The sequence below is a fragment of the Poeciliopsis prolifica genome, unplaced genomic scaffold (assembly GCF_027474105.1).
Source record: "Poeciliopsis prolifica strain line A6 unplaced genomic scaffold, Auburn_PproV2 SCAFFOLD007, whole genome shotgun sequence".
In the NCBI taxonomy this organism is placed as follows: domain Eukaryota; kingdom Metazoa; phylum Chordata; class Actinopteri; order Cyprinodontiformes; family Poeciliidae; genus Poeciliopsis; species Poeciliopsis prolifica.
The window spans coordinates 5,276,798-5,418,262 of record NW_026562382.1 but is presented as its reverse complement, the minus strand read 5'-3'; the positions used below and the strand labels follow the sequence as shown (position 1 = coordinate 5,418,262).

General features: G+C 44.2%; 2 protein-coding genes across 8 annotated transcripts; both read right to left on the bottom strand.

The window, feature by feature from the left end:
• Positions 1-11,778: 11,778 nt before the first annotated feature.
• On the bottom strand, positions 11,779-54,038 carry bcor (BCL6 corepressor). Of its 4 annotated transcripts, XM_055031563.1 has the most exons (16): positions 53,574-54,038; positions 53,339-53,420; positions 53,047-53,178; positions 40,665-40,746; positions 36,539-39,667; positions 33,921-33,977; positions 33,183-33,354; positions 31,911-32,198; positions 29,734-30,012; positions 27,683-28,002; positions 26,325-26,603; positions 16,614-16,780; positions 15,693-15,838; positions 14,107-14,184; positions 13,054-13,207; positions 11,779-12,958 (listed from the first exon to the last, which is right to left on the bottom strand). In XM_055031563.1, the coding sequence occupies exons 4-16, from the start codon at positions 40,665-40,667 to the stop codon at positions 12,628-12,630; spliced, it is 5,403 nt and encodes a 1,800-aa protein (XP_054887538.1). In that variant the 5' UTR covers positions 40,668-40,746; positions 53,047-53,178; positions 53,339-53,420; positions 53,574-54,038; the 3' UTR covers positions 11,779-12,627. The 4 variants fall into 4 exon arrangements, with proteins under 4 accessions (XP_054887538.1, XP_054887537.1, XP_054887536.1 ...); XM_055031562.1 differs by having other exon boundaries at positions 53,339-54,038; XM_055031561.1 differs by having other exon boundaries at positions 53,047-53,420.
• Positions 54,039-66,971: 12,933 nt separating this feature from the next.
• si:dkey-100n23.5 (cyclic AMP receptor-like protein A) lies at positions 66,972-138,509 on the bottom strand. Of its 4 annotated transcripts, none has more exons than XM_055032098.1 (13): positions 138,366-138,509; positions 134,897-134,949; positions 131,619-131,673; positions 129,679-129,735; positions 129,526-129,586; positions 124,269-124,356; positions 118,701-118,790; positions 118,298-118,336; positions 111,636-111,714; positions 107,569-107,616; positions 100,555-100,637; positions 82,966-83,113; positions 66,972-67,862 (listed from the first exon to the last, which is right to left on the bottom strand). In XM_055032098.1, the coding sequence occupies exons 1-13, from the start codon at positions 138,435-138,437 to the stop codon at positions 67,695-67,697; spliced, it is 1,041 nt and encodes a 346-aa protein (XP_054888073.1). In that variant the 5' UTR covers positions 138,438-138,509; the 3' UTR covers positions 66,972-67,694. The 4 variants fall into 4 exon arrangements, with proteins under 4 accessions (XP_054888073.1, XP_054888074.1, XP_054888075.1 ...); XM_055032099.1 differs by lacking the exon at positions 138,366-138,509 and adding an exon at positions 135,265-135,369; XM_055032100.1 differs by lacking the exon at positions 124,269-124,356 and having other exon boundaries at positions 66,973-67,862; positions 138,366-138,480.
• Between the last annotated feature and the right edge of the window lie 2,956 nt (positions 138,510-141,465).

Genomic DNA, 141,465 nt, shown 5'->3' with positions numbered 1-141,465 from the left:
CATAGTAAAGCAATGCTGAGTTTTTTTGTAGCAGTTTATGAGTTGTCGAACTGTAGCTTGGTCACATTTTCAGATGAGTTAATGTTGGGGAGCTGGTAAGGCTCCAGCATTCCTTGCTCCATTCTTCTTTACCGTGAGGCAATGCTGGAATTTGCCTGGTAAACAGAAGCAAACATCTAAAAGTGTCTGTGTCACCTCATCTTCAGGCACAGAGAGTTGTGGAATGTCAACGTCCTATGATACTTGTGAATGATAAACCTCATCAGCCTGGATTGTTATTCCTTTAATTAGCCATTTATTTGTATGTTCTGTGATGAAACACAAGTTTATCTTTTCAAAGAGTGAACTATTATTTAGGCCTGTATGATGTCACTCAGTCAGTAGAGAACATTTTCAAGAACAAGTGCGTTGTTGGGGTCATATTATGCTTTTCAACTCCAGAAGCATAATCAGCTTCTTTCTTATTACATTTTTGGTATTTTAACTCTTTGCGCCTTTGCAAAGCTACCATGAAAATTTCAAGGCATTCAATTTCTATAATGTAAAATTCACATTAATATCCTTTTAGGTGAGAGTAAAGGCAACAAATTGTTACCGATTCTGTTGATAATCTTTATCGACAGAATTTCTAGGCACAGCCTGTTGATTAGATCCATTTTGGTGGCCTCACCAAACAATGGAGGAAATGATAAAGTTGGATCATGTCTTTGCTTTGCGAAGATGATAGGATCCTATTGGCTTCATCAGATTGTGGTTTTGCCATATTTAGTTTCATGTCCTAGTCATGTCTTTGAAGTGTGGGACGAAGCCAAAGTGCTCACAGAGAATCCCAACCATTGGGGGAACATGAAAACTCCATGCAGACAGAATGGACCGTGTTGCTTCATGGCGTCAGGGCCACCAACTGCACTACTGTGACTCAAGGTGAAAGTGTGTGACTTAAAGAGGCCGTCGCAGGTTAAAGTCCTGGCTTGTTGACCTTTGCCAAATGTCCTATGACTGATTTTCCTCAAAACCTCAAACTAAAACTTTCGCATTTCTCAGGGTGTGAAAAACTTTCTTGAGGGCAAGTTTTGAAAGAGTCAAAACTATGTTCTGATACTCTTCTTCTATTTTGAGGGACACAGTATCCAACTATACATTTGTATTTCCATGTTGTTTTAGTTTACCAAAAATTGACCTTTAATCTAGCTATTTCTACATGATTCTTAGGTCCTTTACCACAATTTCCATTTCTTCACTGACTGGGATGACTTCACCTCCAACCTGTTATGTGCTGTAAGGATATTTCTTATTCTTTGGTCTTCAGTATATTTAAAAGACATAAATAATTTGCTTAAAGAGTCTCCTGAGTCATGTAAAAATGTCAGTCTCACTGTCAAAAAGGCCTTAGGTTTGTTAGTCCATTTTTTAAGAAAACAGTGTTGCCGCTCACATTATTGGACTCCCAGGACTTATACCACAGTATCCCTCTCTCTTGCAGACCTCCACACCATCTGAGGGAGGCATTGCACTGATGTCAGCATCCCAAGACCCTCAATTTTCCCCTTGAAGACCAAACTTGTTGCAAATGTTGCCCAGTTTTCACTTGAAATGGACATCATGCATTATCAGCCTTTCAATTACATTTAATTTAGCAAAATCTGCTTCAACTTCAGACATGAAAACTCCCTTTCTTTAGAGACAGACATTTGGAAGTCTCCTCTTAGTCTGCTGGGCCTGACTACATACATGTTCTTATGAGGGTCATAATGTACATGTTTGCGTGTCTCTGTGAGTAAAAGCTGTGTTTAGCTCTGAATGTTTGCTCTTAATGGACGGGGGTGCACTTTCCCACTCAGATAGTCTAAACTGAGACAAGTCTTCACACAGTAGTGGCACACAAAAGCTTACACACATTTAGTGCAATACACCACCTCGTGTTCCAACATGTTCAGTGTGTTTCCTCCATGAATTCTCCGCTTTCCATACCATATGCAGCACCCGGCTAACAATCCTTCAGTCAGTCAGCAACCTGTAACATCACCGTCTGACACCTGGGCTGCCTGGTGATGACGTCAGTGACGCGAGAGAGATGGGTTTACATGGTACGAGGAGGTCATACCATGTCGTACTTGTTCTTGAAAAGACTCATTATTTGGAGGACCATATCAAAAAGTGGTTTATCCCAATTAAATGTTTTCTCAAGCCTTACAGAATTAATTATGCTTTTGTAACTAGGGAGAAAAACTAAATAAATCAATGCTGGTGTGGTGTCTGAGAACAGTCCTGGCTCTTGTGATCTGCACCTCCTGCTACCTCCAAACCACATAAAATGCAAAAAATATTGTAATTGCACAAAACACTTAACCTCATCTCCCTGTTCTCATAAAAACATACTTCTTTAGAACAAATCAACAAAATATAAAATTGCATCTTCCTGTGTCTTCCTGGCAGCAGCCAGTCACTGCATGTTGGCATTTTGGATCATTTCGCTCGGCTTGTTTCGCTACATTTAGTGCAAGACCGTTTGCAGCGGCCGTTTGTTCAGTACGCCGCTGACTGCACTCCCACTGACATCACAAACATAAAGAAGTAGAAAATTTGTTTCCAAAGTAACTAAGATGTTATATTTAATTATCTGGTATTTATTGCTGGGCAAAATAGGAATCAGATATCAATCATAGCAAAAGTCAAACGGCACAACTTTCCAAGAAAATAGTGGATACTCCTTGAAATTTGACATTGCATGTCTTTGGTTGTGGGAGCTAAATCATTAGGTGCTGCTGCTCTCAACCTGAAAGACAACAAGCCTCTGAATCAAGCTCGCAACCAGAGATTTTCTTTCACTACAAAAGATTTTTCCCATGATAGCAGATAATCACACAGTGTAATATGAGTACTATGAAGGTCTTTTTAAGCTAATTCTGTCATCTGCCCATCAGAGAGTGACTATTCTGAGCTCTCCAGTCCTTGAAATTAGATTCTTTGTTCTCATCTCTGCATTACCAATGGACATGTTTGTCAAATATCCCGTCTCTCACCCGAAACGTTCGCTGGAAATAGGCACCAGCACCCCTCTCAACCCCGGGCGAGACAAAGGTGCACAGAAAAGGGATGGATGGATGTTCATCAAATTAGCAACCCAGCAATTTGGCACAAAATAATATACCTTCTAAGTTGGCCATGGACATCTTTTTAAGCTGCATGCCTGGATGTATGTCCTAAAGTTTTTAAATTGAGTTCTTGCTGGTGACTATTTTACAGATTGTTCGTTTATAGAGGCACGGCATGGCTAACATGCTAATGTTTCTTTCTATGTTCTTTTCACAAATTTTCTGTTAGTGCTCGTGATCAGCTGGGAAGTGGAAAGTTAAATTTGCAAAACTGTTTCTAAGATCCAAAAGATACTGTAATAACAACAATGTGCATCCATCTTACTACCTCTTCTTTCTGTGCATGACTGCCTTGTCTTTCTTTTCTCAGTATTTGTAGCTCAGGAATAAGCATTCTGTGAGGGACATGCCAGCAGATGCAGACAGTCTGTTGATTCCTGTCACCTGTGATTGAAGTACTTATGTTTGGTAAGTGGAAGAAAGAACTGACTGGCAGACAAACATGTTATTGCAAATGAAAAGTTTATTATCTGGCACTGCAGCTGCAAATTAACCAGGGTCACAACCGAGGTGAACCAGACATGAGCACAAACAAAAACACAAATGGACTTCACACTGACATTTTTTTTCTGCTGGCATTGTGTGATTAATAGTTCTCATAGCTTTGTGTCAATTCTTGCACATTGTTTTCAGCTCTAACCACCCACATGTTGACATTGTGTTTGCCTGAGTTTCAGTTTACTGACTATGATGAATATCAAGACAAGATGATGTTGCATGTCTGAGTCAAAAAGAACAATATTTACCTACGTATCATGCTGGTCAACATAACATGTTTATTATGCACTGCACCATAATAAAAGAGACAGAATAATTTTTTTATTTTTATTTTTATTTTTATTTTTTTTGCTGTGTGGGTGGTGTTTTAACCATACATTCATGTTACAACCCAAACTTTAGTGCATGTTGCTGAGATTATCAATGACTGAAGAACACAAAGTAGCATGTAATGATGTAGTGGAAGGACATGGCACCCTTTTTGCTAATTCTCATTTATAAAATATTGCAAGAGAAATCCGACCGAATAAAGAGTGAGTTTGTTCATTAATATGGACACGCCTTCTGGACTCAAATTAGGTTTTAACTTTGAAAATGGGGGAGGCCATATCTACAGCAGTCATTTGGCGAGAGGCATGGTTTATCTTGGACAGGTCACCATTTTATCAAATGTGTGCAAAACTTTTTTGATATTCAGTGGATGTAAAAAAAAAAAGCACAATTTAGTAATTCTCCATTAAATAAGAAATGCAATTAAAGCTGAAAGGAGCCTCACCGCCGCTCCAGCCTCCTGCCAACCGCGGGGCCTCAGGTGATGCTGCCAGCCAGTGATTGCAGATGCTCTCGCGATATTTGGAGAACAAAATCCACTATTGTAAATGTATTAAATACAGTCCACCAGACGATACGCACCGATGCGATCTGTAACGCTATCTGACGACGCACCAAAAATCTGGTGATCGACTCCTGCAGTGAGGAGATATAGCTGATGGGATAACCGAGAGGACGCAGTGGAGTCAGTTTACTCGATTTTTGTTAGATAGAATTAAATATTAGGATTTATTTTGATTCATCAGAACCAGAACGTCAAGGTTCTCATTGTTGAGTTTCAACTCGACGAAGAATATCAGTCGAGAGTTCGCCACAGCTGCTGCTGCTGCTCACGTCCCGCCCAGTGAGCAACAGAGCAGGTAATGGAAAAGCTCACTACTTGGGGTAGAACTGAACAGGTATTAAGTGATTATTGCACAAATTACCAGTGGAAAAATTCCTGAAAGATCTGACATACTTCATGCGAGGTGCCAAACCTATTGCTTATTGAACCAATTTCATGACAAAATCTGCTTCATTTTATTAGTAGAGAGGCATGTGCCTGCTGAACTCAACACCAAACGTGGCTCAAACTATTTCAACTGTGCAAAATGTTGTCTGATTGGTCAGTGGTTTGATGCAATTAGTCTACATTTGGTGTATCTGTGAGTTTTTGTGTAGGAGATAAGAGTTTTGCATTTCATGGACAGGCCCTGAACAGGTCGCCAGTCTGTCACAGGGCAACACAGAGACAGACAGGACAAACAACCATGCACACACACACTCACACCTAGGGAGAATTTAGAGAGACCAATTAACCTGACAGTCATGCTTTTGGACAGTGGGAGGAAGCCAGAATAGCTGGAGAAAACCCATTGATGAAAGGATCAGGCAGAACTTGGAAACTTTGTGCAGGATCTTCTTTTCACAAGGCAACAGAGCTATCAACTGTACCACCATGCAGCCATACATACAGAACTCCTAGAGCTAAATCATATCCACCAGTGGTTTCCAGTAAGTTGTCTGACTGGAGGAGTTTCTTCTGAATAACTCTCTTGGGTTAGAAACTACAGTTTTGAAAAGTGTTGGTGTCGCTACTTTTTCAGCTCAGAATAGTGGATTTTGTTCTTCAAAATTATTTAAAGATAAATGTGGACTTGCGGTGCTGTGGTGGTGCAGGGGTTATGACTTCCTCCCGTTCTCATTATCCACTTTCCTGTCAACAGTAAACGTAGAATGTATTTGAGAACCAAAATAGCTTATTTTCTAGATCTTAGCAATAAAGCTACAAACTCCATCTTGGATAAAGAGTTCCTTATGCCAAAGTTCTTATTGCTTTTTCTAGCCATAATTTTAGTAAAGTTGCAAAAATGTCTGAGTTGGAGGGTATTGTATGAATCATTGTAACACAGTTGCTTTTTGTTGTGCATTATGGGTAGGGTATTCTGCAGGAACGTGATAGTATGTGTGGAATGCTGGTGGGATTCTTTGTTGACCTGAGACAAACAGAGAGCATTCTGGTGATTTACACATCCAAAGAAAACAGTCCTTCCCTTCCCTGTTTCTGGAATTACAAACAATTTGTAACTTGCCTCATTTTATAAATGCACCTGTAATTAGACGGTGTCTTCCAGTCAACAACTTAATATATACTGGAAATGGTGACAAAAAGTTATTTTAATGTCTTGGTGACAACATGTATTTGAACTCTTAATAGCTGGGAGAATAGTAAATATACAGTCCACAGATCAAAATGTACCAAATACAGTAATATACATTCAATATCTCATTTTGTACAGCACAAAAATTTTAAATCTCCCAAATTCTATGGAAATAGCCCAATTCAAACACCTAATTTCACAAATGTCAGAATTTAAACAACTTCAGAAAATATTTAGTCTATAATTATCATGAGAAATATTAAAATGCAGCTGTAGACATGTTATATTTATATGCAGCTGTGTGAAACACGCCGAGACCGATGAATCCAGAGATTGCATGCAAGTCAGAGTCTCAATTCTCAGAGTTTAAATGCATCATCAGACAGCAGCTTTAAAGTCAAAGCTAATAGCCATAAAATAACCCCCATTTTCCTTCTTTTGCATGGGCCTGCAAATTACAATTATGTAATATAATATATTTTGTATATATATTTGTTTTAGGAGTGCCAGTAAATCTGATTAATCACAAGGTTGCTGTGAATCCTGTTAAATTAATTGTTTTATAAAATGAAATGAATTAATAAATTCATTCTAAATGTTTTTGTTGGAGCTGTAAGTCGATTAAAACAGGATGTAAAAGTAATAAGGTGGGATATCATTTCTCATGTCTTTGTTGCTTAAAGCATTGTTCATGTTTTTTATCTGTCCACAGCACTTTAGTGTTGCTTAAGAAACCCTGCAAGACCTGAGCTCATTTAATTATCAGAGACTTCCAGCATGACCCATCTGCTGGTCTATAGGAAGAGGTGCTTATGGGGAACAACGAGATTATTCAACAACTTTTTCTGTTCTGGGTCAACTTTCTCCACCAGTTTACACATTTTTTGAAAATACACAGCAGACTACCTGACACACTTATAAGTTACAACAATGTAACATTACATTGTAATACAACCGTGGTGACGTATTTGGCTTTTCTGTTGCTTTTCTAATCTCTGTGAATACCTGCATGTAATTTGAAAATCAACCAGTTGATGGCGCTGTTGTCCCAACAACAACCACAATTAAAATCAGGGTAAAAAAAATTATCTATCCTTGCGTATATGTTTGAGTATAATATGCTTTTTTTTATTGCAAAGGTTGAATTTAACGACCGTCTTTAAAGGATCAAACTACAAACTTTAAATTGATACGTTTAACTTCTTGAAACAGACATTCAGATAATGTAGCTTCAAGAACTGACCTTGTTGCTTTCCTACAGAGAGTGATTGAAGGAGCAACTGCTCTGTGTAATCTCAGTTCTTTCCTCTTATAGATGAATTGTACAGTTTCTACAACTCAGGCTTTCAAATGGAAAGCATTTGAAAAAATTGTTTCATTAAAAACACAAACATTTTTACTTAGATTCTTTTCCCATCTAAATCAAACTTAACATGCAAAGTAGTTAGATGTATAATGATCTAAAGAAATCTGTAGATCATTTTACATCAGAAATATTGAAAGGGTGCGGCATTTTTGCCAGAAATATGATTTCCTAAGATGTGGAATAATTGTTTCCCAGAAAATTTTTTTTAGCTTGTTTACTTTCTTTGAAAAGTCTTGCTGAGTTTAATGAATGGGTGTTGCCAAGTTTGCCTGAGGAAAATCTCCTCGCCATTTGTGGTTTTATTTAATGTGAAACTGATAAAAGACTTGATTTTTATGAGAAATAATTTGTACTGTACTTAACATTTCTCATAAAATCTCAAATTGAAAGATGTTTTAAACGTTTTAACGACCGTACATCGGCATCAAACATCTGTAATGGGGCATTATTATTACCCCACTACTAATATTGGGTACTAATATGTAAATGAATGGTAACCTGGCTCTAATATTCAAACTCCAAATAAATTGAAGCTGTAAAACACAAGATGGTAATCTGACCAATCAGCTCCTCCTGTCTGTTGAATTTTGTTGAATTTTGGCCAGGGCCCACACAAAATCACTCAATGAGGCCTTTTTGGCAAAGGCTACATTGAAAAAATGAAAAGAAACAGTTTTTGTTTTCTGTCAACTCTGAAATTATTGTCTAGACTCCAGACATTCAGACCGTAGCACCAGGACAGGAACCACCATCCAGATTGAGGAAGGCAAACCGCAGCTGGTTGTTCTGAAGGAACGTTCCTCATTCAAACGTTCCTGCAGAATTCAGTATTCAAGCATTAAAAACTCCAACTTTTGCACAAATGCCTTTGTGTTTCATTTTGAGAAAGCGAGAAAGAGACAGTAAAACAATTTCTCCTGTTGTTAGATTGTTTCTAGGTTCCATTTTTCACATTTTTCCAGTGAGAAAAGCCTGTTGCCAGTATTCAGTGGTCTACTGCCATCTTGTGGGGACGTACAGCTTTTCCACTTCTGGCAAAGGCCACATTGAAAAGAGCAAAAAGACAACAGCTTTCCGGTACAGCATTTAGTTTTATGTATTTTTGTTTTGAAATTTTAATTGTTGAATAAAAAACAAAATTGAAACAAAGATGAAAAAGAAAACCCAAATCGGGCCCAAACCTTTGAGGTTTAGATCAGAACTCAAGGAAAACGAAGAACCTCCATCTGACTGCTGCACCGTTAAATACTGGTTAGATTTTGTATGGATGTTGAATTTAGGATCTGTGAGATCTCTTCAACTCATCCAAACCAGCTCCTCACTTTATTTGCACTTTATTTGCAAATAAAGTTGCACACCCCATCAAATAATATGTAACCGAAAAATTATTGCCCATGTGCAGCATACGATGTCTTCAAATTGTTGATGAATACACAGAAGTTTTTCTGGTGATTTTGGAAACATAAGTGTTTAATTGTTATCATTTAAACATAAATATACTCAAAGATTACTACCTAATTTTTTTCTCAAAAATTGAGAAAGATATTCAGAGTTGGGGGGTTTTTCCACATATTTATTAAATATCACATCTTTTAAAATTACATTACTTTCAATGTTTTTTTATTATTCAGTTTGCTTTTGTAAGGGAAATGCTAAGTGAAAAATGTGATAGAAAGAGAAGTTAAGACACTTTCTACTTGTCAAGCTGAGGCTTTTATCAGGGCCTTAAGTGACTTTATGTAATGTGAAGCAGTTGATGAGATGCAGCTGTGTAAACTGCAGATTGGGGTATTTAAAGGTCAAATGTCAATTGGAACTTCAGGTTGTGGCAGGAACAATGGGAAGTGGTTGTATTCTGGTTGTTGCTGTTTGGCTTTACAAAGGTTTGTTTGTTTTTTTGTCCTAATTCTTAATTAACCAAGAAAGCAAGTGAAACTGTGAATTCATGTAAACGTCTTTTTTTCTTCCTTTCTTCTTTGTGAAAGAATAATGTGTGCCACTTGAGGAGCAAAATTGAGGAGCAGACAAACAGGAGAAGATGCCAAGCTGTAAGTTACTGAAGCTACGAGACGTTTCTTGAAATTTCTCTTAAGGACTAAAATACGGCAAGAGTGAATAAACTTACTCAGAAAAACCATGTTGACTCCATGTTGATGCAAGATACCAAAGGTAAAAAGCATAATTCTTAGGATATTACAGGTTTGTAAAAGTAAAGAATTGAAAGTGAACTTTCTCTCAAAATCAACAGTTCAACTGGAAACAAAATGGAAGTAATGGTGCCAGACCCAAGCGACCCATTTAACACAATCTGGAAGTTCAGGGAAAAGCCTCATGTTTACCATCAAAGGTATTTTACTTTGAACTAGCCCTTCAGAGGGGATTGTGTCTCTGATTGTGTCTGAGACAGACAGCGTGTCTCAACCCAGTGTTTGCAGTAGTGGAATAGCATCTGTCTTTGTACTTATGGCTGGTCTTGCAGTTGCAGTGAAAGGTCTGAACATTTGTGTTCACTGAGGCTGACCAAGGAGTTCAGCAATTGCCGTAATGTACGTACGCACATACCTTTTCTTTATCCGTCCCACATTGGGGGGAAATGGCGCGCAGCTGCTGCTCCGCCCTGTCCAGACCCTTAAATGCATATATAAATTAGGAACGCCTGGAAGTCTGCGACGACTTGCAGCAATAACCATGGCATCGTCCTTATTTGTGGCAGTGTAAGTATTTCAATTTTATTCTAAATCTGCTCTCGGAGCACATAAGGTCACATCGCAACAAATACAATTTAAAGAAATAAATTTAAAAAAGAGAGACTCAAACGTGCAAAATGTCTGTTTGAACTGTCGGGCGTTCAGCCAAGATTTAAAGACAGACAGCGTGTCAGTTCTTTGAGAATGTGGACGTTTTTTCGAGAGAAATCATGTCCACAACTTGTGTATTTGCAGAGAGGAGATGCTTTCGCTCCATAAAGGCGCATTCACAAAGCGGGCTTTGCTCGACTGAAGGATGACTGCGGTGACGCACGGCTCCTTCTTTAAGTTGTGCTCAGTTACCAGGGTGATCAGCGCGGACAATTTAAACACATCAGTATGGTCTCTGATCACACGCTCCCTCCGAGTCCCTGGATTGGCAACTTCTCGTCAGAGAAAAAGCGCTCCGCAATTACGCGGCACGCCTTTTGCGCAGCTACTTGTATACACACCTTGATCACCTTCCGCATAATCAAACCTGTTTGGAGTCAATCTGCTGATCCAACCCCGCCTTTTCTTTTTCAGACAGAATGAAATCACCCCGCAGATGCTTTTCATGCGCTTCGGCGCACAGACCAATGCGTTACATCTTTATGAAGCAAAACCTGAATATCATTACACGCGAGTGAGGTTTTCACATCCTTTTATTTTGTGTTAAGTTATTGTCTGAGGGTAAATGCAGTTCAGTTTATTTGAATATTAAAATTATGAAAAACAACACTGAATGCAGTCAGACTTCGGTGTGTTTGAGGAAGTTTTAAACGCTTTGTAGTTTATTGTCCACGGGACGTTTGCGTGGCTGCCGCACATTTTCACAGTAGGTCAAAAGTTGGCATATATTTACGCAAATTTTCACGCCACATTCATTCTTGGACGCCCTCGACCTCCCCGGGATCTACGCCCGTGGGTTTTGCATTCTAACCACTTCATCTGAGGGACGGTGCACTCCTCAAAGGTTTTTCAGTGCTGCAACCTTTGACCTAAAGTCATGACGGAGGAAAACGGATTACTCGAGACGTAATCACTGTTAAATCCAGAGTGGATGATTGGAAGACGTCCAATGAACCCACGAGTCGGTCACAAAGCTCTTCAACTTCAAGGATTTCGGGGATTTTATTTATTTTTAAATTGTCCTACCAGTTTGGGTTTGTGGTACGAAATTTGAAACCTTAAGAAGTTTTCAACACAGACACAAAAAAAATTAAATTAATAAAGTAATTTGACATGGATTGTTGGGTCCAAATCAAAGGCTGTTAAACCTTTAACTCTGGACACCGGATTCTAATTTCCAATTAGTTTTTGGGCTCTGTCCACCAGGGGGCGCTGTGAGACCAACAGATTCCGCTTCTCGCCGCAGGAGAGGCGGCGGCGTTCTTTCAAGGCCGCGGCAAGAGCTTGCCAGGCGTCCATTTTCCAAGAGGGGGCACTATAGCACCGCGTTCACACCGCGGTCACATGCTGGGTAATTAGGCATGAAAAGCGGTTTTGACACGCATCAGAAGCTGACATCCGAGATTAATGAATGACACAAAAACCAGGAGTTTGGTTCAACTTGCAGTTTGTATATTTATTTTAAAGCAACTTCTTTTGTAAAATATAAATACAAATTATGGGATATTTTAATTACAAAGTTAAAACAAAACAAAAATAAATGAACACACTGAGGAAAAAGGCAAAAAGAAAAAAAAAAATGACCGTACTGCAGTAGCCTTCCCCGTTATATACAAGCTCTGTGCCACAGGGGGAATATCAACACCATCTTAAAACTTTATTATACAAACAGTTTTGCAGTTTCGAACGTTTAAATTACAGCCTGAAAGGAAAACTTAGAAGGAAAAAAAAAATTACAACAAAGTAGCCCCTGAGGCTCAAGCGAGCACTAAAGTTTGAGAACTAGGGGAGGGGAGAAAAAAATGGACATCATGTGCTTTCTATAAACACAAATATCAGACTGAACAGCACAGCCTCAGAACTATTCTGTACAATGAAACATGCACAGTGCGCTGTACATTCACACACTCCGTTCAGTTGCTGAAAGCACGACTGCTCAATAAAAAAAAAAAGCTTTTAGAGGAGCAGTGAGCAACATCACAAACGGGGAAAAAACAAAAGCTCTCCATATTATATATACTGTATATATTTATTTATACATATATTAATTTATAAAAATAAGACCATCATTAAGTCTCTTGAGTCAGAAATGTGTCGATCCTTAGTTAACGGAGAGAAATGCTTCCGTAGCCCAGTCAGCCGGTGGGTCAGTCTGTCTGTACAGTGCACCAGTGCTGGTCCGGGACCGGGCTGAAGCCGAGCGAACTAAGGGTCACGCTAAGGCATATCTGTAACCTCTGATTGGTTCTAAAGCAAACGCCACTCGGTGAGGAACAAGGTCAGGATGAGGCCAGCCTGCCCGCCGCCTTCATTTTGTCCTTGAGTTTGTCCGCGGGGTGGTCCCAGCGGTCGTCCAGACACTCCAGTGTTGAGCCCAGCAGAGCGGCCAGCTCCGCGCTGTCTTCCACCAGGTCCAGCAGGTCCTTGCTGTCTGGGTGGAAGCCCTCCAGCTCCTCCGGGCAGGAGAAGAGCTGCGACAGGGACGCCTGCCGGTAGAACTCGGCCTCGGCCACCGTCACGACCTCCATGTGGGGGAAGGCTTGTCGGAAGGCGCGGGCGGACATGCGCAGGCGCCGGAGCACGTCGGACAGCAGCAGCCAGTTTCTTGGTCTGAAAGAGGGGCGGGAGGGAGAAGTTGAGGAATGAGGGCGGGCGGAGGCTATAAAAAATAAGTAGTGATGTCTGCTTCCGAGATCAAAGCTCACCCCTGGGAGAGGGACACCTGGATGTTGTAGCACGGCAACAGAGGTCGGTCAGAGAACTCGAACTCAAACACCTCCCTTTTCTCGTCCTCGTCCTCGTTGTCTGGGCCGGGGGCGTCTGCCAGGATGTTGTAAACACCACCTTCTTCGCCAGATTCTGACACGCAAACAACAACACGAGTTAGCACCGTCATCATCGATCTCGTAAAGAAGCCGCCTTGATTAGAAAAGGTTTGCTGACAGAGCAAACGGTGTGTTCCTACGGCAAGAACCTTTCCCAGCTCCCACGGTAGTTTCTGCTGATGTTTGTGTCTATAAATTAAGCACCAAAGAGATTTTTTTTTTCATCTTTTTGTTTTTGGACTTCTAAATAATTTCAGATAGTTTTTAAAAATGCTATGGGAGAAATTGCTATTTTTTTGTTTGACAGCAATATTTAAACCCAGAAACTAATTTTAAACATGAGTTTATGTTAATAAGATCAGCCTAAATGTATTGATTGAATTAGTTCAATGAAGCATGGATCATCTGAGACTTCAAAGAGAGCAAACGTGGCGCTCAGATCAGTTTTAGGGACTTAAACATGTGGATAACTACCTCAGGTTCTTCAGAGATTTTAATTCTGTTTCACAGTGTAACTGCTGCCTTAGAAGACTGCATCTCAATAGATCAATCTTTCGATGAGTTTTCAAGTTACTCCGCATAAGTTGCAGAGTGTAATTGCTTTAAAACATTTGTCAGTTTTAGTGCTGAAAATTGTAGATTTTTATTTCCAACAACAGAAGCGTGTTTCTTTTGTCTCACACTCGATAGTCGAGTTCGCCCAGTTTTAGTTTGAAGTGACTTTACTCAGGTTGTAAACTGTAACTGCTGTACATCTGAGATGAGGGTTGGTCTAGTTTCAGAGTTTTGAGACAAAACTGAAGCAGCGACGTTCCTGCAGACAGAGTGGAAACGCACTCAACCCAAGGCCAGGGGGAGATTAAAGGTTCCTCACGGTAGAACTACACCGTTTTTAAGCATTACGGGACAGACAGAGCGCTGATCAGTACTCACCACACACAGCACTGCCATAGAACTCCCAATAAAGCCCTGGATCGTCATCTGAGCGGCCCTGAAGGTCAGCAAAATAATCTGTGGAGAGAGGAGAAGCCTGTTATTCAAGAGCCGGGCGCCTGGGGACAGGCAACAAGGCAAATACAATTGCCCTTGGAGACTACAGCAGACAAATGGATAAAGAGCACAGTAAAACAGAGGGGGAGAGGGAGTGTCGAGAGAGAGAAAGAAAGAGAGAGAGAGGGAGAGAGTGAAAAGAAAAACAAACAGAGAAATGTTTTGAGGTGGTGATGGTCAGAGGCCAGGGGCTGTACGGCGGGGGAGGAGAGCGACGGTCTCTGCTGGGTTAGAGCCGGCTCAGTTCAGAGCGGGGCCACAGACGGCTGCCAGGAATCAAACAAGAACCACACACAGTCGCTCGGAGCGAGAGCGCACACACACAGCAGAGAGAGAGAGAGAAACAAACAAGCAGAGGGAGCTGGATAAGCAACGCGGTGTGTATTCAGCACGCGCGCGTACATTTGCAGAGCGAGAGCCGGGCTCGGTGCCAGCTCTGAGGCGTGGGGCGTCTGGCGTGTGTTTGGAGGGATTAACGGCCTCCAGATGAGTGGGACCAGGTGGAGGGAGGGCGGCGCGCAGCTCGCTCCTTCTCCTCCAGCTCTGCCGACATCGATCCATCCCGTCGCCTCAAAATTCAACGCCGACAACGCCACCTGTCCGTTTTTCTTCCCCCCCCCCTCGCGCGACGGGTCGTAACTAGTTCGGCGCTCAGGCGGAGCGAGGCAGCTGAACATGATTTCATTTCCCTCTCCTCCCGCACACAGAGCCGTGTTGACTCAACTTAACTATAAACATCCAGACGAGCCCTCGCAACACACACACAAACTCCAAACACAGAGCGTGTCAGACTCCAGCGGGGCTGCCGTGCGAAACGACAGGCGCTCTCCAGCCAAAGCGAAGCCTTTTTTTTTTTTCCCCTTTGCACGTACGCCGAGCAAACACAGTGGCCGTTGCTAGGTAACCAGATAGAGGAGCCGAGAGGCGGCGGCAGCACGCACCCCGGCGAGCCGAGAATCCCTGTCTAACAGGTGGCCGAGGGAGGGAGAGGAGTGCGGAGCGGAGGAGGCGGGCGCCTGAGGGGAGATGAGATGACAGAGATGGACGTGTGGAGCTGCTGCTGCTCCGAGGTGGAAGAGGAGGATTTACAGAGAGGGAGTCCTGCCAGCAGGTTGAGCAGAGGTCAGAGCAGTGAAAGAACAGCAAACAGAGAGAGCAGGCATGGGGGGGGGCACTGGGAACAGAGTTGGTGACCAAGCTTTTAAACCGTTTACCCCCGGCCCTAACCCTGACGCCACTCTCCCGGGCTTCTTCTCTCAGCAGCCGAAATGACTATTATTCTCATTTAAATTAAACTAAAGGTGTTTGATTTCTGATCCCAGTCTGTTCAGACTAGAGAAGAAGAAAAAAGGTCCGGAAACAATGAGGTCAGTTTAGAAAAATGTCCACATACACATTGCGTGCTCCCTTTATCTTGGAACATTAATAACCTTACACTAGAGTTTTGTTTGAAAATGCAAACCACTCACCAGAGAGGAAACGCTCCATGCTGTCACTGCGGGTCATTTTCAGCAGGGTGCGGCCAGCATACGTGGCCAGAGTGGGGTCGGCTCCGTACGACAGCAGGACCCGCACCACGTCCAGGTGGTCGTTCTCCACAGCGTCGTGGATGGGTCTAAACACAATGATGCACAGGCGGAGGTTACACGGGATCAGAGGGGGTTTGGTGGGAAATTACAGCATGTGTCATTAATATTTATGCTCCTTCAGCCTGCCTTGTCCCCATAACATACACCTTATTTATTCCAGTTTAAAACTATTTAATCTGAAAATTACGTTTGCTTTTAATAAGCCCTGTCCTTTTCTGCATTTTGTCTTTACCCCACTTTACTCAGATACGCTTAAATATAACGAAGATGCAAAAATCCACTCTCTCATTTCCGATACCGATACAGATATCTGAGGTTTAGTATCGGCCGATGCCAATCCGATACAGAAAAACAGAGTCTGAATTTACTCAAAATGTTTATTTTTTTTAAAAACACAGACTGAGATGGACTGCATTACAAATTTACTTGATAACTCTGACCCAGTACAGCACCTGAAGGAGGAAAGACTTTAAAGGTTCATGACCTTTAACTTGTAGCTATAGCAACATTAAAATAATCTTAATCAAAATGTATGCAGCCAATGAAAGAGCCCAGTTAAAGTCTAGAGCTATATATAATTTGCCTATATACTCACCATCTACTCTGACAGAGCTACAGTTGTTTCAGAATAGGCACTGAAAACACTGAAGGGGAATGTGTGTGTGTGTGTGAGAGAGAGAGAGAGAGAGAGAGAGAGAGAGAGAGAGAGAGAGAGAGAGAGAGAGAGAGAGAGAGAGAGAGAGAGAGAGAGAGACAGAGAGAGAAAGAGAGAGAGAGGAAGCGTTTCTTTTTTTTATATACCTGGTCCCGTCCTGCGCGCTGCAGTTGATGTCGGCGCCATAATCCAGCAGATGTTGAACGATGCTGAGCCAGCCCCGGGCGCACGCCTCGTGGAGTGCGCAGTAGCCCGCGTAGTCTCTGTGGTTGACCTCGCAGACTCTGTTCTCCAGGCAGTACAGCACCACCTCCTGAGAGAGACGACAAAAAAAAAAAAAAAAGGTGAGCCGCTTTTCAGCGCGAGAGGGTGTTTACTCTACGCGTGATGACAAAGAATACACACGAGCAGACACAGCCTTTCCCCTTTACGGTTCCTGTGGGAGAGGAATGACGGGAGAGGAAGAACTGAGTGTGCTCTTGTGCCGGACAAACATACGCAGAGGCGCACAAACGCTCCATAATACCGGAGCTGGCGCCAAACGCATCGAGGAGCCCGAGAGTGACTCAACTGCGCTCTGCCTGCCAGATTCTGCTCACGCACGTACGAGTGTGTGTGTGTGTGTGTGTGGGTGTGTATGTGTGCGCGCGCGAGCGCTTGTGTTTGTGTGTGCAGCGTGATTGGGGCCCGGACGCCGTCGTGGCAGCCAGCTACAATGGCTGGGCTCCGAGCGCGGCATAATGGAAGCGGAACAAAGAGATTTGATGGAGGCGCTTAAGAGCTGGAAGCGTTTTCTCTGGTCTAAGGCTGTGACAGTTGGGCGTCCGGCGCTAAGTAGTCAGAATGGTCTTTATTGGACGGGAGCAGCGTCTGCCGCCATTAGGCAGAGAGGAAACGGAGAGACAGGAAGCTGCAGGGCAGCGTGTGGATACAAGGTCTGCTTGGGTCATTTCTACGCCGTTAACATGCAGCCTGCCGAGCTGCACATTCTTAAAGTGATTTCAATAAGCATAAATGCTGTTTTTTTTGTACTAGACATGTAAGTCATACATTAAACTCCCAAATTAAAGCTGAAAAAAAACTGAAGCAGATTTACAGGAATTTTGTCTGTTTTCCATGCAATCACAGATCCTCTCCACAAACCACTGAATATGCTTGCGCCAAAGACCAGCGTCTTTTTGTGCGCCGTGAAAGCGCAAACGCACTTATACGCAGCCACTGATTAGCTTAGGAGTTACAAATAAGTTGAGATGTTTTTTTTTTTTTTTTTGTTCTGTGAGGCAGAAACGTGCAGCTGGGACTGGCGGTGGGGAAAACGGAACCTCCTGCTGCTGCAGTAACAGCCGAGCTGTGCTGCTTCCTGAACAAATCCGTGTCGACTAAAAGGACAGATCGTGGTTCCCGCGAATTTTCCGCTGTGAAATGACAAGTTTCTCATAAGTTTTAACGCCTCTCTCATTATAAAAAAAAAAAAAAAACACCAGTCGTGAGACAACGAGCTGGATTCCTGTTCGGCGGTGGGGTGCTGGGTTGTTCCACTGATCTTTGTAGGCATCTGGATCAACTTAGCTCAGGTCAGTTTCAAAACCCGTAACAAACTGTTAGGGTTAAATCTGGAGCGGATTATTCAACAATAAACAGATTCTTTGAAGCACACTTTGTGAACTGTGACGCCTTTATATTGTTTGTGATAACTTAAAATAGAGGCTTAAGTACTCTGAACTACAAGTTTAAAGTAAAACCTTGATCCAGGAAGGTCTGCAGACCAAAAGCAGATCAATTACTCCTTTTTCATTTTTCTTTAATTTTGTTTTTTAAGTGAGTCCAAATGTGTGTGTCTTCTGTCAGTGTCTGCAACAATTGATAAAGAAAAACAAAAACAAAAAGAAAAGGTCTGACGTGAGAAATGAAGCAAAGGCCTTATCCAGACGTTAAACTTCATAAGATTTGGAAAACAATCAGAGAAAAATTTAAGACAGTTGGTAACCTAACGTTCATCTGATGTCATTTATAAAATAAAACAGTGAGAACTTTTTTATTTAGAGCAGATGAGTAAAAACAAAGAGCAAATTTGGTGGGGGTGACGGCTGTGAGCGGATTTAGTTTTCGGTGTTTTTTTTTTTTTAACTCACCTTGGAAATTTACACAAAGTACAGAAAAAGATGCGAAAATCCGACTATTTCTAAATGGCCTTCCTCCACACCCCCGCCGTGTTTCTGGATCCTAAAAAAAACGCTCCGTTATTAAATATTTATATATGCATGTGAATGCAAGGCTCGTTTATCCAGATGCATTCATACTCCGTTCTGCAAGCGGTCCTGTTGCCGTGGGGAGCCAAAGCGGCTCATCTGAACCTGGGTAGACGACACCAAGCCTCCATTTCTATGCTAATTCTGGCCAGCCATCTAAGTCCAAGTGTTTATCGCGCTGCCCCTCCCCACCCTTTCAGCGCTTGGAGGGTGGAAAAAAAAACGGTAGTTGAGAGAGAAAACGGGCCGATGGACGGGAGGGACGAGCAGAGGACGGAGGGGACGAGAGGCAGCGCAACCCGGCAGATGACAGATGAATGAATCCGTGGAGGAAATCTGCCGAGGCCGTCCTTTGGGGTCACAGCTGATAATAACAAGAGATGAAAGGGTGGGGTGTGTGTGCGTGTGTGTGCGTGTGTGTGAGGGGAGTGAAACCAGGGCGGGAAGATGATGCCGAAGAAGAAGAGATAGAAGTGGAAATCCGGAGTGGTAGAAAATAGTGAGCGAGTGAGAGTGAACGTGGAGAAACGAGGGGAGGGTGGGAAGACGCTCCAACTGGTTTTCTCTCGCTGCCAACACTCTGTTTGCCTGCTGGAGAGAGATTCAGGAGCGCTGTGCCGAAGCTCCCCTCTGGGGGATTCCACTCGCTCTATGCATGTGTTGTGTGTTGTGTGCGTGTGTGTGTGTGCGCAAGAGTGAGAGCAAGTGTTAGAGAGACTGACGGCTAGGGAGTGTTGATATGCAGCGTGCCAAAGTGTGTGTGTGTGTTTCTGTGCTGCTGACGCGTGTGGCTGTGGAGGAGGCGCAGCGCTAAACCTCCGGAGCCGTGTTTAATATCGCTGGGAGAGAGCGAGGAGCTTAGCACGAAAGCCCCGGCTTCCCGCCAGACGCGAGCACACACACACACACGCACACACACACACACACGCAAACACACACACACACACACTCCTCCGCAGTAAAACGAGACAAGCTCCCCCCCCACCTCCCCTCCGCTGCTTCCTCTATTCTCTTCTCTCGCGCTCCGTCCTCTAATCTCCCTCTCTAGAATGCTTCCCCGCGCTCCCCTGCAATCAATGCATCACTCAGACGTTTAACCCCTTCCGGCGCTGCCTGCGTTGGATGCGTGTCACATGTGTAGGTGATGCATGAGCGAATCTGCCAGACTGGAGTTTTCCGGCGAAAAGGAAAGTTGGTGCGTGCACGGAAAAGTGAAACGTGTGGGTGGGGTGAGGATTCAGTGCGACTGAAGGCGCTGCCGCTGCCGCCGCTGATGATGATCTCACAGTTAATTAATCTAACACTGAGCCACTCAGATTCTATTAACAAAGCTGAGAAGGAAAAGGGGAGAAAAGTGTGCGCGGAGGGGGGAGGGGAGCGGGGGTGCGTGGGGTGGTGGAGGGTGGGGAGGGAGAGAGAAAAGTCACCTCTGGCTGCCGTGATAAATGCCCTCCTTTTCAAGCAGTAATTTGCGCCACGTATTCCCCCTCATCCACATGCAAAACGAGTGATTCAAGGGGCCTAATATGAGTCACTGTCTGTTCTGGTGGCACGTCAGACAGCCACTGAGGCAAAAATAAAACAAAAAAACAAAAAGAAGTTGGTGAAAGCTCGGGATGACAGCTTGCTGACTGCTAAACCTGGTTGCTCGCCAACTTTCCAGCTCCCAGGTATAAGCCTGTTTGGACGTTTCCATGTCGACGCTCGGCAGCGACTTCGGGGTAATGAAAACGAAGCAAACACCAAAGTGGAGAAGAAACAAAAAAAAAATCCATTTAAGTTCTTTGAATGGCCTCTTGAGCCCGGCTCTGAAAACAAATTAATCTGTGCAGCCTCGTTGTTCAAAGGGCTTGCTTTAGTCCGAATAAAATCATTTGCAGGCTCGATTTTAAAAATAAAATTAAAAAAATAAGTCGATTATTAGTATCAGAGTCTTACTAATATTAAACCCCAGCACGTAAAAGTCAGTGAAATAAGGTGATGGCAGCAGAAGGCTTTTAAACAATCACTTTGCGGCTGCATTGTTAAAAATTCCCACCAGGAAACACAATTCCCAAAGGGATTTATGCTGTTACAGTCGCTTATCTGTAATACAGAAACATACAAAATTGTAATGAAATTGGAATGCCATATAGATATGAGGAAAACCCAAGTAAAAAAATAAATAAATGCTGTCCTATGATCTGGATAGACAGTGAAAGTGAGTAAAGGTCTTCCGTTGCAGCCAATTCCACGAGTACAGCTCTGGCTTGTCTGCAGCAGGACTGCCTTTAATCTGTGCAGTTCAAACATTCACATTTCTGTCTGCACATAAATAACTACAAGAGCCAAGGACCAGTCTGCACATGCAAACTACAAACACTGACGAAAAGGAAACTAGATGAGCATTGATTTAAGATGGAAAATGATCGGAATGGCTGTTGTCCAACTATAAATAGTCCCGAAATTTAGCAGCGGTGTTGTAGTGCGTGTTGCACCAAATATTGTCCCTTTTGTTGTTCTACTTCTCGCTGGAGTATAAAAAGCTGACAGCTTGTCATGGCTGGTTAAATTAGTTGGGCTATCTGCTCAGGGGTCCAGGCCGCTGAACACAAGCTGCTCATGTCGGAAATGGTAATGAGTGTTGCCCTTTAGCTTCTACTCACGACTGTATTTCTCACAACCCAAACACACTCATTTATATCTAAGCAGCTGTTTTTCGGGAGGGCCGGGGGGTTTCTGCCAGCCGGCCAGCAGTGTGCAGCAACAAGTGGGCGAGAGTCAAAGCTACCTGAGGAAACTCTCATCTATCTACACACTGAAAATGAGAGGTACGAATAATATGTTGGGTTTTGTTTTTCAGCAGTCGACTCTTTCGCAAAAACGCACAAAACATAAATTTAGACTGCTTTTCATCAGCTCTTGTTAGAGCGGAGGGGGGGGGGGGGTGTTCGAGTCAGCTCTCCTCTGAGCCGCTGAGCAAGTTAGTCACGGTCCCACAACAGTCGACACAGAGGGGGGATGGGAGTGGGCTGGGTAGGCTTCCCGGGCTCAATGCTGCGATGCAGCCATGACAAGCTGTCAGTGAAAGCAGCTGGCAGGGGGATTCAGGGCCAAAACAAACCAGGATGACCATGGGCTCTTTCGCGCATACGCACGAGAAGCTCCGAATTACTGCAAAAACAAGACTGGACTTCAGCAGAGGGTAGTTCCTTCAGTAGAAAACAGAAAACTAACGCGACCGCTGACGTGCTCACCATTTCAAAGGAACGACGTCTTACACCTATTTTCTGTTCAGACTATGCAGAGTTTCTCTCTGTGCGTCCTTTGATTTCTGAGACGTTGGTTTCATTGTTTTGGGGTTTTTTTAGCGATCGCACGCGCAGCTAGTATGATCCATGATTTACAGCAGCAGGTCAGAGAAGGGCTCGCCTTTGCCATCTGAGTGTTTTTTTTATTTTTTTTTATGACCGATTATATGTCAGAAGAGCAAAATTCGGTTTTCCTGAAAGTGCGGCAGTCTCATTTGCAGTGTGCAGTAACAGGTGGGGGAGGGGCAGAACCGGGTTATTACCTACACTCCATTCAGCAAGAGGGAACTTTCTTTAAAAATGCTTAAAACCTTTCTAACAGTAATGCAGTTGTATTTTATTTTAGATTCTAAAATATTAACTTTCTTAAAGCCTTCTTACGGCAGACTGTCCTCCATACTCCTTCAGATCAGACCATCTGCCGTCAATCGGATGACCTTTGAAGTAATTGCGCCTTTCGACACTAACCAAACCCCGCCACTGCGCAGACTTCCCTTCAAAGTTTCGCCGTCACAGAAAGCCGGTCCGACGGGGCGCTTCAGGTGAATCCGAACTTTTGTCTTCTGCTTGGATCGCATCGATCTGACAGCCGAGCTCTGAAGCGATTCACCGGAGGAGAATAAATGACAGATTGCACCTTTATCTGAGCCTTCAGCGGGCAGAGCTGAGGGGCCCCCGATCAGCGCCGCGAGAGGGATGAAGACATCCGCAGAATCTCTCCTCATTAGCATTTCAAATGCTCAGCGAGCGAGGCAGGCAGAGCGGCGAGAATAAAAGGCGAGCGAGAGAGCGAGGGAGGAAGGAAGGCAGAGAGAGTGGGCTTTCATGTGCAGAGGCACGGATTGCGAAACTAAATGAACATGAAATATGCACGGTGCCGGGAGGGGGGGGGGGGGGGGGGCTCGAGAGCTGCACTGAGCGCGCTGGGTTGACGCACGCACGCGCGACAATTCTTGCGTTCTGCTGCGTGTACAGGTTTTCACACAAAAGGGACGCCTGAGCCAACAAGCCCTGCTTCTCCATCCCCGCTTTTTTTTTTTTTAGTCCGCGTGCGTACGTCCGTGCACGGAGTTATTCTAAACGCTTAACGCGCAGCTCTGTGAGTCCATGTGTGCGCGCATGCGAGTTTGTGTGGGTGTGCGACAGCGACAGTGGCGGCGGCAGCAGCGAGCGCGGAGGAGAAGAGTCGTCTCTCCGTGTAGCATATGGAGAGGAACACGTCAGGGAAGTCTGTGCGTCTGCTTATTGGGTCAGAGCGGGTGTTTCTCTCCGCATATTTCCTTGCATGCTTCATAATCAGCATGTGAGCCGTGTCTGTGTGTGTGTGTGTGTGTGTGTGTGTGTGTGTGTGTGGTGTGTGTGTGTGTGTGTGTGTGTGTGTGTGTGTGTGTGTGCGCCTCCGTCTCGCAGGCCCTCGTATCTCTCTGCCTGCGTGTGATAAGCCCGGAGCTCGCGGCGCTAAAACACCAGTGAGAGACAAGCGCTCTGTGCAGCTACAGGCTTGCGAGTGTCTGCGTGGATGTGTGTGTGTGTGTGTGTGTAGGAAAGACAGAATGCATAAACTGGTGTGTGTCTCTGTATGCGCACTGTCTCTCTGTCTGTGTGTGTGTGTGTGTGTGTGTGTGTGTGTCTGTGTGTGTGTGTGTGCGCGCGCGCGTGTGTGTAAGCGTGTGCGTGGGAGCCCCAGGGGCCTGCCCCGGGCTTATCTCACACAGGCAGTGAGAGACGAGCTTCCTGAGCGAAGGGGGGGGGAAAGAGAGAGAACGAAAAAGAAAGAGAGAAAGAAAGAAAGAAAGAAGAAAGAAAGGGTGGGAGGAAGGGAAGAGGGGGGGCGGCGGTGTTGTTTGCGCAGCGGTCAGCGCCTTGTTTGTGTAGTCTCAGGTTTTCTCCTCCCCTCCCCCTCTCCGCCTCCCTCTCCTCGCTTTGCCTCTCCGCACGAGGAGCGCAGAAAGGGAAGAGGGGGAGGAGGTGGAAGGGGGTGAGGGGACGGGGGGACTGCGGGGGGGCAGTGCGAAGCGGGAGAGGAGGGGAGGAAAAAATATAGGAGAGGGAGGGAAAAAAACGTTCGAGAGAGACGCATAAATCAGAGAGACGAGCCAGCTTCACTCGAGCACGGCTGACTGAGCCCTGCTGCTGCTGTTGCTGCGCTGCGTCCCGACTCTGTGTGTGTGCGCGAGCGCGCGCGAGTGTGTGTGTGCGCTCCGCGCGCGCGCTCGGAAAGCCAGGGAGAAAAACAGCCGCCGCCGCTGCTAACCACAGTCACCACGGCACATTAGAGGGCCATTAGAACGCGATTATACTCCCAGTGCTTACCTCTCATTCACACTCCTGCTCTCTCCCATTCAGCCTCACACACATAATCACCCGCACACACTTCCCTCATCACCATAAATGTGTCCAACTAACATGCGCAACTATAAAGCAAGGCAGGAACGAGCGTGGCACAAAGATACTGGTTTTCCACTGAACCCCCCCCCCCTCCCCCATTAACGCACGCAAACACACATGGGAGCAGATGAGGTCGATATGGCTCACTGCCCAGGGCGTCATAGCCCTGAGGGGGAGGCTGAGCACTTGACAATTATGTTTTAAATAGCTGTCTCAATTGTGCCGTGAGCAAGTTTTCTATTGCTTCTTTGCATGTCCTGTCGATGCTGACTTGCATCGCTGTCTTGCGATTTATAGAGCACGTAGCAAGACGTTATTGTAAAAATTGACTCCTGTTATATATGCGTTCTGCCACCTTCAGAACGTCTCACGGTCAGTTTTTTTATTTATTCTGCCATTTTGTGAGGAAGCGTCGTGAGTTAAGATGACACCCGCCCTCCCGAACACCAGCTTCCTTCCGCACGTACTTTCAGGTACGTCCATCTCCTGAGTCCCCTCCTACGCGTCCCCCCCTCTCTTTCTTCATGGGTAATCCAACACCACCTTCAAAGGCCTTTGCTTTTGTTTTGCACGGCCGCAGGAGCACGTTTGAGCAGAACTCCAGAACTCTACGGCTAATTCAAGACGCATATGGAAGAGGTTTGTGAAAGGGATGGCAGTCAAACATGCGAAAAGGAAACCACTGGAAAGCAACTTTGAGAAATCTGCATCTGAAACTCAAATTTGGACGGGATCAAGCTACACTCCACAGATGTTCTAAAAAACAAACAAACAAACAAACCACACAGACTGTGGTCGGGCGCTATTAAAATAAAGTAGAGGAACGACATGAGCCGCATCAATTTGTGAGACCTGCCAACCCCAGCGATGTGCCAAGAACCCTCAAATTAGACGGGGAACATCCAAAACACACACATTCCCCCATTTTCTTTACAATGTGCAGAGAATAAGTGGGAGAGTGAGAAAGTTTTAACACAGGTGACCGGATCAGGAGAAAAAAATAAAAATAAAAATATCAATAAATGTTGCAACTCACACGAACGGATATTGGCCTTAAATTCGTCTTTACATGCGATGATACACGCAGAAGTAGCCCCCTTCGCCCCCCTGGTGGCGCCGCTGGAATAAGAATGATCGGCAGCTCCGCACAAAGACGGAGGAATAACCTCCCCGATGCCGGAGAGAGAGCGAGGGAGAGAAGCTGGCGAGCATCCGTCTCCGTATAACGATCCCTCATGCTGCCTGCGCTCATTCGCGTGCGCCTGTGCGCGCGCGTGTGTGTGTGTGTGTGTATGTGTGTGTGTCACACTTCGCCTCGCGGAGAATTAATGAGATGTGAGAGCGGTGCGAGGCGAGAGGAGGGGAGGCGGCGGCGTGTTTGTGTGTGAGCCAGTGCTCATGTGAGGAGGAGGAGGAGAGGGAGGGAGGGAGGGCCAGAGGGTGGGGGGGGGGGGTGCCGACGACAATCTGAGTCACAAAGAGAGGAAGAGAAAGAGAGCGTCGAGAGGAAAGGAAGGGGGGAGGGAGAGAGGGAGACGGTGGAAACCTGAGAGAGAGGAGGAGAGTAGCAGGCGAGAAGAGTAATAAGATGGTGCATGTGAGGAAGAAAATGTGAGTAAAGGTGAGATGAGAGAAAAAAGCAAATGAAAAAAGAAGCTAGAAAGAGGTAGTATTGGAGATGTGTGAGAGAGAAAGGATTCTCAAAAATAAATAAATAAATTTATATATTATATAAAAATCCAGAGTAGCGTCTGCCGGAGTCGTAGAAAGGAACAGTCGGGGAAGAAAATGAGTTCAATTTAAGAAAAGAGGGCCGAGATTCGGGGGAGATGAAGTGTAAGAGCGTAAAACGTGGAAGAAGAAGAAAAAAAAAAAAAGAAAGAGCAAGAGAAAGATAAGGAGGGAAGATGAGCCAAGTGAAGCGTGTTACCTCGTATCCGAGCCGCGCCGCTCTCTGAAGCAGAGTCTCGCCGGCGTTCTTGTTCACGATCAGCCGCCGAGCCTCCGGCGGGATGGGGCGCACGGCGGCGGTCTCCAGGGGGGGGGTCCTGTGCAGCCCCGGCGGCACCTCCGGCGGAGCTCTGACATTCGCCTGGGGCAGCAGGGCGGGCGGGCAGAGTGCGGCGGGGGAGCAGGGCTTCAGCGGAGAGCAGGGATAATGATTAGGAGAGGCGGCTCTCTTCCTCGGAGCGCTGCGCTGCTCGGCCGGCTGACGGGAGACGAGGAGAGGAAAGTGTGAGGGACACTCAAGGACACATGGACGAAACCACAGAAATGTAAAGAGAATTCTGCATATGTGTGTGAAATACAAAAACAAAAGAATAATAATAAAAAAAAACAAGTAGCCACAGCATGACATTTTATTTAAAAAAAAAAAAAAACTACAAGTTTTGTAGCCCCAACCTCTGAAGCTTTCAAGACTTTTCTAAATTGCGTTTGGAGGTTACATCGTCCCTTAATGGCAGAGAGAGAGAGAGAGAGAAAAAAAAGACATCTTTCACAGCGAGCGTTCACACCCTGAACGCTAAAGGCCGCCATGCCCCTTTCCTTTAATCGCAGAGCCCTCACAGAGCAGAGGGAGCTGCCTGCCCGTTCTTGTGTGAGTGCGTGCGAGCGGCGCGTCGCCCTCTCCGTGGAATTCCATGTCGGAGCAGCTGTCAGCCTGAGGAGGAGCAGGGGGGACGGAAGCAGCACAGGCGAAAAAAAAAAAAAAAAAAAAAAAAAGAAAGAAAGAAAGCGCCTAGACTCCTCTTTTTTTTCCCTCGATTTTCCCTTCTGCTCCTTTCCCCTCCCCTCCTCTTCCTCCTCCTTATGAGCGTCATGTGCTCCACCATGGCTGCCACATTCCTCACACTCACTCAGGACGCAGCGAGATGCATAATTGCTCCAGGGTTTTGTTGTCAGGAATGCTCACCAACATGCAGGACTCTCACATCGCTGGCTCACACGCAAAAAAAAAAAAAAACAACACACACACACACACACACACAAAAAACATAGCACAGATGACACACGCTCGACAATTAAGGCCAGAGAGAAGCGCGCACACAAACACGAGCGAGCGAGCGAGCGGGGCCTCCTCAGGGAGTCGCAAAGGGCACGGGGAGGTCAAAGCTCCCGCAGCCCTCTAAACATTGTAAACATACTTCCTTCCTCTGTCCCTCCCTCCCTTCCCCAGCTGCATAATGCGAGGCGCCGACAGGCATACAGAAACGCACTCCGCTGCCGCAAAACATCCAGACGGCCGCATCGCAGCCCGACCCCCCCCCCCCCCCCATCAACGCTCACCTTGTCGTCCTCGGCCGATCCCAGATCAGGCGCCGAGCGCTGGCCGGGGCTGGTGGGCGCGGCCTCTTTCCTCTTCTCCCGCTCCCTCTCTCGGTCTCGCTGGCCCGTGTGCTTGGTCTTGCATGGCCGCTTGCCCTTGGGTTTGTCCGTGTCACTATGGCGACGGGGTTTGAGGGGAGGGACGCCTCCCACGCAGAGCTCCGGGGCCGGCGACGGGGGCCCCCTCTTCGGCTCCTTAAGGCCGCGGTCACCTGAGAAGAGGCTCGGCTGGTGCGGCCTGTCCTTCGGCTGGCTGGGGGGAAGGGCGGGAGCAGCTACTCCTGGAACGGGAGCAGAGGGAGAACAGGGAGTAAGAGCTGGTGGAGGAAGAGGAGGAGGAGGAGGAGGACAGAAAGGTACTGCAAGGCCGTCTCCGACAGGCTGCTGGTTTATTAATGAGCACTGTGAGCTGTCTGGGAGCACACGAGTCTACCCAGCCAAGAAGAAAAAAATACCAATTACAACAACAAAAAAAAAAAAATACAAAGAGAAATTCTTCACATCCTTTTTGTTTTCACTTTATTGATGTTACAACAAACTCAAATGTGTTTTATTAGGATTTTCCATGATGAAGCAGCACAAACAGAAACAAAAATTAGAAGCTTCTTCTAAAATCCTTGCCGCCTTTAGCCAAGTTTGATGACTGGGTGTTCGTCTCTGTTGGGTAAAAAGTTGCGGGATGTTTGTGGCCCGACTTCAATGATATTAAAATCAAAGGAAAAACAAAACAACAACAACAACAACAACAACAAAAAACATGACTAATAAAGAAAAAGAAATACTCTGCGTTGTACCAAACATTTTCCATTTGAGAAGATCTCGTCCTAAAAACCTAGAAATCGCAATCATCTGAATTAGCTCCATGTGCATGACAGGTCAAATGTTTGTGCATGCCCCGCAGCATGACACTGCCACCACTATGTTTCTTCACAAAGGTTTTACCACTGTGTAGCTGTAAGCGTTTGTGTTGCTCGCAGTGGAATCACAAAGCGACGTCTGCACTTATTTCCTGCAGCAAGGGCACGCCGGGCTATTCAACAAACTCTGCGAGTGCGAGCAGAAAAATCCAAACACCTCGAGACATCTTAATCAGAAACACGAGCTATTATCAGCGTCTGCGGTCTGACTCATGCCGCCGCGCAACTTTTGTTTGGCAAGTTTTAAATTCCACCAAATCCTTCATTTGTAGATAAAGTTGAGAAAATAGAGAAATTCTTTGCACATCAGCACGCTAGAAGGAAAACCTTGAGTAGTCACATCATTAATGACGGTTTAAATAGTTTAACAGTGTTGGGTTTCTCATGGTAAGGAAACGCACACCCACACAATTGGCAAAACCCATTTGCTGCCAAGGTGATGATGTCTAAAAATGTTTTACAGAAATGATAATCAAGGCTTATTGGCTGTTTTTGTGCGAAGTTACGTTTTTTTTTTCCCCCCCACATATATAGTTGCTCTCCACGTTCAGCTTCCCGTTTCAGCACAAGAATAAGGGAAAACCCTCAGTTATAATGAGAACAGCCATCCCCTCCAACAGCACGCACCAATAAATCCCCCATTCAGTGCTTCTTGTGACTGACTGGTCTCGAGAGGAAAAAAAAAAAATCTCTGATCACACATTAGTCACAGCGCACCTGCGCATCTCCGCCGACCACTTCCTCCCTTTCATCCTCCTCACAGAGCTTGACGCAGACCAGTTGAACATTTAATAAAGAGTGTGTGTGTGTGTGTGTGTGTGTGTGTGTGGAGGGGGGTTGTGGCTTGTACATTTCAGCCTGTGGTCCCCAGACCCCTTCAACCCTTCTGGCTGGCAGGAGGAAGAGTCCCCCGAGCCGTTTCCTCTGCCCCACCGCTCCCACACCCCCTGCCTCTCTGACTGCTCTCGGGAAATCCCCTAAAGACAGCCTGCTCAACAAGAAAGTGAAACGTGAGCCAAAGATAGATTTCCGTTACCCTAGCTGAACTCGGAGAATAAAAGGCGGCGGTTAGCGCGTCTGGTGGTTCGCTCTTACCATTAGGTAGCTTCTCGCAGCCCCACTTCCTGTTGATGTCGTTCCTCTGCGCCGCGGCCCGGTCCTCGGGCTCGGCCGCCCGGATCTTGCGCTCCCGCGGAGTCTGTGCCGGGTTTCCCGTGCGAGGCAGGGGCCAGGGCCTCTCCTGCTTGAACTGGGAGCCGTCGGGTGACGCCGCGGGCTTGCTGAGGCGCAGCCCCTTGAGCTCAATGCGGACTTTGAGCTTTCGCACCTCGTCATCGTCGTCATCTTCGTCGGGACTGGCCTGCTCGCACTCATCTGCCGACAAAACGTGCGTCGTTCAGTCTCGCCTTGCAAGCGCCTTGAGCAGTGCTGCACGCGAGCTCAAGAGTGCCAGCAAAACAGCATTAATGACAACGATGTGAGCCTCGTGTTTAATATTCATGCAGGAAGGAAGGGAGGGAGGGAAGAAGGACGACAGACAGAGGAGTGGAGGAAAGAAACGAGGGAGAAACAAACCAATAAAGACCAAAGAAGCCGAGTCTGGCTGCTCCAATCCGAAATTCACAAGGGATGGGTGTTTGACTTGTCTGCCAGTGCCGAGGAGAGCAAGCACGATACTGCATGCCAGACGAAAAAGGAAAAAAAAAAAAAGGAAACCCAAACAGATGAGGCAGAAAAAAAAAGCGAGATGAAAAGAGAAAGGGAAAAAAAAGAGCAGCTTTGAAGAGGGCGGGTAAGCACAGCGGAGGAACAGCAGAGCTGAAAGAGAAGCGAGAAAGAATGGCTGTCCCTCTTCCTCGCTTCTCTTGCGCGCTCTCCGCTCAAAGGGAAGGAGGATTAAACGCCCCTCGGAGCAGGCTGCCACACAGAGCGAAGCGCATGACAGTGAGTGGGAAGAGGAGGGGGCGGGTGGTGGTGCTGGGGTTAAAGACGGTATCCAGTGGTCTATTTTTTTTATTTTTTTTTCAACCATCAAACATACGACGACTTTAAAAACACAGAATGATAAGAAAGTTTTGGGTTCCACTGTGAAATTTTACAAAGCTTTTTTTGCGGGCTCCCAGGTAACTCAGCTATGTTTACTCGTGTGTCGATTGCGTCACAAGAGGCACAGGAATCAAGCTGTTCAGACCGCATTTGTAAAAAAAAAAAAAAATGTGACAGAAGGGGAACTTTTGAGACATCCTGACAAATTTATTTGACTTCCGTCTCAAACTAACCGGAGATTTTTTTTTTTCTCAAATTGCAAAATTTTACATTCAGGGGGGTCGGTCACATTCACTTTGAATGTTTTGCTGCAGCCTTATTTATGCAAGTTGCTCGAGAAGGGCGAATGCGATTAAAAGCAGGTAATTACAGAAAAGTAAAAACAAAAAACAAAACAGTGACTATTCCTTTTCTCATCAGGAAGTAATGGAATGTTTTAGGAATGTAGATAAATTGTGGTTTACAGTAAATTTACAAGACAAAAGTAAGCAAGCCAACTGTGATTGTTCAATATTCGACAGACAATATGATTTTGATTAAGTATACAAGAGCTTGTCGGGCAGATTTGGAGAAAAAAAAAAAAAAACGGAAAAAAATTGTAAACAGCTGCTTCCTGAAACACAGAATCGGAAGATGGAAACCAGACAGGAACTTAACGCAATACTAACAAAGTGCATACGAGGTGCGGGTTCAGTTTTTATTGGCCACGCAATAAGTAAGCATTTGGAACCTAACTGACAAATAGCGTAAAAATAAAACAAAATTAATTAGTTAAAAAATGAATTGCTTTTAAGCGCTTGGTCGCCCCTAAAGTCATGCTGCCCTGGGCACTGAGCCGTATCGCCCATTTCAGAAACCACCGCAGATTTTGTTTTTATTGACAAAAGATTCTCCACATGCTTATCATTGAGTCTGACACATTTCTTAATTTCACTGAAGAGCCTTGGAGAATGTGCCACCCTGGGCAGAGAGCCATATCACCAGCAAAACAAACAGAAAAAAACTCACTATGACAGACTGGATCTAATGTGACTTTGATTGAATTTACAGAAAAGTCTGCCTTGTAGCTTCAAGGCAGGATTGATTTATTTATTGATTTATTTATTTTTTATTATTATTTTTTCAAACAGGGAAAAAGCCTGGAGTATCAAAGTTGCAGCAAAAGGAGACAGAAAGAAATGGGAGGTGGAAGTGCGAGTGAGACGGCACGTTTCTGAAGTTCTCACCAGTAGAAAGCTTGGCTCTCTTCTCCCGCTCCCCTTCCTCCGAGTCGTCCTGCTCTTCCTTGATGAGCGGGCGTTTTCTGGCAGCTCCGAAGCCCAGGCCGACCTTTTCCTCCAGGAACTCCTTTGATGGCGTCAGAGTGGGAGGCATGCACAGTCCCTCCTCAGACTCTCTCGTCGCCGCTTTCCTGGCTCCGTCTTGAGCCCGGTGACCCGGGGACACGAGGTCCCTCGGCGCCACGCACCTCTGGAGAACCGGAACTCTGTTGTTGGCGTACAGCAGACGGACACCTGAACAGAGCAGAGCGGGACGGAAGAGCAGGGTTAGACGGAGGGGAAAAAAAACATGAAAGGGGACCCCAGGAATGCAGACAGACCACAAACCAGACAGACCGAGAGCGGGCAGGGGAAACCGACGGGTGGGGCGGGAAGATGTGAGGGATCGACGAGCGGGAGAGTGGCGGTTAAACACCAGCCAGCTTTTATTCTGCTTTAAAGACAGGCAGTAAAACTTTGATGGGGTAAAGACTTTTTAATCTGATGCGAGCGGAGCGGAGCAGAGCCAGCGGGGCCTGATGGTTCCTTGCACTTCCAGCACAGAGGAAAGACATCCCTTCTCTCCCTCTCTCTGTCCTCCCCCACGGCATGACCGAGCCACGCCCTTCTCACACAGAGCGTGACTCTATCCCCCCCCCCCCTCTCCCCACCTCCATTTCTCCTCGACTCCCTCTCTCCGTCTCCCTCTCCGTGCCATAATTAGGCTCACACGTCAGCCGCGGCCTTGCTCCAACACACAGCTGGGCTCCTGGCCAACGTAACTACCCTCCCTCACCTCTGCACCCCCGCCAGCTCCCTCCCCCTCGCCTCCTCTTTCCGTTGCGCTCTCCCATCCGCTTTCACCCGCTAACTCCCCCTGCTTTCACTCACGCAATCTCTGCCCCTCCTTCTCCTCTCTTGCCTTCCCCGCTCTCTCTCTCTATTTCTCTCTCTCTCTCTCTGCGCAGATAAGCACAAAAGGCTTCTTGAAAATAAAAACTCCCCCCTCGCCTTTTCCCTTCCACACGCCCGGTTTATGCGAGAGTTGCTGCGTGTTTTTGCAGGAGAGAGCATCTTTTTTTTTTCTTTTTAAGAATGACCCCAGTTTTGCCTCAGCTTTTGCTGCAAGTGTGCACGCGTACCTATTGTTTGCATGACTCACTTTATGATCGCGACTTGTCCTCTTACATATATATATATATGTGTGTGTGTGTGTGTGTGTGTGCGTGCATTACTCACCCTCCCTCTCTGCCTGCCTGGTGGTGTGCTGGCAGTGCTCCAGCGCTCTCTCTCTGCGCTGGCCGTCTGCCAGCTCCCGTCCTGCTGCCGCCACCGAGGCAGAAACGCACAAACCGCCGCCGCCGCCCTCCTTCTCCTTCAGCTCCAGCTCGGAGAACCGCATCATTGCCCGCTGTGCGCACACAAACACACAACAAAACAAAAAAGAAAAAAAAAAAAGAGGAAAAGAAGCAGAGAAAACCCATGAAAACCACTCATCTGCCCACGTCACAAACACACACACCTCTCTAAGCCTCAATCTGGCCTCAACAGCTATAGAAGCAAATATTGCGTCAGCAATTACATTGTCTTAATATGAAAGAAAATGCCAAAGAAATAAATTAAACCCACGTACGCACACAAACACACACAAAGACAAAAAAGGGGGGAAGACAGATAAATCACAAGCATGGCATCAAGACACAGGTTAGACTACTGCAGCCACTGTGAGTCCATGCGCTCTGGGCCTTAAAGTCCTGGCATCTCCCTTTCCTGAAACATAAACATGGCTTGGAAACATATACATCTAAGCCCTGAGGCAGAGAGAGGGGAGATGAGAAGGGGTGGGGGGGGGGGGGGGGGGGGAGAAAAGAGAGAGGAAAGAAGGGAGGCAAAAAGAAGGAGTGTGCAGCGGTACAGAGTACAAAAGGAGACAGAGCCTGTCGGAGACAGATGTGATAAGAAATGTAAAGAACTGACCTCCCAGTTAGCTGCAGGTTGGCTTATATTACTCTCCTCTTGTGATAAGACTTCCATCTAAGCAATTAGAATGGGGGGCTCAATATATCTGTCCAGCATTTCATCTTTTTTTTTTATTTTTATTTTCTTAAATGAATTTGTTTCTCCACATAATTCTTCACACATAAATAAGCAGCCACAGTCCCACATAATGACACAAAGTAAAGTGACTCAACAGGTCAATCAAATGTGCATCAAAGCCATCAGGTCATTTCTGAAGCAAACTGATCACAAATTAGAGAGAGAGAGAAAAAAAAACAAGTAGAGATGCACCAATCGGACTTTTCTAAGCCCGTACCGATTTTCAGGTTTCTTGAAGGTCTGACCTGCTGAAGAAGAACACTGCAGCCCATTTATCAAGGCCCCGGTCTTAGATTCAAGTGCAAATTTAAAGCGCCTCGCAAAAGGATTACTACCCCGTTGTGTCACATTACATGATTTGCTCATTTGATTTAGGTCTGAGCTTTAACTTGGCCACGACAAACACATAGATATGCTCCGATATCTCGTAGTTCTGGCCGTACGTTCGGGGTCATTGTTCCCCTGGAAGATTAACCTCAAACAGATTTTCGTCCAGTAATTAGTTCCATCCAGCCTCCCATTAACTCTAACCAGTTTTCCTCTGCCAGTTAGAAACAGTCTCCTTCACCATGATGCTGGTGCCATCATATTTCACCATGGGGACAACGAGTTCAGGGTTAGTTTGCGCTAATCGAGTTTTGCCCGTCATCTGACCAGAGCACCTTCCTCAACGTGTTAAACCGAAAATTTATGTAAAACCCAAGAAGACACGGTTCAGTTTGTGGTTTTAGCCTCACAAAATCATACGAATACTTGCGTTGGGAATACTTTTGCATAGCACTTCATACATCAATTTGAATTGTACTAAGCCTGAAGAAGCGCATTAAAGCGACCAGTTGATTGGTGCATCTCTAGATTGAACATTACCACAATTGGGAACACAAAATCAGTTTTGCCATCACTTTGTTTTCACATTCCCAGAAATGCAAAGTCTGATAGCTTTGTTGCAGCTGTGAATTAAAAAGCATGACACAGACAAAACCACGTTTTCTCGAATGCATTCGCGACATAGACAGACATGAGCAACCTATTACGGTATCTGCCTCAGAGCCAGTGGATAATAACAAAAATACTCTCTTTGTGTTTCTGAGCACATGAAACTCCAGAGACAACTGCTTAAAACACGTAACTTAATCTGTGTGCCTAGATGATGGTGGATGAGTTCCGATTTTACATCTATACAGGTCATCTGATGCATGTTAGGAGGCATGTCAACCAGTGGGTCGAGGAGGATTATGGCCTTGGAGAGACCAGGCAGGGCAGCTCAGGCCAACGAGAAGGTGGGATTAGGGGGAGGGCTGTGATTGGCAGACAGGGGGCATGCAGAGAGCTTTAGAGCAGTGGTTCTCAAGCTTTTTACTTCAAGTACCACTTCAGTAAATATGAAGGTTTCCAAGTGTCACGCAACCAATGGGTGTTTTTAAACTACATTTCAATCAACATTTCATTTTTGCTCAGAAGTTCTAACATCGCAATCTGAAGACAAATTCACAGAAAAGTCCACAGACATGGTCATTCTTTGTGTGAAAGTCAAGTTTCTCACCTACCCAAACTACTAATTTTAATAAGGCTGTCCGGCATACAAACCTTTCTTTATTTGTACTTTTGAGTATTTGTAGCTTATCAACTCTTTCTCACGATCTGTACTATGTTTCTTTTTTTGTGAACAATATTTGCTACAATATTTGATAATGTAAGTTATCCTGATCACTGGGCAAATCAATGACTAAATCATCTCAGGTTCCAGGTTTTGACTTCAGAGGTAAATGAAACTGTATAAGAAGTTTGCTCATATTTACTAAATGAATATTAATATACTATATATATGTTTTTTTTTTTTGTTGTTGCTTTTTTAAATCAGCGAACCATCAAAGACAGTCAAAGCACCACAATTTCCACTTAGGCTAAAGTTTGAGAACCACGGCTTTAAACAAGCCCCCAAATTGGCAGTTGTTGGTTGTTAAGCATCTTGCAAGAACCCTATGTCTCCTAAACTTGGGGTTAAGTACAGCCAAAGGCGATGTGATCTTTGAGGTTGTCACGGTCATGCTCTGAATCCACTGTCTAGAGCACAGTCAGCACTACATGCTTTAGCCTGAAGGCAGTCACACAAGGAGAGGCACGTACGGAGTCACAAACACACACAGAGTAACCTTTACGATGGCTGCTCGGTAATCAACATACAAAAATGGCGGTCCTGTTTAAACTTTGAACCGACAATCCCTGAAAGAGTGCCTGAAATCAAGCCAATGATAAACTAAAGGGGGAAGATCAAACCAGTGGCCAAGACAGTAGCATGACTATTTATTCTCTACAGGGCCGTAAATACAAAGTTTGCAAAGTTCATGCAAGGTTTGCTCAACAGGCAAAGGGAATGAAGGCAGTGGCCCTTGAATGTTTATTCTCATGTGGTTAAACATTTAAGTCTGAAATGTCTGGTCATGACATGACAACAACCCAATACAGTCTGTGGTGTAAAGATAAACTTGTGGACTTACCTGCAATGCTCTCTGCTCGCGGCTCAGTTGACTAGAGTCAGCGTACAGCTCTGTGGTGACGCATTTAAAGCGGTCGCCAACGTAGCCAGAGGAGTTTGCGATCCGTTTGGCCAAGCTGGACCTACGAGAGTTTTTAGATGAAGCCTGGGTACCTTCGTCCTCCTCCTCTTCATCATCTCCCTCTGCTTGGGACTCCCCAAGATCAACGATATTGTCCTCTTTTTCAGCCTCCCTCTCACACTCCTTTACTGCATTTGTATTGTGCTGTGCCAGAGGAGCGCAGCAGCCCCCATCTCTTTTGTCCTTACCAGAGCTTCGCTCCCCTGAGGTACGGGCACAGCGTAAAGTGCTCTGATCTTGATCCCCAGGGTCTGGGCTGGGGCTACTTTCCTCTGTGCTCTCTTCTGCATCAGAGAGCTCTGGTCTGCTCTGGGATGTCCTTGATACCTCGACAAGACAGGGTGTTTCCTGGGGAATCTTTCCTTTACCAAATACAGCTTCTTGCTGCCCATCAGTGTTGTTCACCTTCAGGTTGGGGGTCGGTCCAGAGTGGCTTAGATGTGCTTCGTGTTTAGTTTCACTGTCAGTGTTTGTCAGGTTTTGACTGCTATGACATTCATTTTGGTTCCCCTTGTTGCTAGTCTCAGCAGAAGGCTGTTTGTAGACTGTTGGGGTAGACTCAATATCTGTGTCTGAGTGTACAAGGTCAATGCAGACAATCTTTTCTCTGGACGCCACTGATGAGGGGAGGTTTTTGCTTTGACTGCCACCCTGTCCTTGCACGCCTACCTCCCTATCATGCTTCATTTGGTTGCCTTCGCCTGTCTCTTTCCCAGCACTGTGATCTCTGTGGCTCCCGCCTTCTTCGACAGCTCCCCGTGGTCTGTCTTGTCCCCGGGGTTTTAGTGTTGCATCTGCCCTGTCTGTCAGCTTGCTGTCAGAGAGTGTCTGCATCAGCGGATGGACCATCTCCTGTGAGTTATAAGTGAGGTATTCTGTGCCCGGACCAGCTGGGAGATTTGAGTAGGTTAAAGGGTGTTTTCCAGCCAAGTGGGGTGGGTAAAGGCCGTTGTTGCCAAGCAGAACAGGGTTAGGGTACACTGGGCCTTTCCCTGAAATTGGGACGGAGTGTAGCGCCAAGCCATCAGGGATGGGGTACTGCAGATATCTGTTAGCATAAGCCAAGCTGTGGTTCAAATAAGCTTCACTTTGAGGAAGAAAAAGGTGGGGAGGAGGGTGACCATTCTCCAAACATGGCCTCTTGTACGATGACAGGTCTGGAGTTTGTTCACTTCTCTTATTAGTCTGAGCAGACTTCTCTGTTCCCTCTCTGTGATGTGCTGACTGGCTGGGGCTGTGCTTCACCCATTCACCGTTAGGTTTCGGGGAAAGAGCCCTGGAGCTGATCAAAGAGCAGCCAGAGTGTTGAGAGGAAGGAACACTGAGGTTGGACTCTCCAATCCTTGGACAGGATGAGCTTCGCTGCTGAGGGAGAACCCTCTCTAGACCCTTGTTCTTGATGACAGAGGGCGAGGTGCCTTTGGCTTGTGAAAGGCCCAGGTCTGCATTTGACCTCGGAGAGGGTGGCAAACCCGACGTGTGCTGTGCATGTGAGGGAGAAGGGCTTGGTACAACCCATGATGAGTGTAAAGTGCTGATCATTTCTGGTCTCTCTGAGACCTTTGAAGAAGTGCTGCAGACCACAGAATGAGGATGGGAGGAAGGGGAGAGGGATACATTTTCATTTAGAAGCTCTCGACCGGAGGGAAGTCCATAACGGGTGCCAGATGACACAGAGTCCATCTTAACTGAGAAACCATTGGCAGGCAGCCCATACTCAATCATTCTTCCTGACAAATCCAGAGGCTTCTCTGCAGAGTCTTTGGTTGGTTGAGATTGGTTAGCTGGCCTCTCAAAATTGACTAAAGAAGGAGACCTGCTGCAAACTTTTTCCACTCCTGCACCTCTGTTCTCAGAGGTCCCATCTCGTGACCTGGGTTTGTGAGGGCTGGGTCTGGCAGAGGAGGCCTGCTCTGATGCCATGCTGCTAATAGAAAAAGGGTGAGCAATGGACTGCGTAGCGGCAGAGGATGCAACTATTGAAGCTGCAGAAGAGGCGGATGGTTGTCCTATTCTGGCAACTGGCCTTTGCAAATCCAGTGCTTTGTCAAGGAGAGCAGGCAGAGAGGGAGGCTGGGGGAGGCGGGAGGACATGTGGGAAGAATCAGCAGGCAGACTATTACTCCCGACAGTGGTGCCACTGGTGCTGGTACTACTGGTGCTATTGTTGGTTGTGCCCTTCCTGGATGGAGGTCTGCTTGGTCTGCTGCTCCTGCTCGGAGAACGGTCTCGTTCCATGGCTGCCTGATGGTGCTGAGGATGAGGAGAGGGTTGATGAAGCTGCTGAGAAAATGGAGATGTAACACCGAGTCCTTTGTCTTGGCAGTGTACCAGCGAAGTGGGGGTCACTGTGACCGCAGGAATCCTCATGGGAGGGGCCACCAGAGGAGAAGAAATGGGAGATGGAGGGTAGGGAGGCATATAGTACAGCCTCTCAGCAGCAGAAACAGCTGCAGCAGATGTAACATTGGCCCCCTGGGCTGCACACAGGGGTGGGTAGGGCAGGTGCTGGGGAAGGTAGGGGCTAGGTTGGGTGAGCAGGGACGCTTTGTATATGTTCAAAGCAGCATACTTGGAGGTGTCCATAAAGGAATACATGCCTGCTTCCGGGTAGGGGCTCAGCAAAGGCATGCGGAGGTAGCTGCCACCCGCTCCAGCCAGCCCCAGCTCTGACACTTTTTCTCCGGGCCCTACTCGCCGTTCCAAGCCAAGGCCCTCAGCTCCAGTAACCAGCACAGGCTTGTGAAGGCTTGGGTGGGTTCCCTTATAGAGGCTCTGGTAACCATTTGCAGGCTTACGACTGTCCAGAGGGCTGTCGGGTTTGTAAATTAGCTCTGGGAGACCATCCCTACTGTAGGCGAGTGGGAGGGTGGGTGTCTCTCTGCTCTTCTCCGCTGGGAGGGTTCTGATCCCTGGGTATACGACCCCACCATGGAGACGGAGGCTGTCGTGTATCAGAGTGCTTCGGTCAAGCCCCATCGCAGCCAGGGGCGTCAACCTTGCATCCACCTGAAAGAAAGAAAGAAAAAAATGCATTTAGTCGAGTTTAATCACTGGCAGCTGCTATTAGTGAAAGGTTTTTATTCCAGTAGCAAATGCACCTTAAACACAGCTGTAATGAAGGATGGCTTTTCAATGAAGGATTTCCTAAAATACTCTCTTAGAAAGCATTAATGCAATGCTGCTGTTTGCATTTGGGAGGAGAATGGAGTCCACCACCTAGCATCAGGAAGCTCTACTGGCAACCAGTGACTTCTGAGAGACTTCTACATAGATTCAGAAGCTTTCAGTCCCATTCCAGGCATTTTCTTGTTCTCTTCAGAAATTAGTTTTCATTTCTTGGACTCAAATTTTTGAGGTTACAAATTTAGAAATGTTGAAGTCCATGCAATGCTAAATGCAAAAAGCTCAAATGTTTTCTTGCAGCTGTACAGTAAACATCTCAGAATGAAATAATGTGATTAAAGACACAAATAAGAAAGGAAAAACAAGAAAAAATTGGGATGTAGGAAATGAACTCTGTTCAGACTCTTCATGCCTTTAGTACTATCAACAGAGACATGTGCTTGCTTTTATGAGGGCAGATTTTATATTAAAATAAATAGAGGAACTAATTATGACATGTTTTATAAATGACTTACTATATTTAATGTGAATCTGATTAATTTACTTTAGTGAGTCTGGCTAGTAACTTTAAATATAAAAAGGATTAAAATATTATATATTAAAATATTATATATTTGGAAAAAAAAAGACAATTCTTGCATTAAATAATTTTTTTTAAAAAGTGCATGACTGCTTCTATGGGTTTTCCTTTTTACAAATCAGGCAAATTTATATATAATATAAATATAATATATATAATACATATATATATATATGTTATATATTTATTTTATTTATTTTTTTATTTTTTTTTTACATGCGGTCCGTTCAGACTTACACCATCCGACCTTAACCATGTATTTTGTTCTGAAAGTGACAAATGACAACCACAGGAACTTGCCATATTTTGTGTGATGTCGTTTCCTCGTCTTAGTGCCAGGTCAGTTTGTGTCTCAGCATCGACATCACGAACAGATGTTGCCCTGTGGAGATGAGCAAACAGTTAGCAGTCAGCGCCTTGGCTCTGCCACATGAACACACCGCAGACGCAGTTCCACGACACCGCCACTTAAATGTCGTAAAATCTCAGACAGACAGTGTGTTGTACTCGAGCTTCATTCCAAAAACAGTGAAACATGACGGGGTGAAAATGCAAAGCGGACAGCCACAATAGCTCTGACCCCTCCCATCCATCAACACCCCTTCATCCTTATAGCGCCCGCCCCCACCACCACCTCCCACCGTCCCCCAAGCGGGGCTTGCTCGCCGAGCCCTGCGGGGCCACGTCTATTCAGTCACGTCCCCTCACACACACCGGTTTCTCTGTGCCCTCTTTGACCTGCTCTCTCGGCTGCCTCAGCCAGCAGAGCGAGGGAAGATTATGCATCGCAGAGCACTTCGGCGGGAGCCCATTTACCACCCGCCAACACAGAGCCGGAGATCAACAATACCCTCGCACCAGAACACGCACGGGGGGAGAGCATGTCGGAGAAAAGAAGCCACATATAGAAGGGAATAAACTACGGCTGAAACAGCGTAGCAAGAAAACGGGATGAAGATTTAAGTGAAAAGACTTTTGTTCAAAGAAAAAATGCAAGAGAAGAAAAAAAAAAGAAACCCATCAAGGCACAAATAAATGTCCCTGAATCCTGAAGTTTGTATGAGCTTGAATTTCATGAGTATTGTTGTATGTTCTGAAACAAGTCCAGAGAAAATTGATTATATATTCCTACATATTTCTGAAATAAGTTCCACAACTGGCTCCCTGAACCTGTGACTTCACTCACACTGTTTAGATTTGCACAGACTGACGAGACTGCAGTGGAAAGATTCCCCTTTTCCTCGTCTGTATTTGCCTTGATGTGGTAAGATGGACAAACATTTGCTGAAAGGTGTCCTTGTAAGTTGATAAAAGGTTGACACGTTTTCATGGGAGGGAGAGCAAACTGGAGATTGGGGGTTGGGACAGATCAGTGGCAGTTCTCTACTCAAACATCAATCCACTTTTGCTTGTTATGCCTCCAACATCTGTGCACTTTAGCAATGCACCACTCAAGCTTTTACTGGACACTAACTTCCATCCTACTTGGGGCTCTGATGTGAAAGATCTGATTTCTACCAAGATTTCGCCAAGAACTGCAAGCGGTAAAAGATTGGGGAAATATGTTGAAGGTAGCTTTGAAAAGAACCAAAATGACGCAATTATGAAAAGTATAGATTTGTTTGATTTCAGGTTCATCTCAGCAGCTAAATCTCTTGCCGCCCTGGGCAGGGAGCCATACTTCCAACTTTAAAAAAACAGAAAGAAGAAATTCCCGTGGAAAAGACAGCAATTAGTTACTCATAAATCTGGTAAGTGACAAAACCGCAGGATTACTGAACAGTTATGAGCCTTTAAGTGACATCTTCACACCCTCGGTGGTTTGCCAAATTTCTACAGGCTTCACGGAAAACAGCAGCGAGGAGATCTGGAAAGTGCAGCTCCCCCTGAGCTCAGCGTCTGAACGCTACCTTCAGTTTGTGGGTATTTCTGCACGGCAGTCCGGTTGGAAGAGCCTCCACGGGAGCAAAGCGAGAGGCAGCAATTGCTTTAAATAGAAAGAGTGAGCCTTCCGCGGAGCTCTCCGGAGCTGAGAGCAGCAGAGAAGCTCGGCTCCTCGATCATCGCGGTGAAACGCCTCGCTGCCGCGCCGCTGGCACACCACTTTTTTTTATTGCGGTGACCCGGAGCACATTAATCAGCCTGCCGAGAGAGAGAGAGAGAGAGAGAGAGAGAGAGAGAGAGAGAGAGAGAGAGAGAGAGAGAGAGAGGGAGGGGGGCCCTCCTCCTCCTCCGCTTCTACATTCCCACCCCCTCCTTCTCCTCACCCAGCAGCTCTGGTCGGTCCGTTCTGCTTCAACAACATCCGCATCTGACGGAACCGAAACGGAGCTGTGCGCGCGCGGTCGTGCGTGCGTGAGTTTTTCTGGCGCGGGATGAACGTGTGCGCGGGGCCACGTGTGCGTTTCGGCTCCGTTCCGAAAGCGCAGACGCTGTTGAGAAATCACCTCGCTCTCTCGCTCTTTCTCTCTTTCTCTCCCTCCCTCTCTCTCTCTCTCTCTCTCTCTCTCTCTTCTCTCTCTCTCTCTCTCTCTCTCTCTCTCTCTCTCTCTCTCTCTCTCCCGTTTCCTGTGCTGCGTGCGTGAAGCGTCACATGCACACACTTTCTCTCTGTGTCTGAGTCTGGCAGGCAGCGGCTCCTCATGCGCTGACAAGTCTGCGCAGAGCACCATGAATCAATCAAAATCTAAACTGAACCTTCAGCCATTCGCTTATTTTTGTTCCTTCTTTCGATTTAGCGAAGTTGTGGTTAAAAAACAACAACAACAACAACAACAACAAACAATAACAATAATCAAAAGCACAGAAGAATACAAATATTAATCAGAAGGGGAGGGGGAAACTTTCTGGTGTCATCTGTTCCATTTCCGACCGTGACTTTCTCTGCAGCGACGTGTCCCGCTTTGACAGATGATGATGTAACATCTATAATGTGCAAATTTATATGGTTTGGAAATGGAAAGCTGCAGGCATGAAGGCTTTGGGTCGGTTCGTTCCTTTCACCGTGCCAAGCCTGAAAATAAACTGCGTTGTCGTGTAACCTTTGCATATTGGTTTGTCCTTCTCAGTGTTTACTCCTCCCCCCCCCACCCCGCTACAAGTCGCATTGATTTTAAGTTAGAAAGATGCTAATTCATCACATATTTTAAATTTCACAGTATCCCGCTCTCTTTCATGTTGATTTTGATCTCGATTTGGGGCATTTATGGAATATGGCAGACTGGATCGCCTGATCAAACCAAAATAAGCGACTTCCTGACTTCCTGTGTTATTTATTGGAGTCATAAGCTCCATCGTAATCCTTCGCCAAGGCAGCTAGAAAACGGCCCGTGGTGCTACAGTGCCGTTCCCGTTGTGAAGGGAACGCCACCATTTAGTAGTTGCCCCACACTTTCAGTACCCGAACTGACACTTTGCTGTTTCGTCATTTCCTACTTTTATTATGCAAATTATTATGTTTTTTTTTTTTTTTTACCTGTAAACAAACTTGAACCGTATAATTTGTAATAAATATTCATTTCATCTAAGTATTTCCTCGAACTCTTGACATAAATTCCCGTAAAAAAATAGCCTGGTGCATTACTCAATGTAATTAAACCTGCCAGATGACTCTTATTGCCCTCATCAAACTGAAATAACTGGTCCTCTTATTGGCGCCTGTTATTTATTGGAGTCGTGGCGACATTTCTGAGCTAAAAAAATGTAATCGTCATATGATTAACTATGATTAACTACAAAGACAAATGAAGTGATCTAAAATAATGTCCTATTTAACCCAAACTTTGAGTGAAGAACAAATTTAACAGCATGCGCAATACAAGTGCTGTTGTTTTTTCTTTTTTCTTTAAATTTATCACCAAGCTTAAACGCAAGCCATTTTTTATTTAAAGCGTCCAACTTATTTTGTCGATCATTTGAGCAACGCGGGGTTTTTGTAGGGAAATCTTGACCCGCAAACATTCGCGTCAATAATGTGGAGCCTGCAAAGGCTGCGAAGGAGACGGAGCTGCGGGCCTGCAGAGGGTGTCAAATATCAAACGGGCCTGCAGTTAGAAGCCAGCGAGTCTGGTGGCTGAGGATTTTTCTGGGTCCAAATCCGAACATAATACCGCGCCGCGAGTGGAGCGGACGGGGGAGGAAGGAGCGACCTGAGATGAAGGGGTGTGGGTGGGGGGGGATGAGGAGGGAGGAAACGGGAGCGCGTCGACGCCCATCCCTGCAGCTAAGAATAGTTTGGGGCAACAAACAACTCCCGAGGGCCAACCAATCCGTCACTGCGCGGCCGGCAGCAGCATGCAGCAACAGCGGGAGGAGGAGGAGGAAGAGGCGGTTTGAGGGAAGTAACAGGGGGGGTCTGCAGCATTCAGCAGCCTTTATGGACGTAATTAGGTTCGGATTTCTGCGCCGATTCTCGTTGAAGACGATAAGTTCAAAACTGACAGATTAAAAGAAAGAAGGAAAGGAAGGCAAAAACACAATGCTTATTTTTCTTTGTCTCTTCCTTCTGGTGACAGCGCCTTGAACTCTCAGTGACCCGCGGTGTGGAAACAAAAACAAACACCGGGCTCCGCTTATCATCTCCTCCTGCATGGCTGAGGCCCTTTGTGTGTCCCCTGCACAGCGCCCGCGCGCGCGCGCTTACAGCTCATGCATGCGATCCACAATTTAGAGCCTTATTTATCTTTATACTGGCGGATCTGGTCGCCAAGTGGAATGCATAAGCGGAGTGAAATAAGCAGCAAACGAGCAGCGTTTTGCCGTGTCCTGTTTTAAAGCTCGTTAGAATAACGGCAGACCGGGGAATGTAGGTCTAACTGCGCGCGCCCTCTCGCTCTTTGTCCTTGGAGCGCTGCCAGCAGGCTCTCCGAAGCGCAGAGCTCCGATCAGCTCTGAAAAAAAAAAAAAAGCACTGTGACGCAGGATAATCTCCGCAGCGACGAGGGTGGGGTGAGGATAAACACGGATTAAACGCGAGCACGGCCGCGCGCGCGCAAACACACACGGGCGCACGAGAGAAAAGGGAACCTCGCGCACGCCGCTGCAGGTGAACAAAACGGAAAGCAGTGGGGAACAAATCTGAGGAAAATACAACAGGAGCGAGGGGCAGAAGTGCCGCCTGGCTGCGAACTGCCCTCCGCCTCGGGCCACACGCTCACCAGCACCGACACCCAGCATCACAATGAGCAAAAGAGCTCAGGCGCACAGAACGCCGGCACAATTTTAATTGTTATTGATTATCAGGCTGACGCGTGCCAAATGGTCCGACTGATCGTCACAATGAAGACCCTGTGAAAAGTTGACAAGCTGTTACTCATTTTAGATGGGAGCTCAGAGGGGCCAACAAAAAAAAAAAGAGAGAGAGAGAGAGAGAGAGAGAGAGAGAGAGAGAGAGAGAGAGAGAGAGAGAGAGAGAGAGAGAGAGAGAGAGAGAGAGAGAGAGAGAGAGGAGGGGCGGGGGGTTGAGCGCGTCCACACTCACACGCGCGCGCACCACGCACGGAGCGGGAGAAGCTGGAGGGAGATGGCGGCGGCTCTTCAACTGTCACATTATTAGCGAGCCAGTTGTAAACAAGTGAGGGGGGCCGCTTGCATGCGTCCTCCCCGGGAGCCCGCTGCACAGCCGCATGCAAGTCGGTGCTCGGTTCAATCCCTGCCCCTCGACGTCACGGTCGACAACAACGGAGACATTGTGCGCTCTCCCGTCGCACCGCCTCCACCCCTGGTGCTGTCACAGGGGCCCGGGTGGCGGCCACTGAACTGGCTCTATTCATCGCGGGCCAAATGGGGGACTAAATGGCTCTTTATGCCACCAAAGGACACGATTGTAATAGAGATGCGCATGCACAAGTCGTCCGGCATTTACCGGAGCTTGTTTGACGCTCCCCCCCCCCCCCCCCCCCCAGAAGTTGGCCTCATAGGAACAATACTTCCATGTGACACCCGACATATATTAAGCAAAGTGGCGGATGAATACTTTCTAAACTCAAAGGGTCAATCTATTCTTCAGGAACTAGACTACTTTTCTGGGTCCTTTTGAGCACAGGAAACAGTTAGAAAAGTCATTATCAGGGCAAACACTCGCTCGATGAGAACAGCCAAATAGGAAGGTAGTTGTCGGTTTAATCACCCCGAACCTTTTCTGGAGACGTTTTGTCGTGGGAGGTGGCCAGACCTTTCGAGCAGGAGGGACATTTCCCCAAGTTGTATCGCCAGTCATTACAGAAGTAATTTACATAAGCAGCTTGGTTGTTCAAAACGTGAAAGTGAGAACAGTCGGGGCAAAACAACTCCATTCATAGTTCGGGGCAGATGCATTCAAAAAGTGCTGCCTCTCTGACGGAGCTGTTTTCAAAGGTTTTCTGCCCTGGTTATGGGATTTAGCCCTGGTTTCTGTAGCGAAAACAGGAAAAAAAAAAAAAAAGCAAACACGCACACAACTGCCCTATATTCTGGAAAACGTTGCTGCGGTGAACACGCACCTTAAAAGGTTTGGGGGTGATTAGGATCAGAGAGGGAGAAAAGTTCTGGGTGGCTTTATTGTTGGTTGAAATAACAAATGAAAGCCCGGCACACCATGTTTCTGATGCTCAAGCCAAAAACAGGTAGACTTAATCCATTCTGAAATGAGCCCTATAGGTAGACTATTGACTCTGTGGTGGGAAAAAAAAGGCCCCAGAACGGCAGGTCAAAAGCTTTGCAGCCAACATGAACTCCAGCCAAACGGCAGATAGCGCATTCCTGCTTTGAAGGCTCCGTGGTGCAATAAACTCCTCTGGCTACCTCCCCACTGCGCTGCCAAAAAAAAAAAAAAAAAGAAAAATCCGTGGGGTTTCGTCAGCGATGCCCGAGGCACCGAGGTCTAAAAACAAACCAGGAGCCTTGATCAAGACTGAGCCTGCACGGGCTTCAGAGGAGAGGAGGTATGCATGTCATCAGCGCTCTTCTGCCAAATCAATCTTCCGATAGGCCACAGCGAGGCCGGTGAAGCCAAGCGCAATCTTCGGGGGAGGTTTGGGTTTTCTCTTTACAGCCTTTGTAGTCTCCTCACATCCAATCCCTGCAGCTGGCATTTCTCAACAACAACAACAACAACAACAACAAATCTTCCTTCTGGTGCCAGGATTAAGAAGGGAAGAACTTAACATTTTGAAGGTCGACTTAAATTGACAGACACGGACAGATTTGTTGGCAGTAGCGGCTTTGATGAACGTGTTTTGAAAAAGCCAACCTTTAATTTGAAGCACGTTTGTTCCTTTAAGAAACAATCGGCCTTTGGCAAAGGTTCACGGTGGCACAAAACAGTCTCTTTAAAGACTAGTTTAACCAAAATCCTGCATTGCCTGTTTAGTCTTTTGAGTAGATCAGTTTCTTCTACCTTCTTCTGGTTAGTAAACCAGGACTTTCTTGAGTTACTTTGGGGTATGAATTAACCACCCCAAAGTAACGACAAGTGGCAAGGAGTGAAGTAGAAAACCTGTCCAGAGCTCACTGCTGGACAATTGCTGGCACCGTCAGGGTCACCAAGTCTAAATAGCATCCATAAAACCTAATCCACCCACATATAGGCATTTTGAAGAGGCCTACCATCACAAACGCAAACATTCAGTACGCAAAGGTCAACTTCAACTGCAACCGCGTGTTTCAGTAACGAGAGAAATAGGACTGAACGACAAACACTTCTGCACTTTATTTATGCACAGGAGAGGATCTATGATGCTGTGGGGTCGCTTCTCTTCCAAAGGCCACAAAGAATCTTGTTGGAGTACAAAGCACCAAGAACTCTTTGAAGTACCAGGACATTTTCAAATACAAGTAGGCCTCTGCTAGAAAAGGGAAAATAGGTTCGACTGGGTCACTCCAAAGAAGATGAAATGGCTCAGATTGTACAGAATCAGCCTTCCTCCATGTCCACCACAAACCCAGACCCTCTAAATCCTTTAGATCTTGTGAGGTGAGGGGTTTCAGGACGATCTAAACAGATCACTCTGACAGCAAAGAAACATGGCACGGAAATTAAAGGTTTCAGTTTTTCATAATGCGTCAGATTGTCCGATTTTCTTAAAGAATTCAGGCCGGAATTCATCTTCGGGCTTTTGTTTTAACGCATTAATTTGGGGTGGCGGTGGAGGGAGGAAGGGGGGAGGGAGGGGTGACAACAAAAATTCATGCGCGTCTGTATTTTCCGATCTGGAAATGCCACAGCGCCGCTGTGTTCGTGAATAATGCGCTCTGGCTCCCTGCTCCCAGTGCGATGGGTGAAAACAGCAGCGCTGGGGGCCCCGACACATCTCTGCGGGGAAGTGACCCGTGCGCTCCAGACCTCGTCGAAACAAAAAGCTTTGTGGAGCGCCGAGAGAGGGAGGGAGGGAGGAGGGAGGGAGGGAGGGAGGGAAGAGGAGGGAGATTGAGGGCTTTGTGTGGGGGAGGAAGGAAGGAGGGGGTGGAGGTGGGGGGGGGGGGGGGGAAGGTTCTCCTGTTTCATCGCCAAGTCCCGGGAGGCCAACACGGAGCATAGCTTCAATCAAACCGTGACGTCTCCTCCGGGAGCAGCGCAGCGCCTGGAAAACCGATCTCACCGCGGCTCTCTGTCGCGCCTCTGCTTTTGTTCACACGCATCTCGACTCGGCAGCGCAGCGCGGCACAGCGCAGCTCAGCGCAGCGCAGCGCCGGCAGCGGCGAGACTGTTGTTTTATATCCAAGCGTGAGTGAAGGAGAAGAGAGAAGCACGGCAACAATAAAAAAAGAGAAAAAAAAGAAAAAGAAAAAAAAACAAGCCTCCTAACTCCGTCTGGATATAAAACAGAACATCGGTTGTTCTTTTAAACTAATTTATTCCCGTCCCCCCGCCCCCCGCCCCCCGCCTCCCGCCCACCCATTCTAACACAATGGGTTTGATAAGCAAAAAGCCGTTCCGTGATTGTATCGACGCACTCTCCCCGTGCGTAATTTTCCCCCCGCCGTGGTCCCTATTGATCCCAGATTAGAAAAAACGGGGACAAACAGGAGGCTAATGGGTTTAGAATGGAGGCGGTGTGGTTGTTCCCATTCTCTTTAACGCAGCAGGTCCTCGCGGAGCACCACGCTGACACAACCACTGTCACACATCACTCACCATGACAATGAGCCCTCCCTCCCACACCCAGCAGCAGGAGCCGAGCTGGAACTGCCTTCAGGTGATTCTTTTAATCCCCCCCCTCCCCTCAACCATGCAAATCCAACAAGCTGCTTGGAAACTGTATCCTCCCCTTTTCTGACCCCCCCCTCAAAAAAAAATTTATCCATTAAGACGAGCTCCCATCAAGCTAAACTTTGAGGATACGGACAGGTGAGCGCGATCTGTGAAGATTCCTCGTCATCCAGAGTAGAACCAAAATGAAACCTGACAAACGTGTATCTGCGTGATCAGAGTCGCCGTTCACGGCAGGGGTTGCTAGAGCTCCCCGAACGCGTGACAGGGGGAGAGAAATGAAATGATATAGAAAGTAAAAAAGCAGCCCTCCCCGTCGGTGCTCCAGCACCTGGAGAACAGCTCAGTCCCCGCGCCGACTTTCACAGCGCGCGCAGTGGAAAAATGACGCGCAAAAACAGTCCGACAGGGCCCCGCGCTAAAAATAAACTCGGCCCACACAAAACGAGAAGAGTTGTGCTCTGGGGCGTCCACAGCGTGAGCCCGTGTGAGTTTATTTATTTATTTATTTATTTATTTATTTATTTATTTATTTATTTATTTATTTATTTAAGGTTTGCTCCAATGGAAGGTGATTGAACATGCGCTTTGTAGGTGGCGGAAAACTGATAATTGGGCTGCTGCACGCAAGACAATGGGAGTTCAAATTAAAGTGTGCAACTTCGGACTGAAGCGCGTTCTTTGTTTTACCACAAAGCCTCCCGGTTCCCGGGCGACGTTTACGTCGCCAATGAAACACGCTGCGGGATGGCGCGCGCTGTATTTCCACTAAGAAAACAGAGTGCGTGACAAAAGGATGGGTTTCTGAGCCAAGCTGCACAAAACGCAAGGACATTTAAAAGCGAAGCGGGGACGAACTCAACACCGAATTCCGATTTAGGTGAGTCCGGGCTGATGACGTCACGTGAGGCACGAGAGTCGATAGATTTAGGATTTGAGACCAGATCCATATCTTTTCCGATATGCCCACGCACCCCCCACACCCCTCCCCCACCAGACAATCAATCTTCTCTTTGTTTCATTGCTGCCAACTTCTCCTGAAATTCAAACGTGCGGGGTACAAGTACACATCCCTGACAGGGGGGATTTCGTTAAAAACGGGCAAGACGAGAGAAAGAACTGTAGTACAGAGATATCATCAAGGGCACGTTTAGTACGCTTTATCTTGATGAAAAACTGATTCACATCTAAAATAACTAGAAAGGTCCGGTGGTGCCACGTTCTATAGGTCAGGAACTATGTCTAGAGTCAGTTTGATTTTTTTGTACTGAAAAGTCTGGGTTGGTAGGTTTAAGACCGCGGTTTAATCCGCACACAACAAAGCTCTCTTTCTGCATCAAAGCCCACTGAAGTAGCCTCCACACCCCCACCCCCACTAGTTAATCCCCCACCACCACCACCTGCCCCCTCTCCCCTCCCCCCTCTTCTCTGCTCCTTGGAAACGTCCCATAAACGCGAGGTCCTGATCCTGCTACTCCAATCTGTTCGCGCGTTATATGCGCGATGTTCCATACAGGCTATACGGTCTAATCTGCGCAGTTTGGCCGCCGGGAAGGATGAAGAGGTATTTCTGTCGCTGCTAAAATCAGTCAGCGAGCCGAAGCCAGCCAATATGGGAGCGCATCGATCTCCCTGTGAGGAGAGGAGAGCCGAGCAGAGCAGAGCGTCCCCTTAATTATTGGACCGGGACTCCGATCCAGAAAGAGAAATTAAGAAGAAGGAAAAAAAAAAAAAAAAAAAGATCCCCTGCTTAACGATATCGTCGGAACGCAGTCTGCGTTGCCTGCAGATGAGCTTTAAACTCTCAGTTTGGAACGCATCCAACAAGCCCTGCGGCTCTTATTTCAATTAAACTGCAACTTCAGGCTGCAAGATGCGCTCCGCGGCGACAAAAAAAAAAAAAGAAAAAAAAAGGATAATTTAAAACGAGACTGGTGTGGAAACAACGCGAAACTCACCAAGCAATTAGGGAAATTATAGTGGCAGTGATAAATGGCTGTTTGGAAAGTAGGTTGTTTGGATATAAAGAGTAAGAAGAACCGCGCATCGGAGCTCCGGGGATCCTGTGGAGAATGTAGGGGTTGGGGTGGCGGTGTGTGTGTGTGTATGTGTGTGTGTGTGTGGGGGGGTCCATTAATCCTCCACTCGGGGCGAGATTGCGTGCGGAAAAGGAGGGGAAGAGAAACAACACGCTGCAGCGCAAAGTCAGACCCGAGAACACCTGCGAGACACGCTGAGAGGAGAGGGGGAGGGGGTGGGGGTGGGGGGCAGGCGGCACGCAGCCAGAGCGGTTTCCATCAACTTATATAGACAGGAAGGTGAGCGGTCCACAACTACACACGCCTCACACTACCTCTGGGACTGATGAGGGGCCGATCTATCTAAACAAAGCCCCCCTCCCCCCTGTTAACCTCCCCCCCACCCCCAACACCTCCACGCCGTGCGGTGACAGCAGCAGCGGCAGAAGGGGGCAACGGGGGCAGTAGGGGCAGCAGGGGCGCACACGCCGCGGGGGATGCCCTCCAACTGAACCGGACTGTCTCATCGGAGCGGCACTCGCGCTGCCTTTGGTACAGGGCGAGGCTGGATTCCTGTAACCTTGTTTAGCGCAGAAGCTCCGTGTGCGCGCACGAGCACTCGCAGGCAGACTGTCTCTCTGTCTCTCTCTCTCACACACACGCATACACACAAACACACGCGCGCGCACGCGAACACACACACACACACACATACAGACACGCACACACAACGGGGTGCGAAAACCCCGAGCAGGCACCGCCGTCACCAACACCAACCAAGGACGGCGCCACTTTCAAGTTCGCTAATCTCTGGGACGTCCTTCTCACCTCCGTCCGGCTGACAGGACGCTGGGAGCGCAGGCTGTGTGTGTGTGTGTGTGTGTGTGTGTGTGTGTGTGTGTGTGTGTGTGTGTGTGTGTGTGTGTGTGCGTGCGTGCGTGCGTGCGTGCGCTTGCTTGTGTGTGCGGGGTGTGCGCGCGCGCGTGTGTGTGTGCGGTGTGTGCGCGTTGTTTATCAACCACATGCCGCTGCCCCGCCGAAACGCACAAAGACCACCCTATGCGCTATTCTTAGAAGTGGTCCGATCCTCTCCCACAGTCCCTGCGCACATCATCGCGATCAGCAGCCAGTCTGGGTCTTTTTTGTTTTGTTTTGTGTTGTTTTGTTTCATTTCTTCTTCCCGGGAAAATCACACTGAAGCATGTAAAACAGCCAAAACCGTTACGGACACAAATTATATATATATATATATATATATATATATATATATATATATATATATATATATATATATATATATATATATATATATATATATATATATATATATATATATATAAGCGGAGCACGTTTGTTGTTTTTCTTTGTTTTTTTTTTCTTTTTTTCTCTTTTTCCGGGGGTCCGGAAAAAGGGGGATTTCACACATGGTGATGGGGAAATAAAACACATTCAGATTAGTCTTTTGTTTTCGGCTCACCTGTTTAAATGGTGCAAGTTCCGTAGTGTCCGATTCAAGTCTTTTGTCCTGTTTTTTTTTTTTTTTTTTTTTTTTTTGTCTCCCAGTGCGTGGACGTATACGTAGACTGGCCCCCGGTTCCGCTCCTGTCTGCTGGAGACAGACGATCCCGGCCAGGAGGAGGAGAAAAAAAATAAAGAATAAAAAAAGTGTCTAACAGGTTATCCACTTGTCACGGAACGAGGCAAATCTTACAAATAAACCCCTCAATGTGTGTCCTATTGTCTACAGCCGACTCTCATCCTTCACTCACTATTTCAAGCGGACTTTTTAGGAGCTTCCATAGAGCTACAAAAAGATCCTGCGCCGACACGGAGAGACGGAGGGGGGAAATCCTGAAAGAAAGAAAGAGGGGAAAAAAATCCACAAAAGAGGATCCGACCAGTCAGAAAGAAAGAAAGAAAAAAAAAACTGTTCGATCCGAGCCGCTCAGAGGACACAGGTGGTGAGGTGAGCTCGGCGGAGAAATTAAATCAGCTCGTCCGTACCTCGCAGCAGCGCCATGTTGGGTCTGAACGGAGCACGCCGTGCTCGGAAAAAGCCCCTTTTCCTCCCGCTTTGCGTCGCTGCGCTCCGCTCCGCTCCGCGCGTCCCCCGCCCTCCCTGCTTCCAAAACAGCGGAATCCGTGCGACAAGAAGGCGGCTTCGGAGGGGAGTCTGTCCCGCGTAGTTTCTCTTTTCTCTCCCCCCTTTTTCTTCTTCTTCTCCTCCACTTTCTCGCTCCGATCCTCTTTTCGCTTCCAGAGTGGCAGAGAACAGCCCGTGTCGGGAGCCCCTCGGTTCGCACCGAGGACGCACACAGAGCTGTGTGATTACGGGGAGTGCCGCCCACACACACGCGAGCGCACAAACGCGCACAAACGCACACACACACACACACACACACGCACAGAGAAAGAGAGAGAGAGCGAGAGAGAATGGATGAACGCTGCCGAGACTGAGCGACTCGCTTCCACTCCCACTCGCGCAGACTCTACCCAGAAGGCCAGTCGGGAGACCGCAATTACCATAAGCCTCCAGCGCACGGCACTGGCTGCGCGCGCACACGGAGACACACACAACCACTCGCTCAGAGAGAAGCACACACACCGAGAAGGCTCCGCTGAAAAGCCCTAAAGAGCGCTCGGCTGGGTTTTAACACACATTAGGTGGCAAATGAGGCACGTGGATCATTTGATAGAAAATAGAACCGAAATATGAAAGACGACGTGAGGTTAGAAAGCAGCGTCAAATCTCCGTGTTTTTTTTTCTACATTAGTATTTATTTATTCATTTATTTATTCATTTATTTATTTATTTATTTTTGGCTATGTGACAAATATATCTGGCCCGTGACTGCATGGAGCTCCGAGCAGGATTTAGTTTGGGGGTCCCTAATCTCAATTCACATTGCAGGCCCGTCTATTCTAATTAGGACGTCATCGACATGTTAATTAATTCCGGTAATTGAATTTAAAAAGTGAAATTAATATATGATATAGACTCGCTACAGAAATACAAATCCCCCCTCTCAAAAAAATGCAGTTTCTGAGAAATTGTAGATTACACCAATAACAATATGATATTATTTTTAAGAAATGTGATGATTTGACCTGCATATTTAAAAAGCTGGCTTTTCATCTTGTAGTGCACTCTCCACTCCTTCCCGCCACATTGATGGAAAGTTTAGTGAAAGGAAAAAAAAGTGATATGTTAAGGTGAACAAGCATTCAGGGCATTTGGAAGTGAGACCCGTTAAAGAATGAATTACAAACGTTCAAACTGTGGACTGCAGCCGGACCCGTAAACGTGGAGAGTAAAGGTCACGTTCTCTTCCCACGAAGAACGACCTGAATAGGAGGCAACGTGCCAAGAATGTCACCTGGACCGAGGTGAGAAATGGACTGGACTGTTGCTGAGTGGACCAAAGTCCTCTTTAACAGATGGAAGCAGGTTCGTTTGAATTCAATTTGAAATCAACGTCGAGGACGAGCGGAGCGCCACAGACGCCGAGCCGCTTGAGTTCCAGCCGTGTCATCGTCTTGTTGTTGACCGGGACATTCTAGAGCACTTCATGCCTCCCCTTGCTGACAAGTCTTATGGAGATGCTGATTTTATTTTTTCCAGCAGAACTTGGCACTTGCCAGAAGTACTAGTACCTGCTATATTTGGCTACGGTGTCGCTGTGCTCGAGTGAGCAGCACACGCTGCTCTGACCTACATCCCGGCAGAGCATCTGCGGAGCATTGTCGTGAGGAAGGTGAGTTGCACCAGAGGCAACAACACAGATGACCGCGAGGCCGCCATCTTTAAATACCTCGATCAGGTCCATGCTACGCAGCACTGATGCAGTGACTCATGGGGAATACTACTTAAAGACAGTGTACAGAACATTGCTATTATTTCCTTTATCCCAATATATTTTTTATTGTTTTCATGAAATCAGAATTTTGGATTTTTGTTCGGCTTATAAACAATAATCATCAAGATTAACTTGAAATATATCACTCTGTATAGAATGATATGTTCAAATGTTGAACTGATTAACCAAAAATATAAGTTCTCTATGTTGTAATAAATCAGGAAACAGTAAAAAGTAATTGTGGAAATAAGGGTATTTCTTCTACTGGCGATTGTGTCTGGATTATTATTGACTAGTTAGCAGTTTAACGACACACACATACAAACACAAGGCTGAAATGTCGAAACTATCAACATTCTGATCGTTCAATAGTAAAATATGTAAAAGCAATGTTAAATTTGAAGCTCAATACATGAGAACTTGAGTGCTCTTGGGTGCCCCCTGCAGGCCGGAGGACATAAGCAGCAGATTTGTTCATGTATGCCTCAGGCTGGCTCTGTATATTCAACAAATTAGCAGGATTTAGTTTGTAAAATTTATAGTCCAAGTAAATACAGCAATATGTTTTGTCTTTATTAGAACCTCAATGATCACAACAGAACCACTTAATCCCATCACGGATTTTAACCGTTCCTCACATTCAACCTTTTCAGGTGACACTTAGGGGATATATTTCAAATCAATTTCTGTTGACATCTCTTGTTTGATTTTTCTGTTTGTTTGTTTGTTTGTTTGTTTTTTCTTCTTTCAAGCTTAAAGCTATCTCTGTGAAACACTAGAGACGCAGAGAGAGCGCGGGGGACAGAGAGGGGAGGCAGCTCAAGGCTGGGGCACATCTGTTAAAGCTCCCATGTCAAGCAAAGGAGGAGGAGGCTATGAATATCAAGCCTGAGGTGTGTGCATCATGTGCCTGTGTGTGTGTGTGTGTGTGTGTGGGTGTGTGTGTGTGTGTGTGTGTGTGTGTGTGTGTGTGTGTGTGTGTGTGTGTGTGTGTGTGTGTGTGTGTGTGTGTGTGTGCGTGTGTGTGTGTGTGTGTGTGTGTTGGAGAAACAGAGGGGGGAGTGTTCGGGGCAGATTGGGGGGGGGTGAACATGAAAAAAGAAAGAAAGAAAGAGAAAGAAAGAAAGACGGCCGACAGACAGACAGACGTTGGAGGCAGACAGAAGCAGAGTAGGAGTAAGAAGGAGCCTTGGCAATGGAAGGTCTGCCTGTATTTGCCGCAGCTGTTGAAAGTGGGAGTTAAACCAGACAGTCATACACAAATAAACACAAAGCTCGTAGAGCACTCGCATATGGATGCGTTTAAAAAAAGCTAAGCTCATCTTGAAGGCCAAGTTGTCCAGAAGTTTGGATTAGGAGGCCGGTGGAAGTGGAGCGCAGGGCTTCCTCTCTCAGTGGAAAGGTAGCAGGATGGGCGTCCGCCTGCCTGCATCCAGAACAAAAGCTCCGCTTTCTCCTCCTCTCCTCTCCTCCCCTCAGCCCCTTCTCCCCATCAGCCTCCACTGCGCAGAAAAACAGCGCGGAGTTTCTGACACTCGCAGATTTAAAGCAAAAACTCTCCAAAACCTAAACAAATCCAGGGTGAATTAGCGGGCATGTTTGCTCAGCTCAGCTCCTCCCTCTCCTCACCTTTCATCAAGTGAGAGTCGCTCACTTTGACCACAGCTGCTAAACCGCAACATGGAGAGGGTGGGGGTGTGTGCTCACACTGCTGGTCAGCGCACGTACAAAGGGCTTCGTGAAAGAAAAACTAAAATCCACTCCGATTAACCTTACCTGATTATTCAAACTTTTCTTTCTGTAATAAACCAAGTTGGAGTCCAACACCTCTGAACCTGTGACCTTTTAAAACATTTTGTTGCGGTGGTCAGTTTGGCCGGCGTTCAAGAGGATATTCATATTCCTTGATCTCATCCATTTTATAAATTTGGAGTTGTTGTCCTGGCCGAAGAAGAAGTCCCAACTCTTCCAAGGCTTTTTAGAGGTTTTCTTCCAGTCCTGCCGTGTTTTAGGCGTCTGCTAAAGAACAGCATTGCCACAGCATGATGCTGCCAACGCCCTCATAGTGCAACGAGCCACGCCGTATTAAATTCAGAGCGCGCAACACCGAACATGGATCCATTCAGAAACCTTGAATCATTTTCTTTCCACCTTCACCATTTTGTACTGTTTTGTGTTGATCTACCACACAAATCCCAGAAGAAAACTATATTGAAGCTTGTTCTTAGAATATGAAAACCTCTCCAACAGTTTAAGGGACGTCGATACTTTTCCAGGGCGCGTTCATCGGCTCTGGAAAAGTAAAACAGTTGGCTTTTGAATCGATTAAAAACATATTTACTATGATTAATAACCATGAATTTCCAGGCAACATCTGTTCAGAAACACTACCAACTTTTTGGTTGCAAGAGTTTCCATTTGCATTTCTGTTTCAGGCAAAAAGAAAAGCCTGAATCGGCGAGCTTGACTCCTCACTTTGATACTCAGTTCTGCTTTCAGCGTGACGTTAGCTGCAGTGAATCCAGTGAATACACCCTGCTGCGTAAATACGTTTCCGCAGCAGGGGTTCCCGCTATAGAGAAATCGGTGGGGTGGACGGGGAACAAAACCCAACTAAGACAGAAAACTGTTCATAGACCATACCTGAAAAAGCTGTGATGGCGTCAAATCACCCTGCAAACTCCTCTGCTGCTGCACCAAAGACAAACAGTAAAGACGGCTCCTTTTCCCTGTGTAAAACATTGGATTCAGTGATTGGAAATTCATGAGAAGTCCCTTTATCCAAGACAAGGCCAGGAAGAAACAATAGTGAATGGCCCTGATATTCTTTTTTCCTTTTTTCTTTCCTTCTTCTTCTTAACCTAAGGCCCCGAGGCAACACCGAATTAAAATCAGATGCAATTCTCGAGTGGGAATCCTCGCACGGACACAGGCATAATCCAGTCAGCCATTGTCAGTCAACACCGTTCATTGTTGAGAGCGAAAAACACAAGTTTGAACCCAACCACAAAGGAAAAAGGAAACCCATGTTAACAAGATCAAGAAACGCTGCACTCTCTGAACCTAAATTATTTTGATTCAGACCGAGGCAAAGCGGCAACAAGCTGGGCGCGATTAGCCAACATTTGAAATTCATTTTTTGTAAAAAAAACAAAAGAAAAAAAAATGTGATTTTTTTTTTTTTAGATCTAAACGAGACCAGACTATCAGCACACATGTCCAGTGTTCTTACTACTGCATGTGCTGTGGGTGACCTGCACCCTGACTCATTAGAGCGTTAACAGAATGCACCTCTTCCATGTATCACAGTATGCTAAAGATTCTGGCGTTAAAATAAAATCGACTCAAAAAACAACAACAACAAAAAAGTACGAGCTAAGCGCTTTTTAGCCCAACAAGCTTGAAACTGCAGCATCCAATGCACTTTCATGTGTTTTTATGTTTCGGCACTATGGCAGGCAGATTGAAGAAGCACTCAGGAGTTATTTTGTATTACTCAGGATAAGACTAATTTCCACACGTTAGCTCAACCCTACAGCTCTGCATGTGCCACTTGTACCGTCGGTCTGTGTTGCAATAAATGCGCCCAAATCAAACATGTGTCCCTGAAGTGCATTGTGTCATAATAAGCCCCCTCCAAACCCCCCACAAACAATTTAATCCCAAGCTGAAAGAGGCTTTCTCACAAGTAACTTACTGAAAACAGCCTTGAGCCGTTCAAACAAATTCCTGCTAATGACCCACCTATAATCATGCGGAAAGGTCAGCGAGGTGTTGGAAAAAAGAAGTTGCAGCACACATCAGGCCTTTTTCCTCATTTCTTTCGCTCAGCCTCCAAGGGCGCTGAAGCCAGACCGCCCTTCCCATCACTCACGGAAAACTGGATTAAGATGAATATTGCTCCGAGAAACCAAGGGGCAAAGCAGATTTCTGGCGAAAAAGCACACCGGCGTGGTTTCAGAATAATAATATAAAAAAACACACACACACACACATTTGCTGAGTGTGTAAGGGAGGGGAAATTAGGGGAGGAAAAAGGGGCAGAGAAACAGACAGGAGAGCCCGACCAGACCTGTTTTTTTTTCTTTTTCTTTTCCTTTTTTTAATGATCTTGCTGCACGTTTTTTTTTTTTGGCTGTGTGTGAACTTTGAAAAGCCAGACCCTGAACAGCATGTGGCTTTGAAAACGCTCACACTGGATACTGGTGACTGAGAAACGTGTTTGAAAGCAGGGATCCCGTCCTCTTGCTGCCATTGTGTGTCGATGATTCATCCATAAAGCTGTGTGCGTGCGTGCGTGTGTGTGCGTGCGTGTGTGTATGCGTAAAAAACAAAACCCGTGTCAACACAGACTCACACACTCTAAGACCGAAAGATTCCCCAAACCTTTCTGTATCGAGCTGAGTCAGTCTGAAAGGAGCGCACCTTTGAACACCAATGTTTTCTCAACCAGACTTTGACTAGACCTTTTTCACACCTACATAAATATATTTTCATCTAAAGGACTCCATCGTTGCACTGGCCGCACGTTCAGAGTGGTTGTTAAGCCACTTCGTCATTTTGCTTCGGAATTACTCTGTATTTATCCGTCTTCACAGCATGACGCTGCCACCACCATGTTTCAGAACGGAGACGGTGTGATCAGAGTGATGTGAAGTGTTAGGTTTCCAACGCTTCAGTTCTACGCTAATTAGCGTACCCATGGTTTTTCTTTTAAATTCTTTTTTATTTATTTATTTATTTATTTTAATTGCTGGTTAAAAATCCATCCCCACATTATGCTGCAGCCACCACAAAATGTCACACAGGATGATATTTACAAACCGGAGCACCGATCATTCCTTCAACTACCAGGGAATTTGCCTGTGAAGCAAAGCAGTCCCACAGCATGATACTACCGCTACTGCTTTGGTTTTTTTTCCCCTCGTTATTATTCTTTTAAACGGCGCGAACTGCCTTCACACGCGCTTGAAAGCGAGGATCCAGTTTCCTCGCTTTTCATTGTCCTGTCAGCGTGAACACACACAAACCCCGCTGACAGACACTCAGCGATCCAGCCATCTGCTGCTGCATTCAAACGCTTCAGCAGAAGTCTGGCAAACCCACACGCTCGCATGGCAAGTTCAAAAACGCAAGCAGGCGCGCGCACCTCCAGTGCACGTTTCGTCAGATATGCTTAAAACAGAGACAAAACCGCACAGCTCCGACTGACTCACGTTTAGAGGAAAAAAAAAAAAAAAAAAAGAAATGGGCTGCCTGCCAACACACAGGCGAGCACAGAGCGCGGCGCGCGCACACACACACACACACACACACACACACACACACACACACACACACACAGAAAAAGAGACTCGGTCGGCAGGCTCAGATTGCAGGAAGCTCTTTGCACGCAGCTCAGTCCACAGCAGCCGGTACTAATCAGCACAATCCACCTGCAGATCGTTATGGATCGCTTACTGCAACTCACACACAGAAACTTGCCCGAACACTCTCAGGCACGTCCAGACGCGCGGGCATGTGCGCAATCAATAGATTTATGGCTTGCAAAACACATTCTTAAAAGACCAAAAAAAAAAAAAAAAACGCGCACTCGCTCTTCTTCTGCTGTTTTGTTCACCTTAATGAGGCGCGTTGGATTAAAGGCAGTTCGGAGAGACTTCTTGTTATTTCACATTTTTAATGTATTCATGAAAGAGCGGGCTGGAAGTCGCTGTGATAGGAGCTGCTGGAGCAACAGCAACACACACACACACATACACGCAAGCGCGCGGCTCCGCGCCCCCACCGGTGTTGTAGGGCTAACCGGTTCCCCACAGGCGCGCCACGCTGCGTTAGCGCGGCCTCACCGGGGATAATTACAGCCTGGCTCGGCAGGGCGAGCGTGGCTCCGAGCCAAACGCCGCCGCTCGCGAGAAGAGACTCGGAGAGGGAGAGAAAGAGAGAGAGAGAGAGAAAGAGAGAGAGAGAGCTGGAGAGCCTCCAATAATTGGAGCACTGAGAGGAGCGGACCTATATAGATCAAGCCCGGATCAATAAGGCTGCTAAATTCATCGATGCGATCAATCAGCGAGGGTGTGCGCGTGTGTGTGTGACCGTGACATAAACTAACCAAGGCGATCAGTCACACTTGTCTTATTCCGACCTTGCAGGGGGGGATATAGAGGGGGTGAGGTGGGGGCTAAGGGGGGTTAAAAGGGGGGGGGGGCGATCATAAACGCGCAGGGCAGAAACACCGAACAGCGGCGTCGGTTTTCATTAGAGGATAAAGATGAAAACCTTCAAACGAAGCTTATCTGAGAGGAAGGAGAAGCGGCGGCGGCGGCTCTCAGCGCAGCACAAGAAAGACTGCCCCCCCCTCCCCTCCCCTTCCCCTCCGCCCCCCTCCCCCACCTCTTTCCCCTCCTTCTCTCTCGTCTGTCGGCCTCTGTCGAGTTCCGCTCATAACCTCGCCACCCACCCTCCCACTTCCCCGCCTCTCCCTGCTTTCCGCTGCTGGCAGGGAAGCGCACACACATCCACACACTAACACACACACACACAGACACGCAGACACACCAGACAGAGAGAGGGACACGCACACACACACACACACACACACACCTCTTTATAGCTTCTCTCGCTCCGCCACGCACACACAAGCATGCGCCGCACCACACACACACACACACACACACACACACACACACACACACACACACCACACACACACACTCGCTGCAATGACACACACATGCAGGCAGCGTCAATAAAAAGCCCAGCGCTGTGAGAGGCCGCCGGCACTCCACTCCCCCCCGCCCCCCCTTCTCTCCCCCCTCCTGCCACTGCGATTAGCGGAGGCTGGCTGGCTGGGGAGAGGCGCCCCTCTGTTATCTGGGGCGGTGGCAGGCTGTGTGTCTGCGCGCGCGCGTGTGTGTGTCTGCGTGTGTGTTGCGAGAGAGGCCAGCTAGAGAAAGAGATTAATTTAACCCTTTCGGGGGCGGATCGGAGCGCTGAAAGAGCCGCTGCGCTGCTGCGCTGCTGCGCTCTGGCAGAAAAACAGCCGCGCTGGGAAAATACGGGGACAGAAAAACACGACGCGCGCTGAAAGCACTGAGCCTGGAAATTTGGGGAGGGGGAGGGAGGGCATTATTCCACACACGTCCGCGGATGTTTGTTGGCTTTTAGCTTCACAGTCCAAGTACACACACACACACACACACACACACACACACACACACACACACACACACACACACACACACACACACACACACACACACATATATATATATATATATATATATATATTTAGATGAAATATTCCGAAATATTAATTGTGCGCAAGAAAAGGCCGCGCTGTCCTTTTCAGGATTCGGTTCAGTTGACGGAAAGAGAAAAACAAGCATGTTTTTCACATGCGATCCATATTTTTGCAATGATTTAAACTTAGAATTAACGAGGTGCAACGCAGCAGCGTGTTCCGTCCTTCAACAGGTAGCATCCGCCAAACAAAGGCGCCATAATTCACAGGGGTTGTTTTCCTCCCAAAAAACGAACCAGGCTCTTCCTGATGTTTTTTTTTTTTTTTTTTTTGCACGGAAATCTTTTAGGTGCCACTTCGGAACCGATGTTTTCCACACTCGTCCCAACTCGGAATGCGGAGTCCCGCTGATTCGCAGCGCAACACACACACACACGAAACCTCAAGGTCACCGTCAAAAAACGGAGAGAGAGAGAGAGAGAGAGAGGAGAAATGTGCAAGTGTTTAAGTCGCGTATGAAATGAAAGCACGCAGTTTAAATTAATGGTCATCATCGTGTTCTACATGCCCATTAAGGCGAACAGCCACCGCCAAGCTTTAATCAACACGAATCAGCTGCCAGAGCGGCGGGGAAACGACGCCAGGGAGCCGCGAACAAGTAACGACGGAATAAAACTGGAGTTTAGAGAGTTTCTGCTGCTGCGCGGGACGCAACGAAACGCTGGTCAACTTCTCCCCGAGTCGCTCTGTTTTTTTGTTGTTTTTCTTGCAGGTTCGGGCTTTCCGGCCCCAGTCACCGTTCTTTGGGAGCCTCTTTTCGGGTTTTCCTCCCGCCTTTTGTTCCGTTTTCATTCAGCTCCATCAACACCGAGCAGCGTCCCCGCGGCATGACGCTGCCGCCGCCATACACGACGGGATGCTGCGTTCGGTGTTTTGTTTTCAGCTGCGGAAGACAAAGTACCGGGCGCACAAAGCGCCGAAGGGCTAATGACGCTAGGTGCCCGAAGTCTTCGTGCGACTAAAAGAGGCATTTTGACTGTTTACGGAAACCGATTGAACATTGAATAATTTACACTTTTAAATGCTTTCCAGTCAATATTAAACTTCTTCTTAATATTTTATAAGCAACAGCGTAGGGCGCGCGCATTGAGCCCCCACTACGGCTACCGAGTGGGGCCTGCTTTCATCCTGCTAACAACGGAAGGGAGGCAGGTTTGGGAAGGGTAAGAAGGGGCTTATCCTCCCCCACCTCCTCTCCCGTCTGTAAATATACTGCGGGGCTGTCGGTGGAAGCAGCTCAGAGGAGCCCCCCCTCCCTCTTCCCGCTCCGAGATGACTGAGCTCCGGATTGTTTTTCAGTGTCTGGACCGCCGCTGCTGCTGCTGCCGCCGCCGCTGCTGTCGCCTCTTCTCTCCGTGTCTGTGCGTCACAGCTAGGTCATGGCCGGACTCCAACAATGGCTCCGGTTTCTGGAGCTACGAGCTCACGCACACACAAACACGGCGCGCGCGCGCACACACACACACACACACACACACACACACACACACACACACACAGAGACATTAAGGGCAGGCCGGCTCCGTGGAGCACACACAAACACAGATCTGACAAATGATAGGGTGGCGAGGCGAGGCGAGGCGAGCTAATAGTAGGCAGCGCGCCTGCCGACATGCCCGTGGGCCGCGGGTGTTAAATTGTATCCAATTACGGCGCATGCGACGTTAAGACGGAGGGGGTTGGGGGTGGGGAGGGGGAATAATAATTCCTCCTGCGTGACAGCGAGATTCGCTTGTTTCACGTGATCTGTATATACATGGGGGTTTTGTGGGGAGGTGGGATCGACACGCTCAGCTCAGGAAGAGCTCTGCGTGTTGCTGCGCGTGGAGGTAAAAGCCTCTTTTTTTTCTTTTTTTTTCTTTTCCTGGAGGACATGGCGCACATTTTCCATTAATCAAAATCCTGTTAGCCATATATGGAGACACGCGCGGGCCAGTCGGGTCCCACTCATAATTAATGTCCAATATTTAAGCAGCCCAGCCTCGGCCCTAAAAGATGTCTTCAAGCACGCGCGCGCGCGTACACAGACACGCGCGCAAACATAGCGCCCTCGAGCCACAAATTTCACAGCGTGTGCCTGGTTTCCATCTTCGAATAGCCGACAAATTTGAAAAATGCAGCATGTCTTTGGTTTGAGCCCCGTTTAATACAAATGAAATTCGCGGCTTTTACGTCGCATGACTAAGAGCGTCGGTCTCAACATCCAAGGCCAGTGTAAGACATGGTGGTGGCGGGATCATGCTGTGGGGACGAATTCTTCATCGTTGAGATGAAATTCAATTCAGAAATACGTCATCAATCCCAGAGGGAGTTGAAGGGCTTGATGAAGGTTTAATGAATCAATGAAGCTGATCAGAGCAAAACTGGAAGAAAACCTATAAAGGGCTGGAGATAAAGGTTTTCAAAGCGTGCTGTACTTTTCCAGCTTCCTTAATTCTGATACCCTGAAATAAAATCCAGTCCAGTAATTCATATGTGTGAAAATAAAGTTGTAGCTGCTCAGTAAAGATCTTAGGGGTCTGCAACATAGTAAACACGAAGAGAGGCCAACAACAAAGACGCTGAACTACCTGCTAAATACTGAAAACAATTACATAGTGGTGGCAGCATCATGGCGTGGGGATGCTTTTCTTCAGCAGACAATAAAGATAAGCAAACGGTCAGAGCTGGAATGGCCCGGTCAAACTCCACACCTTGAAAATCGATGACCCTGCGCACTTCACATAAAGTCTGACTGAGGTTTGTAGTTGTGACATCACAAAAAAAAAAAAAATTCAAGGGCCACGGAGCCTTTGCAAGGCGTTGGAGCCAACTAGTAAAATTTGACTGGAAGTGAAGAACGGCATCCATATAAAAAATGAAATAAACACGCCCAGTCTGTTTGGTTCTGAAATGACTCGTTTATTTGACCGTCAAGCCAAAACCAACGTAGCTGCTTAGAACAACGGGGGCCACTTTGTGAGCGGCGCAAACGCTCAGCAGAAAAGTTCAGAAACTCCAGTGACGGTTTATCATCTCAAACTTGTAGGAAGAGGCATCCGACTGCCGGCAGAGTACACAGATAATAATGAGATCACCCAGATATTGGCAAATGGGCTGTGTTTGAATATAAATTGGCTCCATTATCCTGCCAATCACACGTCGGCTCTGCCGGCTCAGCTGACAAAGGCAGCAGGTGTCTGGCGTGTCACCTCCTGCTGATGCGTTGCGACCCAAGAAACAAACACGAGCGTGCGTAGCGCTGATCGGAAGTTTGAATATACTCATCTGTATGGATGGCATTGCTTTGGACTCCTACTGATGCTTTTGCGTAGTTTTTTTTTTTTGTCCCTCCAGATAGAAAGATTTTGGTAACAGACACACATTTTTTATGTATTAACCTTTTATAGGGGTTGAAGTTGAGGGTATTCCAGAACCTTAATGTTAGCCTTCTTTATCCATTCGCTCAGAACCAATTGAGTCCAAATCTCAACCCTCTAACTATTTAAGATGAAGATTTCAAAGTGATTCCTTCATTTATATCCTCTCAGTCATTTTTGTGCAATATGCCTCTACCAATGACACGATTTAGCAATTTGGAAACCTCACCTTTAGTCGTTCTTGGTTGTAACTGTGAGTAGGTGTTTGACACAGTTGGGTGTTGAAATGGGGAAAAAAAAAAAAAAACACTGGCCAACGTTAAGCTTCTTGGATGGCCGAGACACTGAGCCTGTTAAAAATATTTTAAAGCAAAGTCTGTGCCAGGATATTAACCAATGAGCTCCACAGTTTCTGATAAGAAGAGCGGTCAAATATCCAGATCAAGTTACGCCGCCGGCTCGTTCCTGGTTTTACTGCAACTTGCTTCAGAACATTTAGCCAAATAACAAGTGAGAGTTGATTTTAAGACGTCATCAAAAGCCTGAAATCGACATGAACTTCATGCCCTGGACACATGTACGAATTGAATTGACTAAAACAGAGTCGTAAATAAGGCTTTGCGTTCAGAAGAAGACAAAAGTACAAAAATAGATAGTGCATTCAAACATATACAGTATGTTGATTTGCAATAAATACAGTGTGTATCAAAAGTGTAGCATTTCATCAACAATACAAACTCAAAGGAACACTTGTGCAGAACTTGCAACGTTCGAGGCAGAGCGATATCCTGAAAACTAATACTGTCTGAGGAGAGAGCCCGGCGCTTCTGGACTTGTTTTTCCCCCCAATTCTGACTCACTTCGACTGTTTTTAACCCCCCACACCCCCATCCCACCCCCCCGTCTTTTTCTTTTTGTATTTTCCACTGTACACCCACCTTCCCCTTATTGGCAGGAAAATTATGTAGTACCGGGATCAATCTAATGGCAGAGTGAGACGCTGACACACAGGGTGATTTTTAAAGGCCTGCCTTTCAACTCATCTCCTGTGGGGAACTGAAAAGGTGATTGCTGCGAGTGCTTAAGAAGCACCTTGTTATGATTGCCTTTCAGCAGTGCCTCAGGTTTTTTTTTTTTTTTTCTTCTTTTCCTTTTTTTTTTTCCCCTTGTCTTTTTTGTTCTGGCATGCTAAAATGCTGCAGAATGCGGTGGAAAACAGAGGGTTCGGGGAGGTAAATCTTTCCGGAGTCCTTTTGGGATGCAGCAGATGCCTTTAACATTAGGCTGATCTTTAGAGCTCTCAGATAGTCGTGTTGCACAGAAATGGAGCTCTGCTCTGTGTGTGTGCGGAGGGTGTCTTAAGGATATTAAATAGTAAAGGATGGGGATTAATAATGGAACCTGACAGCTCATCTCCGGCTTCTATCTGCCTGACCGTCCCCACAATCTTCTCTTTCATTCCCTCCCTACCTCGTTTTTTTTTTTTTCCTTCTTTTCCTTTTTCTTTTTTCCCCTCTCAGTTTCTAATCCGGCGCGGTTCTCTCCGGCTCTGACCCTCCTTTGTGCTTCTTTCCTCCAGCTCTTTTGTCTCCCTTCTTCCTCTCTCTCAAGGACCTCGATCTTTCAGGGTCATGTCGGGCGAGTAGAAGAGCACGTTGGTGTCGTCGTCGTCATCATCGCTCGGGTCGATAGGGTCTGCCTGTGTGTAGCGCACCGCCCCGGGGTAGTACTCTCCGATTCGCGTTCGGTCGCAGAGCCGTGACTGCAGAGCCAGCTGAAAAAGCAGACACACACACACGCGCACACACACACACACAGATTTGAATTAGTTTTCCCTATTTGCCCTGGTTTAGATGGTTAACTTCAAAAAAGCCTTTATTTCTGTTTCCATTCTGGACATTTCCCAACAACGCCTTGCATAGGTTTTGATGCCCCGTCCACTTTTCCCCCTTTTTTCATTTCACAACCACCGACCTTGATGTATTTTAGTGTTTTTTTTATTTTTTTTTCTGAGACATATCAACACAAAGTAGTGAAAAACTGTGAAGTGGAAGGATATTGTTTCACTGCTTTCTAGACGTTTCATAAATAAAAAGCAATTTTCAGACCCGCAGATTTCTCATTTGGATTTAGGTCTGAACTTCAACTGGGCGATTAAAACGTTCTAGATCAAAGCTTTGGTCTGTTTCTCTAATACCTTGGAAAATACTCCCCACAGCATGTTGCTGCCACTGTCCTGCTATTAATATCGTTGGCAAAAAGTGTTAAAGAACCGACTGTTTTCACACGTAAATGCAGGGTTGAACAATTATTCAGTTTTTGAATGAAAAAGTTGCAGTAAATTTCCCAAAAGAAGGACGCTAAAATAACTCGGAATACTTTCTTTTTTTTAAATCCTTTTTTGTCATCAGCTTTGAAACTTTGTATGTTTTCACAAACAGAAATCAGCTTTATTTATAGCAACATTGTGTGGCCCAAAAAAAAAAATTGACTTCAATTTGAAGAGCTCAAAGCGTGCGGATGTTAAATATATTTAAATAAATGAAATAAAGATTTTTTTATTTTTTTGCAGCAACAGCAGCAGCATTTTTCACAAATATCAACATACCCTAAAATAAAAATGTATCCATTCACTGCAAAAATTTATCTTTTAAATTCTAAAAACAGAAATAAAATGATGGTTCTTTAAACAAAAAAAAATTTTCTTTGGAAGAATATATTCAAAATGATGTAACATGTATAGGTCTAATGTTTTATTTAGCTGGACTAAAAGGTTCTTGCAGTAATAAAGGTTGCAGACCTCTGATCTAAACTTTGACAGAGCAGCTGTGTTTACGCTGAGATTAAACTCGGGACTCTCTTTAATAATTAGGTGACTTGGCGGTTTGTTGAACTAGATTTAATTTGGGAGAATCAGATGAAAGTTCAAGTGACACTTCTGAAGATATTTACTGTAAAAAAACCCATGAAAACTACATATTGCTTTCCTTGCACTTTAAAATGATGCAACGACAATTCTGGTAAAGAACAAAAACTATTTCCTTAAAAAAAAAAAAAAAAAAACTAAATGTGACCGGTATACATCATATAATAATGAAACAACATTCACGCACATTGCATTACTTTGCACATGGTGATTCATTCTCGGCACGCCATCGTTAGAGCATTCAACTTCGCTAAGGGTTTTTCCACATGAAATGATACCGATAACTTATTGATGTGAAACGTTTGAAACTGACGTTAAACGAACTTACAATAAAACATACAGACTTCAAACTCTTTAATTGGTTTATTATTGATTTTGTGAGTGCTCTTTGGCTCTACGTCCCCACAACCTTCGTCTCACACACACACGCACGCACACACACACACACACACACACACACACACACACACACACACACACACACACACACACACACACACACACACACACACACACACACACACACACAGTGAAGGAAATCAGATCAACCACACTATGTTGAAGTTGTCAAAAAAAAAAAAAGAAAAAGAAAAAAGTGAGAAGTCAGCTTAAGGAACTGGTCTGGCTCTAACTCTCTCCTGTACACTTTTGAGTTTCACATTATTCAAACCGAGATCATCTGCAGCAGCTAAGATACTGACCACTCAAAATGTTCCCTTAACATGAAATAACAACCCGACCACCTCTTTTGGGAATGTTTTGTGACGTAACAGATTAATAATTATATTTCATCCAATATGACTAAGATGATTGACTTTGTTCCCTTTTCTAAAGTCCGCTAACCTCGGCAGCTTTAACATTTGCTTCTGTCTGTAATAGAAATTTAAGATTGTATTTTGTAAATTTATGATGAAGTGATGAAGGATTGTATTCGTAGATTATACTTCTTTTCCACACTATTTGGGTGGAGGCTTTATATTAGCCCATCGGGCTTTTTGCCTCTCCCTGCATTGTTGTTATATATTATTATTTTTCTTCATATCTTTGATCTGCATCTTAATTGTGCAAAATAAACAGCATCTACCCTACTTCAAATGGATCACATCCCATTTTACAAAACTTTGTTCACTTACAAATCCCAATTAAAGGATGTAGTTTGCAATGCATACGAACAGGTGCATGAAGCAAACAAGCTGCCCTCTTTGCCCCCCGTCATTTTTTTTTTCTTTTTAAGGAACAGGCGTTACAGAGGAGCAGTCAGACAAAGGAAATCTAATGTGTTTTAGTACTCTCAGAAGAGCAAGGTCTTCCAGCGATACCCGATAACAAAAAGGGTTTCTGCTGAGTAAAAGAAATTTAGTAACTCAATCCACCACTGAGGGATCATGCGGGAGAGTAGGACTGAAATTTCAAGCCTCGCAGCGATAAAAGGGCCCAGTCGTCATTCACTGGAAGATGGCGTGAAACCAGCAGCTCCGAGACCTGCATGAGTAAACCCGGGGCGCAGAGCGGCGACGAGCGTTTAGTGACTGGAACATAAAAGGCATATGGAGGGGGAAAAAAAAAGGACAAGTGGAAATGAAATAAACAGTCTTTGGCTTGTCGAGCCGCAAACGTGCTGCGGCTCTCGGACTTTTTATATAGCTTCATGGACAAACATTTTTTTTATTTTTCTACCTTCTTCTAGGAATAAACTTTTTATAAACGTGCGTGCTACATTTGCAGCGGCTCTGAGGCAAACGGGGGGATGTTTTCGGCGGCTCTCGTCTGCATGCACTCTGGCATACATGCAGAGGCAGAAGTGTTGTGAGCTCATTGCAGAGCCGAAGGCGGTTCAGTTGTATGGCTAGAATGCAGATCAATATCAGGGAAAGAGTGGAAGGGAGAGACAGAAAGAGAAAGAGAGAGAAAGCGAGAGAGAGAAATGGAGAATGGATAGGTGGGAGGGATACGCAGCACAAAGGGAAAGAAAAATAATGCGAGAGAGATAAAATGCCAGAGATGCTTTACCGGGGTATAGCGGGAACAGAGAAGACATATGGAACGGAGAGAAAGCAGGCGAGGCGGAAGAGGAGAAGAGTAAAATGCCGCCACTGCTGCTCATGGGAGGGAAGAGCAGAAGACAAGAAAAGCAAGAGGTGCAGAGTAGAGAGGAACACAAAAAACACGTTCATCAAAGAAGTTAGGAGAGAAATCAATCGATCAACGCACTCCATAATAATCTGCTAACTTGAATATATCTGATCTGCGACCGGTGTAAGTTTTCCCTCGAGTTGGACCGACAAATGAAGCTCGTTTCAGCTTCTGGTGATTAGAAATATTAAAAGTTTCCAGTCAGAAAATTTGCTGAGGTCATTTGAAGAAATATCTAAAAAAAAAAAAAAAAAAATCAATACTCTTCATCCTAAGGTTTTTTGTTTTTTTGAAATAAAATACCTACAATTAAGGGAATTTACTAGATTACAATCTCCACAACCTCTTATCTGTTTCCAGTTTTGTCCGTAATAGAAAAAGCGAACAAAGTGGATGGGTTTCCGGAATTGTCTGTAAATCCTCTTAAGGGCATTTGTGAACAGTGAACAAGGAATTAAGAATAATGTAGCTTTAATTGGTTGATGCGAAGCTACGGAGCACCTGGGAAGCTTAATGAATACAACAGAGTTCCCTGATTTAAATGTGTGTGGGTTTTTTGGTTTTTTTTGGCAGTATGTGCAAGGAAAAAGACTTTTGGTGTATTAGTAAATGTTGGGATTCAGGACATAATCTATGTACAAAAAAAACCCTTTGGAGCCCAAACTCTTTACTTTGGGTTTGTATTCTCCTAACTCAAGCTGGATCTAAGCGTATTCTTGGAAATATTGAGTTATTGCAATAACCTAGAAAAGGACTGGAAGATTTTGTAACTTAGCTACAAGAAGAAGAAAGAAAATGGCCATTTTATCGGAGCTAAACATTCATTATTTGAGGGTATCCAGGGTCCTGTTATTCGGCACTCGTAGAGAACCGATATGACCCCAGCATTGGGAATACCAGATGATTAAATCTTGTGATGAACTGTGAGCTTGGAGAGAGCTTTAAATTGTTTCAAGCAGCTGTTCGTGGAATCATCCTCAGTCAACCTTCACCAGCGATTTTATTTGTTTTGTTATTGTCAGGCCATCACTTTTGCTTGCTTCATCCCATTCCTCATCCACCCAATATCTAATTAGCAGGCGAAAAGAAAAACAAAAAACACAAAAACTTCATTACAAAACAAAACCAGTAGTTAGAGCAAGTAGGTGTTACTGCTGAGTTTAAGAATGTGTTTAAGCAAAGTCAAAATGACCAATAAGAAGCTCAAATGTAGTCGGCTGTATCCAGTTGAAAACATTTTCTCATCCTGTTGGAAACCCCGGACTGAAACTGCGACAATCAGATGAAGAGAAATTAAAGGTCACTGGTAGGAACTGGAACACCAGTGTCGCCGTCCAGGTCCGCCAGTTCGGCACCAACGTGAATTGAGAAGCTGCTTTCAAATGTAGGTAACCACGGAAGCTTTCAAGCATGGTGGTGGTAACGTCATGCTGGGCCTCTTTTTCATTGCCAGTGGTATTGCGTTTCACAAACTGACCAACTCCAAATTACTTAACTTAATCAAAAATCATCAGCTTGAGCAGGGGAGTACAAAATGTGGCTCCGAAGCACTCTGAGGGCGGAATTGTCGCTGACAAATAAAATCTTCTCATTCCTTAGCCACCTTAATTTTTAATTAAATACAAGCAACCAGGAACTTTAACTCAAACCCGGCTCGGTACCAGAATGCTTTGGGCCGCTCGGCCAAAAGTTCAGACGCCACCGAGTTGGATGGTTGATTTAAGCGTTCCAACAGGATAATTACTCCCAACACATATCAAGAGTAGTTTCATCAGGTTCACGTTAAGCTTCCAGAATGACTTCTATCAACTCTGCCGAGAGGAGTGGTCACATATCCAGGTTTATGTCAGGATCTCGTTAAAAATTAGGACGCGTGCAGTCGAGTCACAACTTGATAAGAGGCATATGAACAAATATTAATGGAGGTGTAAAGTATTTGAGCCTGTATGTTTAATTTTGAGCCTGTTTGGGCAAGAGAAATCCACCAGAAATCTAAACTCGGCAGACACATTATATTAAAAATCATCGCAGTTAAAAGTTTCCCCCCTCAAAAAAAAAAAAAGCCCCAAATAAGATAATATACCTGATGAAAAGGATATAACCTCCAATGTGTTAAGAAAGGATTCTTATCAGTAAGGTGTCACCAGTTGACACTGATTTGGATATGTTGGATAGAAATAGGGACTATGTAAAGAAGGGTGATAAGAAAAAAGAGGAACCAACCTGAAACTGGTGGTTTGACACACAGTCAACACAGCTGATGTGTACCTTCTGTGGTAAACTAGCTTCCCTGTACCTTGACATGCAACTCCCATAAAACGTAACAAGTTCAGTCAATACAGACCTCCACACCTCTGATTGGCCTATAAAGCATATATATATAAAAAAAAAGCACGCTACTTTGCTCCGACATAATGGTCACGAGAATCACAAATGCAAGACCTAACAGGCTGTCATTTTCTTTGATTTGCTATTAGAGAGCATTATTCCGCCTGCAGCTTCTAACTTGTTTCAAACTGTACTGGTCTGTACAAGACTAACACATCAACTCCTCAAGTACCTCACTGTGTTCCCGAGCTGCGGTGAATTCGGTGCGAGTGAGTTCTGTTTGAACTTTTTTACCTCTTTAACAACACGCTATCAGTACATCTGCATTAGAAAAAGAGCAGATACGAGCTGTGCAAGAACAAATTGTTACATGGGAGACTGACCACTTCCATAGCTTCCCTGTAGACTAAGTGACCCAGACTCTGCAAGGATTTGACATTACAGAATAAATTCCAAGAGGAAAGAGCAGGGGAGGTAATCATTTACTAAAAGAGCATTTCAGACTGGAAATCCTTTATTTTGGTCCACATCTCGACCACAAAGGACCATATGAAAACTTTAGGAAAACATTTCTTAGGAGCTGTGTCAGTCCAATTCCATGGAAACCACTCCCAGAACAAAAAAAAGGGACAACAAAGAGAACCAAGAGCCTTTTGGATTAAAGGCTGGATCATTTCATAAGCACGAGTCACAGCTGTCACGTTAGCTGGCTCAAGACTTGGCACCTTGCTTTACACCTACTCCCCAACTTGTCTCTATGATGGCCTGACTGGAGATCTCAGGGTACAACTGCAAAAGGTTGGATTTTGGTTTGCTAACCCAAACAGAAATGCCTTAAAATTTAGCAGCAAATTAAGCGAAAACCAGAGGATTCTTACACTACAACACACTAGATCACAAATTTGCATATCTTTGATATTAAAAATGTTTTGTCCTGAAGTGCGCAAAAAAATCAGCAAAGGATCGGAATCAGACAATGCTGACCAGACCAAAATCAGTGAATGGATCATAGAAGGTCATGGTGACTACAACACTCTTCAGGATGGAAGTGGCTACTGGGGGAAGACATCTTGAAATTTAGATTGAAAAATTTAAACTAAACAGTTTAGCTACACGTATTGTTAGGTTATTGAGAAACTGACACAAAAGCAGTGAGAAGCTATTTAACCGTCGAGTGGTCTTAAGAGGCAGCGTTATTTAGACCCAACAAGTTTTTCATTTTTTGTGTGTGGTTTCAGAAATTGATGGTCTGACAGGACATCCCTCCCGCTTCGTCGCTGTCCGAGCGTTACATTTTTTGAGGTCTTCCCAAGTGTCAAACTGACAGCATGAGGATTAAAAAGTACTTTCTACGGTACTTATAGCTTATTTTTAGATTTCATGGTTAGAAGACAAGACAACACTTCGTAGCTACCTTGAGAACATTTATTTCAAATTTGCATAGAAGTGATACCACCTGAAGTTAACATTAGTAGTTACCACAAAGAATATAGATTACTGCCAAGTTGGTCTTTTTAAACCAACGGGAAGTCAACCACAAATCTTTAATAATCTAATTTTGAGTTTTAAGTGTTCCACGGCCTCCTAAGTTGCAAAGGCAAAACAGAAGTAGGGCAAGTAGGTCTTACCCTTACCTTACTCTTTGTCGATGCCTATAGCTCATTGCCACGGCGTGTGGAACATTTGCAGATTAAGGATTAAATTGCGATCTGGACGAGGCAAGGAGTATTTGTCCTAAAAGCTAATGAGAAACTTGCAAAACTTTGAAAATTTAGGGATTTGGGTGAGGAATTTATTGCAACATGCTACTGTCATTTAGCCAACCCAAGACTGTTAACAAGGCAGCAATTTATTTGTTGTGTCTGTGAATCAATCAAAATAATAAAGCAGGGACATCCCAAATCTTATATGTATTGGCTTTGTCCGCTCACTCCGATGGAACAGGAGCGAGTCGGTTCCAATATGAAAATGACAAAAGATTGCAGCCAGCAGCTCTATCAAAATGTACATATGGAGCGTGAGTTGTGTACAAAGACACCTTCACGTAAGGAAAGATAAAAAAAATAAATAAAATACAGAAAAGCAGGCATTTTAAAGGGAGAGCGTACTTGAACACGATGAGGCTGGGTTAGGAGGTGCTGGGAGGAGGAAAGCACAGATTCTCCGCTTTGAGAGAGGAATGTTTTGACGCTGTCACCCCATCAGCACCCGCTCCTCTCCCCTACCCCTGCTCTCCCCCGCCAATCTCACACCTGATGTGTGGGGGCTGCTGGGAGCCGCATGCCAAGATGAATAACAACCGGCTGTTAGTCACGATAGCGCACGAACACACACGCCGCCTGTCTCTCCCCTCTCCCTCCCTCCCTCCTTCTCTCCCTGTCGTCTTCTTCCTCGCCTTCCTCTCTTTCTGCCTGACACACACAAACAGCGCTTTCCCCGTGATTTACGAACACATTGAGATTCAATTTCGCTGCTCTGTCTCTCTGTCTCTTTCACCCCGCTCGCCACAGCGCAACACTGACATTTGGGTTGAAGGTCACACCGCACATTCCACTCTTCCACGCTGAGCTCGTGACCTGTTATCAGCGTGGCCGCTGAAACCGAGGAGGTGGCAATATGCATGAATGTGTGTGTTTGCGTGCGTGTGTTTGCGCACAACTAAACCACGACCACAGAGGATTTTTTTTTTGTTTTTGTTTTGCTTGTTCAATATCAGCTCCAGCTCGTAGCTGCAGATACAGTCAATGTTTGCAGATTGAGACAAATGTGCGGAGAACTCTATTGATTGGGGTGTTTATTGAAATGCAACCGATGATGTTCAGGATTGAAATGCGGCAATATTATATTTCTGATAAGCTTCGCTTCATTACATTTTCCTAAAAGCTAAATTTCTCAGTGTTACACAGGAAATGAGGTCCTACGTTGGTAATTTCGCTCAGGAAAAGTAGATTTCGGTATCAGATGCGGCAATTATCTCAGACGAACAGCTGCCACACATGGTACCAATTATTGGCGGTGATCGTTTTCCAGCGTGAGAGCAATTAAGACGTTGGTTAAGGTAAAATTACGAGTTTTAGAGCTGCTCATATTCAAGATTCCTAAAAGGGATTACAGGAAAAATGAGTGACTTATAAGCAGCTAATGCCTTTGCCACCCAGGCAGACTGCAGTTAACATCTGTAAAGACTGAGTCCTCGATATAACGGAAACAAAATATGATCAGCTCTATATGTCATCAGAATTTTGTGATAAGTTATTGACTGAAATGGGATTTTATAAGTGAAATTCTTGCAGCGAACTCAATGGATAAATTCTGCGTCTTGATATTATAATTATTCATGCTGCTATAAATGATTTTAGCAGTCTATTAGTTATTCTTAATGAGTAATAAAAAAAATTAAATATTAGTAACTTGCCATAACAGCAGTGTCACTAGGAGATGGATCTGCATTAAAATGTTCCTATCTGTGAATCCCTAACAATTACTCTTCTGAAAAATAACATCTGACAATAATAACTCACTTTTTAAGTCAGCCTGGACAGGCATTACGCAAAACTCTAAAATTATGCTAAACGTAATACTAAAAAGGCAGAAGCCTCTCAACGACGTTTTGAGATAAATTACATACTCCGGTTTTTAGTTTACATATTAATCTTCAGTCAGTTTAATAGATGAACTCTCACTTTGTCTTTTCGGCATCTGGGGCAATACCTGAACGGCAAAGAATACGCTAAAACATAGAAATTGCACTACTTGGTCTCATTATTGGTCATTTTGGTTTAATGGTTGAATTTTTATTTTATATAATTTAATCTGCTGACAGAGATAAAGAAACCATAAATCAACCATGAGCATCATATTGAGGGAACTAACTTCCTTTTAAAGGAACGCTAGCGGTCATATTAGTGCCTTGGTAAAGTATTCAAAGCACATTTCATATTTTGCAACCACAAGTCTCAATGTATTGTATTTGAATTTGATACGATAGACAAACATTGAACAGTATAAAGCTTTGCGGAGGAAAGAGATGGTTTGCAGATTTGTTGTCTACTACAAATCTGAAAAAGAGCATCATTTATATGCAGCCGTCCTGTGAAAGCATCAGAAGTTTGTTGCAGAACATTAGTGAACAAACGGCAACATGAAGGCTCGGTTGGAGAATGTGTTGCCAGGAGAACTATTAGTCATCGTGATCGCCACAAGTACGGACATTGAGGAAGAGAGGCAACACGAAAGTGGCCACAATTCAATATTTTGGGTTACAAGCAAAATGATATACACATGGAACAATTAACACTGAATCCTGAGGGGATTTCAGCATTAGGATATACTTGACAAGGACAATGTTTGTTCCCCTCCTCTCAGGCAGGAAACCGCGGAGCATCAGCTGCTGAAGCAAAAGACTGAGAAATGGTTTCTTCACAGCTGAATTGTAGTGGAGCGCTGCAGCGTTCCACATTATTTCCTGGGTCATGTACACATTAGACATTCACATATCAGCTAGATCGGCAAAACAATTGGACGCATTGCACTTCTATCGTATAAATTGGTTGGGCGTGCTAGACTCTCCTAATATATTTCTGCCTGTCCTGGTTGTTTTATTTTATTTTTTTTTATTTCTTTACTTATTGGTTCTTTCCCAGTCCCAAACTACAACATAAGATGCTCCATTACCTTGCTTAATGCAATTTAAATGTGCAGTATTTTCTGGTTACACTTTAATATCAACGACTGCGAATCTGATGGATCGATTCAGTCAAAACTTTTACGATAAGAGATCAAGACCACTGATCAAACAAAATACCTACACTACGTTCCACCTGAGGTTTATAAATACTCATCAAAATCTCATTCACACCCAGTACACAAGAAGTATACCAACTGTCTCAAATCACCGATTATCAAAATGGATATAAAACAATCCAACCGTGTACACATCCATAACATCCAGAGATGTTCTCTTGTTTTCTTGGGATATGGAATGATCAAAACTCTAAAAGGTTAAATGACCAGCATCCCATTTAATGTGGTTTGTTCTGATTTTCACTCATTGGCACCAGAGTCACATTGATCAGCCTTCATTTCATGCCAAATTTCTTTTAGCAAACTCAAGTAGCGGCAACAAAATTTGACACCTGATCATCATAAAATTCTGAAATCACAAGAAATTTTGTCATTAGCCATGCTTAACTGATAAAACTTTTCAATTGCCTCTCTTACTTCCCCTGAGTATTGACCACGACATGGCAGTTTTGTTTCCAGTAAGTGATAATTGTATTTTCAAATAAAATTACGAGTGATACATCTCATAATTCACTTACGTAAAATCTCTGAATTAATTGCCATAAGATATTTCTCCCGTCGGAAAATTGCTCACATCAACATCTGTCAAACACCGTCCATTACAATTCTCCTGGGGAGAAAACACTTCAGTAAATGTATTGATGACAGCTCTACAAGCCGGCCAATCAATATCAATAACTCAACAATTACTTTATCAGTCACTGAGATTGGTGACTTTGAAAATTTATTTCACCTCGATGAGATTCCTGTCTTCATGTGGAAGAGTTTCTGTGTGCTCTTAATGCTCAGCTTTAGATATTCCACAAGGAATTAATAGCATCCAAAACAACAGCCATCATTTCTTTGATATTGTCACTAATCCTTAAAGCGAATTAAAAAGTTATTCACATAGAGAATAAACAGTGACCTTGGTCAGAAATAACCCAGCAGGAATGCTTTTGTAAAATTTTCCGGTTACTCACATTAAGTGGTTAAGCCTCGCAAAGAGGCACTGAGCAGACCACCTGATTATCCAGGCCTAATTTACAGAGCCCTAAAGAGCTTAGAGCTAAAACTAGTCAACACTAATAATCTCAGTATTCAACAACGGTCTCAAAACAGAGGTTTGAAGGCAACGTAAAGCGCTTTCCTCTTGGGCGGTGGAGACCAGCTATAGGAGGCTCTGCTGTCGAGTCCCTCCGCCTCTCTGGGTGTTGACGAGACACCGGGCAGACACTGAACTCTGGATTTCTCACAATGTGTTCATCAACGTGTGAAAGAAAGAGGGGGGAAGAGGGGGGGAATCCCGGCACAAACCAGAAAGGAGCACTGTGGGAAGGAACGTGTGAAAGAATGAATGAAAATCATGCAGTGAAGCACTTTGTAGAACCCAGCTACTGCTAAAAGGCACTGTGTGCCATTTCCTTCTCCTGACAATAGAAGCCTGCCTGGTCGACGCTTGTGGCACATCACAGAGAGATATGCTACAGGAATTCAAGGATGTACGAGCAAAAAACAAGAAACAATGAAGCTTTTCAGTCTCGTGGTCTGTCATCTACAGCGTGCGTTCATGTGTTGCAGCCAATGCAGACTCTAAAAGAAAAAAAAAAGCAAGGGTGGGGTGCAAGGCAAGCCCCACTTAGAGGTTTGCATTTTACTTTTATACATGCAAGTATGCGTTGGACGTAACTACTTTCATGAAACATCGGTTTCAAAGAATCTACAATAGTAACTCCATCGAAGTCATTGCTCCTCTCAGCCACTTTAGTGATTCCTTCCAATTAAGCTAAGACCACCATTAAGTCCCTCTAATGGCTGAAGTGTTTCGACAACGGCTGGACGGACTGCAGTCAAACTTGGTGCAGAATCTCATAACTAATCACCCCTGACCTTTCGTCTACAGCCTTGTGTTAGGTTTTACATTTGAACAGATTTATGCAGATTTGAAAGAATTTACATTTATATGTACTTCCTTATCCTTTCACCTCTCTGACAATATGACCACAACACTGACATTGCTTCTCGCCATCATGCTCAAATAAATACCACAACATGGTATTCACGGCATCCTACTTGAAACAGCAACACCAACTGCAATGAGATGGAAACGATCACTGCAGCATTAAGACCCACCAGTACTGATGCCATTACCAAAATATTGCACATCACCATCTGTAATGCAGCCCTTCAATTCTATGTTAAATATCTAAATTGGGAAATATTTGTGCCATTTTATTTTTTTTATATTAGTTGAAAAAAAAAACAAAGTTAGCACGTGCAAACTTTTGGTAACTGAATTAAGTTTCTGTTGCATTTTTCCCCCCCATTTCCTAATAAGACTGCATTTATGAGTGGGTGGTGTTTTGAATTACACTCTGCATTAGGACAGCTTGGGTTTTCAGTACAAAGTACAGCTCTGTGTATTCTAGCCACAAGTCAACACATGGAACTAACCAGTCAGGACGAAACCTGTATGTTACCTTTTAGCCAAAACCATTCTAAAAACTATTTAGCCAGGTTGTGGCCAGGCAACTCTTCCACATGAAAACATAGTTTGGGGACTGAAGAATAGCGATGCTTCTATGCAAACCGAGGCAGGTAGGAAAACTGCAATTTACCGCAACTTGAGCTAAGTGACCGATCAGAGACACAAGCAATGGAAGCAATTAGGGAGATAAATACATTGCAATCGGTAATTAATAGGTGTGAAATGACCTGCAGTACAGATTTAAATCTGCACATTCAATTAAAAAGATTAGATAAGTACAGATTGTCACATTCGTCTCTTTACATTTAAGTCAAATTAAGTTTTTGGATTAAGTTACTCTCACATGCTTGCTGAAGCCTGCGTTAAAAATAATCAGTAACTCGACACTGCACCAGAAAGAAACAAAAATAAAAGATTTCAATTGAAACTGGACTCGGACCACCTACCCATACACACTGGGTCTCCTACAAATGTGTCAAATATCCTCCCCCCCCTCCCCCCGCCGTTTGAGAGACCTTGTGTTGGACACCGAACTCCACATTTCTCACAATGCGCTCATTGATGTGACGCATGTTTGTATGTGTGAGTAAGTAAAGAGTGGGAGAAAGAGAAAAGCACTGCACGAACAGAATAACAAGTGTGAATGAGCGTGTGAATGAATGAACGAGTGGCGCCATGTGAAGCAGCGTTTAGAATCTCGCCAAGGTTAAAAAGGCGACAAGTGCAATTTGGCGTTGTTGTCTCTGCAAAGGCAAAAATGTAAAATATGCTTCAGCCATTCAGGACTACCTGCAGAAAACAATAAATTAAGGAGCCTTGTAATCACACTGTCTGTCAGCCTCGCACGCCTGCGGAGAAAGCTTCTTGTAATTCTCTGAAGAAAACCTGTTCTGGCTCTTTCCAGATGCGCATTCAAAATGCGTTGTATAAGTGACCCTTTAACTTGTATTTTTGGTTTAGGGAAACAGATTGTTGCAGGAGTTGTGTTTGGTAAAATAAAGACGACCTGTCCAATGTGTATTCCACCTCGTTGTTAAAATGTGATTCTTTATCTCTGCAGGTATATGTCTTTGCACAAGTATTCATACCCTGTTAATGTAAGAAATAAAAAATATATATTTTCCAAATGAAGTGTTGTGTCCATTTTTATTCAGTCAACCTGAGCCAATCCTTTTCAGAATAATTTTTCACTGTAACTACGTTTGAACGTCTCGGAGGCCAACTCTAGCATCTTGACCTTGAGATCGAACTGTCTGGCCATTCTTCTTTCCAAAATAACTCAAGTTCAGTCAGATCGGATGAAAAGTATTTATGAGCATAAATCTCCACCAATTCTCAATTTGGTTTTGGTCCAGGCTTTGAATAGGCCATTTGAATAGGCCATTCACTAGCTTTGTTCTTAAAGGGGCAGTACTGTGTAAAATCGACTTTTTTGAGCTCAATATCATGTTATAATGTTATTCCCTCATCAAAAATGTACCTGAAGGGTTGCTTCGATGCTTTCATGTGTTTTTCAGGAGTCCTTTAATCTCTCCCCAATGCCTCCACCATCAGCTCCTTCAGACTAACCAGCAGCAATTAGCAAACAGCTGGAGGAATTGCACATCTGCTGAGCTCATTATGTGAGCTACTTATCAAACCAAACACGACTTGGTGGTATACTTCTTGTACTAAAGTAAACCACTTTTAGCACAAAAAATGGTTTACTATGGACTGTCGCTTATATGTTTGAGTGGCAAACATGATTGTCGCTATTATCATGTTTTCCGAGGAGAAGGTGACACTCCATTCCACTCTCAAAACTTCTGCAGCGTCTAACAGGTTTTCTTTTATAATGCTGTTTGTTCATTAATGTTCCCAAGCAAACCTCGGACAACAGCTGGATCTACACTGAGATTAAAGTACACAGTGGACTCTAGTTACTAATTAGGTGACTCCTGAAGGCAGTTGTTTCCACTGGATCTGATTTAGGAGTATGAGAGGAGTACAAATGCACAGCAGAAGTTTCTGATTTTTATATGCAAAATAACAAAAAAAAGACAACGACAAAAAATATATATCTAAATGTGATGTATGTATAACAATGGGTCCAACATTTTGTCAGATGAGCTTCCATTTTGGGAGCCCATCTTTGTGCACGTCCTGCATCCTGTAGCAACAAAGCGTTGTTTCAAAACGAAACTATGCAAGCATGTTTGTGTGTGTGTGCAGTTCCTGTACCTGCAATCCAGTTGGGCTCAGCAGACTCCACCACTCCTTATCCAGGCCAAAAACAAAGGCATTGGCCAAACCGTGGAGAGGTGCTGACAGGACGTGCAAAAGGGTGAGAGGGAACGAAGGTTCTTCAGGGTAGAAGGCATTATGGAGTCTGGTGGAGGAGGACAGGACAAGACACAGGGAAGTGCTGAGTTGTAATGTTGAAAAGTTTTAAATAAAAGAAGCAACCTGCAGGAGAGCTAAAGAGGTGAGGACGAAGTAATTAAAGGAGAAGAAAGACAGCTACAGAACGAGAAAAAAAAAGAGCAAGAGGCTGATAGAGCAACAGAAAGCGAGGCAGAGGACAAGTGAGTGACAGAGTGAGGGACAGGGTGAGAACGAGAGGTAATGAGAGCAAGTGGCGGAGGCAGAAAAAGAAGGAGCAAGAGAGGGAAAAGGGGAGGGTGAAAGAGCGAGCGAGCTTTATATCAGCGTTTAAGAGCCCATTAGGCAGCGTGAGACGGCTGGGCTGACACATTCTTGGCTGCTGCTCCGACAGCACGCAGCACTTTACAAGGACGGGGAGATGTGTAGCACTCGACTCGCTTCCTCTCCTTCTCACCACTTTCTCTCAGCTCCATTTCCACCTCTCCAGACCACAGTTTCAACGATGCATCTCCTCTCATTACCACGCGCTAATTTCTTGACCTATCCTCTGCAAGCGCTCCATCTCACCTGCGCGTTCATGTTTCACCATTGATGTGTTTTTATTTTCAAAGACGAGGATCGCGTACGTTTCCCCGCCTGTCCCCCACCACCCAACATTTTTGTTGTGTTTCTGTCCCTGCCTGAATAAAGCATTATTGTGAGATGCTGCGGAGAACTAATAGCCGTCTCCACGAACAATGCTGCTCAGCCATTAACCCTGGATTAACCCTGTATTAGCACTGCTCGCTGGGTTAGCCTGTCACTAATGTCTTTTATTGATCTATTAGCCGGAGAATCAAACCGTGTGCAACTCATGGCATTTCCTGAATGCGCCGTTGTTCAGGGGTTGGGTGTGCACCCGAATCTAAGTGGCCACAGCTGTTGACCTCTGGGGTCAGGGAAGTTATCCTCAGACCGCCTGCGTCCCCGCCGGGGAAGGAAGACACTAAACCAAACATTTGGCGGAAAAGCAACACTGTTGTATTGTGGTTACAAGGTGTTACGTGAGACTCTACAGTCACTCATCTCAACTGGCTGACAGCCAGAAAAGAAGATCTGTTTCCTTTTTCTGTGATAATGATTTTTTTTTTGCGTGTGTGTCTGTGAAATCTTTGGCAATAACACCATTGTTGTGTTTCAACTATCCTCCCCATGAATCATATCATAACCGTGTTGCCAACATTGTGACATCTCTGGAACTTGCACCACATGAGCACGAACAAACAACGAGTCCTCGCAGCTGCAATTACATCAGCAAAGCTACAAAACACAACGTGCGCACACCAAGTTTTGAGCACACACGCCGTCCAAAATGGTTCCTGCAGCAGTATCATTCATTGCAACACAACTTCAGACTTGGCTGGCAGACACATTTCCCACAGATGAATTGTCATTTCACTCTATTCCTACTTTCGTGTTATACCAGTGTACTCAGGCCATTGCTTTCACGTTTATTCTTCTTTCGAAATGAGTTATTTCCGGAACTATGGACAAAAAGAAAATGCATCAAATCTCACTAATTATTTAAATTGATTTCAGTAAATTTTATGAAAACTTTGTATTACACCCCATTGAATTGGTTCTGGTTTTTGTTTGAGCCAGTTGATTATGATGAAATATGACAGAATAAAGTCCCAGATCAAGTCAGAATAACAGAGAAAGACCTACAGCTGGTAAATATGATTTACCTGAGTCATAAAAACACATCTCCTTACTACGAAGATGATACATCTGCATTGCATTAGGAAATCATGCTGCATGTCAAGAAATATCGGCTGCAATTAACCCACATTTTCCACACTCTCCTCTGTTTTTCATCATCATGATTTCTTCACCACTTTCCAAGCCTTTGCGCCAACCTAATTTTTGTCAGGTTTCGTCACCGAGTGCAGCAAGAGTCCATCCAACTGACCAGATCTTTATTTGCATGGACAGCATTATTGTATGTCACTTGAAATACTATAGGCTTGTCAATACAGCATCAAAACTGTCCTTTGCAATTATAAGATTGGACAGAGTGATACAGCAATGAGGACGATGAAGATAGAGGCTTGATGTATTGTAGAGAAATGGAATCGGAAAGTTTCTTAAAATCTGTGGTCAGAGCCGGTGTGAAACTGGGTACAGTCTGAGACTGGAACATACCCAACAGTAAACGGTTTCTACATGACTAAATTTACAAAAGTTTGGGGTAAAAGGGTGAAAAGACCAACACCTCTTCAATATTTATATTTTTAATTATTCAAAAGGTAAAAAACAACAATAGAAATCCATCAACAGGACTTAACCCCAACCTACAAAAGACAATCCAAAATATGTTTCTGGAAACAAAAAAGCACTGGAGATTTGAACAACAATTACTTCCAATATAAAATTTAAGAAACCGAGCAACTTTAGTCACTTCAATTGTGCTACATCACTATAACCTCTTAAAACAATAGCATCATCCTAATGCATATCTGACTTTGCATTTCAATGCTACAGAAGTAACATTTGTTGTTACTCAAATGTTGCAACAATGACCATTTATTTAAATATTTATCTATTTCAATATTTATCATAGACTGTGACTATAAAATAATAGGGTTGGAGTGCCTCCATATGACAGCAGATTTACCTACTTTATGTATGACCGAGCAGGTAATTATTGCAGGTTCCTACATAATTTTAATTTCAAAATGTCTCACTTTTTCAGAATCAAATTCCAACATTTTTTCTATTGAGACACTTAATCAGCAAAACATTAACCTGTAAATTGAACAGTAATCTGGTCCTATCCATAGATTCCACAGATTATGAAACAAAACGACACTAAAACACTAAAAGCAGATATTTTGAAGCAAAGGCTTTTATCAAAAAACAGGATACTTACTAAATTCTACACATTTCATCCTAAAGCACGCCAACAATTCAAAACAGGAACACATCAGAAGAGGCGCACAAACTTCAATCACTGCAACGGGGCTTAAAGTTCCACCAACTTCAAGCCCCAACTTCAAGCCCCAAAAGTTAGAGTTTTTTTTTCTTATAATCTTGAATAAAAGCCAGTTTTCAAATCATACAAGGTGAGATAAGAAAGAAGAACAATCTGAACAATTGCCAGGATTAGCTAGATTAGTTTGTTGTTGTACTGCCATATTTTGAGCTACAATAATTAGCGCTGCATGAGTAATGGACAAAATAAACACATTATTAAATGTGTGAATGGCTTACACTTATTCTTTTTTTCCTGTGTGGGACTGCACAGAGTGTGCATGCTACATGTGTGGAACTGTGCGCATGTGTGTTTTTGAGGGGTTAAAATCTCAAAGGCTTATTCTAATAATTAATCAAATTAGAATATTTTACTTTCAACCTTTACTTTCATCAATGGCACAGATAAGACAAAATATGGAAGGTTAATTGTGAAAATAATTTTTTTTAAATTGTAGAAAATGCAATTATTTCACACGAAAGTCGAAATAAGCAAGTTGCAAATTTGCCAAAATTTATAGTATTCACAATGATACGCGTACAAAACATGGGAAGTTACTGGAAAGGGCATTTCTGAGCTTTCCTCTGAAAAGAGCTTCTCTTGTCACATCAAGGGAGCCTCCACAGAGCTTTTATCAGTGTGTAATATTCTGTTCTTATAGGTGGAAGAAGCTCTCGCCTGTCAGGACAATTAGTCAGAAGCTTTTCTAACATGAATGAATGAAAGACTGCATAAAAGCACAGCCGTATAAACATTTTTCCACGAATGTCATGAAACTGTGCGGTTTTTACATTTTAATTTGCAGTCCACTTGTTTGTGAGTCTCAAAGTTCAGTGGATCACAAAAACTTCTAATTATTTTGATTACACATGGATGCGACATATGGCAGTTTACAAAATACATCTATTTGAAATCTTGCCTAAAATATGCAGTGACATTTACTGCACATCTTAGATGAAAAACCAATCTGTTTTGGGGCAAAAATAAGGTTTAACAACCTGGTTGTTGAAACCTACCAAAAGGTTTCATTGAAATGTTAAGTGAAGTAATGCACTTGAGTTAGCTCAAGACCAAGGTCTTCTCTGCAAAACACAAGCCTTATTTATTGTGGATTTTGGGCCCTGCAAATTTGCCGACAACCACATCTAGAAAGCAATCTGATGAAGTAAGGGGAGTCTAAAAGGCTTAGTATTTTCTTCTTAAATCAAAAATAAGAGGCACTCTAACTGTAAAACTAAGCTTAGCAAGAAGAAGCTTTTCTTCTTCTTCTTCTTGTTCTTTCCCTTAAAAATTTTCGACAACTGCAGGAGAACAGAGCAGCAGATGATTAGAGCGATTCGTCCACAAATCTGCTTATAATCCTCCCTTATCCTCTTTTACAGCGTCGAGGTTTCAAGGTTTATTTGCTATTAATCTGTCTCCATTTACCTCCCAACAACTCCCCTTACAAAAAGTTGTGAGTGGAGAAAGCAAACCCGAAAAGTTGGATGGGCAGAGATTGGAGATACACCTGTTAAAGAGAGCCGGCCCACAGCTTTCCCGTCATTCCGGGTAAAGGTGTTAACGGAGTGTCTGCGCACGGCTTTAAATAAAACCAACAGTGCAGCCAATGGAGCGTAGAGTGGCGTGTGTTGCCGCTTGTCAGAGTGAGGGCCATTTCAGAGCAACGCTGCTTGTTTTCTGGGTTAGCGTACCGCGGTATCTCCGAGGACCAGACCAGCTGCTGCTCACATTCATTTCACTTCCCATTAAAGGTGAAATAAATCAGAGTCCCCACAGAACCTCCGGAGAGACGAAGGAAGCACACACACACTCACACTCATCGTCAGGCAGAGGAAGTTGGACGTGTGCAAACAGAACTAAACACGCATTAATGCCTTCGTGCGTGCGTGCGTGCGTGCGTGCGTGTGTGTGTGTTGGCGCGTGTGCGTGTGTGAGCTAGAAGGTGTCTGCACCCAGCATAAGCTGGATCGCATACATGGAAAATATCAGAAAAGAGAGGAAACGCTGTGTGTGTGTGCTTGCGTGTGTGTGCGTCCCTCTGCATGTGTGAGTATCTGACAGCGCAGCGAGGAGAGTGACTGGGTCTGTGTGAAGGGGGGCTATTTCTGGCGTCTCTCTCTCCCTCTCTCTCTCTCTCTCTCTTTTTTTCCCTGCTGCCGCAAAGAAACACGATCGGCGTCCGGGAAACGAGAGCTGGCAGCAAGCAATCATCTGCCTGCCGTGCGCACACACACATACACACACCACTCAGACAGCACCTCGCAGCGCTGAGCAACACGCGCCATGGCAACGGAACAGCCGCAATTAGAGGCGAAGAGCCTTTTCCCCTCCATCGAGGGAGAGACGGAGAGCAAAATGAAAGGAAGAAAGAGAGCAGGCGAGGAAGAGAGAGAGAGAGAGGGAGCGTGAGAGGGGGAGAAGAGTGTCAGGGAAAACAGCACGGCACAGGAAAGAAGAAGGGAGCGTGATGAAGAAGTGAAAATGAGTAGGAGCAAGGCGAAGAGGTGAAGGGGTGAGGTTGAGCAAAGGAAGACGGATTTCCAAAATAGGAGGCTGCAAGACAAACAAGCGGGAAAACCGGGGATAAAACAAGAAGGGGAAAGAAAGGCAAAGAGGTTAGATGAGAAGGGTGGAGGCGTGCGGCGAAGGAGGGGGGGAGGCAGGCTGTTTCTCCTGTGTGAGCCAGGCTAATGAAAGATGAATGAGGGAGGCAGCGGTGGGAAGGAGAGTGTGGCTGCGGGCGATGCCTGGCTGAGCCTGTTCTGCGTGTGTGTGTGTGGGTGTGTGCGCGAATGTGTGTGCGTTCAAGGCCTGACAAGGATTGCGTGCGTGCCGGAGTCGGGCGGCTTTCGCAACAGGGATGAGATTGTGTATACAATATCAGGAGCAAATGGTCAACCATAATAAACACACACATGCAGGGATCATAAACACGCAGGAGCACACGAGCGCTTCGCCCCTCTCCGTAGCGACGGCCTGCCACCGACTGTACGCGTGCAGTCAATCATTAGCACTCGCGCGGCATCTCCGTGCCTCGCTCACTTATTCAGACCCTCCATCTATCATACTGTCAGTCACTCTTTGAACCCGTCTCTCGGCGCCCTCCAGAGTCTGCGCTAAATCCCTCATTTGCCACCTCTCCCGATCTCCTCCAATATCCCACCCTGCCATTCAGTCCGTAGCACTACCCAAGCCATCAATTTGCCTCCACGCCCCCCCCTCTGACAGAGTTCACCTTTTCGCCTGCCTCTAATTGTTGTGCCGAACATCCTCGGAGCGGTGGGCGAACGGCACTTGATCGGCTCGTCGGAGGACAACTCCTTCCCTAAGCGTGGAAGGGCAGCCAGACAGAGAAGTCATCCTGAACTCGATTGCACTTCCTCCTCTCGAGACTGACTGCCTTTTACTTCCTCATTTTCCGACAGCGAGCCCCTCGTGCTGTCTGCAGTTATTCGGCTGACGACCTCTCTGAACTTTTCTCCAAGTACGAGGGTTACTGGTGACAAAAATGACTGGTTTCTGTGCAAGTTATAGGCAAGACACAGCTATAAAACCTGTCGGACACAAAAGTTAGAGGTTTGAATTCTGAAACAAAACAAACTAACCTGAAGCCGAGTTGAGTCTTTGAACAGATTTCACAACTTGCTGCAATAAATCGCACATGTTGGAGACTCTGTTTCTCTCACCTTATATGGTCCTAAATCAATTACATGGCAAATTGATTTATATGGAAGCTGCATCTGTGGGCAGCGGAGTTGACTATGCCTACCACCCATGACAAACTTGCCAAATCCTCTCTGCCAATTTCAAACAGCTTTTGGTGTAGGCAGTGATGATGATGTGGCGCTGCAACTCGCTGGGAATAAAATGGCTTGGCTTCATTAAAGAGAATCTCACTGCAGAGAGATAACGAGATTAGATTCCGTAACCTGCAATCCTGTGTCTCCGCTCCTTCAGGATGTTGATCGCACCGACAGAGCAAGATTTCACAGAGATGCCCTCCATTATTCGAATGTGCGGCCCCTTTGAATACTTCTAGGAACAACTTGGTTGTGCTGTTTGTACCGGGTGACTTTGGCTGAATTGTGGTACTTGCTGGTTGAGGAATGGGGCCCATAGTGGTGCGTGACCAAATTGGTAACCATCATGAAGAGCAGGTGCCAGGCTGTTGTGAGAGTGAACGGCTAATTGCCAATTCACTCTCACATAAAGCACGTTTTGTCCACACTTCTTCTTCATCCAATCCATAAACTTCACCGAACAAGATGAAACATGTAGATGCAAGGGTCATATGTAATTCTGCAACTAAACCCGCAAATGCATTATTACTTAAACCAATCAAAAGTAGGGAAGCTCGATATATCAGAATTAACATCTGGTTTGGCCGACTTTGGTCTTTTTTAATGCCCTGACAAGTAAAATGTGCTAATATTAATAACTGGTATTTATTTCCATATTATTGCTGTTTGTGTATGCTTAAGGAGGAGAGAGGTTTGGTCATGTGGTGTTCGTTTGGGTAGTGTTTAAATGAAGCAGAGATGCAATCAAGTTTATTTGCATAGCACATTTCAGCAACAAGGCAGCTCTTGTTGCTGAAATGTCAGTAGGTTTTTAGGTGTTAAAAGGGCAGGGAAAAATATCTGTAAATATCGGTTATCTGCCATATTAGTATCACATCGTTGGAATTGTCACATCGATGCATCCTTTATTAAAATGGAAAAAGCAAAAGGTTTTTTGATAGCATAAGATCAATTGTCAACAGGCACTGTCATAAGAAAATAATTGACAAAACAAAAATCGCAGCCAACACACCATTACACTCCAAGTCACATATTCAAAAATTTCTACACCAATTCTTCTGTGGAACACATTTACAAATTATTCGCAAAAAAATTGCCTATATGCATATTTTTTTCATAAAGCGTATCTAAATCATTTCAACGAAGATGTACTTTGGAAGCTGAAATATCTAGATGCAATGCTACTTGACACACTATTGGCTGGCATCTGCAAAGCAGCCAATCCAGGAGGACCATTCATTTTTCTTGGCGCCGAATGGCTGAACTCCCCAGAGTGGAAATCAGGATGTTAGCTTCTGTGGTTGTGCCAAGACGGTTTCCACTGTGCGCATCAATGCATATGAAGGTATGCTTGGTGTTTGAACTGTTAAAATAATGAGTTATAAGTGTTTTTGGAGGGGGTCTCAAGTTTTTGTGAATTTCAGCTTTTTGCAGGTTGTGGTCCAGCAGGGATGCCATGTTGTAGGGAACCACACTGTTGTCAGCTGGCTGAGTTTTAACGTTTCTCCAGCAATTTCGAGTGGATTTGGATATAACACGTTGTGCAATGCAATAAGACGTTAAATACTCACACACCATGTGACCCTTCTATTCATTGAGAGATAAATTGTTATATTTGTGTATTAACGAAATATCATTCATGTTCATTTTTTGGTCCGGTTTTTGCCAATTTCCACTCAACGTGCAACTTGTCATCTGACTCCTCTTAACCAAAGGCTGTTTTTGCCCCATTATCTGGCTGTCAGCTAAACACATCAAAAAGCTTCAATGGCACGCTAAAGGCAAATTACTCAGAGAGAAAAAAATTATTTGCAAAACAACATACAAGACCAACATCCCAAAACAAGACGCAGCTCCGCTCATACGAGGTATCAGCTTTTAATAACCACAATAACCCAAAGTTGTGACTGAAAAGGATTTGATCATCTCGTTCATGCCTCTCTTTTGATGGTTGAGTTGTTGTCTGCTGGCCCTTCAAGACAAGCTTTCCTTTGTTAAATAAGAGCATGTGATCAGCCACCTAAAAGTATGGGGGGGGGGGAATCACTAATCTGCTTCAATCCTGGACAAGAGAAACTTCCTTATGACGAGTGAAATGACATTTAAATAAATAGACCTATACATATCATTTACTTTGATCAGTCTTTGATCATGAGGTCAGCATGGGGGTAACAACCGAGGGCGTGAATTCCTTTCCAGACAGACCTACAAAGGCACTTTGTGTATTTCTATTTCTTGTCAGTGTCATGTGTGAACATTTCGCAAATTGTTTAGAAAAAAAATTTATAAATTAGGCAAAAAAAAAACAAAAAAACCCCAACAGGCACACCTGCATGGGCACAGACGCACAGCAACGGCGGATGGAAGCACACAGAGACCCTGGGGGACGAAAGCAGCCAGCGCTCACCACCAGAATAAAACCCAAACAAAGAGACATCCTGTTTCCTGGAACACAACACCGCTCAACTCGCGGCACTGGGAGCCAGTAAACACACTCGTTCGCACAAACACAAAATCTGTCCGTCGTCGGCCTCTGAGAAAGCGTCTCACTGTTTCATGCATGCGGCCGTGCGCCTGCTGACGCCACCGACTGTGCCTTCGAGTGTTTCCGCACATGGGTTTATCCTTGTGAGCGGCTGCGGCTAAAAGTGAGTGCATGCGTGTGTATGTGTGTGTCAGAGAAAGAGAGAGACAGAGGGTAGGGAGGGAGAGCAGATGATAGAGTAGGCTTTAGCGATTCCCTGGAGTGTGAGGCAGCGTTTACGGCACTCTCAGAGCAGCCAGAGTGATGAATATTTAAAGACGTGCCTGAAAGAGCAGGAGGAGGGGGAGCTGGGCGGGTGCGCGCCTGTTTGTGTTTGGTTATGAATGTGTGCGCGGGGAAGGGTTTCTTTTTTTTTTTACCATCTAATTTTGAATTTACGTGCAAGTATAGAAATGCCGCTGCCTTATGCACCTCTGCGCACGGTTTAATTTGCACTAATTTTCTAACTATTGGCCAGATTACAGTTTAAATGCTTTTATCGTCTTTCAATTTTTATTTATGAATTTTGACATGTAGTTTAATACATCAAGGTCAACAGATACAAATGGTGTTTACCAAAAAACACAAAACAGCCCAATTCAAGTCATCAGTTTGAAACATCAGTTTATAATCAATCCCAGCTTAAACGCTTTGATTTAAATACAAATCTACGTTTGTTTACAGTTTTTGGTTATTGGTGTTGGCGCAAAAATCGCTCGCATGCTCGCAAATACATTTAAATTGCAGCCTGCATCTTCCCCCCCAGCCCAGTCTCTCTCTGTGTGTGTGTGCACCTCACACAGTGCTGCCTGCAGGTCACCCGTCCATCTGAAGACGGATTGTGGAGCGATCGCGCTGCCTGAGATTTAATATACAAGTGCCTTCGCTCAGGCGCACGCAGGAGGTGTTGCCACATATGCGCCAAATATCAGCTGGGCCCCATAGCCGTCTGCGGTGCGGTGCAGCTGGCTGCTTAAAGAGCATGACAGGCGACACCACACACTTGGACTTTTACAGATTGCGTGTTAATAAGAAAATAATAGAAATATCCAACCTGATGATCAGCAGGGTGTTTTAATATTCCAACTTCTGTAGAACACAGCCACATTAACGCCTGATTTTGCTGGAAACCCCTTAATTAGACCTTTCATTTGTCTAAATTCAGGGTTCCTGAAAGTCTAGAATTTTCCAGTTTTAATAAGACTGTGGATACTTAAGCATAAAACACATGCTTAATTGAGTATTATGACATGCTAAAAGGGTATGTCCCTGTTTTTAAGCATGTGAACTTATTAAGATCAGTATGAGGAAAATCTCTGTCCTGGATTATTCAAGATTGTATATCTAAGAAAAATCTAGAAATAAATAAATATTTATTGGGGGTGTTAGCATTAATGCATGCGATTAATCACAAAAGATTAACACTTTAATGTTACATCATAATTAATCTGAAAATGTTTTTAATCAATTTTAAAAAACTAACATCTATATATAATCCAAAATTTTTATCTTTTCCATAATTGAGTGAGACGTAAAGTCTGGGAGCCATTTTTTAACATACTTAAAAAGAGTAAAATCTGCTTCAAGGCTTGTCAAGACATTCATCCAGTAGGAACAAAAATCAACCAATGTTAAAAAAATGTGTTTTGTTAAACTAAAAACGCTTCTTTGTGCCCCAAACATATTCCATATATTATCTGTAAATGAAGACTCTTCTTTAATTTTACTGTTCTTGTATTTTCTGAAAGACAAAGTTAAGAATTACTAAAAGGACCAACCAGCTACTGGAGAACAACTTAGGTTTATCGTGTCACTGCGTACACAAGTGTGTTGGTAAAGAAGGTAAAAAAAAAAGGAAACTCCACCAAATATGACTGCATTAAAGTGCAGCTTCACACGGGTCAACAAGGAGCATGTTCTACTATCATGTTAAGCTTACCCGACCTCTCAAGACCAAGGATGAGCTTCAGTCAGATCTTGTGAGGCAGTTCGTGGGAATTCTCTTGGCTTTGGTTGTTTTCTGAGTCAACTGAATTCGAAAGGAGTCATGCAAATAGGGTCCATGTTCCAGTTTGAAAAAGAAATTATTTTGGATCATCCTTTAAAGTCCTGGTCAAATTTAAGATGTAAAGCTGTTTATTATACACCATGTGTGCTTAAATGTGCCAATATGAAGCGCGCCGGTCTTCTGTCTGTGATGAGACTTTTGGTGTTGGGAAGAGATCAGTAATGGTTTTGAATGTGATAGTGGATGGTGACCTCTCCATATTTTGTTGGTTATTGAATATTTAATTGCCTTATTAATGTAATATAGGATCACCATTGGTGTGTGACCATTTGTGTTGTAGCGACAACATTTCTTGTCTGGTTCAACTATTGGCTGCTATGTTTTTTGTGTGAGACAACTTTGTAAATAATGCATTTTGTTTTATTGTCACACTCCTTTTGGTTGGTCTATTATTGCCATCATTGTAAGTGAGGAAAGTTTGTCTAATTGTGTATCAATCTTCATAAGATTCATCCTTCTACGCATTTGGTCAATCAGATTTCATCAATGAAATGCATGTTTTGTTGTTTGAACAGTTTAGAAGTCACCCACTGGATTTTAATAGGGAAGTATTGTATTGAATTGCATACAGGGTGCAGTAAAATTGGAAAAATCTTGTTTTGGAGATCACTTTGGGAAACCATCTTAACAAGGGGTGGTTAGGTTCAGCATTTACCTCATCTTTGTAACAGTGATTGTTGATTTGGGGCACCTAAGGTCATGGTAAGGCCTTCATTTAGTTAAACCCTTACTGCTGACTAACTTGTCTCTTCACCGCAAAATCTGACAAGCTAACAGATTATCAGAACAAAGTGGAGCCGTTCCTGACCACACTGACTTACAGCATGGACATGGGTGCTTCAGAAAAGGCCATAAGAAACCTCATGCATTTTGTGAAGTATGGTGGGGGATCTGTGATGCTGTGGGTCGGGAACCTTAAGTGTAAAGAATCAAATAAAAATTATTTGATTTGTGTCTTTGAGCAGAATAACAATCCAAAACAGAACAAAAATCAATGTTCTTCTATGGTTATTAAAAAGGACTCTGGCTTTGGGGAGATGTAAGCAAAGAATACTTGCTTTTCTCTTGGCTTTGGGGAGATTACACAATAAAGTGTTAACAAGAGGGGTACAAAGTAGAGAAATTTTGTCAGAAATTATTGTTTTAATGTGAGACTTTTCCACTGAATAAACTCAGACGACTTAAAGGTTGGATGTATCTGTAATTTCCATTATCATGTAATGCTGCTGCTGAAGAGACTTTTTTTTACACATCTTTAGAAGGGTCATCAACAAAATTTGCCCGAATCTGTAAATGTAATTTCAAAGCAATAAAAACCAGAGAGTCCTGACATTCTCAAAGATGCAAGTGCGAACCCTGCATTTTGCCTTTCAGCTTCCGTTTACTTGCTGAAGCCGAGAAAACACCACAAAAAGACAGTAGGGTAGGCAGAGCAAACCACACACCAGCCTACACAGACACAGAGGCGCGAGCACACATCCAGCCGCTCTGAATGCGAGACACTCCGAGGCGCAGAGGCAAGCAACGGAAGGAAGGGACTGTCGAAAGGAAGGAACGCAAGAGCGAGAGAAAGAGAGAAAGAGAGAGAGAGAGCTCATCCTGGGATGCAGAACGCCAAATACAGTGAGATAAGAGTTAATGTATCCCCCCCACCACACACACACACACACACACACACACACACACACACCCCTTCCTCAGCCCTCCTCTTTGGCTCTCTCTTTCTTTCTTCCTCCCTCCATCCATCCCCCCCCTCCGCCTCCCACTCTTCCCCGTTCTCTTTGAGGGATGAATAATAACTGCTGCTCTGAGATTTCCTCCCTCGTTTTTCAAAGCGCAGAACGGGGATGTGGAAGGTCTGCCTGGCCCGGATTGTTGGTGCGCGCGAACTCACGAGCGTGCGGCGCGCGTCGAAGCACACACAGATGAACGCACACTTTGTCTTGTACTCGCTGCTTGCCCGGAGCAGGGAAATCAGATCTCCTCTAGAGAAAGGCAGAAAGGAAGGGGGGTTAGGCTTTGACGCTGTAGGCAGCCCATACCAAAAAAAAAAAAATCCCCTGCAAGCATGTATAGGTCTACAGACACCACGAAACCCACAGGCAGCATCAAGGGAAACCAAGAATAACTAGGAGGATGCAAGCTACCTCCTGGGGTGACAGGGTGAACTCAAGGTTAGAGACGCATCACCGGTTCAAGCTCTGCCGCCAGGGCCAATTTATCCACGCTGAAGCACCCTCCTTTGGGCACGTAACTCTGATTGCTCAAAGGCATCGCGCTCAGACGGGAAGAAAACAAAAAAAACAACAACATCAGAGAAAGACTAGAAGACAAGCCCTCAGAAAAAGGAGGAAAAGCAGGCGGTGGATGGCGGGCCAGGCTTCATTCCTGCTCGTTCACAAGAGAGGAGTTGTTTGGGCGAGGTCTGGGCCGGCTACTAGTATGAATCTGTTAACAAGGTTCTGAAAGGGTACGGTTTTAAAATGTTGCACTGCCAATCAGCTGGCTGAAAGAGATGAAACATGAAAGTCAAATACAGCCGATTTTTTTTCAGGCCTTCGAACTGAATGTCTGAATTCAGTTCAGACATTCAGTGAAATGCTAAATGTCTGGTACTGTTTTTTTTTCTTCAACATGACAAATTTTAAGTGTGCAGAAGGATGATGCAAAATTTCCCTCAAATGAGCAGGCTGACTTCAGCACCTGCCTACACACAGAAAGTCTGATGTCTGCTTCCTCCTTTGCTTTCGCTTTAGACTTGACAAAGTGTCTTCAGTCTTGCAATGAGAATCCAATCTGAATGTTCATGGCCTAATGATCAAAACTAATCGACTAAACTGAGATATTTGCATTCCAAGATTTTAATATTTTTTTCTTAACCAGTAAGACAGCTTAGAGTAGAGAGAATGCAACTTCTGGGTTCCAACTTTTAAAAAGACCATCTTAGCATGGTCTATTGAGTAGCCGAATCTAAAAGTTCAACTACTCAAACTGAACTACGAGTCGCTGAACAGCAGATTTTGTCTTTGATTTAAATTGAGGATAAATGATATCAAGAAAACCTGTATTGAAACAGCTGCAACACTTTGTTAGCGTTTCAATTTAGACTTTTTCTTACTTTCTTCTACTTTTTATTTATTATCATCATTATTATCCGTTTCATCTGTCCCTACTTTATGGCACTTTGAGTAAACGTAAAGTTTCTTTAGATGTACTTTCTAAGTAAAATAGAATGAATTAATCTGACCTTCCAATGGCAAAATGGTCTTGGATTGACCTAGTTAAAGTTGGGACTCTGTGACATAACCTTAAAAAGGTTGATTTAAAATAACTCTTCAAAGAAGAAATGGTCAAAATTTCTCTGCAGTGATTACAACAACTTTGCCAAATATCGCTAATGTTTAATTCAAGTGGCTGAGGTTTAAGGGGTAGTTAGTTTGTTGGTTTGTGTGTCTTATTTCACTTGATTAGTTTAAAAACAGCATTTAATTTTTACTCAGGTTATCTTTGTTTCACATGTTAGCGTGACAAAAAAGTACAAATGCATGAAGGGGTAAAAACTTGTTCCCAGAACTGTAGCTCCGTGTTCTACATTTCGTTTGAACCTTTTGAGTAAATCCCGTGAAAGCGTGCTACTTTTCCTAAAGTTTATCCCAAAAAGAACCTCGACCGGGCCGCCGTACGCCACAAACGGAGCAAAAAGTCCTCGCAGAAGACTAGGAGCGGCACACGGAGCCACCACGCCGCTCTGAAATCAGCAGCCAGGTTCCGAGGAGAGGGCTTATTTATGCAAACAAGCGTACAAGCACGCACAGTAGGAATCTAGACAAGCCTTGTAAACAAACACACACCCACACCGTAAAGCACACAGGGGAGGCGATGTGAGAAGCAGACTGTGAAAACTCTAGTCGTGCCCGGGCAGTGCTACCCCACACACACGCGTGCGCACACACACACAGGGATCGAGTGAGAGAAAGAAGCCGAGCCGGGCTGGAGAGCAGCAGAGAGCAGGAGAAAGACGCCGAAGGAGAAAGGGGAGGATAAGAAGGAGGCAGAAGTGAGAAGATGTGGGTGTCTGGTGCTACTTTTGCGTTGCCAAATGAGGGCAAGTGAGTGCGAGAAAGAGAGAAAGAGAACGAGGCAGAGAGAGAGAGACATGTATGGTAAAATGATGTATAATGGCTCGTCCATGCATGTGCGTGTGTGAGGGGGGAAAAAAAAGCAGGAGCGCTTTCCCATTTCAATTCGCAACAGCTGGTGTCGAATTAACACATTTACCAGTGAGCATTTGGAACAGATTAAAATTGTGTGTGGCGTCTGACTATGCGTGTGTGTGTGTTTGCGAATGTGGCAGCAGATGAGGGCCAAAACAAGAGCGTGTGTGTGCGTGTGTGTGTGTGTGTGGGAGTGCCTGCCGATGGATCAGGACAGGCAGAAATGGCATCGAGACAGGGGGCGCAGAGCAGAGCGAGAAAGAGAGAGCTCTGCTCTACCCGCCGGCTTTAGCTGCTGCTGCCCTGGGCCGTCTCTCTAAGCCCTGTTTAGGAGGCTTTGGAGCTCAGATAGAAATAATCCCTCACTCAGACGCACAGCCACACATGCACACACACACACACGCTTGCACGCACGGGGAAGAGCTCGCACAAGCAGCGGGGAAAATAAGCGGTGCACACACACTCTCGAGTTGAAGCGGACAAACACGCCGTGCGCTCCGCAGCAACAAGCAGCGACAGCACATTCGCCTCGACATAGAAAACCAGCCACCCACTTCACACGCACGCGCAGCACAACACACGCGGAGCCGAGGCGGCGCGGAAGCGAGAGCACAGCGACATCGGCACGGCACCGTGACAAACACTTTACACACTCCGGCACTCAGCCGAGGGGAGGGAAGGAAAAGGAGGGAGAGACGTGGAAAAGAGGCGAGGAGGTGGAAGAGGATATGAGCCGGGGAGACGAAGGGGGGGAGGAGGGTCTGGGAGGAGGAGAGGCGGGGGGCTAACAAATTAATAGGAGCCGGAGATATATACAGCCAGCGCTGCTGCTGCTGCTGAACCAAGGGAGGAGGGGGAGGAGGAGGAGGATGATGACGACGACGAGAGAGCAATTCATTCCTGTTTTCCCCTCGTTCATTCTCTGGAGGAAGGCAGAGCGGAGCCGAGCGAGAGCGTATTTGCTCGGGAGAGGGAGAGAGGGGCTTTGTGTGGAAAAGTGCAGGAGGAGAAGGAAGGAGGTGGCGGCGGCTGTGGTGGGGGTGACATAAAAACATAGAGGCAGAAAGATGGAAAGCCCGAGCGAGGAGGAGTAAAAATATGGGGGCTATAACAGACTTTTAGAGCGTAAAAGAGGGAGAGAGGAAGGAGAGCAGGGAGGTTAACACAGGATGCCGTTTGTCATCTTCATCAGCCAACAGCCAGCGAGGAGGAGGAGGAGGAGAAACGAGTGGAATAGAAGGAGAGGTGAACGGAGAGAGAGGAAGGGTAAAGGGGGCGAAAGAGGGAGGGTGCGTGTAGGGGGAAGAGGGGTAGTCTTTGAGCCGGAGCCTTTGAAAGACGTTGACCCTGTAATTGACCTGTGTCTCCGCCTACATGGCGGTGGCGACAAGCAGAGCCGCTACAGCTAATCACTTAGTAACCCTGACCTGTCAATCACACCGGCTCGGTGAGGGAAGGTGGGGAGGGAGAGCCGAAGGACAGGAAGGGAAGCGGGTGAAAGAGTGATAACGGCGCTGTGGTGGGAAGAGGGGGTATCATTTACCGGACCTTCTCCTGCTGAACCTCAGCTGATGAAACTCCCGTTTTATAAAAAAGGCAATAAAATGCTTTATTCCTCCATCTCTCTTCACACACACACACACACGCACAGACACGACAACTTCCTTTATAGTGCTCGTACTGCAAAGTCTTTGTGAGAGCTCAGATAAGGGAGAACAAAGGACGAGATATGCTAAGGCAGCGGAGGAGGAGATAGGATGAGGGGAACAAAGCGAATCAAACAACAGGGTTTATACGGCGGCCAGGTGAGGCCGAGCAGCTACCTGTTGACCAGCGGGAAGGTGGACACCAGCAGGTAAACGGACGGATACCACTTCAGCGGCTTGATCTCCTCAGCCAAAGAAACCTGGAGGAGAAATGACACTGTGGTTAACTTCACTGAGAAACACTGCAACACTTTTTGCAAGAGTTCTCACCCCTAAACATTTTTGTTGCTGTTTTTCCCTCACACATAAAAATGTGAAAAGGCTGGCTGCCTGGCAGCATCATGCTGTGGGGGTCATTTTCTTTAGCAGGAAATGTGGAGGGAGGGACGAGCACAACGCTCTGTTCGTGGAGATGTAGGTGTAACTTAATACAGGGCAATATTCAAAGAACATGTGATGGAGGCTGGAAAGACTCAATAAACATTTGAAAGGTCACCTTGTAGCAGGAAGTTCAATGGAACGCCTTAAATCAAAGCTTATTAGAAATGGTCCAGTCAAAGTAGAAACCTACTTGAAAACACTATTCGCAGAATCCCCACATCCGAACTGACCGTGCTTGAGCGATTTTGGAAAACAAACGCGTTGTGGATGTAGAGTTTTGGTACAGACGTAAAGACGAGTTCAGCCAAGTGGTTGAAACGTACAAACGTACTAACACACACCAAGGCCACACTCTTGGTGAAAAAGAGTGTGGCGTTTTTCACCCAAAAAAAAAGAGATTTTTTTTTAATTATTCTTTAAAAATCATCTATTTTTTTTCCCTACCAGATCGTCATTATGTACACTGACGTTGGTGGTTGCAATGTGAAATAAAAAACAGAAGGCAAAAAGAATACTTTCGCGAGGAGGCTGATAATCACACAAGCACTGTAGTTAGTGCCTTAACGGGCAGATCACAGCACAGAGGCAGGCAACAAAGGCCAATTAGAACCTAATAAAATATTAAGCTGCAGATAATACACAATATCCACACAAGTTATGAGAAAGAAACGGGAATTCCAATTAAACCAGAGGCTAATACTTTGCAGTTGTGCGAAGGAGGGGAGGCGAAGGCAATATTGCGGACGAACAGGCAGGAAGACGGAAAGATGCAGCAGCAGCTAAAAGTCGAGGAGGGTGGAGAGAGCTCGGCGGTGGAGAGCTTTTACAAGCCGTTATCTAATTCCCGGGAGAGGAGGACTCTCGCATCCGGAAGAGGCTGAAAAGAGCGGCCCCTGGATCGATTTTCTGCGCTGTGCTGTTTTTTTTTTTTTTCCTCTCCTCTTCCCCCTTCTCCTCCTCCTCCTCCTCCAGGCTAGGACGCAGCATCCGAGGCAGCGCAAAGTCTCCCTCTCCCTTTTATTTTTTCTCTGTAACACACACACACACACAGAGACACACACACACACCGACGTTGGGAGCCAGGAGGCAGGCCCACGAGCTCCGGTCTCTACCCCCACATGCTGGAAATTAATTACTCACCAGAAAGACCCTGAGGCATGCAAGCTTTAACGCAGGCATTTTTTAAACAATTCAAATGAAAATCTGGTGGTATTTTATCTTATACGTGTGTGTGTGCTTTTGTGTGTGTGTGTGTGTGTGCGCAAACGTCGGCTGCTTACGATCCACGGAGAGGAAGTCGGTTGTATTTCTGCATCGCCGCCTGTAACAGCACGACCCGAAGGCAGACGCTAGTTTTAGCCCTATTAGTGTCTGTTATTATGGGACTCTCTGGCATCAGTGGTCATGGTGAGATCTGCCTATTGTCGTCCTAACTTCATGTGTCATTGCATGAGTCACGCCGCGCAGGATAAAGGGAAGGACGCAAAGAAAAAGAAGAAGAAAAAAAAAAAAAAAGTGGAAAAACAAAACGCTCTAACGACCGGATCAAGCCAGGTAATCTCTCCAACAAGGAGGAATTTCAGCGAGCAACAGAACAGGATGTAGACTGGTAGGAGGAGGAGGAGGAGGAGGAAGAGTGCGGGTGAAGTGCCTCGTGTTTTTAATCACAGTCCTCCGGTGTCAGAGGCCCCTTGCACAGCTCGGGAGGCAGAGGGGGAATGAAACCGTAATTATGCGGCGCGGGCTCAGCGCTCCCAACGTTAATGACACTCACTAGATTACAGACAGTTATCGCGAGCCGCCCCTCCCCTCACTGCCTCCCAACGCCGCCGCCACCCACAGCACTCACCCCTTCGCCTCGGCTGACGCTCGCCTCACAACAAGCTGCCTCTAAAAATAAACGCGTCGGGGTTTACTGGAGGCACAATCCGATTCGGCGGCGTTTAAAGGATTTTCACTGGGAAACTCTTAAAATATTCAGATTTTTTTTTTTTTTTTTTACTAGGGCAACGTTGCTTCGACTACTCATGAATAAAGGGATAAGTTGTGTTGATGTGACCTGCAACTTCTATATTTTAGGTAGCGTGGATCTGAACCCATTTCACACCAACGTCCGCAATTCTACAAAAGAAGGATGTTTTTGGAAAAGAATTCTACTAAGATTAGATTTTTTCATAGAAAATAAAACAATTATGACAATATGTTCATATTTCCAACATGGAAAAAAGAAATATCTTATTCTTTTCCTAGGTGACAGCTAAAGTCATCAAGATGCCAACCGGGCAATGATAAAACTGTGAGAAAGTACATGAGAAGTCAGTGTAGGCATGAATATATTAATTGTTTACTTTTCAAGGCAGACTTTGAACTGTTTTTCTCAAATCTGGAGAAATAAGACATACAAGCTAAACCCTATCTGCAGAACCCACTGATATTTACTTTCTCATCACTTTGCAAAGTTATGCAACTTAGGTTTTGTATAAATTTAACAATGATTCATGCTCGATATTTTGATCCCATGGTAAAGCTCCTTTAAACTGATTGGTTTCTTGGACATGGATTTGCTTTTACGTCTAGTCCACAATGTCTTAAAGTTAGGGCCATTCCAGAAACTTAATATTAGCCTTCTTTATCCATCCAAAACCTAGTTTTGGTGCCACTGGCCTGTGGCACCAAAGGACAGTGTGTGTGTGTGTGTGTGTGTGTGTGTGTGTGTGTGTGTGTGTGTGTGTGTGTGTGTGTGTGTGTGTGTGTGTGTGTGTGTGTGTGTGTTCTTCTGTCTGATATCCTATCAGCCAAAAGCTGGCGTCGAAAAGTTGCATTTGTGATGCAGACACTTTGGCTAGGAAGTGGCTAACACTTTCCTTTGGCTCCTATGCGGCTTATGACGACTTCACTCGTCTGTCAGCGTCCTCGTGTTAACTGCAGTTTGTGGCATATTTCATTTTGAAAAATCTTTCGAAAAATATCAACTCCCGAACTCCGTTCCACTTCTTTCCGGCAAAGACGCTTCCCACACGTCTGCAGTTCAGTCATCTCTTTTGTAGTCACTTCAGCCGAGCCACTAGCACAGTCAAGCCACAAAGTTTTATGACACAAGATAAACATTTGAGATGCGAGTGGGACGGACTTCCTCGTTCAGTTTTAGCAGCCTGTAATTGTGATAAGCTTTTCTTGTTTATGCTTGGCGCATGCAATGCGGTGAGCTGTGGTGAGTAACCTAGAAAACCTGGAGTGGAGTTTTAGGAGTACAAATATTCTATCAGTCAAGATGAACAGATTCTTTCGTGAAACAATAGGAAAAGCGATGTGGGAGGTGATGTTTCATTGCAAACGTCCTTTTCACAAATAAGTATTGCGACTTTCCTGATGTGTCGGTGGAACAGCGTTAGCTTTAAAAACCTTCCATCTGTCGAGAACGGTGGCGACGTTATCATGCTGAGGGTTTGCTTCGCTGCAAGCGGTATTCATCTATTATGACATACAGACAATCCAAGGATGAAGGAGGCGGAAAACCATTGCCAAACAAGTTAACTTTCTGATTAACTCAACTTCTCCGTCTTCTCGAGGCGTTTGTGATTAACTTTCTGATTAACTCAAGCAGACGCTTGAAAATTGAAACTCCCCCAAAAAGAAAAGAAAAAGAATCACATCAACCTTGGGTTTGGAAGGGATAAGGCTTCTTGCAATGATCTGAACCTGATTAATGATTTTTATCAAAGAATTGAAAAGCCCGTTTGTGAATATTTGAGCTTCTGAGCGCGCACCATTAATAAAAAATTGAAACCTGTGGACCCATTTCTTCCTTTTCAATCACCGAAGAATGGAGTCGTGCAATAATTCCACCCCGAAAACTAAAGCAGTTCAAATTCTTCTTTTTAAGCTCAAAATGAAAGCAATGTTGCTTCCCCCCACCCCCTGAGTCCCACCCCTGAAGACGAGGCATGTAAACTTCTCACCACGCCTGCACCTCTGAGAGACCGACTGCACCTTGCTCGCACAGACCTGTGCTGTCGGAGACAAATAAAATCAAAACTAAGTGGATTAATGAGGAGGCACTCATGCAGGGCTAAAGCTCAGTGGGATACAAGGTTAGGGATGTAGGAGCGCACACACACAAACGCACGCACGCGCACACACAGATGCACAGACACATCACGTTATTACTCAAGGCAAAGCTTGTGTGGATTTGTAAACAAACGCCTCGAGAAGACGGAGAACAAGCGGCTCGCTGTTTGCACAGCCAGTTTTGTTGCTACCCGACGGGACCGAGCTGCTGCGTGTGCAAATGTGCTTAAAGGTGTGTGCGTCCGTGCATGTGTGTGTGTGTGTGTGTGTATCTGTGGTTTGATGACTTAAAAACCTCCTTTTGAATATGCTCTCCGTGACCTGTGCTGCCGCGAGACCTCGTGGCGCTTGTGTGTGTGTGTGTGTGTGCGTGAATACATCTTTAAGCCCGACTGCCGACAAACGACTCCAGACATAGACACAGAGACACACACACACACACGCGCGCATACAGAGATAGGTCACAACCATCTGACTTATGGCCCTGACAGCTGCCAGCATCAGTAATGTACGTCATCACTCTGCACAGACGCACGTCCGTAGACAGCGAGAGGGAAAGAGAGGGTGCCACGAGGTGCCAGGGAGAGGAATAAAGAATGACAAACTCAGGAAGCGACGTGTGCAAGCGCTAGAGAGCGGGGCGGGGGGAGGGGTGAGGAGGGGGCGGCGGCGGCAGCAAGACCCAAAGCCTGCGGTCTTTAGACAACCTGCAGGAATCGCTTTCTGTAGTTTACACCTGCTGCTACACACTCGTGACACACATGAACCGCAGCTCGCTGGCATGGCAAGAGCAATCTGGGAGGCTGTTGTTGTTTTAAAGCATCGCAGCGCGCGCATAAACTCTCATAAATATTCATGGCCATGAACCTGGCTCGCTGCTTTATTCATGCTGCGTATGAGTACAAGACTGAGAGAGACAGACGGCAAGGGGGGAAGGGGTAGATGAGGGAGAGAGAGAGAGAGGTAGAGAAAGAAAGAGAGAGAGAGAGCAAAGCAAAATGCAGGGAAGGGGGGGGGAGATGGAAATGAGGGAAGCAACTGGGAAGGAGAAATACGAGGAAAGAGTGTGATAAAAACCGCTGCTGACTTATTTACACTCTGTGCTACACATAGCAATTAGCCCACATGAGGAGGAGTGTGTGCTGCTGCTGTCACAAACACACACATGCACAGGATGCCGTGAGGGTTACGCCAGTTCATTGTGCAGTAATTATCCCTGCCACTTAGGGGCAGCATCTACATAACCTTAACCTCTAACCTCAATTGCACACCTGGTTCCGCAGGGTGTAGATGACAGGAAGAGCAGAAGCGGAGGGTTGCTTTCATGTCGCTAACTTTACGTAAGCCTCTGTTTTGCTTTACTCTGCTGGTGGAAGATGCCTTTATAGGAGAAGGTGTTAAAAGTAAGCATTTCCGTTCTGTCTTTTGAATGACGCGTCATCTGAAGATGTGTCAAAGTCAAGGTTGGGGGGCCAAATCCGGCCCGCCGTAAGTTTTTTGTGTGGCCCTCTGTACTTTAGAGACTAAATAGTTGTGCGCTTAAATATTATTTAACCAATCAAATCAAAGCAGTTTTTATCTGTTTGCAGCCAAATATGAAAAGAGGTTTCCAATTATTCAATTTCAAGAAAGTACTCATCAGATGTGGAGGCAGCTTTTTATGAATATTTTAACAGTTTGTTGACAGGAGGTTTTATCAATGTGTCGCTATAACCGGCCCTTTGAGGACATTCATGATCTTGATGTGGCCTGAAGTGAAAATGAGTGAAAAATCCCTGATTTTGAGGGGTTTTTTTCTGGAGAAGAGCAAAAAACAGCAAGGGAAGAAATTTAGAATTAACACCAGTGTAAATATCAAACAAAATACAGCCTTTCATGATGCATTTTAAAAACTTTAGGATTTATTTTGGCAGAAAAAGAGTTTTAAATCCTGTCAATGTAACTGGATACAAAACGTATTGTTAAATTATTCCTTTGTTTCAGTGATCTACAACCATTTTGCAGGGTTTTTTCATCTCAAAATGACATTTTTACAAATACAAATTCAAGATTTCCAAATGCATTTTTAGTGTTTCTGAAACATATTGCACAAGTTTGCAATGACACCGTCATAGACATGCCAACGTATTTTATCCTCAACATTAATTTTCTGAACTAACTGGGACATATTTTGACCTAATTCTATACTTTTCCAGAAATTCTTAAGACTAAGCAGGATTTTTATTTTGTACAAAGGCATAGGCAATTGGTTTAATGCAAAATATTTAAATCCATTAATCAGTTCCTGCTTTCTTTCTGGAGCTGTCCTCTGGCATTAAATTCTACCATTTACACCAACTCACCGCTGAAGAAACCGCAGAGCAGCATTTCATTTCTGTTTCCCATTTTGCCGTGCTCTATCTGATGTAACTTAGCGTAATTTACGTGCCCCTCCTACAAGCCGTGCACCTCTGATCCCTGGCATTTCCCCGAAGGGTCTCGTTTCGAGCGCGACTGCACGTGCATATGCACATGCACAAGCACTCCCAGGGGGTATAATGTCAAGGGGTCAAATTGCTCCCTGCCGTGCTTGACACCTGCACCAGTGAGCAGGGTGAGCACTAATCCTGCAGAATCTGTAATCCTCACGATCGGCGCACACGCATAATTGTGTGTTGAGAAATGTGGCGGCCGGAGAGTTACCTTTCGTCTCTCGCGCTCGGGGTTGAAGGTTCCCCGCCAGGACTGCATCTGTGGACGCACAATAGTGAGAGGGAATTATTAGTGGGGGACAATTGGGTGGGAAACGCAGGGAATTCTGCGATTTTCTTTCTAGAGAGGAATGTTTAGAGGTCAGTGCCTGTGGTGACAAGCTGGAACAAATATCACGGCGATGCAAAATCCCTCCGCCCTCTCGCGCGGCCCTGCCAAATTGCCCAATTCACAGCAGAGCGCGGAGCTTTGAGGCAGAGGGGAGCACTTAAACAGCTCCCAGCATCTCACTAAAACGGATCAGCTCCAGCGCACACACACGCTATAACAAGGGAAGAGGAAAACAAGGCAGAGAGGGGGCAAAGAGAAACAAGAATATTTTTTAAAAAGGAGGGACGTGGAGGGGGTGAGGGGGGGGCAAACACTGCAGATGTGAGATCTCAGCTCGGAACGTGGGAATACTCCTGGCTCTTCCTCTCTGGAGAGAATGCGGGGGGAAAATGTCAACAGGAACATGCGTGCAGCACATGAAGACGCCGCGCACAAGACCGGGATTTGTAATGGTTGAGATGGAGAGGGGGGTAGGGGGTTACTGGAAGTCAGGGGATTTATCTAACCCAAGATGAAACTCGAGGTCTTCGTGCACATACACAAAAACGGCAGCATGAGCAGTATGCACTAAAAGCTCCTCTGTTCTGCTATTTATTAACTCAATGTTGCCATGGTTTCTCCGTGCTGACGTGATTGTCATTGTAAATCTGTGTGTGTGTGTGTGTGTGTCTGTGTGTGTGACTGTGGTGTGTTTGTGGGGAATGGTGGAGCGGGGTGGGGGATGTTGGGAGGGTGAGCAGCCATTTGGTCATTAGACTGAAGCTGTTCCACAGCAGCCCTCTGTTGTCCAGCTGAGCAGCATCATCCATCAAAATCAACAAATGCTGATAATAAGTGGCAATATCATTAAGCCACGGCCAGGTCTCCTGAGTGCAAACACGCTTTCGCTGCAGTCGGAGGGTGGGAAATTCAGCTACGGTCCCCTGCAAAAGTAATCACACCCACTATTCCTTGTCATATTTTCACACATAATGCCAAAACTTGATGCATTAGACAGGGGATCTGCAGGTTTCAGAAAGTAATATTTAAGACTTTTAAAAACTTTTTCAATAGCCCACTTAAAGCCTCATTAATGCCCACCTTAAAAGATTGTTTTGCACAGAATGGCAGCATTATGCTGTGGACATGGAGGTAAACACAGGACAATATTGGAAGAAAACATCATTTCTGCTCAGATTCTGCATTTTCCATACAGTTCTGTGTTTTCCATGTTGGTGGAGCGGTGGATAATTGTTTTGCAGGTTTGTTTTTATTGATCTGTACAGCCCGTTGAGCTGCTTTTAGTATGAAAGGTGTTTCATAATTACAATTGATTGACTGCTTTGCAGCTCTGTCAGCAAAGAATTGCAGCAAAATGCTACACGTAGTGAAAAACTGACATTGGACATCTCTCAAAAGATTATTTGTTCTTGCTTATCTATCGCAGAAAGTCTGAATAAAATAAATTCAAGCATAAGATGTGAAAAAAAGTTACGAATAGGGCCACGGGTAGTTTCAAAAACAAATGAGCAAATCGCATCTTTCCACAAACGTGCCACCATGTTCCCAGACCTCTGTGTTTGCGTGGCCAGAAATGACTCATTAGCTTAAAAAAAAACAACCTCGAACTGTGTGAGGCTAGTTAGAACAGCTTCACACAGTCACGCAGCATCACATCCAAGATTTTCCAAAAAACCAGTAAACCAGTGATCTGCACGGTCTTTTAAGTCCGCCCATCTCCCTTATCTTTTTCGTCTGGAAAGTGCGAGAACTTCCGTGTCCAGCGAGCATCCCGGCTCTTTTCTGCTTTATCCTTTTCTAGCGGCGAGTCGCCACCTACCCCGCTTTCAAAGCCTGTGAAATTCTTTCAAGTGAGACAGCCTCCAGCTGAAAAAAGATAAGGCTTGAGCTCTTCATAAATATGACAGAGAAAGCAAAACTGTGGAGGGAAAGGAGAGAGGGGGGAAGACAGAGAGAACATGTGGGAGTACAGTCAGAGAGAGAGAGGAAGAGAGAGAGCGAGAGAGTCATATGAATGCAAAAAAAAAAAAAGGAAATGAGGAAGGTGGAAGACAGATGCGGAGACGAGAGGAAGAGGGAGCGATAGCTGAACGCTGTGAGCTGAATGAGTTATGAGCTGCAGCCGCGTTCAGCTACATTCATTCCCCCCTCGTTATCACAGCCATGATAAAGGGCTGCGTAGCCTCTTTTCCTTCCCCCTGCCCCTCAGCTACCTGCTGTCGCTCTCTGTTGTCGTCGCCCTGCTACCTGGCTATCTGCGAGATCTCTCTCACTCCACCGAAGGAGGAATGCGGGCATTCATAATAAAAGGCCGCCGTGAGGCTTATGAGGTTTCAGCCTGCTTCTCTTTTACTTTTCTTTTGCGTTTGCTTGACGAGAACTGACGAGAAAATAAATGAAAAGCAAAACAAGAAGCAACACCATTTGTCCATCACCTTCATGTTCAGTGGTGTTTTGTTAGACTGGGTAATGGTAGTCACGTGCAATTTGTATCGCGCTGCCTCCTGGCTCCTGCTGCACCATTAACATGGAAAGTTACACAGACCTTCAAGCCAAATTGTAGAGCAGATCAACAAGGAGATAAATTAGTTCATGAACTGGTTAGCAAACCAACCCGACCGAGTTTAAAATGCCTAAAAATGAAAGCAACTTTCACAACAAGAGAGATGTGATTTTCTTCAACAACAGATCCTAAGCATAAAATTGACAGCGGTTCCTTTTTGCTTTACAGGACAGTCCAGGAAATCCTCATCCCTAATATGACAACTTAAAAAATAAATAAGGTCATAAATGGCTAACGTTCCAGAAGGTTCTCTGCTTCTATTTTTCTCGTTTCCTCAAATACAGTCAGTGCCTTGTCAAAATATTTTCCGTTAGGTCAAATTACAAATCCTTACAATATTTTATTGAGATTTTATTTGCCTTTGATTGGTTTTGTCACCTTTCATAGTGGCAGAGCATTAATGTATTGCCTTAATTGCTATGTTTAATGGAGCAGACAGTTGTGGTTTCTGACATGGGGTACATTTTTCTCCACCACTGCAAAAATGTAAAAAACATGTAAAAAATGTAAAAAAAAAAAAAAAGATAAAAAAAAGGCAAAGGAGATTGATTACATTGTGAAGCACAGCAGAATTATTGGATTTGTTCTGGCCAAAACCCAGACGGATTTCATATTTAATCCATGAAGCACACAACACCTTGCTGATCAGTACTGAGCAATTTCAAAGTACAACCTGGTTCAAGGATGAGAAACATTCACAATACCAAAATAAAAATTCCCTTCATTCTAATTAAATCAAGTTTATCCAGACCAGCAAAATCTTCTGGATTTTATGGGGAAAAAAACAACCTATACATAGAAATAACATTCTTTCTATGCAGTTCTTCAAACACAGAAACTGCATGAACTAACCTTTCCTTATGCCTGTATATTTTCCGCCAAACTTCTTACCAAGACCTGTGGGGGGACTAAAGAGTCACAGCTTGCAGACTCCTGACCTAAACTCACCACTGCCTGTTTGTCTTCTATTCAAATGTATTCACAGATCAGAAAAAAATACAAGGAAATTATAAGTAAATACGAGTAAATTATGATTGCATTTTTGCTTCATCTAAGTTAATTAGGTGAGTGTAATTATCTTTGACTGCTGGGTGCATCTCTGACTGACACTTTTACCTCCAAATAAAGCAGCTCAGACAAGATATTGTATTTAAAGTGCTGATTTGTTTCCAACCTGAGCTATTTTTGCCTCCATCAGATGTAGGAGACCCAGTTTGTCACCTTGTTGACACCTTGGCAGGAACGTCAGGGTTAAAGGTTATGGCAAAAAGAAAACTAAAACACAAATGCAACTGAATTTCTGATTTATTTCCCAAAGTTTAGAATCAAATTGATTGGACTCTGTTTCTACTGCGTTATGTGGGGAAATGTGCTGATCACTTACTCTGTTATTGGCCACACAGATGATCCTGGCATAGCAGCAGCTCATGAGGAAGATGAGGCTGAAGAGAGGCACATACCATCTGCAAAGCAGAGACGCGAAACGATGAAAATCAAAATGTGCAAAGGGAACCAGAACACATCTGATGCTGTGTTGTTTGTGATTTAGTTCATTTGGCGTTCTTTATGACTTCAAGGAACATCGTGTTAAGACAGAAAAGGCATCTGGTAAGAAAATGTTACTTTAGATAATAATAAGATGCTTTTTAGCAGGCATATAATTTGAAATGGTCTTTCTTATATGGGTTTTGGGTTCAAGTATTGGTCAAAAGTTGCACTTCTGTTTTCAACTTGAAACTGATTCTCTCTGTTACATTTTTTGTAGAGAAACTGAATGGTTGAAGTACTTTTCCAGTCATGGTAACCACTCAGAGCGTTTCACACTGCAGCCACATTCACAGAGTTATACAATGTGGAGTGCCTTGCCCTAGGGCACGTGGTAAAGGAGGAAGCTGGAATCCACCCAACAACTGCTCTTCACCATTGAGCCACAGTCGCCGCCCTAACAGTAACAGTAACCTCATTTTGTAGACGTCTGGTCAGCATGCCTTTTTACCACTTTCGCTGCTGCAAGCAGGCAGCTGTTTTCAGCAAAAAGGTCTAAAACCCTGCAGAAAAACGAATTTTTCCAACATTAAACATCAGAGAAAACCTTTTGTGCTGAACGCAGCGAGGTATGTAGGGTTAGAAGAAAATATACCTTTATTAGAAGTTTATCATAACCAAAATAGAGCAAAAGGAAGCTGAAATGTATTCAGTTTCTAGTCACCACAGGAGTGCAGCCAGGTAACTACATAATTGTTTGTTGAGAAATGCACAGTACCTTGCAAAAGCATTAACTAGAAGAGGGACACAGCAGAGACATGAAAGAAGGCCGTCTGGTTAGATGAGAAAAAACAATTATGTACCATCTTGTGTTGGTCTGTCATATATAATCCCAATAAAAAACACAGAATTTTGTGGAAGACTTTTACCAGGAACTGCAAAACTAAGGTGAATTCACACCAGCCCTGCTTAGTCAGCTTTAATCAAACTCTAGTTCATTTGCCTTGATAGTCAGGTTCATTTGGGGAGGTGTGAATGTGCAATCAAGCTCTAATGTGGACCAGAGCAGTGAACTCTGGTCTGCCTAAAATATCTACGTCTCAGTTTGAATGACGTGAACGCCAAGTGGACTGGAGAGTCCTCCAATAGCACTTAGCCCTGTGCCAAGTGTACCATTGCGCATGGCATTCTAGGTAAATGTAACTAAAACAAACATCTAGCACTAGTGGGAGAAATGGCTTGTGGTCTTTAGCCAATAAAAGAAATATAAATTCCACAACCACTAAAATCTGTTGCCACTCTGGTTACGTCTTGTAAAGGACAAAGTTGTCTTCTTCTGAGGATTTTATATTGTCTCCTTGTGATTCATAGTGCACAAGCGAGGGGGTGCGGGAAACAGGTTTTTCAAAGGGTTTGGTTAGTTTGACAAAAGTTGCAATCACACTGAGTCCACCGGACAATCAAGTGTGAAAACACCCTAAAAGGCTCTCAGATGATTCTCTGAGACGAGTGCTGAGGACTAACACTGCACCGCCACATGTGAGAATAACGCTGCAAGGCGGACGCACAGCACGTAAATTAACAACAGAAAAATCCCTGACTAAGCATCTCTGGATGTCACTGTGCATAGTTACAGACTGTTGAGAGGTAGAATAAAAGATTATGCCAACAGAGTGACAATATTGGAAATACACCACCTTCTAAGGGAGTGAGGTTTGCCAATCAGAGGAGGCGTGGGTGCATAATATGTCAGGTATTTTGTGAGTGGATGAAAGGGAATGAGGCGAGCAAAGGAAATGAGAGGCTGGCTTTGTTGGAGTGGCAGCCTTGTGTTGTGCAACCTCCTGGGAGGTGATGTAAGCCGCGAGGAGTTTCAGCCTCTCCCTGTATTCACCAAACAGGTCTTTGTCTTGCTTTGATAGACAGGTTCCAGGTCGCCACAGTAACTCAGAGTCAGTCACGACCGCGCCGCTCGGCACCTTCTGAGAATGTGGCACCGGAAAAGCCTATCTTGTAAAGATACAAGGTAGAGCGGAGGACGGCCACTGGAAGTTATAAAAAGAGAAAAATGTTGAAGTGACATTTAAAACAAAGAGGAAGACTGAATTTGTCTCTGACCTATAAATGTGTGGCCAGACTTTTTCAAAGGAAAATGGATTGGGATTAAATGTACATTCCTGTGCCAGGAAAGTCCTTGGCATGAATCCTCCACACAGCATCTTTTAGAAGTCTTTCAGAAGGCAAATACTGGGTCCTTGACCTGATTTAGGCTTGCCCATGCTTGAGTCCCATGCCTGAGGATGGGAAGAAACTCACTGAGCACAATCGACCTAAACTTTTCTCTAAAAGGAGAATCTGGGACAGCAGCATGAAGAGGGGGAACCCATGTTTTACATGTCTGTGCATTCTGATCTAACAGAGAACGTAAGCATCCAGAGGAATACTCTCTGCCTTATAAACTTTGGTCTGTGGCTGTAGGCATGAAAACATATGTCTCTTTCTACACCTTATTCCCTATTAATAAATGTGTCCGTCACAATTTCCTTCGGTCCTTGAGTCCTTTCATGCTTGTGTCATTCATTCTTCCTCGCCTGTATCCTTTCTTACTTCCCTCTTTGTGTCCTCCTCCAAAGACCCTTCCTTCATTTTGTCAGACACTTCCTCCACTCTTTCACTGTGTCCTGTTTTTCCTCTTTTCTTCCTTTGCTTTTCCCCCCTTATTTTCATTCCTTGAGATGGTCCTTTCCACCATTCTGTCTGTCCATCCCCCCTTCCTCTCATCCAACATTGTGTCCTCTCTCCCTTCATTGTCTGTCCTTCCTTCAGACATTCCCTTCATTCATTCATTGTGTCCTTCCTTCGTGAAGACATTCCTTCTTTAATTTGACCCTTTTTTCCTTCCCTCCTTCATTGTGTCCTTCCTTATTTCTATTATTGTGACATTCCTTCCTTCATTGTTTCCAGGTTCCCTATTCATTCATAGTGACAGTAAATTTTCTATTTGAGAAAGGGTGTAAAGGACTGAAGAGAGGAAATTTGAGTCTCGATAAATATGAATCCCCCCAACCCCCCCAAAAATTGTTGGACCTCTGCGGCATGTACGCATCCGCGACGGCTGAACGCCGCCATGGGACGATGATAAAAGCTTTTCAAGGAGGGGAGACCTGCGCGAGCGTCACCTCTGTGTGATTTAATAACCTGCTCGCTGGAATAAACAGCGTCCAATTACGCCAGCGCCCGTCCCGTTAATGATGGAAAGACGAGCTCAGGGGGGGGGATGAGGTGGGGAGGCAGGCGGATTGGCGGAGAGGGTATATGAGGGGAGGGGGAAGGGGGGGTGGCCTTTTTAACGATAGTGTAGGGGGCTGTGAGGAGGAGAGAATGACGGGCCCCAGCTACAAAGTGCTCTAATTAGCATGATAATGATCTGCCATTAGAGTCCGCTGTGCTCTACAGCTGAGCACTACCCGAAGAGAGCAAGAGGGAGACAGAGAGGGGGAACGAAACAGAAGCGCGGAGTGGGCCGCCGATGATAAAAGTGAGGACATGAATAGAGGTGAGGACATAAAGGTGGAGGAATAGGCAGCGGATTGTGGCTCGCGATCGAAAGGAAGAAAAGAGGGAGAGGGAGAAAGAGAGAGAGAGAGTGCAGTTCTTGGTGATTAAAAACAAGGTGAAGGTGGGAATCACAGCAGCAGAAAGATGCTGATCCTCACAGATCGACAACGGGAGCATGCATGAAATGCAGATGACCAAAGAGATGCTGTGGATGGCATGAGCATGTCAAAAGGTCATAATCAATAAGAGCAGATACAATCTCTCGTCTCCCGGTCCTGCTTTAAACAGAAGAATAAGGCGCAAGTGAGAGGTTTGGTACACAGGACGCTTAACTGCAGCCATCAAGACTTTGGTCTTTCTGTTCAATGCAGCATATTACTATGAAACATTTTTTCAACTGTAGATACAAGCATAACAATTTGCATGCTCACCCCTCACCTCACCCTATGTAATCAGAAGAAGAATCTTTTTTTTTTCTATAAAGCAGGAACCTGGGAACAACTGTGCCAAGTTAGCTTCTTGTATCTGCATGTGAAACGTTTTGCTGAAATATTAAATTATTTGCTGCCCTGGTTCATCCACTAAGATCTGAAAGGACAGCCGGAAAGAAGGAAAACAAAGGCATGGTTGGCAAAGTGAAGACTGTGCATTATTGAATGCAGTGCTGTATAGTTTCTTGCAAATGTATTCATATCACTTGAACTTTTTTCACATTTTGCAACCACAAAGTTCAATGTAACTTATTGGTACTTTATCTTATAGATCAACAGAAAGTCGCACATAGCTGTCGAGCGCAAAATGAATTTAATTCAGACATCTTTATTCCAATACCCCTAAAAACTCACTCAAAACACAGAACCAGAACTACAACAGAAAGGTTGAGATCAGATTCATGTGTTGGAACAGTCCAGTCAAAGCCATGGCCTCATCCAACTAAAAATCTGCAGCAGAGGTTAAAAAAAATTTTGTATTTATAGTTTCACCATTCAATCTGACTGACTTTTAAACTTTCCAAAGAACGAGGAAACACTTTCAACTCTACATATGCAAGAAAAAAAAAACATACATGCTCGAAATGACTTAATGCAATATTTTGTTTGTCTATCACATAAAATCCCATAATTTTATGTTTTGGGTAATATTTGTATTGAAAACAATTAATTAAATAACGTCACTCAAGTTAAATCATCAGTTTCTTATAAGAGTTGAAGTAATTCATTGTAGTAAGCAAATACTCTTTATGTCTGTATGTGAAGGTCCCCACTTTGATATGTAAACCTCAGCCAGAGGTCCAGGTTCCCTCTTGGCCATTTCTTTAAAAATGATTAAAAGTCAAATCTTATATTATGGGAACAGAGTTTTAAAATACATTTTATGTCAGATTTTTGCTTTTTCAACAAATTAGCAACAGGAGTCCGCTCTTGGCAGGTTGGGCTGACAGTCCCGTTGGTAAGATAGGCGTGTATGTGTACCCACAAAGTTTGTGATTGTGACATAATACAACATGTCAACCTTAGGAATGTCTTGTAGTAATTGAGTACCTATTTTTGGAAACACAAAAGCTGAAGTGTTTACTGTAAATCTCTTGAACACACCTTAAGGCATTGAAGGAAGTTCATTTAGAGTTGAAGTCTCAAAATCACAGCATGCTTAATATGTCCCAATCTGGGCTGATGTATTTACTGAAATGGCAATGTTTCCATTTCCACAGCAATATAGTAAAGAGTTTTTCCTTTTAAAAAGTCCGACTGATTCATTTGTGAATGTCATTTTCACAGCTGTATGTCAGTGGCACCGATGACACACACCAACTAGGGACTTCTTAAGAGCGGTGACTCAGCTAAGCTCTGGCGCTTCCATTTGCTGACTCAGCCCCTGAAACTCTGCACCTCCATCTCGCTCTCACTCACACACACTCACACATGCATACATATATACACACACACACACCACACTGTCCTCTGCTTTTTATTCACCTTCCTCTTTCATCCCCTTTCACACCCTCCTCCTCCAAAGTTCCCCTGTCTCCTCTGTTCTGTCTGCGCGCTTCGCTGATCTCTGATGAAGACACACTACGAAGCAAGGAGGGTACAGGGGAGGACGTGGGGGGGGGCAGAAACGAGGACAATCTATTTCTCTCGCTCTCCCTCCTGTCCTGCTCCGCATCCGCACGTTCCTCCTCTCGTGCTGAGTAATTCCCTGTCTCACTAACTGTATCCCATATGCCATGCCTCCCACCTATTTCATTTTTCACCTTTAACACTGCACACTTTGCCCTCCCACATGCTGCTGGCAGGTTGTGTGTGTGTGTGTTTCCCCCCGCTCCCAGTCTTCTTTACGGGTGCTGCCTTGGCCTCTAATCTCCCGTCTGGTTTGATGTAATTAGAGCTAATGAAGATTCCCTGATCCTCCGAGTGCCGCGTCCCCCTGGGCCACAACAGCGCGGAAAAAACAGACAGTGCCGGGGAGCAGAGAGGAGCGCTGATAAAAGAGACACGAGCTCGCTTTAGCACGCCTGATAGCTGTGTGTTGTTCTCCGTTTGCCTGCCTGCGTGTGTGTGTGTGTGTGTGTGTATGTGTGCTTATTTGTTTTAAAAGATTGATTCCCTGCTGATGCTGCAAGCAGCAATGCGATTACCTTGGCTCGTAGAGGGGAGCCGTGCGCACGTGCGCGGATATGTGTTTAAGTACGCGCACCGCGGGGATTGGCAGGGCACTCGCAGGCTTAGGACCAGCTGCAGAAAGCAGCAGACAGGCGTAATCCGTCATAGCCGTCCTAAACAGTTAAAACCACAACGTAGCGGCTCCCACTAAATCGGACGGAGCGGAGGGAGACACACATACTTCAAGGAGTCGGGGGTGGGCTCCCCTGACATGTAACCCTTCACATTTCCCCACAGAGACAGCCTTTCTCTTCCCCCTGCTCCTCCCAGTCTCACCCCCAGTCCCCATTCAGCTTTGGGGGGAAAAGCTTTGATGGCAGCGCTGAAAGGGTCTACTTACATCCCAAATCTCCAGGCTACGTGATCGTCTGTGATCCAGCTGGGGAGAAGAGAGAGAGAGAGTGAGAGAGAGAGAAACAGAGAGGGGAGAGCGATGAGTGGGTTGCAGGGAGAGCGGAAGGGGAGACTTGTGTGACTGCGGAGAGGAAAAAGCCGTGCAGCTGCAGCTATTAATAAGCGGAGAGTGGAAAGAGAGAACCGAGCCCGGAGATTATACGGCTCTGTCCCAATTCTCATTCCGCCGCCTCCTCACCTCGGCCTCTTCCCACTTTCTTCTCCTCTCACAACCTTTCAGCAGATAGTTGACTGTCATCAGATGCGTCGATAATTGCCAATTTTTTAAAACTCCTACTCAAGGGAATCCAGAGTTAGAACAAGGGCCTTAGCAAAAGGAGGAAACTCACCACCAGGCTCCGGCGGGGGCGTAGTAACCTTTCAGCAGCGGCAAAGAGGCCATGACCAGAGGTACCCCCCACGCCATCAGATGGTAAAACCTGACAAGAATTGGACATTTAACTCGTTATAAAAGCAGTTTCGTCCAAAAATAATAACGTCAGGAAAATACAGTCCGAATACAAGTCAGTGTTTTCGTTCTTTAGTTCATCCCTTCTGTTGGCATTGCCATCAGGGTCATTTTTCTCATGCCAACAAGCATCTATACAGCCAGACAGCCAATTACTCACACTGATATAAACTATAATTAGCTTAACTGTTGGGGACAAGATGATTTTCAGAGGATATCTTTGAATGAAAGCAGCAAACAGGGTGTGTTCTCACTCAGCAAGTCTCTGTGATATACAGTCCCTTGTCACACTCTTCAAACTTTTTCACATTATTTTCATTTTGCAATCACTAACTTCAGTCTTATATCATTGGGTATTCCAATGATAGACCGAGAAGACATAGTGTGCAATTATGAAGTTGAGGAACACGGAAAACTCAAGCATGGCATTTCTTTATAGATTTGGCACGAATGTGAGCCTATACTTTGGAATATGTGCATCCACAGATGCACAGCTTGAGGCAGTCACTTTTGCCCGTTCTTCTGCGCAAAATAGCTAAAGCTCAGGCTTGTTAGTTGGTAAGAATCTCTGAATATTACTTTCAAGTCTTTCAAGTCTTGATTAGATTTAGGTCCAGTGAATACTTAGGTACCTTGGTAAAAAAAAAAACATCACTTTGTTCTTTGCCTTACTTTGTCTGAGAGATTAAACACTCAGCTATTGAGAAACGATGGCTTTCTAGAGGCATGGACTCTGTTGCAGTTTTAAACAATTGGATCGCTAATGTTTGACCATAACGCATACAAAGCGCCAGCAATGCTATGAAGCTTACCAGAAATTGCATGCGGTGTAAACAAAGCCCCTCCACTGTAAAGAGAGAAGTGCTGAGCCGAACAACATCTTTGCCAGCAACGAAATGTCTTAAACATTCATCTCGGTCTCACTTTAATAGGTCAACATTTGTTCATTACCTCTGCTTTCATTGCCAATCTACACCCCTGACGAGCAAACTCTAATTCAAAAACAGCACAGAAAATCAAAGTCAGTGTTCACAAGTCTTCTTTCTGTTGGTCCAACTGAAATTCTCCCAATTGGAAGTTGAATTGCGTAGTAAGGTAGTGGCCAAGCTAACGTTTAGGCCAAAACAGGAACATGCTCTGATCTAAACCATTCCACTGCAGTTTAGGGTAACTGTCCGGCCAAAAGGTGAACCTCCACCTAAGCCTAGAGGCTTTTGCAGCCTCTAATAGCTTTTCTGCCAGAATCGTCATGTATTAAGCTTCATCCATTTCCCACTCAACTCCTGAAAGTGTGTTGCTGCCGCCAACATATTGTCCTGTGAAGACGATGTGTTCAGGGTGATGTGCTAAGTCAGTTTTCTGCCACATATTGTGGGGTTTTTTTTGAAGGCCAAGAAGTTTATTATGAATCTGACTTGAGCACTTCTTATACATCCTTCTGTCTTTTTCAGTAATAGTCTTTGTCTTGACGATCCCTACATGGCTGCTGCCAGAAATCTTGGGCCCCCTGACAAAAAATTTAATTGGGGGCCCCCATGCAGCTGCTGTTACAATTTCTTGAGTCTATCAAAAGCATCACAAGATTAAAGGCTTGTAACTGCCTTGCTTTCTTTGGTCCAATACTGAGACTATCACAATGTTTACTGTTCATATATTTTACATGCAACAGCCTGCATTCAGTTTGCAAGTAAGTTGCTTAAATTTTTTCTATTAGTTTTAGCTTACTGAAATGTCACGAGCAATGGTCAAAAGCAACATCTCTCATACCATACTGTAACAACATAATGACAGTTTTGACAAATATGTGAAAAAATATATATATTTTTATAAAAGTTACATACTGCAGCTTTAATTTCACTTGGGAGAAGACAGGTCAGGAGGGATGTGGGCTAGAGCTGCTGCTGACTGACTCATCAGCAGCAGCATGATGAGTCAAGTCAAGGGACAAGTTAAATATATAAATATCTTGGTAATTTCTTTCCTTAATTCATTAAATCCCAGTGAAATGGAGGCAAACAGTCTGTAGCTGAGCTAATTATGCTAAATGGTTGGTAATCTCACACAGTCTACCCACCTCTCTTGGAGAAAAACTGGGTTGTAAATTGACCCTCTTGCCTTTTTCTCTTTCCCTCTCGCTATTTTTTATTTATTTTTCTTTGAAAACCTGATTTTATAATTTTTCTTAGTAGCATAGTAACAGCCACAGTTGTTCGTGTCTTCTACTGACTGCTGCTGAACATCGTCACCATCAAGCCCGAGCAGGAACGAACCATTTCATGCAGATCCAGGGCCGTTCAGGGCAAATATGGATGTGTGTTTTTGTAGTCTGGAAGTGGGAACATTTTTACACAATATGACTACTTTTGTAATTGACAGGACCCCAATGTTATGTTTTTAATTTCTATGAACAATAATTGTCGTATTAACAGATTTGTACACCACCTTCTCCAAAGTTGCACTGAGATTCTTGGCTTTCTTTGAATCGTGTTGCCAATCAGTAAAGCTGGCCGGCCAGTTTCTGGGTAGGTATAGCGCGTGCTATCCCGTTTTTGTACTTGGATGAAGGACAAAACTGATATTGCACTTCATTATGCTAGTTTGCATTCCACATAGAATTATGGTCACAATTATGAGCTGCTTTGTCATGGTCAATCACATAAAATTCTATTAAAATACTTAGACGTTTGTGGCTGTAATAGAACAAGAATGTAAAAAAGTTCTAGACAAGAAATCTTAAAATGTGAGAACCGGTCTGCCTCCATCATGTAAAAAATTTGAGCTCTTTACTATTTGTAAGGGAAAAGGTTAAAGAGGCTGCAGAGACTCATAACTGATATACAACAGCATCAGCCTTTCAAAACGTCGGTGTGTGTGTGTGTGTGTGTGTGTGTGTGTGTGTGTGTGTGTGTGTGTGGTGTGTGTGTGTGTGTGTGTGTGTGTGTGTGTGTGTGTGTGTGTGTGCGCCAGACAGGCAAGGTGTGTGGCCCTGTGACTTGGGCGCCTGTGTTGGGAGTCGATACTTTATAGAGCGTACAGCGTCGCCTGGTCAATAGAGTGGAAGTCCTCCCCTGACTTGCTCCGAGTACGGTCAATCGAGCAGTAGTGACACGGCTGACACGCTTTCGATTCCCCTCAAGTGGTGTGCCACACAGACACACACGTTCTGTCACTCTACGTCAGAGGGTCGAGCCGCGCGCCCCTCGAAGCCCTCCGCCTCCCTCTGACTGACAGCACACAGCGCGCTCGGCAGGTGGAGGAGGAAAAGTGACGGCGGCGGGTTTAAATAGAGCACATCGGTGGGTGGGAGGGAATCCAGATGGAGGTTGTGTTTGGAACGAACATGAGAGGGCTTGGGAAGCAGTGGGAGGAAATGGGAAACATTTGGAGAACGAAAGGCACACAGAAAAGAAATAATAAACAGAGAGTCGGGGAGGCGACGTGATGTATAAAAATGGGGAAATCTGTACCGCCAGCACATGGCTGCAATTCGGTGTGGGGGGAGGGAGCGGGAAAGGGTGGTTGTTAGGAAATTATTGTCGAGAGCTACTTCCTCGCCCCAACCCAACTTCACGAACACCTCACAGGGCCTTTGAGGGGGAGATGACGAGGTCCGGAGCTGCACGCAACATGGGTTTAATGAGGCACAGCAGGACGGCACTGCGCACAGCTTTACACACACACACGCAGCCCTCACAAGGCACAATCTCATTTCCCACCGCCTTGCACCACCTTTTCTCTCCCACTCCTCCGTCTTTAGCCATCTTTCTCTTCCCTCATCACATGCTCACTTTCCCTGGATTCCTACTTTTTCAGAGGCACATACACAGCTCAACCCTCGCACACACGAGCCAACTCCCTACCCGCTCTTGCATCCGCTTCAATCATTCTTAGATCATAAAGCCTCCGTTCTCCGTCTCCTCTGGCGATTTGTTCATTCATAAACCATCGCGCTGAGCCGTCAACTGAGTCGAGCGATACTGTGGGTGTGAAAGCCAGAGTGCGGGGGGAAGGTTGGGTTAAAGAGGCCCGAGGGGTAATTGCGCATGCATGCAAAGCTGAACCCCACCTGCCAAAACACATAAACTTATCACAGGCTTCTTATGTATTATTCCTGCCATAATTCCACGCTTTTCCAGCCCATTTTAAGAATGTTTTTGAAGTGCGAATATAAAAGTTTGCTATGAACTCATGACCGATCTTTTCTGTAGTGGTTGGAATTGAAATGAATATACGCATGGTCGGATGGGTAACTAGGGAGGAATGGATGAATGAACAGAGGGACGGACGGATGGATGGACGGATAAAAATCCATCTTTCCTTTACTTTTTCCACACTCCAGATCTGAATTATATTTCATACTCTCGACTCCGTGTCGGAACCCTGTTATCAAAGTTCGGTCAGCGTACAGCCGCTCCACTGACGCCTCGTCTCTGACTCATCTGAACCTCAGTTTCCTGCACCCCCCACCCCATCCACATTGTGACTGGACAAACAAATCTCCTCCCACCATCCTCACTCTAGTGTTATATGACATGTGTGGCTTTGAATCAAACTGATTCTCGCCTCCTACTTTGCCCTTCCAGGGCGCACATAAAGCCATCTACTCATGAGTTATATCACCATTATATTGTCTGGCTTATTACTAATCAATGCAGGAAAACTCCCATGGGTGGTGGTGCTAGGGAAACCACTTTAAAGCACATAAGGTGATTTTTTTTAAAACTTTTTTACTTGTAATGAAGGTGGTTTGTTTTTTCTGCCTTCAATTTTCATATATTTTTAAATGTGTGCTTCTTCCAACAAAGCTGGTCTCTCAGTGTGAAGACTGAGGGAATATTACACACACGCACACACAAAGGCAGATTCACACTTTGCTGTGAAAAGTGCCCATGGGAGTATGAGCGACCACAATGTGGAACCAAAAAGCATGAAGACGGCTGGGCGCGCGCACACACACACACACACACACACACACACACACACACACACACACACACACACACACACACACACACACACACACACACACACACACACACACACACACACACAGAGACGCACTTAACAGCTGACACTCACTCCCATTTCAATTAGAGTGTCAGCTGGCTGAAAGAGGAAGAGGTGGAGGCGCCGGAGGGGGAGGGGCTTATCTGAGCTCTGTGGGGAGACACATGCTAATGTAGACCAAACACATGGACAAAACACAAACACAAAGAAGGAAGCACTTTAAACAAAACAGGAAACAAATACATGCAGAGCGGGAGACGAAGAAAGCGCCACTGGAAAGCAGATACGGAAATCATTCAGCGATTAATAACTCGCCGGTGATTTAATTCGGTTTTAATGGCTTTTCTGTTGCACGTTTTTCTCCCAGTTTTAAAATCAGCTTTAAAGCATTAAAAAAAATTGAATAGGTACTCTTAAAGCAATAGCGGGCCAAATTACTCACTTCTCATATCTGTTGGTGCTTATTTCCCTGACCAGGTTGAGATACAGGTTCAGGGTAATGAGGCAAACCCAGGCCAAGGCACTCCAGTCTGCAGAGAGAAAAACACCAAGGTCAAATTACAGCCCAGCTCGCCGCCACACACCGCGCACCTGCGGACGTGCGTCCCAACACACACACGAGCCCGCGTGTGACAGCGTGTGTGCATGCATCCGTGCGCTCCACTTTTGATAAATGAAGGCCCATTCTGCAGTAATATGAGGGAAACCTGTAGCTTTGGGTGATGGATGAGAGGCGGGAGCTCACGGAGAGATAATGATGAACTGTGGAAACGCAGGAGGAGATAACAGGAGAGAGGAGGATGGGAGCGGGTGGAGAGACAGAGTGGACATGAGCAGAGGAGGAGGAACATTCAGTCAGATTGACGCCAATTTTAACGTGCGGGAACTATTCATACCCTAACCCTTTTTATCACGTACACATTTTATGATTTTTTGTTGTTGTTATTATTATTCAGTTTGCCACAAGGAATGCACAAGACACAGGAAGCATGCAAGAAGGCACTCTGATCAATTCAGAACAAATCTGAACTTTTTAGTCAACATATAAGTCAAGTTTATTTGTATACCACATTTCAGCAACAGGGCAGTTCAAAGCGCCTTACACCATAAAAACATAATTCAGTCACCAATTATGAAACAAGCAATAAAAGTTACATTTTGTCTTGTGTCATCATCAAAATGATAAAACAAAGACACATCAAATAAGGTGGGTTTTCAACCTTCATTTAAAGAAGCTTAGTGTTTCAGCAGATTTGCAGGTTCTGGAAGTTTGTTCCAGATTCGTGGTGCAAATGAACTGACTGGTGCTTCTGCATGGTTGGTTCTGGGTCTAGGGATGCAAAGCAGACGAGAACCAGAAGACCTGAGCGGTCAGGAAGGTTGATACAACCAACAACAACGAGACGTTAGTGTATTTTGTTGCCAAGTCGTTCGGTGATCTAGAAACTAAGAGAAGTATTTTAAAGTTTATTCTCTGAGCCGGAGGAAGCCAGTGTGGGGATTTTAGAATTGGGTTGATGTGCTCTATCCTCCTGGATTGGTTTAATATCTTTATGCAACTAAAGATATTGGTATTGCTGGGTTTGAGTCACGTAACCCGGATGACGTGCAAAATTCAGATGGAGGGCCGGAAGGTTTTTAGCTGTAGGTTGTTGATCCACTTTTCTCCTCCTTTTTCTGTAAGTTTATTAAAATTAACTCCCTTGTGACCAACTACTTTTAAAACATAAATATAACGTCTCTCTTTCTCTCTATTAGAACGGTTGGAACAACAGCACAGGACACAGACTTAGGGATTTTGACGCTGGATCAAGAGAAATAAATGGGCTGCATTTACTTCCGGCCCTCCATCTGGATTGGGTGACGTCAGTGATACGTCATCTGAAACCCAGCAATTAGTTTAGACTTTCTGCAAAAAGTGAACCACTGCCACAGTAGCGGCAGCGTTATGTTATGGGCATGTTTTCCTTCAAGAGGAAAAGCGGAGCCTGTCATGTTTTTGCATGCAAAAAGCTTTTAAAGCCAGGCCAATTTCCTTCAACTTAAGAATTGTGCCCTACTTTCTGCTGCAATAGCAAACATAATCCCATTTAGATACACTAAAGTGTATTGCACTGTGAAAAAATTAGCACTAAAACTTTTCCAAGCCATTGCATTCAGTGCTAAAACCTTTCCTCTACCTTAATTTTTGGCCCCTTTAAAACAGTCAGTGTGTTCTTCTGTTTACTTGAATACAAGCAAGCACAACCATACGGTACAGCAGTCGCACTCTTCTTGCGCTTAAGGAGCATTTGAAATGAGCAATGTCTAAGCCAGAAGCAGTATTATCACAATAAGTCACAATTACTGTCATTGCAAATGTGCATTATGTAACCAGAAAGCAGCCGAAGCCTTTCTTCAGCTTAACGACACTGAGCTCAGCCTCGCCACCTGTCCGGGTGCTGCCCTCCTCCTGCCGTCTTCCATCTTTTCAAGCACATTTAATAACGTTTGGTCCTCAGAGTTAAAAGCTGATTTGAGTTTTGCTTTTCCAGCAAGACTTGCCGATGTTCATGTCTCAAACTACCCCTCCAACACCGACCCATTAGCTATTGTGCTGCATGATTCAACAATCTCGGTTAATAATCCTTCATGCCAATTAAGCCTAAAACCTGAAACGCCACTTGTGCAGACAGAAAAATGTTCTTCCTGGAAAATAAATTTGGCAAAATTTCAGAGAATCAGTTTTAGTTCCACCTATCAAGGTTCCAGACAATTCTGAGTTACATAGCAACGTTCCACTCTGTCATTGAACAATAGCCGTCTCCTCGTACACAGGATGATGATGAAGCACTGAGATGCCTCATTCAGGGCGTCTCAAGGTCTGACTCACTGTCGGCAAAGCAAGCACAGCTGAGAGAACACTCCAAAGAAATGCTGGTTTATCCACTTCCTTAATGTCAAATTTACTTGAATTTTTTTGAGAACATAAAAATGTTGGGCACATCAACATGCCAGGCCAGCAAAGGGAAGACACTTCTTTGTGTACTCGGATCGTCTTCAAACAGCACTGGTGATCTAACAGTTGGATAAAGCACGCATGTTCTTTGTTAAAATCCAAGTCTTAGTTTTCGAGCAACTTCTCATGTCTAAAAGTTTATTTAATACAAGCCTACCATCACAGCATGTCACAGAAATTTGCACACTATTTGCAATCTTTAAAAGCAACAAAAACAGCATGTATTACCTTAGTTTTCCAAGAACGAGAACAACAACAAAACAAGGTGTGAGCTGAATACCGTACTCTTAAAAAGAAAAAAAGAAAACATGACAAAAATTTTCCATCGTGCTACACCACGTCGACCAGAGATCTCACCGTCTGTACTGAAGTGCCTGTTGCTGCACTGTGAGACTCCTACAAAACATATTTTACCTTTTCCCCGAGTTCACAGAAAAAAAATGGCTGCTTGCTGTTATTTTCCATCATAAAAAACATATATAGTCATGGTGTGAAAAATTAAAGCAGAGTTGCAGATCAATCTCTTAGGGAACAGCATTTTAAAACAATAGTTGGCCAGCTTCAAGGAGCAGGTCTGTGCAGGCTTGCTACCTGACGAATTAACCAGCTGACACCAAAATTGGCATCAGTAAAGTGTCACTTTATAACGAGCAGAATGGCAACATTTTATTATGTCATAATAACGGTGTGAATGAATGTGTTACATTTTTTCAGCAGAAGTAGGATTTTTTATTTTATTTTTTACTCTCCTTTAAATAAAAGCATTTAGTTCACATTAAACAAGTTGGGTTTAAACTGGTTGTAAAAAACCGTATCACTGTGAAACTTTTTTTTCTCATAGTTTTTAAACTGTGAGAATCTCATCCTGCCTCATGTCTTGACATGGCACCATAGTACTTGATAAGAGCCTGCCAAGAAAGCAGTAATATCAGCTGACTGCAGAGGAAAGCTCTTGTAAGCCTATTGAACAGTCAATTTGATAATCATGAGAAATTGGCCTTCTGTCACCATTATCAACTTGCAATAACTACCATATTATTGTGCACAACTATCTGGAGCCTAGAAACTACATTTGAAATCCCACATGACACTCAGAAAGTCGTCATGGAGTTGTATAGGTTGTATTGAAAGAAAATTATTTTGTAATAAAACCTTTAGCAATTACTGCTTGATGTGATGTGCTAAACAACATGGGACTACGTGAAACTTAAATTTAAGCAAAAAGAGGTAAATTGTTCAGAAAGTAAAACTGAATTGTGTGAAATCCCTATAAGTAGTCTGTATCTCACCAGAGAAGCTTTTTAATGACCTATTTTCTGTTAAGTTTCTGAGTTCCTGTTTGTTTTAGACGGTGTGTAATTTGCTGCTAACTGAGCCATTATAAATCATTAAATATTGAGGCAAAAATTACATGGTTGTCCACTGCATTCATGCCTGCACCACTCAATAAACCCATGGTAACATTGGAGGAGCTGCAGACATTTCTGAAATGTCTCAGGTGGACATTTCTGCCAACTGGGAGAGGAGCGGTCCAGTTTGCAGTTCACCACAGGTCAAAGGAGGCAGCAAACATGTGAAAGAAAGTGCTTTGGTCTAAATACAAAATGCCACATTAAGACTGCACATCACTCTGAACAAACCATTTCCATAGTGATGGATATATCACTATGGGCTTTGGATGGTGTCAAACATAGGACAATACTGAAATAAGACCTCTTGGATGCAGCAAGAAACTTGAGAATGAAAGGAAGTTCAGACCTCAATTCAATCCAAGTGAGGATCTGCAACAAGATTTGAATGTTCCCAGATGCTCTACATCCAATTGCTGCTTGAGCTATTTCGCGAAGAGGAACCGGCAAAAGATTTAGTCCCCAGAAGTGCAAAGCTGGTACAAACATACCCCAAAAGACCTGCAGCTGTAACTGCGGCACAACGTGAATACGCAAAGCCTCGACTCACTGGGCTGCATACACCTTCTATGTGAAGGGACTTTTGAAAGCGATGTATCTATTTTCTTCCAATTTAAAGTCACGCACGACTTTGTCTTGATCTCCCCCATAAAATTCGCAATAAAATACATTAAAGTTTACGGTTGTTATGTGACAGACTACGAAAAAGTTCAAGGGGGGAATGAATCATCCTACAAGAAACGTTACAGTTTTATTGATACCATTATCCTCCTCTGCCTTTTGAAAGACTAACCAGCTTAAATTTGGGTTTACATCGAAAACTGCTCTTTTTTTGTTGTTGTTGTTGTTGTTGCTGGAGCAACCCTTTTCAGATTTGTCGTCCGAAAACATCAAATGAATCAGACATAACACCAACAAAAGTGGACGTGCCCAAATGCAACACCAAAATGTAATTTTCACTAGATTGCTAGGTTGGTGCTTCTCATGCTATAAGCTACCAAGAATTTTGTCCAAAATAGTGTTATGAAGTTGAACCAGTCTTCAACTGAAACCATCAGTTTATTATGCAATAAACTCACACAATGACCCGCATCATTTCTGGAAGCAACTCCCAACTTGTTTAGGCACATTTTGCTCTGGAGCGATAAAAAGGGAATGACAAAGCAATATTATTTGCTGCGGTGATGTATGAGCTCGGCATCAGACGTGTGTTAGATCGCAGCTATTTTCTCCACTCCTCGCTCGGCTCGTGCAAGCCGTGCCAGCGAGCAATTAATTTAAGTCTGCCTTACCGAAGTATGTCAGCCACCAGGCCTGGAAGTTGCAGAGAGATCCCTTCGGATGGGTTTCGCCCTGGAGAACGAGCGAGAAGCAGCATGGGAAAGCATTTTAAAAAAAGGCTCAGCCACAGTCTGCTTTGAGTGTAACAGACAAGAGTAACTCACCATGACATATGCTACGCTGTCGAAGAAGGCGGCTACAGTCAGGCTGAGAATCATCTTCTGTGGCGTGAAAATTTAAGAGAAAGACATGAAGAAGGAATTTCAAATGTAACACCCTAAGTGAAAATGCCCAAGTGCATTTATGTCCGCGTGCAGAGGAGGACAAATTATAGCTGGAATGATCTCTAAAGCAGCCGACAGCTCGGCGTAGCCGCGTTTCTACTCATTTTTTATATAAAAATCCCATACTTTTAAAAGAATCACATTTGCTGACTTCCTTGTCCATTTTCTTTCACCACTTTCAATTTGTAAGGTATAAGCACAGAAGTTCCCGATGAATTTTCTGCTGGGACTCCAGCCTGACCTCTGCCTCGGACTGTAAATGTGCCTGCATGCATGAATTGTCCAAATTCCCTTAACCTTGCAGGAAGGGGTTGCCAATGTTGAGCAGTCTTTGGGCAAGAAACGGGATACACACTGAACAAGTTCCCAGTCCATCACAGGGCCTTGACCCATTCACAGTTAAAGGCATTTTAGAAAGACCACTTACTACCTGACATTCTATATATTGTTATTTTGGAGGAAGCCGGAGAACGCAGAGAGAACCCGCAGCCTCAGCGAGAACTTGCAACCTCCATGCATTAAAACACGCAGATGCATTAAAACACACAACCTGTCTGTGAAGTAACCAGTGCTCCCCCACATTTAAATCTGCAAAAGGTGACGGACGAATGGATGGGTGAATGGATGGTTGAACAGACAATTAAAATGAATGAACGGATGATTGGACGGAGAGAAGATCAGAAGGAAGACTTGATTAGAAATGGTTGAACAGATACATGGTTGGATATTTGGCTGGATAGTTGGTTTTACGGGTGGACAGACAGACTGTTTATGATGCTCCGCGATATGCTTCGTACTTGTCCAGGAAGTCTGGTGAATGCCATCTCCGTGACAACGCTGGGAAATTATCGCAGCAGACGCAGATCCCCTGTTTCCTCTCTGAAATTGTTCATTTTATGTAAAACAAATCAATAATCCGCAGACTACTGGAACCATGGTACACACCACTCATATTTTCCTGCAGCGGTGGTAATAATCTGCGGCTGCACACAGCGAGAGGAGCGCGCGCGTGCACACGCATGCAAACACACACGGAGCCCTTTATCAATTCATGTCTTGCAGTGACCCTGCCAAGGCTATGGGAAGGGGGGTGGGGAGAGGAATGGGAAGACACAATAAGCGCGCAGGAGGGCCTTGAGAGCACTAAAGACTACTGACTGACAGATAACCTTTTCAGAGAGGATGCAAGTAAGGAGAAGGTTTATGTTGTATAAGAAGAGGAGGAGGAATGAGATGGAGGGGGAGGGGGAAGCGTAGGGGGACGCGAGGTCGCTCTCAGCAATGTGGTCCGGAGGTAATGGGTTTCCGTCGGAGAGCTTCACGCTAAACTGTCATTTGCTTCAGATTACAAGAATAGCGTGCCACGCCGCTAAACCAGACGAACCCGCTGGACCGGGTTCAGAAAACACAAAATGATCCTGAAGCTGCACGCTCATAGCAACGCCGCAAACAAACTCTCTATCAAAGCGAAATCCCTTCAATATAAAGAAGAGGGAATCGGAAGCGGGAGAGCGAAAAGGTGGGGGAAGAAATCCATAAATATTACGTTTATTTAAACAGCTTCGCTTGAAGAGAGGGAAGGGAGGCTGGGGGGGAAATAAAAGGAAGCTCGGGACGGCAGTCGCTATCACAGAATGACCGTTAGTCAATTAACACCCCCCGATTCATTAATCTGTGCATTTTAATTGGGTTCAATTACGCCAAGATTTACCATGGCTAATTGAACAGATTTCCAGTGGAAATGGAGCAAACAGAAAAAAAAAAAGAAAAGGAAAAAACGAACAGTTGGAGAGGCAGCGTGCAGTGTAGTGCAAATTTACCTGAGCCAGGGAGTGATAGCGTCGGAGCAGCCAGATTACAAACAGCATGAAAACACTGAGGAGAGGAAGAAAAGAAAACTATAATGAGATTCACACACTGCAGTATTAAACTTCTATTTAATTTAATAATAACTTTTAAAGTAAGGGTTTTAGAAATACTTTCGCTCTGGACGGGCACTTCCACAGAGTGAAAATTAATCGCATATTTTCAACTTAATCAAGCAAAGATAGGAGCATCCTCCATGAGCATTTTTTATGCATTATTAAGTTAATACCACACCTGAAAGCGTTGGGTGTGGCGCATACACAGCATCCCCAGTCCACCAGAAACCAATCAACCATGTTAAGATTTAAAAAGAGCTAAACGCTTTATGAATAGAGAATTTATGACATGATTAGTTTAAAGGTTAAAACTTGCTTGTAAAGGTTAATGTCATGATTAACTGTTCCATCCAGCCCGGCACACCTCAGATCTATAACACAAATCTCATCCGAGCTCACTGGATGGCATCCGGTTCTTTAGGTTATTTCCGTGCAAATGCACCACCGATCAAGTGTGGGAATGTTTCCAGGCACATCAGATGTTTTGGCTTTGAGCTTTAATGAACACTTTTTTTAAGTTCTTTTCGTTAAGACGCTCTCTCCCTCCCTCCACCCCCAAAACTTTATTTACCGTGTTACTTTTTATTGCTTATTTGTTGCAGTGCAGCCTGAAGTTGTAATAAATTGGCTGCAATGTGAATCGTTTGCAGGTGATGTCACTGAAACTCGCACACTACGGCATGCTCCCTTTAAGAATGACATCAATTACTGCCGAGATGACACAATTTATTTACAACGGCCAAGACAGGTGCTGCCACGTCCTTAATGAACACCAACAATTATCACTCAGCCACTTATAACCATTAACTCCTCTTTGTTATTTTGTTCTTAATTGTCCCTTTTTTTGGCACCCATGGTTAAAGTGCAAGGGCCTGTAAATAAATGACTGTTCTATTGCAACAGCATAATCTCGCACTGACAATTTTAGAATAATCCAACATTAATTTGAGTGGCAAAAAATAAATAAATAAAGTCATGTTAAGGAATAATCGTTTTGCTCTTAACATTTTTGCACACTTCCTTTGCCAATTAGCCAGCCCTTAGTGTTCCCCTGGAACATTTCACAAGATGGCCACCGAAGAAGATTGTTTTGGTCTGGTAAACCACGTTTCTGTCAGTCTGTCGATCTGTTTGCATCGCTATTTTGGAAGACAGATTCAAGGATAATTCTTTTTTTAACTTTGTGGTGGACTCCCCCAGATTGTAATGAAAATTTTGGGGCATTTCAAAACATATAACGTATACATTGATACTGAATAAGTTAGAACATGCTTTCTGATGAGGCTCACTTGTCAGATTGAAAGCATGTTTTGAAAAGAACAACCTTTAAGATTGTATTATGGATACTTTTCAAAAAGTCCATAATATTACTTTTATATTACTAAACTTTTTTTTTTCTTTCATATTTTCATTAAGTAGGAAATCATAATTAACAGAAACAACTCTATTTAAAGTGTGTCACTTAGTGTTAAAGTTCTTGAAATAAATAGATTTTTCAATAATATAATTTATTTAATGGACCTGAAACAAGCTAACAGAAACACTGCATGGTTTTCTGACAAGGTGCCGCCCTAATATTGGCAGATGAAGGTAATTCACGTACAACTAATTTCAGAGTCTCAATCACAGATTGAACTTATCTGTTTACTAAACATTCTAAATATGAGGTCCTTTATGTTTTCTTTAGGAATAAAAACTCAACAGCTCATTTAAGAAACAACACAAAAGGTAAGAACATTTTGTTTGTCTGATGATTGCTTTGCAGTCGAAATGCTTCTTGTTGAAAATAATGTACCGTTTAAAAGCCTGTTTATGTCCCTTCAAACAGCAGCAAATTGTAAAAAAAAAAAAAAGTAAGTATCACAACTCATTCTGTTACTGACTCTTTTGTGGCGCTTGTTAATTGGATCAGACAGATAAAGTTAGACAAACACTTTATTTATTTAGCAAATAGGAGATGCTGTATTGCTCTGGAGTACAGCAACCGCAACAGCCTGGCCACCAGATTGGTCTCGCATCCCGTTTTTCATCCAGCATTTAGGATGTGTTATTCTGGCACAAACAGTCAAACTCAGAGATCCTGACTTCACCGCAGCAGTGGGATTGAAATCAAGGCTGCAGTCGATCGGAAGGAAAGCACTGTGACTTCTAGAGAGAAAGAGTTCAATTCCTAAGAGCTGGCATGTGAGATCAGAGTGGCTGAGGAAAGTCATCTGAACATTTCTCTGCATTGCGATTCCCTCAAATTAGGGAATCATTGATTAATCGATAAATTGGTTTTATCGATTAATCAAAAAAAAATTTTTTTTATGTTTGGAAAATCAGGATTTTATTTGAGCGATTTGTGGGTTTCAATAGTTCAGAGTGATATCAGCACACCTTGGGCAGCCATCTTGTTTGACAACCATGCTTGCAGCTTCTATTTATTTGGAATTCAAGCCAACTCTGCCACAAAGTACATCGGTCAGGCTAAGATGTGTTTTTAACAATAGAAGGTCATAATGTTTCTGGAACATATTAAAGTGTTAACATTACAAGAACAAAGTCTTAATATTAGGAGAATGAAACAAGTATCTTATGAGAACTCTTCCACAAAAAATAAAAAAATACTTATCCGAGCTTTTATTTTTACTCAAACAACTTTTCTCTCATAATTTTAAGATGTTCTTCTGGTAAATTGCATCTTTATGCTGCTAATAATATGACTATATTCTCATACTTAAAAAAAAAAAAAACAATCTCAGACTCTGGCCCTAATGCTGTACCGTACAATTCACAGAAGGGATCATTTAAGGGGATGACAGAGCCACTTTTGGAAAATACTCCTTGTCATTTGTAATTTCCTCTTTAGAGAATAAAAAAAGATTAAAATTAAAATTAAAATAGAAGATTTTATTTTGAAATATTTTGCCCGATCCTTCATCGATTGCTTACATTTCCAGGAAGGAAGATGCCTCCCCACAACGTCCCACTGCCTCCATCGAGACATACTCAGTATTGGCAAATAGAATTTGACAAGTTGTTAGTGGACCCAACCCCCTCTGCTGATTAACCCATTACAAATATTGAACCATTTAAAAGGAAATAAACAGGCTTTCTAAATTGGGAAAACACAAATCCCCTTTACATTTCCTCCTCGGCTAATTTGATAGAATAAAAGACAGGGAAATATTCACCATCCGAATAAGGAGAAGGTTCCTGTGGCTCGTTTTACTGATAAAATCACCGCCTGTGAAACAAAAACAATTGATTAGTTCATGGCTCACGACATATTAAAGTGGTTGGCACACTTAACTGTGTGTTTTGCAATTTGTTTCAGGTAAAGCCCTCAGGAAACATATTCGGAAGTGCGGAGAAGATGCTGCACTATCATCATAATAATCACGAGCTTAGACGCCAACAGGACGACAAGACTGCCATTTGTTTCAGCTTACCTGTGTGTGTGTGTGTGTGTGTGTGTGTGTGTGTGTGTGTGTGTGTGTGTGTGTGTGTGTGTGTGTGTGTGTGTGTGTGTGTGTGTGTGTGTGTGTGTGTGTAAACACACCAGAGACTGGGGAGGGATTGCAAAATTAAATTTGCACTCAGAGTACTCCAGCTCGCTGAACATAAACAGCTGCAATGTACTGACACCTGAGACGTGTACTCAAAGGTGTTCGCGGATGTCACATTCACACAAATCCGACCTATTTTGCCAGGCAGCAAACAAAGAGGGGGGATGTGGGAAGGGGGTGCTGGTTAGTGACAGCTGAGAGACACACGACGTACAGACGCAGGCAGATGTGATAATGAGCAGAGCGAGGGACCAGACGCGCTGCGTGTTTGCTAAACTCAGAGGATAGCGGCGCGCCGAAATGAAAGGAAAAGCATCGAGGAAAGAAGAGAATGAGAAAGCTGCTACTCAGTCCGACGGGCTTCGGGGAAAATGAAAAGGCCAGCAGACGTCTCGCATGCAAAGCAGAGAAGGGCATGCCCACGCGCTCAGATCTGGAACGTCGCTGTTATCGTGTTACACACGGTTAGCAGCAGCAGCATGTGAGGAAAGCCGCATCGTCAACAAGCAAACAAAAAGGAAAAACATCCTTCGATCACTTTGATAATCTATATTCAGGCCTGAGGGGGGAAAAAGCATTCCTGCAACATGTTGCTGTTTTTACAAAACATCTATTGAATAATTGAAACACCTTCGATCTTTAGAGATGCACCGATTCAATATTATCGGTATCGGTCCCAATGTTGGAAAAGATTTCAGAACAGGGATCGGTGGTCTGACTGAACAAATTAAAGCTATGTTCTTTTTACATTTCTGACCAAGCTTATGAAGCTACTGGTGTATTTAAGGGTGCTGTACTGGTGCAGCGTCATCAAATACATTTGCAATTCAGTACATTTATGTATGTGTTAAAAAAAGAGATGTTTTAAGTCAATTCAGCATTGTTGTTCTGTATTGGATTGGTATCAGCTGATACTAAACCTCAGATATCTGTATTGGAATCGGAAACAAAAAAAATGATTTGGTGCATCCCCAGTAAAAATGGAGGGTTTGCGGGTAGCAGGGGTTACCAGGTTACATTTTTAAAACAAGCTTAAAAAAAAGGCTCCTTAATAAAACTGATCAAAACTCAAATTAATTATTTTGAGGTCACTTCACTGACTCGGTCCAGATAGCTTAGTGCTGTTGGGCTACAGGGACATCTATATGCCCCACATGATGATAATGTGATACCGTTTACTGTGTCTTATGGCCTTCACTGTCTGTTTGTGTCGTGTGTACTTTTTTTTAATACACCAACTTCAACAAAGTCTAATATTTAAGTTGCAGGAGTGTTTTTCTATCAAACTGAGCCAAAATCCTTCTGTTTAACATTTTTTCAGCATATCTATGCATAGTAAAGTATTCTTTAATTCTGATAACAGTCACCCAGCAGCCATGACAGAGGAACTCTTAATTCTGATGTCATACATCACTTATACTGCCACTCAGAAGTTTACATACTCTTTTATGGTTAAAACAAGATCTGGGATCGCAAGTTTAAATGCATTATGAATTTTCTCTGATCCAAGCAATGTTGAACTACTGACATGTACATACAACCCCAAATAAATAGTCGGGGAAACATTTCTTGGAAAGTTACAGAGAAACCAGATACTATTTGTAAACTTCAACAAGCTTATGTAATAGATCTGGCTGGATATTTAAAGTGCTCCTTCATCATCCCTCCGAACCCTTGTGCAATGGTATTCCTGGAAGCAAGAATAAAGATCATCTGCTTACGGGTTCCACCATCGTGCTTGATCTTAAGGCCTCTCTCAATTTGATTCCTCCAAATCTACTCCATGAGGGTTTGTGGCCAAAAACCCTCAATATTTATCTCTTGTAATCAATACAGTTTTATCTGGCAGACGTTTGGCTTGTCCATGTGGGTAGCTGCAAAATTTCAGTCATGCCTTAGGCTTTTTTCTAGCTTAGCACCTTCAGAGTCCATGTTGATGTGACAGCAACACTTTAGCAACTTCCAGTTCATGATGGGCTTCAGTGTTTCTTTGGTTGTTCCTGAATATCCTAAGTTGTCTGTTTGGGTCGTTTAGTTACAACCTGGAGAAGTTGATCATTTGAAAAAAGACATTCATCAATCAAACCCGTCAAAACTGGATTTGGAATGCTTCCTGAAAGGCCTGCTTGAAGCCGCAATCCCAGTCTTATTGAAAATATTCAGAACATGCTGGAATGCCACGTCGGCACCAGAAAACCAACCCATTTATATGACATCTACCATATCTGATCATTGAAGTCCAAATATCCATACAGAATTATGACAGATACTCATAATTGCAATAATAATACTTATTACTGTACTAATTTATCATTAATATCATTATTATCATTAAAAATTGTAAATTTAGTTTTGAAATGGCGTGGATTAGAAAAAAAAAATCCTAAAGAAGTTCTAAATAGTGCAACCTATTCTTGTATTTCAGTTTTATGAAAAATAAGTCAAAATGAAATGCCCTAATAATTAATGTGAAATGTGATGTACAGACTTCTGAAAGGAAGTGCATTTGTGAAAGAGCTTCACACAGGTAATGCGACCAATTCAAACTCTCAATTGTGGGGAAATACAGAACGAAACTGCATTTCTTGAACGATGTCTTGAACATACATACAAATCATTTCCTCCCTGCTGCTGCTGGTGAAGCGCCAGTTATTTGCAACCAATGGATTCGACACAAAGCTATGACACGAATAGCTCGATTTGCAGTATTGGTTTGTTTTGTAGCCCGTGTTTGCTGGGTGTTTTCACAGAGCGATGTCTTCTCAGGGCTAATAAACCCAAACCTGAAAGCTGGCGCTGATTCAGTGGGATTCCTGTCAGCAACGGTGAAATGATGCTAATTATTCAGGATGGCTGGCAGCTCACTGCTATTATTAGCATGAGAAAACATGCAGCTGTCAAGCTCCGTTCATCAATTGGCCAACTGATAATCATTGACCCCCTCACCCCAAAAAATAAAAAAACACATCACTGATAAATAATACTCATGTTAATAATAATAATTTTCTACTACAAGCTGACAAGCAACGTGATTATGTGGCTAATTAGCTCCAAAGCTAAAGCTGCTGCTGCTGCTCTAACAGTGGCTACTTACACATCGATTGTCCTTTGAGGAGGAGTTAAAAAACACGCAGCGCGACTCGTTAATTACACTCCGAGAGTCCATTTTAAGACAACACGTCTTTAAAATAAATACTTCTGCTCAGCTTGTTATGGTTTGGTTGTGGCTTTCCTTTTTACTTCCTGTTACTACCGTGCGCGCGAAGGGACACAAAGGGACAAGCTCCCTGAGTTTGCGTGATGAAACCCTGTGACATGAGGGAAACGTTTCCAAACTTTAAATATGTTTGTTTGTTTTTTTTTCAAATTTCTCTCAGAGGAAAACGTTTTATAGATTCAGCATTTAAGTTTAGAAACTTAAGTTTTTAAATAAAATTGTCCTAAGAATCCTGACCTAAAGAATGTGTAACCCTTGAGCTTTTCCAAACGTAATGATGTTACAAACATAAATATGAATGCGTTTTGTTGGGATTGTATGTGTTAGAATGCTTTTGAGTAGCTCTTCAACCAATTTTGTACATCTGGAGGCTGAAATTCTGGCTCTCTCACAAAATGGATTGAATTCCTTTGACTGCATTTTTGGGTTTTACCTCCCAAAAATGTTTTCCTTTTCTAGAATTGCCTTCAATTGAGCTATGCCATCTTACTATAAGCATGATCCTGCCACCAGCACCTTTCATGAAGTATGTGGGCTTCTACCACATATAGAGAGTTAGCTTAGTTTTGGTCTCTCTCATGAGAGCAACTTCATCAACATGTTTGCTGTGACTTGTGTGAAACACGAAAGGCGACATTTATGACATTCTTTCAACAACTGCTTTCTCCTTGCCATTTTTTTCTTTATCACGTAAAATCTTGCCAGCGACGTACCCGAAATTACGGAGTGCATGACTAAGACTTGTACATCAACAAATTCTCCAATCTTGGTGGATCTCTGCAGCTCCTCCAGAGTTACTACGAATGTCTTGACAGAACACCTGTATTCATATTTATACAGTGATTAAATTACACATAGGTTGAACACTTGGGTGGTCACTTCTGAGTAAATAATATCACACTATTTCTGAAAGATATTTAAAAACTATGCACTAAATTCTGAATATTATGCATTAATACACGGTGATTGTTGGTATACTCCTAAATTAACCTCTTCTTTTGCTACAAATTAGTAGGGCTTCATACAGAAAAAGTAACCACCATAAATTTCCATAAGGACAAAGCACAATCTTGTTATGTAACTAAGAGAGATGAGAAGTCGTCTAACCGCTCTTACAAAACATGGATGAACTGCCAACAGGGTGTGTTGTACTGCGTCTTTGTCCAGAAGCTTTTGTTGTTACTGGCTTTCTAACGATAGTTTTTACATCATGTAAAGAAACTCCTAACACGTAAATTTTTACTTAACACGTTAGGATTTTCTCAATCTATTAGAATCATTTTTGTGTTCTTGGGAAAATCAACTTTACTCACACTCCAAATTTGTCCGGCGTTAAATTTCCATTGAACTGTGTGACTTTTTAAATTAAAAAAAAAAAAACATAACTTTGACTAAGCCGTGTAAGTTTACATTTAGAAGCACTATTTGCTGTTTTTTCCATTTATTTCTTGAAAAGATTAATTTTTGCTGATGCGAGGGTTTTGCCTTACAGCGGTAACAATAGGTACACAAAATTACAATTTACAGTAATACAGCCCAGCCCAGATTTTTTTATTTTTGTTTAACTGTGTAACACTATTATCTCTGTGGTTAATCATTTGGTTATTTATTTTACAATGCAATACACTTATCTTTGTGGTCATATCTGTTCTACTTGCAAACTAATTCACAATCATTCAATCAAACTTTATTTCTAAAGCTTATATAGGGTGAGATTTAAGATACATTTTTTTCCAGAGGTTAAAAATACAACGGACATCTGGTTCAGGAGACTGTTTTAAAGTAACAGCCATATTTCTTGCTTGTTAGTTTATTACTTAGCCTTTGTACTAGAGAAATTCATATTATACTTATTGTTTTTGTTACATTAGTCCACTTTTTTTTTTTTAAAGACAGCAAAGTTTGCTATATAAGCAATCGTGTTCCCATAGAACAATATTAGGCAGGTACTTTGCATAAAAATGGACGACTGATGTAGGTTGCATCAGTGAGTTTATTTCAGGTTCAGATTAATTCGCAGATTGACAAAAAAAAAAACATTTATTTTTTTAAAACCCATTTATTTCTGACATGCTGCTCCTTCTTTTTGTTATCCAGTTATCCAAAATCCTCAATTTCTTAAGGAATTCACTGTGCACAATACTGAGGCATGCCAGGTTTTTAGTGAACAAATGATTAAAAAAAAAGAACTAAAAAGGTCAAAATGAAACAATTAAAACCTTGAAAAATATCCCTCAAAATGAATTTCAGTGTCTGGTTTCTTGAAAGCAGAAGTTACTTAAAATTGAAGGAATTCACTTTTTCATACAATTGCTTCATTGCCGGTTATTAATACACATACAGTGAGCTTTTTTTATAAAAAAAAAAAAAAAAAAAGCTATGTTTGCAATGTTTAATGGTAATAGTAATAAGTTGACCGACTCTTGGAGCTAAATCTGATGTTCTGGATTTTTCTGCGCTTCATTTCCATGTTTGTGTGCAGCCAAAATGCCAGAGGTTCAAGGTGTTGGCTCTTGAAACTTAACACACAGGGAATGTTCCTCAACCTGCTGGCCATTTAATCAACACCCTCTTTAAACACACTCAGCAATGTAAGTGACTCTGCAGAGCTTTTATTAATGTAACTACTGGGATTACTGTTACCAAATGAAGTAGCCTATGATTGCAAGCTAAATTGTAGAATTGAACTGGCATGAAATTTGTATCTCTCTTTCAAAGCCACTGTTTTTAGCCAAACCATAAACAGATGAAGTCATTTTCTCATGTTGTTGTTTCCCCGCTAACAGCTTGTTTTGGTTGAATACTGTCAGTGGTATATTGCTAGAATTCAATTGTGCAAAGCATTGTTTATCACCAAAATGAATGTCCAACGCATTAAAGCTAATTGTCTTTGTATTTTAACAGTGCATTTTGAACACTAATGGTACAAATGCTGATATCATTTATTGCAAACCATCATTTGAGATCAATCGTGACG

Excerpts from the sequence above, each read along its gene's own strand:
- bcor (XM_055031562.1), bottom strand. Across the intron at positions 30,013-31,910 it reads GAGAGCCAAGCTTTCTACTG|ATGAGTGCGAGCAGGCCAGT; the intron begins GTGAGAACTTCA and ends TTTTGTCGGCAG. Across the intron at positions 16,781-26,324 it reads CGGCGCGGCTCGGATACGAG|GAGGTGGTGCTGTACTGCCT; the intron begins GTAACACGCTTC and ends CGTCTCTCTCAG.
- si:dkey-100n23.5 (XM_055032098.1), bottom strand. The coding sequence starts at position 138,437 with ATGGACTCTCGGAGTGTAATTAACGAGTCGCGCTGCGTGTTTTTTAAC. Across the intron at positions 131,674-134,896 it reads ACCTTCTCCTTATTCGGATG|TGTTTTCATGCTGTTTGTAA; the intron begins GTGAATATTTCC and ends TCCTCTCCTCAG. Across the intron at positions 129,736-131,618 it reads GCTATCACTCCCTGGCTCAG|AAGATGATTCTCAGCCTGAC; the intron begins GTAAATTTGCAC and ends TTCACGCCACAG.